The sequence below is a fragment of the Lacerta agilis genome, chromosome 4, assembly GCF_009819535.1.
Source record: "Lacerta agilis isolate rLacAgi1 chromosome 4, rLacAgi1.pri, whole genome shotgun sequence".
NCBI classification, from domain to species: Eukaryota; Metazoa; Chordata; class Lepidosauria; order Squamata; family Lacertidae; genus Lacerta; species Lacerta agilis.
This window is the reverse complement of record NC_046315.1, coordinates 90,299,855-90,444,033: the sequence shown is the minus strand read 5'-3', so window position 1 is coordinate 90,444,033 and position 144,179 is coordinate 90,299,855. Positions and strand designations below refer to the sequence as shown.

The 144,179-nt window shown below is 42.6% G+C and overlaps 2 protein-coding genes and 1 long non-coding RNA gene across 13 annotated transcripts; 1 reads left to right on the top strand and 2 right to left on the bottom strand.

Annotated features, from left to right (window-relative positions):
• Positions 1 to 15,245: 15,245 nt before the first annotated feature.
• Positions 15,246 to 32,846, bottom strand: RAP2A (RAP2A, member of RAS oncogene family). Its single transcript, XM_033147911.1, has 2 exons — positions 32,464 to 32,846; positions 15,246 to 19,435 (listed from the first exon to the last, which is right to left on the bottom strand). Exons 1-2 carry the CDS (start codon positions 32,775 to 32,777, stop codon positions 19,198 to 19,200), a joined length of 552 nt encoding a protein of 183 aa, XP_033003802.1. The 5' UTR covers positions 32,778 to 32,846; the 3' UTR covers positions 15,246 to 19,197.
• Positions 32,847 to 33,743: 897 nt separating this feature from the next.
• LOC117045108 lies at positions 33,744 to 34,933 on the top strand. Its single transcript, XR_004426397.1, has 2 exons — positions 33,744 to 33,832; positions 34,747 to 34,933. It is a non-coding gene; the product is annotated as an uncharacterized LOC117045108 (long non-coding RNA).
• Positions 34,934 to 55,692: 20,759 nt separating this feature from the next.
• Positions 55,693 to 128,676, bottom strand: MBNL2 (muscleblind like splicing regulator 2). 11 transcript variants are annotated; one of them, XM_033147900.1, is made up of 10 exons: positions 128,549 to 128,676; positions 106,760 to 107,506; positions 89,987 to 90,151; positions 87,735 to 87,935; positions 86,061 to 86,324; positions 81,940 to 81,993; positions 81,159 to 81,312; positions 74,727 to 74,762; positions 70,459 to 70,553; positions 55,693 to 55,973 (listed from the first exon to the last, which is right to left on the bottom strand). In XM_033147900.1, the coding sequence occupies exons 2-10, from the start codon at positions 106,931 to 106,933 to the stop codon at positions 55,959 to 55,961; spliced, it is 1,158 nt and encodes a 385-aa protein (XP_033003791.1). In that variant the 5' UTR covers positions 106,934 to 107,506; positions 128,549 to 128,676; the 3' UTR covers positions 55,693 to 55,958. The 11 variants fall into 11 exon arrangements, with proteins under 11 accessions (XP_033003791.1, XP_033003790.1, XP_033003792.1 ...); XM_033147899.1 differs by lacking the exon at positions 128,549 to 128,676 and adding an exon at positions 118,163 to 118,398; XM_033147901.1 differs by lacking the exon at positions 128,549 to 128,676 and adding an exon at positions 108,202 to 108,294.
• Positions 128,677 to 144,179: the final 15,503 nt, after the last annotated feature.

Here is a 144,179-nt window from a genome sequence, read left to right as displayed (position 1 = left end):
CTGCACAACTTTTAGAAGACATCTGAAGAAAGCCTTATCAGGAAGCTTTTGATGTTCGATGCTTCACTAGGTGTTGTGTCCCATTAGTTGATGCTTCCCTAGTTGCTGTGTCCCACCAGTTGTTGAATATAAGATAGCAGACATGGGACATTTGAAATATTATTTGGCTCCAAAGATTGAAGATCAAGAAGAATCTTAAGAATTTGGTGGAAAGAATCAGGGTTTTGTGAAAGAAGAACCTCTGCTGGAAGCCTGTTCACCATTCCGTCTTGGTGCATGGAATTATCATATATGCACTTAGTTCCAATTGTAGATATCTCTGTGTAAATACCTTTTTTTTCACTTGTTTTGCAGATTCCTCCCTCTCCTTCCCCATATCTTTTATACCTTGTTTTTATAGCTAACCCTTTACTCCAGAAAAGGGAGTAAAGTATTTAAAAGACAAGGAGGTCCTGTGGCAATCTCTTCACAGTGAGGCTGCTGTTCGATTTCTAAAAGTAATGATTGGAGAAATTGATTTCAATTAGCCCTGTTTAGGGAAGTTTTTAATCTGTGACATTTTAATGTATTTAATATTTGTTGGAAGCCCCCCAGAGTGGCTGGGGGGACCCAGCCAGATGGGCGGGGTACAAATAAAATACTACTACTACTAATAATAATAATAATGTTTTGATATATGCTGTAAGCCAAACAGATTGGCTGTGGAAACCCAGCCAGATGGGCAGGGTATAAATAATAAAATTAGTAGTAGTGGTGGTAGTAGTAGTAGTAGTAGTAGCAGCAGTAGTAAACTACAGCTACTAGGCTCCTTTGTGGGCAGCAATAACTGGTATAAGAGGGCTTTAAACAAATGGTGTGGCTGTGACCCTCTTCTACTTGTGGGGAGGATCGCATATTGGCCACCACGTGCGATGTCAACAGTGTGTGAACCATCCCTCAGATAATACATTTTCATTTGCCATCTATTTGCTCTTTATGAATTTCTCTCTCTTCTCAAAATGGGACTCTAGTGCTCCTGTAACTAAAAGCAGATGGGGCGTACATACTTTCTGTATTGTCTGCCTCACAAGGAGATATCCTGCAAAATATGGCACAGCTGCCGAGCTTAGGGCTTTCCTTGTGGAGAATGTATTTTTTTTTACAGACTCAAGAATTGGAAAGACAGAAAAAAGGCAACATTGGGGTCGCTTTCTGCCAGAAGCATGGCTCCTTTGACAAATGATTATGTTCCAAAGAGATTCATAAATGGTGACTCCCCCTCCCCTCGGATGAAATGCCAAAGCCAAAATCTACTTTCATTGCCTAGGGATATGCAGGCAGAGTGGCAGAGCACACATCCTTCCCCAAATAGAAGCGAACTCTGAAGAACTTGTCTCTAGTGGAGAATCCCCCCAAGGAAAGGATTGTAAAGGTTTCAGCATTAATGGTTTCTAGCCCTTAACAAAATATCACCGTTATCAGTCTCTGTGTTTAATGGGGCTTACTCCCATGTAAGTGGGTACGGGATTGCAGCCTTGGCAGTGGAGGGTTATTGTGTCTTTTAACAGCCGTCTGGCAGGACAAAACTTAACAGAGTTTTCTAGTATGCAGATAGAATTATGGGAAAACCTTTACCTTTTTCACATTCTGTTTGTAAGGTGTTTTATTACGTGTGTAACCACTGATCTATTTTTGGGTCCCCTACACCGCCTGCAATAGAGGGCAGAAATCTGCACATGTCACAAACAGATGCAAATCTCTTTCTTCTCTTGTGAGCAGGTTGGAAGTCACAGTGTACTGGGCCCAGAAAGTCCTCCTGTTGGCACCCCTGGGAGCAGCAGATGGTGGGAAAGTTGGCAAGTCTATCTCTTGTACAACCAGTTGAACAAGCTGTGGTGCCCTCAAAGAGACGGGAAAGGGCCACGCCTCAAGTTTTATCAATGATCTGCAGTAGTGAAGACGGGGGGGTTTGATTTAGGAACATCACAGAGGTAGCATTTGAGGGCTGTCAGTTTCAAATGCCCTTTCTAGAGCTGGAGTTTTAATTCTGGCAGACGCTACACCAAGTGCAGCCTCAGCCAATAGCTAATGTAATTGCTGTGTATTTAAAGATGCCATTTAATTCACTGTTCTCCAGTACAAACACACTTTGGCTCATTTCTGTCGTCTTCATCAGAACTGTCTGTGTATCGCTCAAGCAAGGCAAATACTAATAATAATAATGCTATTTAGAAGCGGGGGGAAGCAGAGCAGAAACATCTGCCTTGGTTATGAAAAGAGTTGCCAAGCCCATGTATGTATTCAGCTTTTAATAGCTGGGTGTTTCAGGCCCTTGAGAACAATATCAAGTGTATCATTAGAGCTACAAAGGCTGGTTTTGTTATGAGGGCTTCATCTGAGTTGCCTAAACGGTTAATGAAAGAACAAGAAAATTCCACGCACGTTAAGAAATCTTGGCAGATTAGCAGAGAAGGAAACTGGGCCAAAGTAGCTGGCTTGCAGTGGACCCGTAATGCAGAGTTGCATCTAACGTGGTGCTACGTGAATGTTCTGTTAGCACAATTGTTTCTGCTTGCACATTGAGATGTTCTTCCCCCTTGCCTTTCCAGGCACGTCCCCTAAATCTGTGCCAGGGGTTCCCCCAAGCCTCTGGTGCAGATTTTTTTTTGGGGGGGGGAGTGCGGTGCACACAGGGAGAAGACGGGGTGAAAGTGCCATTGTGCAAGCAGAAATCCTCATGTGGATCATAGAATCATAGAGTCGTCGAGTTGGGAGGGACCCAAGGGTCATCTAGTCCAACCTCTTGCACTGCAGGAATCTCTTCGCCCAACGCGGGGCTCGAACCCTTGACCCTAAGATTAAGAGTCTCATGCTCTACCGACTGAGCAATCAGTCAAGATGGGATGTGTATGCTGAGCACTGCCCATTTCCATGAATCATGAGGTTCTAGGTACAGGCAAAAGCAGCTGTGTTCATTATATGTTTAAACCATCACAAGGCTCCTTGGAGTTGAAACCCATTTATGGATAAGGTTTGGAGCCCTCGCAGCTGTATCTAAAATCAGAGGCTCCTTGTACCTCTTTGCTGCATTCTTCTGGGCTGGCTGTTTAACCCCACTTGCACTCAGCGTTCATTTCTCCTGGAGCTCAGCACTGGGAAATGCTGACCTTGGAAAGGGGTGATGCTGAGATGGCACTCGGTGTTTGCCAGATACTGATGAGCTGGTATATTTTAAATTGCACAGTCTTAACTATTTAAACTGTCACCTCCAGTAGTAAAGAGCAGCCAGTCGAGCAGGCAGCAATATTAAGGTACATACATAACACACACACACACACCTCTCTGACTGGAACAAGACAAGAGACTTGCTTCTTATCATATCAGGAGCAATATCACCCCTTTTCATTCCTTATTCTTTGGCAATGACTTGGACTCTAGCTTTGCAGAACGGAGCGACTCTTGGGGGCAGAGGGAAGAGACGTGGGTTTTTGCTACAGCTTGTGATATTTTTTCACTTGTGGTATTGGCATCAGGGGTGGGAACTTTTTTCCAGCCTGTGGGTCATAATTCCCTCTGGGGAGGGCAAGCAAAAACAAGCCAGGGCAATATAGGTTTGCAATGTTTATTCCTCTGTGAAATAAGCTACTAGGTTCTGAGGTTTCCTACCTCTGATCTGCATGAACAGCACTATTTAGAACTTAACATTTTCATAAATATATTCAATGACATCAGAAAACTTCAACGTTTCAAGGGTAATTCATCTGAATGGTGTTTATTACTGCCGAATGCAATGTTGTAACTTTATGTTCATAACTGAGCTAATAAAGATTGGTAGCCTTTTATTACAACTAACCTAATTTTCAGCAATATGTGCATAGACGTGACATTTGTTCTAAAGGTTGTTTGCTGCAACTTGAGGGGCCTCTGATTGTATTACCCAATAAACTGATTATATTTTTGAAATCCTCCATCTTTTGTGACCCTCATCCAAATACATTCAATTGCCAATAGCTTTTCCACCTCTCCTTTTCTAGCTAAACAAGAAATGTTGGTCCTAGCTGGCAGCTGTGTCTTCTAATGCTGTGCATCTTTTGCCACACACAAAAGCTGATCAACTAATCCTATTGCCTCCCCCCCCCCCCGGTTTTAATTTGACAATCGCAAACATCCTTTGGCAGCTGCCTACTGTTCAGGACAGGCAGGGTGTCTTTTCTTACGCAGACAGTTTTGACACCACGTTGTATTTGACAGCGCTAAGTACGGTAGATCATCCGTTCGGAAGGTGTTTCGTTTTCTGCTGCCATCACAGAATCAGAAAAGAAAACAAGACAAGTACCTGATCCAATTTATTGGCTTGTCAGGAAGACCACTGATCTCTCACCCAAAACCTTAGGATGAAAAATATGAACCTGACTTGCTTGCATTCATGTCACACCAACATGTTCTGCCTAAAATTACTTGTTGGGCAGACTGTGGGGGAAACCACTACAAATATTTGGCAGTGGCTATTAAACAAATAATAATAATAATAATAATAATAATAATAATAATAATAATAATAATCCTGTTTGATCAGACCAAGAGCCACCAAACCTGGCATCCTCTTACCAGCAGTGACCCATAAGATGCCTTTGCAAAGTGAGCATGTGAGAAAGCATTACTGATGTGATGTAATAAGTGCCACATCTAAAAGAGCAGAAAAAGAGACAAAACCATATTCTGGCTTTGTCTCTTTCTCTGACATAGGCACCAACTCCTAGGGGCCAAGTTCCCTTTGACCTCCACATAAAATATTTGAGCCCCCCCCCATTGACGGGCATTGCAATTCAAATGGTGTACATGTGCTACACCATGTGATTGATTATGCGGGGTTGGGGGTTTACCTGCGCCCCCAATATTTTATTCAAGTTGGCACCCCTGTTCTCTGATACGGCAGCTGTTGTGCCACACCCTCACTGCAGCCATTTTGTGTTATGCCACATCCTCATGGCAGCTCACGGAATGACTACTTAAATTCTTCAGTGGCTCTTGAAAACAGCAACAACACAAGTTTTTCTTTGAATGAAATCTGCACCATGGCAGTTGCATTTTTTGCTTCTTCCACAGGTATGCAAGTTCCTTGTGTTGTGTAAGAGCAGCCTTTCCCAGACTGGTACCCTACACGCCTTACTGGATCCCAATTCCCATAAGTCCCAGGGTTTTGGGGGACTTACCCAGTTTCAGTTCAGCCAGCTTCAGCTGAGCCAAGATGGAGGACACTGGCATTATCTCGAGCTGAGCAGAGATGGTGGACTTGCAGCCGGCTGAGACCAAGGTCATCTGGAGATCCACCTGTTCCAAATTGGTCCACTCATTTCAGGAGATCTTTGGTTTGGATTGCTCCCTGTCTCCAGACTCACCACCACCACCAATATGCAGAAGAGAAGAGCCAACATTTGCCTAATTTCAGTAGCCTAGGTCTGATGTCTGAGAGTATTGGGCAGCAACTAATAGGAGACCCAAGCAATCCCCATCTCAGTTCTCGCCTATCTCAGTCCAATTATTTCCCCTGAAGACAGAATGAAATTTGGTATGTATGTTTGTGGCATGATTTTCCAGCTGAAATTTGAACACCTGCTCAAGCCCTATTCTGATTTCCAGGAGGATGCAAAATAACTTGCATTGTGGTATCCAGTAGGAGGGATTTCCGCCTCGGTGTGTTACTGTTTATTTATTGCATTTGAATTTGGCTCTCTGCTCAAGTGTTCAAGGACGCGTACAAAGGAGCCGCTCCTTTTCCGCCCCTCCCTTCCTGGTCCTATCATTAGGCAGAGAGACAGGTGACTACCTCTAGTAGCTGCTTTATTTATTGTTCCATTTTTTTTACTGCCAGGGAAGGGAGGTGTTAGATTTTCTGACCCAGGTGCCGAAATAACCGAGTGCGCCTTGGATACTACTGTGCACCTTGACTTGGGTAGGTGGAGGACATCATTTGAGGATGTGCCTTAGGCAGCAAAATCCTCCCAAGTTGGCTCCGCCCCCTCCCCACCCTGCAAGATGTTAGTGGCGAGGTCTGGGCAATGTCTGATTTTCAACATCATCATATATCGCCAGCTAAACATCACGATATATCATGATGTCTGTCTGAAATACGTAAGGATGGTTCCCCCCAAATTGTGATTTTTGCATAGCGCACACACACACACGCACACAATTCACAATTTATTGCCAGGTCAAAAATTATGAAATGGACTTGAAACCAGTTTTGGACAATAGATCAGCCTGCCCTAACACACATAATGATTTGCGATATATTGCCAGGCCAGTAACTATGAAACCAATAGCATGATATGGACTTAAAGCTCATTTTGGATGATATATTGATATATCACCCAGTTGTTGTTGTTCAGTCGTTCAGTCGTGTCCGACTCTTCATGACCCCATGGACCAGAGCATGCCAGGCACGCCTATCCTTCACTGCCTCTCGCAGTTTGGCCAAACTCATGTTAGTAGCTTCGAGAACACTGTCCAACCATCTCATCCTCTGTCGTCCCCTTCTCCTTGTGCCCTCCATCTTTCCCAACATCAGGGTCTTTTCCAGGGAGTCTTCTCTTCTCATGAGGTGGCCAAAGTACTGGAGCCTCAACTTCAGGATCTGTCCTTCTAGTGAGCACTCAGGGCTGATTTCTTTAAGAATGGATAGACCTGTTAGTAACTGAGTGGGGATATGAACCTAGGTCCTTCCAGTCCAACTCTCAGTACAATCGTATCTTGGTTCTCAAACTTGATCCGTTCCGGGAGTCTGTTCCACTCCCCAAACTGTTCGAAAACCAAGGTGCGGCTTCCGATTGGCTGCAGGAGCTTCCTGCACTCAAGCAGAAGCTGCGTCGGACGCCCAGCTTCCGAAAAACATTCGCAAACTGGAACACTTACTTCCAGGTTTGTGGAGTTCAGGAGCCAAGTCATTCGAGTACCAAGGTACCACTGTACTGTTAACTTTACTCTGCACTCAATACACGAGGAAGCTCATATTGTTGCTGCCATCAGACTGGGGACTGCGGAATAAGAGTATTCAAATTAAACTGTTAAAAGCCAGTGTTAGAAACTGAGATACGGAAGCTAGGAGATAAATAGCACCTTATGCCGAGGTTATGGGCACAACCACGGAATGACTTGGTGCACTTTTTTTTATAACAAAGCCGAAAATGAATGATCTGCACCTAAAATGTTATGTTCATTTTTCACATGGTCTAGTCCTTCCCCTGCCCACCCCCCTGATATTCTTAAGAGGGTCTCTTCTGTCTTCAGAGAGTAGCTGGAAGTGGGGAGGCAGAAAAATGTCCTCCTTTCCTTCCACCCTGCAGTTTTCATCTGAAATCTTAGGCGCAGTACTGAGCTCAGAAACTGCTTGTGCTAATGCGCCTAGAACAATGGAAGCTTCGAACGCTGGATAGAACAGAAGGTAGGAAGACCAGCAGAAGGTGGAGCCAGAACCCATCACAGGCAGTGCCTCGCTCCTAATTCTAGTTTCGTCCCCCTCCTCCTTCCTGCTGAGTTCCATGAGAGCAATACTGAGATAGAGGATGCTGCTGTTGATAAGCAGTGCCACCTCCCTAGACAAGTTGTTAAGAGGGTAGGCAGGCAGGTTGGGGGCAGACTTAATGGTGCAGTGCCCCATTAGTCTCCAATGAGTGCTCCCCATGAATACTGAAACTGGAACTACTTGGCATAAGCTGGTCTTCACAGGCCATAGCCTGAAAAGATAACCACTGCTATTTAATAGTAATAATAGGTTTCAGTGAATGAAATGATTATCGGGGTGTGACTATTGAAAATCATTTCCTCCTTCTGCTGATATATTTATCTTGCTCTGAATGACAAGGCACACAGAATGCGCAATGTAGAAATCCAATTATGATTATCTAACGTGATTGCTACGGTTCACACCAGGGAGCTGGAGAGGGGGTAGAACCGCTGGTGGAAATGATTTAACTACCTGAGGCTGCAGCAGTGCAAAGGCTAACATCACAAGCTTTGCTCACCCCAGAATGATCTGCAGCTAAAAGACATGTGAATGCAGACCAAGATGGAGAAAGAAGCATTCCAACGTTTGAATGAGTTTATGTCTGTATTTCTAGCTATCAGTTGCTTCATAATATAGATTCAATAAGTCATTGTAGTTCAAGGGCACAGTCCAGCCAGGCAAAACCACTCAAGGCAGGAACAAGGGAGGGCCTCCACCCCTGGGCTTGAGAGTCTCCATCTCTGCTACACAGAGTATCAGCTGGTACGGTATCTCCTGCCATTGGCCCTTTCCAATTTTGTTGGCGTCCGTCTATCTCAAGAGACATTGGAGTGCGACTCCAGGGGTTGAAGTCAAACTCCTGCGTTAGCAACACCAAAGTGACCTCCCTGGGATGCAAGCCTGGGCAGTGTGTATGGAGGTCCTGGGCTGCCCCGATGACAAGACCCCCTTTCGGCGTCACTGATGTGGTCCAAAGGAAAATATAGCAATATGTTTGGTACCAACTTGGCTGCAGGAGTTGCTGGAAGGAGGCATACAACATGCCATCCAACCATCTTAGGGACTCCACTATGGATTTGTGCAGGGTCTACGCCTTAGCCTTTTGTCTCCCAAAAATATCCTGCATGGTATCAGAGGTTTAAGATCAGTTTTCCTTCTCCTAGGTGGGCTACCTTCCCAAGGCTGATGAGCCCCTTCTGTCTTTCACTTCCTGCTACAACGTGTGCGGGAAATTGCCTTTTTGAACACTGGAACAACTATCGGTCTTAGCCGCTCAATCTGCTGGAGCCTGTCATGCAGAGAAAAAGGACTTTTGGTTTTCTGCAATATTTTCCCAGTCTTCAGAACCAAATAGATTACCTGTAATTCGTTTTCCTTCATTTTGGTATGCTTTCTGAGTTGGAAACAGTGTTGCAAAATTTGAACAAGTGGGGAAGACAAATGAAAACTGCGTTCCAACCCAGGAACTGCAAATCAGGTTCATTTCACGTAAAAAAAAATTGGACCATCCAAAATCCACAAGCATCCTTCCATGGTTGTATAGTTTGTTCCAATTACACACTGTGAAGTTTTATTGGGGGGGGGGGTGGCATTCAGGAGAAGAGTGGTTAACTGGATTATTCATTAACTGAACGATTAAATATTGGTAAAAAATTAGCCATTACTTAATTAATCGTTAGTGAACATGCTCAGAACATCCAGGATCCTAGTAGCAAAGATTGCTAATTATTATTAATTATCAGAATTTAGGCAAAGCTAAACAAAAAAGAAAGTTTGGGGACATTTTAGAAAGGGTCAAGGGGTATAGTGCTATGTAATTAATTAATCCATCTGAAAACATTCCTGCAATTAGATAATATACAAGACGAAGCTCAAAAAGATGCATCAAATTTTACTTCCTCAGGGAAAAGAATTTGTCTTTTAGTTGCTGTAAGAGTTAGCTTTTTGCAGAAGTGCTCTCATTCAAAGGACTTGCCATACAAGTTCAATAATTTCAAGATGTACAAAGAATAGTCTTCAGTTTGTGCATTAATTTTTTAAACTGAAAAATGTTGACAACAAACTAATTGCCCTGTTTGCAAGGTCCTAAAATATTTTTAAAATAACTCCTTTGAGTAGCCTCATCAACACTGTGTGTGTTTTTCTGCAGAAGCTACTAAGCGCAGGATCCAAAACGATCTCCCACCAGCTGAGTCGCAGCTTCATAACAGGACAAAGAGGAGGCCATGAGGTCAGCACAGTGCAAATGTGCTGGTGGAGTCAATCTAGCTTTCATGCTGACATGTTTGCACTGCACCAACCTTGTGTCCTCTTCGCGCCCTTCTTCCTCTGTCCCGGTGCAGTAGTGGCTTAGCTGGTGGGATAATAAGAAGTGGATGAGGAACCTGGTCTCTCTAGCTCTTGCTAGACTACAGCCCCCCACCATCTCTGACCATGTGAGCTGGAGCTGATAGGAACTGGGGTTCAACAGCATCTAAAGGACCACATGTTCCCCAATCATTAATCAGACCATTAATCAGAGGACCTCAGTTAATCAGTGTTGTTGTAAGGCTCTTTAAGATGAGTTGAAAGAAGAATGTCTGGCTAATTTGCCTGGATTAAAATGAAGCTGTTGTTGTTACAACACACCCTGTTTTGGGTGCAGCGGTTAAAAACTCATCAAGCAATAGGACTGGGTTGCCAGACAGTTTTCTCTGCCTCTTCATGATTTGTGTACGATTTGTTATGGTCAATCCGAACAGAGAACGAGAGTTTCTTTGACCCAGATTACATGCTGCCATGGTATCAGATACTGTATTTAAGAAATCTGTGATATAAACTACAGAGCCTAGGGCTTGCCGATCAGAAGGTTGGTGGTTTGAATCTCTACGACGGGGTGAGCTCCCGTTGCTCGGTCCCTGTTCCTGCCAACCTAGCAGTTCGAAAGCATGTCAAAAGTGCAAGTAGATAAATAGATACCGATCCGGCGGGAAGGTAAACGGCATTTCCATGCACTGCTCTGGTTCGCCAGAAGCGGCTTAGTCATGCTGGCCACATGACCCAGAAGCTGTCTGCGGACAAACACCAGCTCCCTTGGCCAGTAAAGCGAGATGAGCGCCGCAATCCCAGAGTCGTTCACGACTGGACTTAACAGTCAGGGGTCCCTTTACCTTTACCTAATCATATGAATTAATCAGTGGATAAATTTGCATAAAATTAAAAGGCACATGGTATTTTAATTTTTTTAAATGTTTTAAAAAACATTAAATGTTTTAATTAAAAAAAATGTTTTCATGCGATATTTGTTTCCCAGATCCTTTCTTAGAAGAAGCATCTCTCCTGTGTGAGGGGGAGGGAATCTTCTAAATCATGTTGCCTGATTATTTGGGGTCACAATTTTAGTTTTACCAAACTAATTTAAGCACAAATACCCTTTCCATGTAAAGACATATGCTAGAAATTGACTGTTTTGGCTTTAAAACAGAGTTTGCAAATTAAGACTTTGATTTCCCAGCTAACACCTTACAAGTGCTCCACCTTGACAAAACAGGTTTCAGGAACTTCATTGCTACACAATGTCTTTCTACTTGCGTAACTGGCTAAACAGCACCAGCATAGGCCCGTGTGCCTGTAAAATAACATTAAATATTACTTTTGAGGACACACATGTTAAAGCTTCTATGAACAAATCTAGACTTGTGGCTGCTGGTAGCTTCTACGGTTGACCTCAATAACCAAAAGCGTGAAAATCAAAGCAGAGCCCAACCCAATGCACCTCAATTACATTTCCAAGAGCCTTATTTATTTATTTATTCATCTTCCACTCTCCCCCATCCGATTACTATTGGGCAAGGGGAAAGAGTGGGGATGAATCTGCCTGCACATCCCCGTTGCTGTTGCTTCTGCACCCTGTCCCCCATCTGCTGGGTGCTGAATGCTTGCAGCAGAGAACCTGCTGGACACCAGTAGACAGTCTGCACCATTTAGAATCCAGAGTTGTAGATCATGCATGGAAAATGTATGCAAGGAGAAAAGGCTTCGTGCTGCAGAAGTTCAACTGCCAACAGGCGGAAGTCTTACAAAATGGTGGGGGATAAGGGACCAACTCTCCCACTCGCCCAATCAACATTTTGAGGACAGGAGAATGAGTTAATAGCACTTGGGTGGTTCCAGGTACTGTGATCCACAAGGTTGTGGCATGTCAACTAAGCCCTCACCCTCTCCCTGCAGCCTCAGTCATCAAAATGCATAATGTCAGCCCTACCATTAGGCATCTAGTTCAGGCAGCTGATTTCGGTCATCATGAAAGAGCAGCAAAATCGTTCAATTGATTATTATTCTTATTTCCAGAGGGGAGGAGTGCTTGAGGGGATTTTCTGGCCCAGGTGCCGAAATAACTTGAGCGTCTTTGGGTACTTGGGTTTAGAAAAGGCCAACTAAAATTATCTACTTGCATAAGAGGGTACTATCCTGTCACTAGCTTTCGTGTGACTTCTATATGCAATATGGAGAGAGGGCACCATTTCGCCCTTGGGGCAGCCCTGTGCTTGGAAGACCAACACAGCTCAGAAATTCCAACATCGATACATCAAACCTATGCAGCAAGATTCCTTGAAGATTTTCTTTCCATGCACAACAATGAAACAGTCAAAACCAGTCTCCCACTGAGCAGCTGGGAAACTAAAATGCTACCCATGCATCCTTTTGCAAGACATTATAGACATTTTAATGTTACAATTTTTTTGTTAGACGATGCTGTCTCCGCATTAAAGTTGATTTATGCTCTCTTTGAATATTCTAATTCTATGAAGTATTGATAATATATCCATTTATCATGTTCTGTTTTATTCCTTGTATTAGATTTCCTTGAGGCTCTCAAGGAAAGTATGACACAGATACGCAGGGATCCTGTTCTAGTAAGCTTAGAGATTGACCGTTCATCAGTTATATCAGCCTGGGTCCAATATTTTCTTTTAACTTGCAATCTAATTATTTACTTTTGTTTTAGGACCACTTAGGTAGATGGCTTAAAGGAATGGAAAATCTAATAAAAATCCTAGCATAGAAGCAGAATCCTGCACACAATTGTTTGGATCCATATCAACACATTCTTACTGGGTGACCTCCACAAGGCAGATGATGTAGGCTAGCAAGCACAGTATTCAAGGAATCTGTTCAGAACCAAGACAGGGATGAAACGCCATACTGAATACACAAACTAAATGTTAAGGATGTTATTGTTGTGAAAGCATCAATGCAAAAAAACCAAACCAACCACCAGCCCCTCCAAGACACATCCTCCCTAAAACGCAGAACTGTCACATCTCATTTTAGTTTACCTTCTCCTAACTGGAAACAGTCGCCATCCAGGGTTTTGCATTTCCATCTCCAAGATAAAGTCCTTCTCTGACAGTCTCAATGGTAATTTACCTTCAGAGTGGGGCTGCCACCCAATTAAAGAGAAAATGAATTAGTTGGTCATGACTTTTAATCGAATTAAATGTGAACACATTTGCATATGAATAAAACAAGACCTTGAATTGAAGAAAGCATATTTTAGATAACACACATTTGGCAGCAGGCTTAGAAGAAGTATCCACTCCTGAGTGCAAAAAGGTAGAAGCACTCAGTGACGACTGTGCCTGACATTTGACGTTTTTATTAGAACTGTCCCCAAAATTTCTTTTCTGACTATTGGTTAAGGGTGGGTGGATGAACTCCCCCTGCAAAATCACGAGGGGAGGGAAATAAATGTGTTTAATTTTTTTTCAGGAGGGGGTTTGGCATTCCCGTCTCACTGCTTTTTTCACAGGGTTACCATACCACATTGCAGCTTGCCGCTCCCAAGCCATTCCACGTTTGGCAGTAGGAAGTGGCATGCGGCTTTCTCCATTGTTTCCTCACTTCATGGTGACAACCAGTAAGGTCAGTGGCAACACACTAAAAAAAAAAATACAGAAATTTATCCTGTTCCCCAAACAGCAGAAACTTGGCTACTTTCATAGGAGAATATATTCAGCAACTGGGAAGAGGAGATTTCAACCCAGCCTTCAGTTTCATAAGCATTTAGAAGTTTTGATAATTAGCAGAATATAAATTTACTGGTATCTGTAAACACACCCCAGCCAACTAAATGCTTAAGCCCATTGTTTAATTATTTATTGTAAAGTTTGTTATAGTTTAATAATTCTAAAGTTTGCAACACGACAAAAACAGATACAAAATAATTAGCAAACAGGTCAAAATTCAGCCCCGATAAGAGAAATAGGTTTTCAGTAACAATGATCACTAAGGAATCTTAAAATCATGGACTTATAAGGGACCTTAGAAGTCATCCAGCCAACTCCCCGCTCAGTGGAGAAAGCAACATATTTATTTGAATAGGACCGTTGTGATGCCCCAAAGCAGCAATCCAACAATTACCATGTGAGTATCATGATGTAAAATACCAAACCAATAATTCAGCTTAACACATTGCAACTTACTGATTGTAATTGGCACAACTCTTATCAGATCAGAAAGGAAGTCCTATAAGCAAGCAATCCATTGAGTTCTCTGTAGATGCCTGTGTAATATTTATAGGTGCATCAATTAGAAGGCAACAAATAGGCCATTTGCTGGATTGGTTGATGCACTATGAAGCTTGAAAGTGGGGGTTTTAAATCTTATTTTCTGGAATACATGGGAAAATATTAAAATCAAATGTCAATAATCCCCCGATTTACAAATCAGTAGAAAATCAAAGAGTTATAGAGATTTGATTTTGATACAATTCATTGAAGAAAACAGTTTAACAGTGTGGTTTCATTATGCACTGATTATTATTTTAAATTGCTGTAAACTAACATGTATCATTTTAAAATTTTGTTGAACAAGCATTCTGAAAGATCAACTTTCTTGGAGACTTTATAAAAAAAATGTTAAACCTCATAGGCAGGGAGAGGATGAGAGGAGACAAGAACCCGTAGTCCGCAGGACCCTATATAGTTACTCTCATTTGCAAAACACACACATATATTTCTAAATGGGTGGAATGCTACCAGAGGCCTCCAAAAGGACTTGGGCCAAAACTGCAGTGGAAATGGGCCTATAGAATGAATGGGCCAGTTATCAGTAGCAAGACCAGCTGACGGCTGTGTACAATTAGCAGCATTTGTCAATCTCCACAGCCCTAGCAATGGAATACATCGTTCTCACAATGTGTGCCAGCCTCTAGTGTTTGGCACCTGAGTCCCGCATGGCTTCGAAACAAAAACCACCCAATACTCGTTGCTATCTTACACAATGAGGTATTTCATCCATACTGGCATGACCACAATGCAACTGCTAATCAATGTCAGTTGGCTGGAACAATCGTGTTAACATTAGCACTACCATTGTCGAAACTGTACTATCAGGTCCAAGCTAACTGTACCAATGCGCAGTGCAACAGAAACTCTTCAAAAGGTAACCATCTAGAAATAGTAGATTTGATGCGCATCATTTCTTTTTAAATCAAGGCTCGGCTGATATCAGTATGTGGACCATGTGCACTGCTGATATTTTAGTTCAACCTTTTGTGCTTCTTGGAAATATGATGCCTTACAAAAGCATTACCAAAATGATCTACTTTGAATTCCACTCACCAAAAATATAGGGCAAATGTGCTCCTTTCTAGGACAGACGAGAGCTAGCTGCATTCTGAACAAGCAGAGTATACTAAAGAATGTCACTCTTTGATTTGTATTTTTTTATTTTCGCTAGAAAAGAAGAAAGTGAATGGTGCAAAGAACCCCAACAGACGTTTCATTAAATAAATTTATTTGTTAAAATAATTTAACTCCAAATACAACTGCTGAGTTTGCATTGAGTTCTATGTACAATTTGATTTATTTTGAAACATCATGATTTAAACAACTGACACCTTATAAAACCTGCTGCATTTTCTTCAGTTATCAGTTGTAACAGAGCTCAACAATCAACAGTTAAATATCTTTATTCAACTCTAGGAAATCCCAAATTGTCAATGGTTAAGCCTAGTTTTCAAAAACACACTGCAATCATTTCTGGAAACCTCGATCAAGAACTGACAGAGGAATAATGCACATTAGAATTCCTGCAGCTGCCAAATTTGCTTTGTCATGGAGTTTTGTAATTACAGTCCAAGTGGTGCTTCAACTGCACACTGGTGAAAAATCATGCATCCCTCCACCCTAAGATGACAGCAGGCAGCATGTGTTACATAGAAAAGTAAATACCAGTACATTTTCCCCACAGACATTAATGGCAATTTTAGAATTAGGAGTGTAGGTAAAAGGACTATTCTATTGTTGGTCCTATCAGAAGAAAAAGTCCTGAAAAGCTGCTATGAATATTTGCTGGGGGTGGCGGGGAGGGGGGGTACCTTACCTAAAGAAACAAACAAACCACAAAACCTTTAGAACTTATGCTGGTTTAATTAACGTTTGCAAAGGGCAAAAGAGGAATTATTTTCCCCTTCTATTTTCAAAAGAAGTTACAACCATTTATGACAATATAAACATAAAAATGCCAGCTGCAGAAAAATACAAAGCTCTATAAGAAAAGCTAAAGAATAGTAGGTCTTTGGATTAAATTATAATATTTTAAGGCATGTTACACCCCCCCCAAAAAAAATTACTACCATTGGAATCTGATCAGGATACAAAAATAAGCAGTCATCCTTAACAAGCTACTCCCAATAAGTATAATGGCACTGATGCGTGCCAGTGTGCCCCTAGTGCGCATTTATACATGAGGGAGTGCCACCACTGCGATATGTTTCAGGAAGTTACAGGGTCTATACTTGAAGAGTATGACTAACCCAATGGCATGGGTCTAGGAATGCCAAGTGGCCTGGGTCAGAGGGGGGTGACAATCACCTGACTTAATTCTAAGCACAACATCAGTGTCAGCCAGCGGGGGGGGGGGGGAATAAAATCTTGATGTAACAGAGACACGTCCAGGAGAAGCCCCTCACTGGAGTAGGCTAGAAAAAGGGGAGGGAGAAATCAACACAGGAGAAATGGCACCTCTTGAATTGGCACTAGATAACTGGTGACACAAGACACCCATTTGACCTGTGACTCACTCTGCTGGCCTAAACACATGACATGGGGGGCGAAATCCCATGTCAATGTAAGTAACTGCAGCTCTCCTGCCAATTTAAAATATTTTAGTCAAATCCATCCTTTAATGTCCCACTATAGCAGATTTCCCCAGCATGGTGTCCTCCATAAGTTTTGAACAACAACTCCTATTCTCTCTTACTGTTGGCCATACTGGCTAGGAATCATGGGATCTGTAGTCCAAAACATCTGGCGGGCACCAGGTTGGGCATTATAACCATGTAAGCAGAACCCAAGCAGCACACAGTGTGCCTCTTTAGAATTACACATCACATAAAACTTACAATTTGTGGGAATACACAATGCTTTGTCTCTAAAAAACAGCAATAAGCATTATCAAGGAAGTACTTTTCTGTTCAAATCCACCACATTATGCAATGACTTCCACATTAAAAGCATGCCCATTATTTTATTTTTTACCAAAAATGCTATTTATGTCTTTCAGTTATCTTACTTATGTCACTGTTATGGCTGCATAAACTACTTGGCATGCAAGACAGGAACCAGGTTTGGAATAAGCAAAAAATGTAATCAATGTTTAGGTTATATCTGTCCATCTCATTTATTTCAATGGTAAAGCTGGTTATTTTCCTAAGAGACAAAGCAATTCCTTCTGAAACCTTTGAGGGACCACGAACTCATGACAGTTCCCCTCTCCGCATGCAAGCTATCAATGCGATATGCATTAAGTGCCACAACTCCATAGGCTGTGCAAGCTGCTTGGGAAGGAGCTACATTTTTCGAGTGGGACCTCATGTTTAGCATTACACTCTTTGCGTTCTTGATTTAAAGAAAAAACCATGCAAGGACTAAGGCAATAGTGGCCTATAATCATCCATCATTTTTCTTGTACTGTTAGAAAGTGAACAAAACTAAACGTGTTCCGCAGTGTCAGAAATAAAGTGGCCCAGTGTTGCCAATGTTTCTTTTTTAAAAAAATGCTTCTGAATTCAGTTTCTTTAGACACACTTTAGATTGCAGGTTGTTTTTCTGCTGATGGAGGCAAACATCTCAGAACTCAAGTTCATTACAGCATTTGTAAAAAGTCACACACTCACCCACCGACACGCACACAAGACACATACAGGCCTCTCCACTCGTCTACACAAGAAACTACACAGCTACTCCACAAGACTGCAAAACCAAAACTGTGGGGTGGTATTTGGACCACAGGCTCAGTGATATTGCATTTTAAAGGCCAAAATCATCCATGAAGGTCCAGCTCAACATGATCACTCCAGCATTTCAAACTTAGGACATTCCGATTGGAAACTTCCTTGATTGTAAAACATCAGAATAGATATAACTGGTGCTGTTAAGTCATGCAAATTATAAGTATTCCACTGCTATGAAAATTAAGACCAGAGGCTGAGCACCATTCCAAAACAATGTTTCACTCACTATTTGTCACGGCAATAACCAGGGCAACAGGATCACTGTATGGCAGCACCTGACTAGCATGTTAGGCAACTGAGGGCAAGAACCTTTTCCTTGCTCATCTATGGAATTACAACATTGTGTATTCAACTTCTGAGTCTAAGTAACTTGCACAGTTAATTCAATTAACCAGTTGCCAATATTAAAGCTATAAAATAGCAAATTTGAATTCCATAGGTATCACATCAAAGACGTAGCCCTTAAAGGCAAGAAATAAACTGGTACAGTATCCTTAAACTTAAAAATGCAGGATGCTCAGACAGTCCCCATGAGGTTTCTGCAAAAGGAACATCTGGATACAACATGGCTTCATTTTCCTTACAAGGTGGTACTTGTTAATGTGCTAAAATTTCCTTGTTAGTAAGGCTAAGCAAATTTTTACCCCCATCACAGTTGCTTCTTCCTGTTTCAGTAAAGAGATGAACACATGTCCCGCTTTGTAAACAGAGGGTTGTTTGGTTTCTTGACTGAACAGCATCCGAAGCAATCCACCATTTCTGAATACCAATGCAGAATATTTAACACATTCCAATGTCCCATTATTCTCTTCACAAGCCGTTGATTTTTCAGAGCTCCTCTCTTTACTTTCAAGTACAGGTGGAATATTTTCCTTTTCACATGATGGGATAATAGAAAAGAATCAAATTTAAAGGGGTGGGGGGTGGGGGACCAACTACATCAACCTGCCAATAATCCTACTAACGCTTGTGTCAAAGATGAAATTAGCATATTTGACTGAGTAAACTTGGCCACAAGTGACAAGTCCTGAAATTCAATATGCAGACTTTGTTAACCTGTATTTATCAGTGGAGAATATGTAGAGTGCAAAGTGTCTTTGCTGGTGCTCTCCTATTCACCATCAACAACTACTTAAAGCGGCAGCTGTTGTCTGACAAAGCCAACATACACTGTTTGTGCTCACCCTGTAAATCTGTTGGCTGTGTCACAGATCTGCAGGTGCAGGAGATGTGTTGCAGGCAAGTGAACTGTAGAAGCTTATCCCAAATTCTTTCACTAAACTGATGAACCTCAATGTTCCGCTTGCAGTTAATGCTGCTACTCCACTTTGGGTTTATCCCCAGAGACCCAATTTTAAACCACGAAGCGAAGTAGTCAGTTGTATCATCTTACCAAAAATACAGCAAATCAGGTCCAATTCCATCATTTGGAATGCTATTGTATATTACATGCAGAACAGCATGGATCATCTTTATCTGGCTGAGAGGCATAGTTCATCTGCCTGACAATCTCTGCAAAGAGTTCATCCACCATTGTTTTACTTTTGGCAGAAGTCTCCATAAAAGGGCAGCCCCATTCTTCAGCCAGGGCTCTGCCTTCATTTGACGAAACTTCCCTCTCACTCTCCAGGTCCACTTTATTTCCAACCAGGATTACAGGCACCTTCTCATACCTGCAATTAGATACAAAAACAAGGTTGAAGCCCTTTGCAATCTTACGGAGAACAATCATGCCTAATATACTAATGCAGAATCTTGGATTTGAAAAATGGTACAATGAAGATTTGGCAATGTGACTCGTTTTGGGGATCTTTAGCCCAGTTTTCTAGCAACTTTCAGTGTTGCTTCACATGATGTTTCAAAACGAAGAACAGAATGTCCACCAGTGTATAACCATTTCTGAAATGTTAGTACTTTCCCACAACATGTTTGTTTCTAAAAAAGCTTCAATAGTGGGGTGGGGAGGGGGGAGGGGATAGCTTGGTTTGCATGAGGAAAGTGGTTTGGCCATTTATGCCCACACATTTCTCTATTCCTCCTTGCACCTACTCTCTTCCCTGTTTTGACACACTTGCAACACATCCTGTGGAATTCTATCTGTCATATTTTAGCTGCCCAATCAGAATGAATTTCAGGAACCCCAAAGTTGTATTGAAAAAAAATATGACTTTCAAGCCGTCTGGCCTCCAAATGGCAACTAGGCATTCTGCTTTGGTAACTGTAACCATGGTTTAAGGAGCCATTTGGCGCCTAGCATACGTATCGGGAGTTTCTAACACTGGTAATGTTGCCACTGCACCAAAAAAGCACCTGTCAGAAACCAGTGAGATCCAGGATTGGTTCCCACCCCCAATATGTGCACATATTTTAAACTGGAAATCTTTGAAGTGGGTAGAGAAAAGAGGCCATTCATGTGTCTTCCAGAATAATGATACCAAAGTATGCTGAAATGTACCAAAGTGCATGGTGTTCTTGCAGCATTTCAGAAAGCAGAAGTGTGGGGAGACATTTTACATCTGTAGTCATCTATGATTCATGCTTCACTAAATATCCTTATTTTAAAGTAATGCTGCAATGCAGAAATCAATAGAGCCATGAGAAAAGAAGCTGTAACATGAACTTCTTTCTAGCAACACAGTTTTATACAAAGGTTACATGTGTCCACCACAAATGTTGGCATTTTTTTCCTTAATGCACACAAAACAAAAGCAATTCGGGGAAATAATAAAACCAGACTTTTTTATGGGCGCCTAAGCCTTGCATGCTCACACTTGTTTGGGATTTGAAGATGTTCAACATGCAGTGGCAAGCGAGTTGCTCATGGAGGGGAGAGGTTGTGCTGTATTTTAAAGAAGGGCTGGTTAACCTTGGAAGTACAACCACTTAAGTGGAACAATGGGTCAGTGTGCCTTGCTGTTAACCAGAAGGTTGGTGGTTCAAGCCCACCCAGGGACGGCTGCGGGTGGGATTCCTGCATTGCAGGGAGTTGGACTAGATAACCCCGGGGGTCCCTTTTTGTGCAGATAAAATATCACAGATAGAATTCTAAAGGAAGTGTTCTTAGTGCGCGAAAACAGGCAAGATCCAAGGATTCCCAGGCATGCACCTCCAGGTGGTGGAGACATCAGGCGCCATCCTGACACCTGGCAATCTTCACTTGGTTGCAAGTGGCCAATATCTAGGTGCAAAATGGCAAATTTTGAACACTGATTTGTAACATCACCTAAAAGCCATCATCTACTGCAATGTGCATAAGGAGGAACAAGCTGCCGCGAACCTTGAGCTTGAGTGCTTCCCATGCAGTCCAATTCGGAAGCTTCCACTTCTTAATCGCAACTTGCTGTGTCATCTAGACTCAGAAATGCAATTCACATTAACAATGGTTACTTTAAATAAGCCAGTTTCAGTAACCATGGTTTAAAAGTTGGCTTGTTTGAAACTAATCATAATTAACATTAACCACAATGGCTTGGTCTGCACACAACACTAAACCATGATGTGTTAAACTATGGCTTATAAAACTACGGTTTAGTGTTATGTGTGAACCCAGCACAGCAGTTTAATGATAGTTTATCTATGGTTAAAGGTTGCTCATTAATCAAGGTTTATAGTTGGTATATACCTTAGTTAACATTAACCATAGCTTAACATTATGTGTGAATCTGGGCCGCCTTCTTAACTATGGTTAAAGAGCAGTCACTACCCAAAAGCAAGAGCCATGAGTAAAGAGTATCAAGAATGTCAAACAGCTCTCAAAGCTTGGCTGCTCCTACTAGTGCTTTTAACAATTCTGTAATGCAATAAGCAAAGGTTTAAGTGATAACTTGCCAGACACCTCAGTGTTAACCATGATTTGCTACTAAATCTGGTTTAGCACTGTGTGAACCAAGTCAATGCCACTCTGGATGGTAAGATATAAAATACGTTTGACTGTACACTACACAACTCTTTTTAGAACATCCCCCAAATACAAAGCATTTCTTTAGCGTCACCAGCTTTCTTTCAATCTCTACGTTACGTTGGATAGTTACAAATAGTAAAGAATGTTACTACCCTTTTATGCACAGAAGCTTTCACCACAGAGATAGTGAATTAAAGTCTACTGATTCTAACGCAATCTCTCATCTGCAGTGAAAAGCAGGGTATTATGATTGCCGTCCCTCGCCCCAATATTTAAATATTGTGCTGTAGCATGAGGACTGAGCAGAGCATGTTTAAACAACAATATTTGCTGCCTATGCATGCAAACCCAACTTAGTAATGACAATTACAACATTTAAAGACTGCCAATCAGCTATGTACTCTAAAAGAATTACGGGTACTAGTCTTATTTTTATCAAGAGCTAAACATAAAATTCTGACAACAGCACAGATGTTGATTGATAAGACTTTTCTTTAAAAACAACAACACATTTCATTGAAGAATGATTTGCTGTTAAGTCTTATGTCAAAATCTCTCAGGGATAGAGAGACATACCATTTCCTTTAAACCTTGAATTTCCCATGAATATCTGAGCTTCAGTAATCCACTATAAAATCCCTTGATGTGTGTACATGGAGGGTGGGACTACTGGATATTCAACTTCCCTCTTGAATATCTGATCTTAAATCATCTTTGAAGTTCTGGAGTGGGACACCTGCCAGAACTCTTAAGGCAGCTTGAGAATGTTCCTGAAAGAGACTCTGTGCATGTACATGACCCATGTGTTTGACTGCACAGGTACCAAGATGAAGAAGCACATTTACCAAGAAGTTTTTGAAAAGGTTTGATGGCCTGGAGAAGGAATGGAGGTCCTCAGCAATTGTAGACCATGTGCAGGATTTCACATGCAGCACTCTGGATTCTACCCTATAGTGGGGACTCAATAAAGAGTTTATCCAGATGGGCAACCCTCCAGCACTCCCAACTCAAGAAGTGTGAGAAGCACAGAGCTAGAACCTAAACATCCAGAGCAATGGTTCTTTCTAGAAAAGACATTATTTTCCAAAATAATTACTTCATCCTCTGAAAAAAACCATATAAAAATGACAGCAAATTATCACAAATCAACTGAACAGTGGCTCAAAATCCAGCACATTGCACTAACATCCACCTCTGAAAATGTCTCTCGTAGAAGACAGGCAGAGAGTTCATTTGATAAAAATCAAATGGCTGTAGGAGAAAAAACAATTCTGAATTGATGCAAGTTGGCTTTTTATTTTTAAATTTCTATTATAGCAAGACCTCAGTAGAAACATCACTGCTGCTGTCTTAAATATTTCTTGGGAAAACAACATCAAGGGGAAGGAAATCCTTTGGATTCCATCCCCGGAATACCACGGCCCACAAGATACATGGGCTGCATTAACAGAAACTCTGGATCACCCTCCTAGGTGGCATAAAAGCTCTGTTCAGTTGTAGGTCAGCTTGCTGTGATGATGCCAATTAGTGTGCACTTTTGTTTACAAAATATCCTGAATACAAATGGGAATTGTGGTTTAAATTTACCCCCTTCAGGCCTCTGCACACACCCATTCATAGAACAAACCATTTCCCCACCTCTGATCAGGACGAACAATTTACTCCTTTTCATAATCCTCCTTATCCTTCTCTGATGTATCTCACATCTTAGGCTATGAAACAGGAATGTTTTTCTAGTGTACATCACGCATCTTTCTCAATATATGCCTTGGTTCCCTGAGCAGTTTCTGGTACATAAATGACAGACAGGCAACAACTGGAAAATATTGCTTGGGCATAATAAAAGTTTCTACAGTCTTCTCTCATGATTACTCCAGATGGTGACAGCAGTCACGAAATTAGAAGACGCCTGCTTCTTGGGAGAAAAGCAATGACAAACCTAGACAGCATCTTAAAAAGCAAAGACATCACCTTGCCGACAAAGGTCCGTATAGTTAAAGCTATGGTTTTCCCAGTAGTAATGTATGGAAGTGAGAGCTGGACCATAAAGAAGACTGATTGCCGAAGAATTGATGCTTTTGAATTATGGTGCTGGAGGAGACTCTTGAGAGTCCCATGGACTGCAAGAAGATCAAACCTAAAACCAATGCCTGGATTTCTACTGCAGTAATTATTTTTTCCAGAAGTGCAGATGTGTTTGGGTTCCATTAATACAGAAGGAAAATTTCAGTTTTAAATGTTCCTCTTTTCAATTATTGTACTAATTCTGACTGTGAATAAAATCCATTGATTCATTCCCTGTTCAAAGTCTAGAGATGGAGATTTCAGAGTGTGTAGAAGCAAAAACATGGCAGTTGTTGCCCCATATGTTTCATTTCCAAGAAAACATTATGGCCATACAAAAAAACCTTTCAAATGTGATAATCCTGACTGAAGAATAGATCAGACCAAAATCTACATTTTAACTACAATGATTTATGTGTATCAGTTAATGCTCCCAACCCTAACTTTTGCAAGGTGCATGGCTGCCACTTCTGTACAAACAACTTTTAAAGTGATCTTGGGAATAGATAAAAGCAGAAGAGTCAGCTGGCTGATCTAAGTATACAAATATTTTCCCAGGATAAAACAACAGGTAGGATTCGCTGGAAATCTAGGATGCTCTACAACAGGCACAGGCAAACTCGGCCCTCCAGATGTTTTGAGACTACAATTCCCATCATCCCTGACAACTGGTCCTGTTAGCTAGGGATGCTGGGAGTTGTAGTCCCAAAACATCTGGAGGGCCAAGTTTTCCTATGCCTGCTCTACAACCACCATATTATGTGATTAAGCAATGCCACTGCAACCTTCTAATGCAGTGGTTCCTACTGTGGACGCACTGTTTTTCAAAAGCCAAGCCATGGACCCTCTGCCTTTGAAAATTTAGATATCTCTATGGTAGTTTTGGTTATGTGAATGGTGCCACGGACCCCCTGGGGTCCATGGACCACCAACTGAGAATCATTGTTTTAATGCATATGCTAGCCTTCCCAAACCTAGCTCTATCTAGATACTTTGGACCATTCCAGCCCACATAGCACTAAATCAGGCATAAGGAAAGCTGTCATTCAGTTGCAACTTCTTACTATCCACCCAACTATTCACCATTTTTGTTGCTTCGCGTTATACAAATCTAGATGGGGTAGGTATATAAAATTATTCCTGATGTGGAGAAAGTGGTTAGAGAGAGATGCTTTTCTACCTCTCAGAAATACTGGAACCTTGGTTTCTCCAACGAAGACGAATGGTGGGAAATTCAGGACAGGTAATTATGTGCTAGTTCACACAACACATAATTAAAATTTAAGAATTCATTGCCAAAATATGGGGTGGTGTCCATCAACTCATATCTCTCAAACGGGATTAGGCAGCCCTGTTCAAGGAAGTTTTTTTAAATAGTTGATGATTTATTGTTTTTTTAAAAATATTTTGTTGGGAGCAGCCCAGAGTGGCTGGGAACAACACAAATGGACAGCTCATAAATAAAATTATTGTTGTTGTTGTACTATTACTATTATTATTACTGCTATATGGTACCTCCAAAACCAGAAGAAGCGTGACTCTAAACACCAGTGCCCATGGAACATCTGCAGGAGCAACTTATTGCCCTCATATTATATTTGTGGACTTTCTAGTGACATTTGACTGATCCTTGTGAGAAATGGGTGCACTAGTTATGTCTTGGGTCTGATCCAGAATACATATACTTACACTGTAGGAAGTCCCCTTTGCCCCACCCTACCCCACATATAAAATGGAATTACAGAGCGCCTGAGAATTCTGATGACGTCTTTGAAGCAACAACAACATATTTACTTATTCCCTAGAAAAATATTTTAGGATATAATGTTTTCCCATACTCAATCTTTCCCAAACACCTCATTACAAAGAGGGTTTTAATCTGCTGTGCCAAAAAACCATATAGTGTTCGGAACACCTCTCAACGAACCACAAAAATCATTTCTGGGAAAGTGCAAGCCTTAAGGGGGGGGGATCTTATCCTGATAACTGTACAAACATTTTAAAACCCAGTTTCACTGCAAACACTGTTCTAGCATGCAAGTGATGTGTCAAACTCTACCTAGTAATTATAAATGATATTTACTCCTCCTCCTACAAAACATTTCTTAATCTGTGCTTCTGTAAGCAAACTACTTTTAACTTTTGAAAGCTTACACTGGGTAGATCCCTTTTAGCCTTTGTTGAAGTAGTCACCTGCTGTTTTATTCTGGTTTTTTAACCCCACAATTTAGAAAGGTTTAACAGTTGAGCCAGGTTCTATTAAGGGTGAATTCTTTAGAAACCTCTCTTCTTAATCTCCTTATGTGCAAGGACTGACAAAAAACTGTTGACTCACATTTTCATTATGATTTCCATTTATTTCTCAAGACCGTTTCTATGGCTTGAACCTGTTAGAATCAACAATATCCATGTTGTTATAACTGAGAATTATTGTTTCTGTAATGACAGACATTTAAAAATGATTTGAAAATAAAAAATAGAATTTTCAGGTACTTAGAATGTACATTTCTTTTTAAAATCTGTAGTTGATGGGGAAGAAGAAATTATCCATGATGAGAAAATACTTTGCAAAGAATTCAAGGAAAATTTTAATTAACCAAAATTTGGTTAAACCAAGTGTCCTATTGACTTTCATTGGAAAAGTTAGTAATGACTTAGGACTGGATCAAAGTTTAAGTGTGCACAATAGGACTGGCAGAAGCTGGTTTCTGTGTCCCTCTCCTTCCCAACAGCAGTTGACACTGCAAAATGCTCTGAGGGAACCTGCCAAATAGGGTGATCTGTTGTGCAGGAGATTGACAGGTTCCCTGAAAACTGGATGGCTACTGTAGGAAGAAGGGGACAAGAAGTCCATTTCAAAAAGTCCCCGGATGCACTTTGGATCCAGCCTGGTGTTCCTAGTGAAACCCATCAGAACAAAGTTCAACTTAGTCTGGTCCCAACCCAATATCATTATCTCTAACTTCTGAACCTTTTGGCATTTAAAATAAAGATAAGATGGAGGTTTCAGACAATAGCTGGGCTAAACATAGGCTGAACATTGAATGTATTCTGGAAGCTACTAGGGCTCTTTCTTTTTAAAAAAAATAAATGTTGAAGTGACAGTAGGACCACAAATGAATTAGCTTAGGTGCTTTTGCCCCAGCAAGTCTCCAGCTGCAAGGGAAAAACGAATAATGAAATCTGCAAAACATCACAATTAGCAGCACTTTCTCCAGTCTGTAGAGGGGGAGTACATTAGTGTCCTAAACACTTACTGGATGATGCTGCAACATGAAAATACATCACATGAATATTCTTACATCATAGATTCATAGAATCATAAAGTTGGAAGGGAATACAAGGGTCATTTAGTGAAATTCCAAGCAATGCAGGAATCTTTTTGCCCAACACGGGGCTCAAACACACAACCCTGAGATTAAGAGTCACATACTTTGAGCTATCCCTAGTCAGCTAAAAAATAATCTTAACAATTCCTGCATCCTTGGCATTCTTATGATCTGAACTATCCAGGCTAAATTTTCTTCCCAAAATTTGTTGTTGTGCTTTTTCCTTTAAAAGATTCCTGCCTGTGTTACTGTGGCTTGCTATCTTTGGCTTCAGAACTAATCATGCTCAATTATAGACTACAGGGGCGGTTATCTTGCCAAGAAAGGCAGAGATACTATAATACTACATCTGTAGTTTTAGCAGGACAAGATACAGGTTCAGCAGATGTCTACTTTTTACTACAATTGATATAGAAGGTGATATTTCAAAGACTGACAATCTTTTTGCAAGTTTCGTGAAAAACAAGGCACAAAGTTTTGGAGATTTACCGGTAGTTGCACAAGAACCAACATTTATGGCTCTCTTCAGGTTGTAGGATGTGGACTGAGTGTACATAGCTTGAACTTTCTCCTCTAGGTATACAGTTACGTAATATTTCACTGTGTGAAAATTACGTAGTGTTTCCAAAACTCTAATATCACGGTCAAAACAAAATAAAAAATAAAAAAAATCCTTCCAGTAGCACCTTAAGAGACCAACTAAGTTTGTTCTTGGTATGAGAATTCGTGTGCATGTACACTTCTTCAGATCACTGCAATGGAAACACATGGTAAAATAGTCTCGTGATCCTTTCATAACATGCCTGGAAACAAAAAACCCGAACACTTCTCAATCCACATCTTAACATAGAATAATGATTACTTGAATTAGCCTGAAATCAGCACTGAGATTTACAGTAAGGTCCATTCTGTGGTTCATTCTATTTGAGCATGATTACTGCTAAAAGATGTGTAGAATGACATGGATACTGCAGAAGACATTCCACATACGATCTCTGTATCTGCCAAATTGCACGGAAAGTCTCCAAGCCAGCAAGAGGATCACTTCCCCCAAGGAAGCATGCAAACTGGCAGATCCAGATAGGAACCCCATTATTAATGTTATGACATCTGTGAGGAAGTAATGGAGGGCAGCTAGAGTTGGTGGCAAACAAAGCACTGTGTAACTAGTAGAGCTCACTTTATTGACACACATTGTTCTGTTGTGATGCAACCCATGTTTCAAAATTTCAAGTAGTGTAATAAGACAACCCAAAAAATTGCAAGTTCTATCAATTTTTCCAAGGACCTGGAAACTGTCACATCCTGTTTGTAATTGCATTGCCTGGTGCACGCGCAGAGGGCTTTTTCAGTTCTACTAACAAGAACCTTTGACTAGTCTCACTGGAGTTCTTAAGTTGATATTGCTTGAAAATGTCCACCCTATTTGGAGAGTGGGGCATAGGAGCATACTTGGGAGCTACAATAGCAATCAGTCAACTGGATCCTGACACTGTCTCATATACTATGATTGGTTAGTTTTGAGGATGATAGATCCTATCAAGTTTTGAGACTTGATGCTAATTTATATTTTAAAAATAGCATATAATCTAAGTCAAAAGGTAGCCACAGAATTTCCTCAAAAGATTTAAGACAAATTCCACAGATTGATGGCTTTCTGTTCTCTACTGGAACTGTGGAAATGTCAAAAGAAACACAGATCATGTATTTTTACAATGTTAGAAGATGTATGTGGACAAAAATACAGAATGAAAAGGAACCAGGTATCAAAAATGCATAGCATTTTAACCAGAAGTATAAATGGCTTAAGCTTCCTTAGTCTAAAACTTAGTCTGCTCAACAGTAGCATTTTGTAGAAAACAGAAGAAAACACACAAAGAAAAATCAGTAACTATATTGGTATTTCACATGTAAATACAGAAAGCCTATGATTAAATTTATTTGTAAGAACAGTGGTACAGATTAGCTCTGTAATTCCCAAGTGGTGGCCCATTAGTAGGCCACACACAGTTGGGGGGGGGGGTCGGGTCCTGGTGATGTATTCCAGCAGAACCAGGAAGTGAGTTCAGAAAATGGCAAACTATGTTCTGCATGGTGTACAGCCTGGTAAAGTACAAGCTACATTGGTAGGTATTTGGTCACCATTTCTCTGGACACTTCCCTAACAACAGAGGGATAGAGGGATTGTCTTTTCCCTACTACAAACTGCTTGTTCTTCCTTGTACTTGCTTTTATCTAGGTATCAAAAATATGTTTCTAACCATGGGAAAAACAACAACTAACCTAGCTGTAGGTCTTCTACTAGTGAATGTTGAAGACAAAGCTTTAAAGAAAGATATACTGTACTCCATTTCTGGATCTGGGACAGAGTACAGCAGAGTCATTAATAAAATGTCACCAATTTGTCACATTAACAACATAATGCAATAGCATCTTAATAAACTAAGAGAGCCCATCTATTCTGATTGGAACAGTCTGGTGGTTTGAAAAAACCTCTATGTCCATCGGTAACAACTATTGCTTACAATTCTATTTCCCTCAAAGAATAGATTCCACAACATATCCTGGGAGAGATTAATGAATTCCAGAGATGGCATCACTAGCAGAGTCATAGGACCAAAAAAACACAATTACGTAAAAATAAAATAAATACATTTACAGATGTGACCTAATAATGGTGTGTTAAGATTAGGAAGGAATTTTATACAGTGATATTCGTGTTTTCCTCTTCTGCACTCCCAATCCTTGAGCTGCTATGGGAGACATTATGCTGGACGTGACAATCATATGCTTAAAGGCTATGGGTTAAAGTAGATTAGATGTTGTGCCTAAAACTACTGCTGTTAATATAATAAATGCTATTACTTCTAGGGAAAAGGACCATGGTTTCCCAGACCCCTGTACTTGTCTGTTCCTGCCACTTTCAAATGATGCAAATAACACTCTTTCTTGTGAGGAGGCTTGGATGGCAGGAAAACTCACCATGCTTAGGGTTTGGGAATATGCTCTTTTAAACCAGATGCAATTCTTTATATGGGGCAGAGATTACAGGTGCCACTGCCTCCCCACTGTATGGCGTACTCTTCACTTGAACAAGACAAGCTGTTTCGTTCAATTTATTTCTTGCCCCAGAGGCATTTTGTCTGCTCAGTTGTACTAGACTCTTCTGAGTATGTGGATCATCTGCCTCCTCGCTGTGTGCTCTTCTCCAGAGTTCAGAGTGAAATCAGAATTGAGGATGGCCAAAGCAAGACCTTCTCTACAGTTGCACTACAGAATTTGCTCCCCAAGGAGGTCCACCAGGTGCAACTCTTATATACTTTCATAAGCTTGTCAACACCATTTTTAATGGCTGGGCTTTTGGTAAACTGCAAGGCCTATACCTTTTTATTTTACTGCCAAGGTTTGGTTTGCATTTGGTTACTAAGTTTCAAACTTTGAAGTTATTGCAGTATTTTATGGCTTTTTAACAGTTATCTTTCTTGTTCATTTTGAACTGCACTGGGCATAGTACTGTGAAATAGCAGTAAAGAGGCTTAAGAGGGTAATCTTTCAATATTTAGACATGAGCAGATTCTATCATAATGCAAGAGGTTGGACCTTCAAAACCTTTTCAGCACTTAACGTTTTAGGGCTGATTTTAAAGCAGATTAAGGCATTCATCTAGACGTGTGGACACTGAAATAAGCTGATGCTGACAGGCACATCAATTATGATTTAAAAATTCCGCAGTCTTAATACTAATAATTATCAGGCATTTTCGAAGAGATGCAGCTTCTGGAAATATATTTTTCATGCTGATTAGGATGTCAAAGATCTTGCCTAAATCGCTTCAGTATGAAGACTCTAATGCCATCTTATTAAACCTTACAGGAAAAGTAAATTAACAACCAGAGAATCAAAGAAACACTCCTATTTGACCCAGCCGGATGGAACACCCCATCAGGACATTAGCTCCAATATTACAAGGAAAGATAGTTCCAGTTACAGGTAGGTAGCCGTGTTGGTCTGGCATAGTCAAAACAAAATAATAATAAAAAAAAAATTCTTCCAGTAGCACCTTAGAGAGCAACTAAGTTTGTTCTTGGTATGAGCTTTTGTGTGCATACACACTTCTATGGGTAAAATTATTTTTAGTGCTTTTAGGCAGTGTTAAGTTGCTCTCAGAAGTAGAAAGTAAGAAATCCCAAACCACTTGTCTGATGTATAGTTGGAGTGGGCATATGTTATGCACATAATGTGAATAGGCAACAATGCAGGCAGAGAGAATGCTTCTGTAAAGTAGAAATCCAGGCAACAAGAACAGGATATGTGAGATGTACTTTATATTCAAGTTGTAGACTATGGGTAGGCAAACTAAGGCCCGGAGGGCGGATCTGGCCCAAAAAATATTGTCTGGCCCCCAACAAGGTCTGAGGGACAGTGGACTGGCCCCCTGCTATCCCTGATGTAAACACATGTACAAAAACACAGTAAAGAGGAAGGTGTATTAAGGAACATGCAAGGTAATCAGCATGGTTTATGGATGCTGAAAGCCTAGATAAAGAAAGCTGGAGGGGAATATGCCAATATTGGGGTCAGGACTTGGAGAAGTTGTGCAGGCTGTTGGGAGATGCAACACAGAGCTCCAGAAGTGGGTGGAATGAAGAACTGAAAGCTCTGTGCATGGGAACAGAATTAAAGATAAGCAAGGCAAGGGCACCGAGGACAGATAGATCTGGAAGTAAGACACCATGTGGTATATATATATATATATATATATATATATATATATATATATATATATATAATGTGGGTGAACAGGAATGACAAGATTTCTCACCAGGTTCCCAAGGAAGGATGCAGTGTAGGATACTAACTGGGCATGTAATTACATTCTGGCAGCACACAAAGGGCAGGAAATTGGTTAACATACTGAGCAGGGGATGCAGGTTTGGGTGTTAAGAGGTAGGCAAGTCTCCCTGCAGTATTTAGAGAGCGCTACCTGCAGGCAGGGAGGGGGTGAAGCTGAACCAGTCGGGATGTGTGGGATTGGTCTGAGGGATGGTAGGTTTTGGGGTTTTTTTGGTTTTTGCCAGGGCAGGTGGGTTTTGACACCTTAAGCTAGGGCAGAAGGACCCATCTGGAGGAATAAGGCACAAGGAAACGGTGCTGGATGAGGGTCCGCAGTCCTGGAAGGCGATCCTCAAGGATGGTAGAGAGCTCTCTGCAGAACAGTCAAGAGGAAGAGGAGGAGAACTGCTGGGCAACAGGCAGAGGGCTAGGTGGGAGCAACGCAGAGGAAACAGGGAAACGCAGAGGAGGCAGGAAAACGGGGATTTGGGTGAGGTTTGGGGTGGGGTGGGGGAGAAGCGAGGGGTCTCTCCTAGCCAAGGCGGGGGTCTCCCACCACCGCCCCCATCCTCACCTCTTGACGCGGATGATCTGATCACGCATGGGGCGGATGTCCTGGAAGCTCTGCTGGTTGACGAGGCTGTAGACCAGGATGAATCCCTGCCCGTTCTTGATGTACAGGTCCCGCATGGAGGCGAACTGCTCGGTGCCGGCCGTGTCCAGGATCTCCAGCACGGACGGCGAGGCGTCCACCTCGATCTCCTTGCGGTAGAAGTCCTCGATGGTGGGGTCGTACTTCTCGATGAAGGTGCCGGTGACGAACTGCACGGTGAGCGCCGACTTCCCCACCCCGCCCGAGCCCAGAACCACCACCTTGTACTCGCGCATCCTCTTCCCGGGGCCAGGCTCCCGCCGAATCGCCTCGCCCACCGGCCGCCTCAGACACCGCCGCCGCCGCCGCCTCTTCCTCGGGCGCTCACCCGCCTGCGGCCGCCACCGCCGCCGCGACCTCCGGCGCCGCCATGCCTGTGAGGGAGGGCGAAGGGAGGAGGCGGGTGGGCCGCCCCTTGGCGGCGCTACCGGTCGCCGCGGCCGCCGCCTTCACGGGCCGCTACTAATGCGGCGGCGGCGCCCTCCCGTTGCTGCTGTCGGCTGCCAGCCGCGGCGGACGCCCCGCCTTCTCATTCCTCGTAACCAGGGGAACCACCAACCGGGCAGAGCCGTGGCGCCGCGTCACGTGCACGGCAGCCGCCCGTCTCCGCCAATCGCCGCTTTCAGGGGAAGTTGAATGACACACACGCAGAGATAGACACAGAAACTCTCTCACACACCCTCCTTTCTCCCCCCCCCACCTCGTCCTCCGCCCTCTCCCCACGTGACGAGCTCTCTTCGCCTTCCCTCTGTAGCCTAGGAAACAGGAGGCCCGCCTTGCCCTCGTCGGATTTGGGAGGGCACGTGGCTCCGGACCAACCGAAACGCGGGCCCCCTCCCTAAGTCGCGCGCGCGCGCCGGAGCAGCGGCCCAATCGGCAGCCAGGGTTCTGACGCGGTGGGAAAGAGGACTCTGACTGGCTGGCGGGCGGGCTCCTTCCCCTCCCCCGCCCAACGGTCACTTTTTCCTTAGGCGGCCTCTGGGCCTGGCAGGATATTGTCGACTGGCGGAAGGAGAAGGGTTTTCCCTCACGGGGGCTGTCAACCCTTCCCAATGGTGCTGTTTGCAAAAGCCCAGTCCTTTTGTTCGTTTATTTCTTACAAAGTTCCTTATAACTTTATTTGGTTAGACCTGGTAACAACGAGGTTCGGTCCCCGTGCATACTCCTGCTTTCACGGGGTTAGACTAGATGACCCCTGGGGATCCCTTCAAACATGATTCTGTGCCAACTTATTTTAGCATAGGTCTCCAGGAAGGCAGCTCACGATATGAGAATAATAAAGCGCAGTGAGGTAAAATAATCAGAATTAGTGAAGGCAGCAGTTGCCCCTTCAGCTGCGCCCTTACCTGGACAGGGATAACCCAGTTACTGTCTATGCTCTGGTAACTTCAAGGTTAGATTACTGCACATAGTGCTGCCTCTGAAGAAGGTTCAGAATTCAGTGGCCGGGTTGCTCACCGGAGCAAGACAGTTTGAGCATATTACACCGACCCTGGTCCAACTGCACTGGCTGCAAATTAGTTTTCGGGCCCAATTCAGAGTGCTGATTTTGACCTATAAAGCCTTAAACGGCACAGGACCGCAATACCTCAAGGACTGCCACTGAGATCATCTTCTGAGGCCCTTATTTCTGCTCCTCCCTGAGAGGTCCGGAGGATGGCAACACAAGAACTGGCCTTCTCTGCAGTGGCTCCCCATTTGTGGAATGCTCTCCCCAGGGAAGTTCGCCTGGCACCTTCATTGATTGACACCCAAAGGCCTTTTAAAATGTGTTGCAGAAGGAGGGGGATTATTGGTTTTTTATTTTTATTTTTATTGTGTATTTTGTGTTTTTATATTTTGGTTTAACTTGGAACTGCCCTGAGACCTGTGAGTATAGGGCAGTATACAAATTTAATAAATAGTAATTATTATACAGGGTGATGTACAGACTGACACGTGTGTGTGTTGTAAGATTTTTATAACGTGTGTTTGTATGCAAAAGGCTAAGCAACCTGTTTTACTATTGGAGCTAGAATATAGCGCATAAGAACAGCAGTCAAAACAAAATAAAAAAAATCCTTCCAGTAGCACCTTAGAGACCAACTAAATTTGTTTTTGGTATGAGCACACGAAAGCAGACTATGACTATGGCAGACCAACACGGCTACCTACCTGTAACAAGAACAGCAGTGTTTGCGGCATTATTTTTTTCCTTTTCTGCAGGTTTGGTACCTGCTAGAAGACTGAGAATGGAGCACAGAGACAGGATCTAGAGATATCTCCAAGTTTTGGAATTGACCTCTGTTCAACTCCTGATTAAGCACTGACATAATACAGTATTGCTCTCATTATTGAGAACCATTTCAGTGTGGCTTCAGGCCTGGTTTGGGCAGTGAAATGACACCCTGAATTATGTCTTTTATTGGGAAATGGAAAGTGGAAGTGTGACCTTGTTAATTTTCCTTGGATCTCTCAGCAACATTTGATTCAATTGACCAAGGTATCCTGAATTGGCTCTCTGGTGTGGGAGCCAAAGGTACAGTGTTTAGGTGGTTCTGGTTCTGCTTATAGGACTAGTTTCAGAGAGTATTAATGGAGGACTTCCTGGCCTCATGGTAAGTATGCTGTGGAGGCCCTCAGGGTTATTCTGCCCCTATACTCTTTATCATGCATATGAAGCTGTTGGAAGCAGTTTGCAGAGAGTTTAGATGAGTGAGCTGCCATCAGTATGTTGATGACATTCAGCTGCATTTCTCCATATAATTTGAGTCAGGTGAAGCTCTGCAGGTTCCTGTTCAGTGCCTGGGTAGGATGAAAGCCAAAAAGCTGAAGCTGAATCCCAACAAGAAAGAGGTTCTGTGGATTGGTGGATCCTAGGTCCAGAAAATAGGAATATGGCCTTTTCTGGAAATACTCCCCCTGAAGGTTAAGGTATGTAGTCTGGGAATACTTCTCAATTCCACTTTGTTGCTGGAGGCCCAAGTGACCCTGGCTTGCAGTGCCCATTTCTAATTATGGTTATCTTGCTAGTTCCGACTTTCTTGCAGGAGGACAGCCTGGCCAATGTGAGCCAGTAACCTAGTAACTATCCATTTAAACTATTGTAATGAATTCTGTGTGGGACTGCCCTTGAAAATAGTTCATAGATTGCAGCTAGTGTGAATGCAGCTGCTACCGATTCCTGATGGCTCTAATGTATTTGAAAGAACCATGTGATATACTTGTAAGTTCTGTACTGACTACTTGTTTTTCTGCTGGGCCCAATTCAAGACAATAGTTTTGACATATAAAGCCTTGAGCAATTTAGGACTCTCTCTGTTACCTGAAGGAGTTCCTCTTCCTATTCTCTTCTGCCCATTCTTTGAGATTGCCTGGATAGGCCCTTTTAGTAATACTATCAGGTGTGGAGGTCTATGGGTCAGGAACCCAATGGAGAGCTTTCTCAGCAGTAGCACCCTAGTTATAAAATCTGCCCCCTCCCAAGCTTTGGCTGGCTAGCTACCCTATCTGTCAAAACAAAATAAAATAAAAAATTCCTTCCAGTAGCACCTTAGAGACCAACTAAGTTTGTTCTTGGTATGAGCTTTCGTGTGCATGCACCCTTCTTCAGATACAAGTGTGCATGCACATGAAAGCTCATACCAAGAACAAACTTAGTTGGTCTCTAAGGTGCTACTGGAAGGAATTTTTTATTTTATTTTGTTTTGACTATGGCAGACCAACACGGCTACCTACCTGTAACTACCCTATCTGTGTTTCAGTACCAGATACTGTAAAAATATTCCTTTTCAGAACAGTAGGCTACTGTAGGTGTGGCATATGTAGTGCAGCTTTTCCTGAAGTGGATTCTGTTTTATCTTTGATTGCTTTGTGTTTATGTATGTATTATAGTGTTGTAACCTGCTCTGGACTCTTTGCTGAAAGGCGACATTCTTTATTATAAGTTTGTTTATTTATATAATTATTATACATGTTGTGACCAACTCAAATCGTAGGGCACCTTTAAAACTAATTTATCGTGGTATGAGCTTTTAAGTTAGGGACTGGCAGGGTTCCAAAGAGTGTGTGGTGGAGGCAAGGGACCAGAGATTTATGGGGTGTGATGCCACCCACAAGGCAGGAGCCAGGGGAGGAAGGGAAGTCAGGGTAGTCCAAGGCAGAGGAAAGGACAAAGGATGTGGTGAAAGAGGAAGGGGCGGTTCAGGCGAGGGACCCCACCTTCCCCCACCCTACTGTCTCTCAGAACCAGGAATGGCTTGGAAAGGGAAGCCCAGTGAAGTCTCAGATTGAAGGCACGCAACCTGTCAGAGGAGGGTCATGACATTTTATAGGCAAGAGCCTATTTGATGCATGAAGTGGACACAAGTGGTACATACATGCTACATAGATTTCACGCTGTAATATTATAGAATCATAGAGTTGGAAGAGACCACAAGGGCCATCCAGTCCAACCCCCTGCCAAGCAGGAAACACCATCAAAGCATTCCTGACAGATGGCTGTCAAGCCTCTGCTTAAAGACCTCCAAAGAAGGAGACTCCACCACACTCCTTGGTAGCAAATTCCACTGCCGAACAGCTCTCACTGTCAGGAAGTTCTTCCTAATGTTTAAGTGGAATCTTCTTTCTTGTAGTTTGAATCCATTGCTCTGTGTTCACTTCTCTGGAGCAGCAGAAAACAACCTTTCACCCTCCTCTATATGACATCCTTTTATATATTTGAACATGGCTATCATATCACCCCTTAACCTTCTCTTCTCCAGGCTAAACATACCCAGCTCCCTAAGCCGTTCCTCATAGGGCATCGTTTCCAGGCCTTTGACCATTTTGGTTGCCCTCTTCTGGACACGTTCCAGCTTGTCAGTATCCTTCTTGAACTGTGGTGCCCAGAACTGGACACAGTATTCCAGGTGAGGTCTGACCAGAGCAGAATATAGTGGTACTATTACTTCCCTTGATCTAGACGCTATACTCCTATTGATGCAGCCCTGAATTGCATTGGCTTTTTAAGCTGCTGCATCACACTGTTGACTCATGTCAAGTTTGTGGTCTACCAAGACTCCTAGATCCTTTTCACATGTACTGCTCTCAAGCCAGGTGTCACCCATCCTGTATTTGTGCCTTTCATTTTTTTTTTTTGCCCAAGTGTAGTACTTTACATTTCTCCTTGTTAAAATTTATCTTGTTTGCTTTGGCCCAGTTATGTTGCACATTATCTACTTATCAAAGATGGAGGCAAGCAAGTAGTCAAGCCAGTGGCTTGGTAGAAGTTAGGCAGTGTTACTAGTGTTACTAGTGGTTTCTGAGCAGCTCTGACTACACTAGCATGATCTTTCTCAAAATGAGGAGCCAAGCCAGAGTTTGCACTTATGTAATAAAAGGCCAGATGGGATTCTACTGGTTCCTCGTGTTACCAGTTCCAGGTTGGGCTATTTTGTGCCACAGAGCTAAAGCTGGCAAACTAGCCAAGCCCTCTGTAGGCTTCCTAGTGGCATGGAGCTCTGTGGCCAGTCCTAGTTTGACGTTCCCACACAACTTATCAAAGTATGAGAAAATTCCAGGGTACCAGTTATCAGCGACGGTTTCTGTCATGGCAAGAGCACAGTGGGGAGAATTCCTTCTGTAACAAAGTGTGTATATACAAATATACAAGTTGAGAAGATTGCAAGCATGTAGTACTAGCCCTATAGTATCTGTCCCTAAAGCCGTGCCACACCATTGCAGTTCCCTATGTATTGAAAAATGTGAATAAAATTGAGCTGTTCCTGGTTGCCTACAAAGTGCTGTTGCCCCTCGAACAGATATTCTCAGGCAGTTGCTTACCTAGACAGTATATATGCTGTCCTTTATTTATTTAACCTAATTTATATACTGTTTAATCACCAAAATATTAGAGGCTTACATCCATATTAATAGAATCATAGAGTTGCAAGGGTCCCAAGGGTCATCTAGTCCAACCCCCTGCAATACAGGAATATGACAACATGTCATTTTTGATATATTGTTTCTAGGCCTTTAAAGCAAGACAGATTTTACTTTGGTCAACCAGCCTCACTTTTTCTACAACTTCGACCAGTTAACCCTCCAGTTAACTGTATGTATCATTCTCCCTTGTCACATCTCTTTTATATAGTAACACAGGCCCTCTGAGCAATGATCATGTCATGCTTGTGTTTTGTGCAGTGCTAATTGCTGGTTGTAAATCAGCGTTAGATGGTAGTAAAGGGAGGAATCTAAACCCAATAACTGAAATAGGCAAATCTCTGGCTGCTGAAGTCTCAGCTCATCCAGAGATACAGTGCCATAAGTCCTCCATTCTGGCTCAGCTGCGGCTCAACCGAAGCCAGAGAGAGTCCTGAAAAAGGGATGAGGCGAGGGAGACTGGTGGAAGTTTAGAGGCTTGTTTTCCCTCTGCCAGGCCCGAGTTGGTCCAGCGAGCAGTAGCCCTGCTTCTGAATGGAGTTTGGAATAGGGGTAAATTACAGAGCATAATTTATCCTAGCTGCTTAAAATGGGCATCTTTGGGACTTCTACTGTAGTTTGAATGCATATGTAATACAAGTAAAGCAGCAGGAAGGTTTGCAGTGCCAGTGGGGAATTTTAGTTGTTTCAGACAACCTGTCAGAACAAGTTTTTTTAAAATAGGGTTGGAAGCCTCTGCTATCTTCAGATAATTTGCTAATAGCTTTCTCCTCCCTTAAGCAAAATGACACATGTATAGGGAAACTTTGAGTCAGTTTGACTCTACTCATAGTAGCCAGTGAGTCGTCTCATTTGTAATTAAGGAACTGGTTTGTGTCTATCTAAGCATACAGTATATTGCACAACTAATCTGAAATTACTTTGGTGGAGATTTTGTATTTATTCAAATTCCATCTGAAAATATATGTGGTTTTAATTAACTGAGGCTGAAGCCACACCCAAAGCATCTGTTTCTTGGCATCTCCTCCAACATCACCCTTAGCTGGTCCCTTTGGTATGTGAAGAATTAGATGGCTTGCCCAAATTATGTAACAAATTACAATACCGGAGCTAGAAAAATACTCAGAAGGAAAAAGGTTTCCTGTGCAAAATGTTAAAGACAATAAGAAGGTATATTGTATAGCAGATGGGATCAAATAAGATGGCATGTTACCATACTCAGTTGAAACAACTACAAAGATGCACATTTGATTTCTCTAACCTATTTCAAAATAGTTTATGGGAAAGTATGAATCCAATATATTCCCTTTATCAGATTATTCTCACCTAAGTATACTTACTTTAGCTGAGAGTGGAAAGAGAGTGGGCATAGCTGTCAACCTTTTCCTTTTTTTGCAGGAAATTCCCTTATTATAGCACTGGGAAACAGCAGGGAGGGTTGACAGCTATGTATAGCAGTGGGGAACAGCAGGGAGGGTTGGCAGCTATGATTATGGGGGAGGGGGAATTTGAACCCTGGTCTCCCAGCTCAAAGGCCAACATCCTAACTCGGTGGTCACCAACCATTTGGACCTATGGGCACCACAACCCGTTCTGTTGGCTCTGATAGAATGCCTGTTTCAAGCCTAATTTCAGCAGGGGACCCTGTGAGCACTAGAGAAGGCCTGTGAGAGCACATGAGCACCTGAAGCTGCCATATTGGTGACCCATGTTTTAACTACTGCACCACACTGCAGCGAAAGTGCCAAGCCTCCGCATCAAAAGCACGGGGAGGAAGGTGGTGGCAGCACCTTTTCTCTAGGCTTCAAGGATGCTTTATGCTTTTAATTTGTTCTCTGGTCCCTTCAATGGCAACTTAATCGATGAGTCAAGAGGCCTTCGCCATGATACAAGGGGGAAAAACAGAAGTAAAGAGAAATGATTTTTTTTTCAAACAGTATGCCATTGCTCACCCCAGAGGTCTTTTTGAACCAGAGACATGCCACCTCCTTACCCAAATAGCTAAATTCTCTCTGGCCTCACAGCCATTCCCAATCATTTCCTCATCTCATCAGAGCCAATCTTATCCATATCCAGGGCATTGGGCCACTAAAAAAAAAAAAGCTCATTCTTCCAGTCCAGGGCATCCTCTTTACCCTTTCAACAGCACTGCCAAAAATTGAAATGGGTTGCAGGGTCTTCATCACTGCACTAAACTTGGGACACCTGGGTCCTCCAGGTTTGACAAAAATCTGCCATGAGCAACTTGCGGAGAGTGCAGGAAGGAATTAGACCCACTGAGAACGTGGCTGTGAAAGGTGTTCATGCTTGACTCAGAAAGAACAGGAGGCAAATAAAAGATTTTGAGGAGTATCACTGAGTTGTATGGCTTATAGGAGAAGCAGTGTTAGAAAGTCAGATATATCAGCTAGGTGCCAAATGGCTCCTTAAACCAGGCTAACAGTCACCAAAACGGCATGCCTAGTCGCCAGTTTGGGGCCAGAAGGCTCAGAAGTCATATTTTTCAATACAACTCTTTGGTTCCTGGAATTCATTCTGATTGTGCAGATAAAATTTAACAGATAGTATTGTACAGGATGTGCTGCTAGTTTGTGAAAACAGTCAAGATCCAAGGATCCCCAGGCATGCACCACCAGAAGGTGGAGATGCCAGGCACCAACCTGGTGTCAGGGCATCCTCACTTGGTTGATTTGATTGACATCCTATGCCCTTTTGAAATGTTTTGGGTGAGTATTGGGTTGTTGTTTTTATTTTAGTTATGTACTTTGTGGTTTTATATTCTGTTTTTTTCCTGTGAACTGCCCTGAGGCCTGCGGGTTTAGGGTGGTATATAAATTCAATTAATAATGAGAATAAGAATAATTCACTTGGTTGCAAGTCATCCAACAGGGGATTGTGTCACAATAGGGCACATGCCACTGTTACTTAGCAACCTTGCAGAACAATGTGCATTGTTCCTCTTAATATTAGGGTTTTGTTTTTTTAAAAAAATAGCATTCAGTGAATTAAGCATTTCTTTATTCATATTCATTTGTTAGAATTTTAGACTACCCTTCACCCAGTGGATCGCATTGCAGTGTTCAGTCATTTTTAAAAAATGCAATGTAATAATATCCTTCAAACAAAAATAAGACTGAGAGGCAACAAAAATATAAAACTATTGAAGCAAAAGAGACAACACACAATCCCTGGGCAAAAAAGCATTTTGTAATCTTATACACAGATTGTATATCCACCAGAACTGCTAGGTATTCCATATTTGTTTTACTAAATACATGTGTTTCTGCTCCCTGAAGAATGCTAAGGACTGCTACATGTTTCCATTTCCCCTTCACAGAACTGTATTTCCTAGGATGTTCTGATATGAGGAAATCACTCTTAAATCAATTAAAATCTGCAGTGATTAGCCATGGGATCGAAATCTCTGCTCAGATATGTCCTAATAAAAAAGGTGAGAGTACCCCGAACAATTACTTCTTCCCATTCAACATAGACATTGTCATTTGGGGCTCCAACCTTCCTTGTTTATTTTATTTTTTCAAAAGTACCGGTAGGTTGGCTTTTTATTTTACCAAAAGTAATGTGTGGTGGCTAATATTAGTCATACTCTGAGTGGACTCATTGAAATCAGTGTGGGTCTACCACTAGGTATCATCTTATTTTCATTTGCTTAGGGCAAAGCTCCCATTTGGGTGCTTCTCCTTAGGTATTGCACACTCTTTGGTAAAAAGGAAGTCTATCACCTTGCCTCATTTACTGATTTATGCAAAATATAAAGCAAGCAAGCAACTATTTTTTCTGTATAAGCTAACTCCATTTCCACTGCCCTTTCCTAAAATTCTTTTTACCGTGAGAAATGACTGTCAGATTCGTGTGTTTTTAGTACACACAATTTTCTGTTACAGACATTAAAAACTAGCAATGCAACTGTGTGGATGACGCATATTTTGATCCTACCCTCACCTCTCTCCTGCTGCTGAATGGAATTCTATGTTTTGTCAGTGACAGAATCGATATAGATTCTATAGGCATTCAAATCAGCATGAGGCAGACTTTTAAGTGGATTTTTCAGGGTCAGAATCAAAGTTTCAACACTGCTATCACAGCAGCAGAATATGCTCAAATTCACCACATGATGTTCTTTCTTCTTAAGTACTGTAGATTTAAGCACTGCTGTTTACTGTATACTTTCAGTATGTTGAGTGTTTAGTAGTAGATCCTTAGGATGTCGTGAGTCATCTCCCTTGCTCTTCTTTGGAAATGCACAGAGATTTTGCTGCTTGACAACAGCATAATTTAAAACATTTGGACTGAGAGAAAATCTACTTTAAAAAAAAGCTCTTTAGAAGCATTGCATAACCATTTTTTGGAAACATTTTAGCTCATAAGAGCTTATTGCTCAGTTGCTGCTTTTTAAAATAGTTTAATGCGAAGACATCGCTTCGTAACAGACCCCCAACCATAACTACATCTGGTGGGGAATCCATTTTCAATCTTCCACACAAAGACAATGCTGTGCAATTTTTTTAAAACATGCACCGTCACTCATTTCCCATTATCCATCAGTAGATTGACTGTCATTCACCGTTCTAGACATACTGTAGCTCTGCTTTTTCAGTGTCTCTATCGAGTTTGGTTCATTTGGGAGTTGGGGAAGCAATTGATTATGGCCTCAGTTGTTTTTTTGTCTTGTATTGGAATGTCTGGCAGTGGTACACCAAAATGGATCAATTTATACAGTATATAAATCTTTGGAATCTTTTTACTGCTGCTGTTATGAATGTATTGTACTAAGGACTAAGGCCACCACTGTTTCCTTTGCTTACCAACTCTGCTTACCCTCCCCTTGCAAACCACCACAATCTCTTTACACCTCACCAGCCCCTTCCCTTTACACCCCATCATCACCCCCTTGCTTCTTGCATTCAAGGAGAAAGGTTGCAGTTTCAGACCCTCCAAGTGTCCCTATTTTGCAGAGACTTCCCTGATTTAGAGAAGCCGTCCCAGTTTCTGATTTGATCTGGAATGTCCCACTTTTCCTTAGGATGTCCCTATTTTCAATGGAGAAATGTTGGAGGGTATGGAGTTATCCAACCCCCAAGCCATCTGAAGGCAGTCATGTATAGGGAAGGTGTTGTTTTTTTAATGTTAAAATGTTTTATTATGTTTTTATATACATTGGAAGCTGCCCAGAGTGGCTGGAGCAACACAGTAAGATTTGTTGGGTATAAATAGTAAAATTATTATTATGGAATGGGATGTCCCTATTTTCATCAGAGAAAAGTTGGAGGGTATGCAGTTTGAGGGAGCTGTAAGGGGGGCATGAGCTGTAAGAGGGTTTGGCAGGGTTAACGGAAGTCTGGGTTTAGCAGCAGGCTCACCTAAGCCATCCATCCTCGCTACTCAGCTGTGCTGCGTGCTCACCAGTCCATCTTGACTGCTTGCCTGGACTGCCTGAATGCCTGCTTGTTTACCTGGGCCACCTGCTTGCCCCTTTCTACATCCCCCACTCCTCACCATCCAGTGTTGCTTTTCTGTTATGTTGTAGTTTGTAGCACCACCTGTTGGCAGCCCTGCAAACTGCAGCCTGACAACATCCCTACAGTTTCATTAAATATTGCTTTCTATTTTATATGGTTTTAAATGCTGCAAGACACTGTGGGAAGATAACTGTGCTGTGAATAGTGTTTCATACATTTATTAAATAAATAAAACCATCCATGGTAGCTTTCATTTGATCCATTAAAAGTGGGTGGGGTTTTATTAAAATTTACAGCCTGCCCTCTCACAAGCTCTCAGTAATAAGTTTGTTTTACATGGAAGGGTTGAGGGAGCAAAATATGTTAAATGAGAACTCTTGGAAACATAGACAATTGGTCCATCTAGATCAGTATTTTCAACACAGACTGCCAGCAGCTCTCCGGGGTTTCAGGAATGGGGTCCTTTTCACAGTTTGAACCAGGGACAGTTTGCATGTAAAACATGTACTGAACTCAAGCACAGAGCTGCTAAAAACATAGCAGGGAAGTGCTGTTGAGATATTAAGCTTGAATAGGAAATATCCAGCTGTGTAAGAGGCACGGTGCTTCCTGCACTGGTGCTGTCCCCAACACCCCCTTATGTTTCAGCCCTACGTTCTGTGTTCTTAGAATCATAGAATTGTAGAGTTGGAAGGGACCCCAAGAGTCATCTAGTCCAACCCCCTGCAATGCAGGAAATTCAGCTAAAGCTTCCATGACAGATGGCCATCCAACCCTTGCTGAAAAACCTCCAAGGAAGGAAAGTCCACAACCTCCCGAGAGAGACCGCTCCACTGTTGAACAGCTCTTACTGTCGGAAAGTTCTTCCTCGTCTTTAGTCGGAATAGCCTTTCTTGGAGCTTGAAGCCATTGGTTTGAGTTGTAACTTGCAGAGCAGGAGAAAACAAGCTTGCTCCATCTTTCATGTGACAGCCCTTGAGATATTTGAAGATGGCTATCCTGTCTCCTCTCAGTCTCTTCCAGGCTAAACATATCCAGCTCCTTCAACCGTTCCTCAAGACCTTCTTGACCTTCCCATTTTGAGTAGGACCCACTGTGCAATTGGAAACCCTGATAAAGTAGTATCTCTAGTTGTGCAGAGGTGTTCAAATGAAAATGGACAGAACCCTCCTTCAGACCTTCCTTGATCAGCAAGGCTAAAGACATGCAGGGGGGGGGAGGTGTGGACATGGGCTTGGTGTATGCAGACATAGGCCTCCTACTTACTCGTAGATCTTTGTCCACACACTATGCTTGAAGAAGACTAGAGCTACCCTGACATTCTAATACTGGTCTTGCCCCATATTGACTGCAAACAATGCCTTCTTCAATATCTAAGTGAAATTCCAATGGCTTGGCTAAAGGATGAGGGAGTACAGATTGGCTTCTCTTCTTAGAAGCTTTGCAATGTATATCTCCCATCTGTTTTGATAAAAAAGCTAGTAAAATAAGTTCCGTCTTGATGCATTCAGATCTCTCAATTGTGCATAAAGTAATTGATTTTAGAACTTTGGCTCCCTTATGTTTGGTACAAAAAATGAGGCCAATTTTCTAAGACGTCTAGGAGGTGTATGGTATTTTAGAAGTAAAAGATGAATAGCTCTGCCAGGCTCCTTTATTTAAACAGCTATAATTATATACGAGCAGAAATTTTGATTTGAAAGCAGCTCAAAATGATGATTAACCCCAAAAAGCATAACACAGTTGCTACCTTGGCCAAACCCTGGAGGCTGGTCAAAATGTTATTACTGTTTTCTTCTGTTATTTGGTCTTCTTCCCAGAACTACGTAGGACAGTTTTTATGTTGGCACGTTCTGTTTCCGTGTTGTTCCATCATACTTTTCCTTCTATATTTTCTGTGAATTAGTAACTAAATACTATTGATGTTGGGTTGTTTGGAGGGTTTTCCCCCCTCCTGGTGAGTTTGCAAATTATTTTGTGCTCCTTAATCAGTATTAATCTCCAGTTCATCAGTAATGGAGAGTATTGATCATGCTAGTGTACCCCATGAAATCTAACCCATTTTGAAACATAGTTAACCACGTCAGCTTTGCCATTGGCATCACCCCATGTCTATCTGCAGCTTTTTCTGCTGCAGGAAAGAGCTGGGAACCTGGGCTGTATCGCCAGCTGCCAGGAATCAGAAGAGACTGGCACAATTACCAACATACCCCTCATTTTATATTGTACATTTGTGTGTAGATTAATTGTAATCTGCATATTGGGAGCCAACCTCAGCTGAAGTGTGGGGGTGGCATAAATATAAGCCACATCATTTTGAGGGGAACAGAATACAGGGAGGCAGGAAAAACAGGCGAGCTGAAGGCAGCCTTATCCAGGTTGATCAACCCTTCTGATGGCAAAAGGGGCACAATCAGGGTGGCTCTCTGTGGAACTCCTCTGCTCACGCTGGGTGCCTTCTGGATCAAGCTGAGGAGCTGTGGTGTCTGCTGCCAATCTGCTCCATGGAGTCAGGTTTGGCAACGCCACTGCAAGCTCCTCTTCTCAAGCTGCATGCTTCCCAGCTAAGTGAAGGGGTAGCGGAGGCAATGATTGTTTCCTTGTAGCCAACTCTAAAGAATCTATAAGGCAGTGTTTTTCAACCTTTTTTGGGCAAAGGCACACTTGTTTCATGAAAAAAATCACGAGGCACACCACCATTAGAAAATGTTAAAAAAATTAACTCTTGCCTATATTGACTATATATAAAGTAATTCTCTTGAATTTTTCAATTTTCCCCACGGCACACCAGGCAACATCTCGCGGCACACTAGTGTGCCGCGGAACAGTGGTTGAAAAACACTGCTATAAGGGCCCCTTCAGACTCTGTCCTGCAACATGACATTGACCCAATAATAGTGCCTTAGTGATTGATTTACATTGCTTTATTCCATTTTTAAAAATTACTTACTGCATTTGTATCACACTCTTTTCTCCAAGGTGCTCAAGCTGGCATACCGGTACATGATTTCCCTCTTCCTCATTTAATTCCCACAAAAACCCTGAACTAGATCATACCCCCTCACCTTGGGAGGAAGAGCTACCAAACCCTTTGCTCTCCCACTTTCCACTATTCTTTTTCACCATGTGATCCCTACCAGTAAGGATATTGAAGCTGGATGCTCCAAGCTTAGACTGTGTTACCATTTTGAAACTAAGTTGTACTGCCTGTCTTTTTCTTCCTGCTGTATGGAAAAGTACCTGAATCTACTCTTTGCAGGTTTGTAAGTAAAACACTTTTAACTTGTCAAACATGTGGTCTCTTTCTATGCTAAGGGAAGTGGGGAGCTTTGGAAGCAACATAGAAGGGAATATTTTAAAGGTCTAACAGACTATGTTTCCATGCTTTATTTTGCTATTTTAAATATCTGCTGGGGCTCTCTCACCAAAGAAAGCTTGTCTCAAATTTGGATCTAGGCACCCAGGACATTCTCCTTTTAGTGTATCAAATATTTTCCTTTAACCAAAATATTAAAAACCAACAATTGCCGTCTGGAGGGGGGCACTCTTGTGCTATAGTGCAACAAACGTGAGACAAAAACAAACTCTTAACACTTGCAAAATACAGGATTTCAGCAGGAAATTACAGGACACAAACTCATTGGAAACGAAGCAGTATATCTACCATGAAACTTTTGCAGGAGCAAAGAGTGTTGAAAGTGGGATCACGTATAACTGCCCCAATACAATCATGAGCACAAATCATCATGAATGCACAATAAACAGAATGTTTGGAGGGGCCCCAAGTGTTGATAGGAGCAAAGGGAAAGGGTAAAAAAGGGGGGTCCTCTTTAGTTTGACTTCTTTCTGTGCCACCACAATCCTCCCCCCATGGGACCTCAGTACTATTCAAAATGTGAGCACGTTTCTTCAGAAAAGAAAAGCGACTGTGATCAGGATACTGCAAACTTCTGCACTGTTCTGAGACCTTGTGAAAACATTTTAGAAGTGTTTCTCTCCTGCCAGCAGCAAAACATGTTTACTGCCTTACATAACCCTTTGACAAAATAGGGTTTTTTTACTTGTGTGAACCGGACCATAGAATTTGTGATGATGAAGTTCAGAAAGCTAATGGCTTAATTGCGATGTGATTAATATGTAGGGGCTTGTCATCATCTTATGGCTAGGGGGGGGGGGGGCGGAATCTCTTAATTCCTCCTATCATGGTTTGCATATAGGCTGACTATTTTAGAGGGGAATACAGAAATTCCAGAGACCTGCAGCAAAAGAGTTGGCTGATTACTTTAAATTAATATATGAAAGCCACCCACCTTCACTGCTGCTTCTCACTTCTTGACCTCTTAAGCGTTGCCAGGTAACAGAACTGCAGTGACTGGAAGCCACAGTTAGCAAGCAAGTACAGCAGCCATGCAAGGGTTTGGACAAATTCTGTATCGAGCCATCCTAGTTTCATGGTTCATACTGTGCCCCTCCCGATTCTTTGTTTATAGCACTATAGTTCTGTATGTTCCAGGGTGGTCACACTTTTTCTGTCCACACCAGTCACAGGATGCATTCAGATTGCATTGTCTCCTTACACCAACCTGTAAATGATCATGAGCATGCACACAGGTCACCGATCACCCTTTTGTTTGTGTGTGTTTGGTATATACCGGTAACTCCTGGTATTCCAAAATTCTGTTCCTGTGGGAGATTAGGTGGCAGGAACTACTCACGTTCACTGTGTCGGTGTGAGCTGCCCACACATTTGAGAGACTGCAGTGACAGACTTCTGTCAAGAGACACACAGAAATGCCATGAAACAGAAGTCACTTAACCTTCCCCACCCCACCCCCGTGGGAAAGTGTGCAGAACTTTGCACACCATGAAAATATTGTGGAACTGTATTTCAGAAAGTGATTTGAAGGCAATATTGCAGAATAGCAATGGAATGATAATAGCTTGTATTGCTAGAAGATGCAGATGATGGACAGTGGATTCTCCTACAATAGTACTGATACAGTATATTTCACCTGAGGCATCTAGATATTACAGGTAATACAGGGCCAGATAGGTCACTTGCCTCATTATAGAACGATAGTGCAATGTTCTTAAAAACTAAATAGAAGACAAATTTAGCAACTCTACCCATTTCAGTTTTTCTGACACTGCAATAATTTTTAAATAAGTAGCCCTCACCATAATTAAAATGCCTCTTGCTACAGCTTTCATGGATGGTACAAGTTTAGATTTAGCCAAATGGATTAGAGCTGTGACATTTGATTCATTTTAATGAATTTTTCTACATGAGCTGTTAGTTCTGGAGGGCGAAATATTTATTCATTGAGCACCATCCACAGGCAGGGAGATCCACACACACACAAGGAAGACAGGGAAGTGTGCAGTACTTTCCATTGCTTATACTTAACCTTACACCATCCTATAATCAAAAGTTATCCCCACGGAGTTAAATGGGGCTTACTGTTCAATAAGTGGCAGCCTTAGACTAGGGCATTGGGGCTCGGATTGTGCAAACAGAATATGGGAAATTATATTTTCAGGAGATATGTGAGATAAGAGGGGTGACTTTACTTAGAGGTATTCTGCAAGACAGCTCCAGCAGTATATGACATTAGGAGAGAAAGGATGGAATTGTTTGAGGGTGCAGAAGTCTCTCTGGATGGCGGAGTGGTGGAACTGGAAGGTCACAGGCAAGCATTTGCTGGGATAGAAGATCAGGGGCCTACCTGGTCCAGTATAACTTGCTGTCAGTGCCCAATCAGATTCCTACCGGAAGCACACAAGCAGGACATTAGCACTATAGCGCTGCTTCTGTTAATGTACGAAATATTACTGGAGCACTTCCCCCCATCTGTTATGGAACTCCCATAGAACATTTGATTGTTTTCCACTTTGGCCACATTTAAGCACAAAAGGTAGAAACCTTCCTATCTGCCAAGGCCTTTGGGATGCAAGCAACATTTTTTTAAAAAATTAGTTTATAATTTTTGCGCTCTACTACTGTTGCCTTGTTCTGTTTTCATATTCAGGTATGTTTTAGTGTGCGGTGCTGCTTACCTGTGATATTGTATTGTTAGCGGCTCCACACTCCCATTCTGAGGAAGAATGGGGTAAAACTGCAAGGAAAGAAATATTTCCTGGAAGACCACACAGGTTTACCACCTTTAGGCTGAAGTTGTTAAGAATGGCTGCAGATCTGCAGCCTAGTAACACAGCACCTTGTATGTGTTTGTTTTTAAGGTGTGAGAGAGGGTCTCAAGGTGGTCTAATATCAAATTTAAAATTAAATGCAGGATCCCAGCTGTGCTGAAAATATCTAATTCCATGAATCATAGAATTGTAGAGTATTACAGAACTGTAGAAGCAGGAGATCGCTGTTTAAGGATCAGCGTCTCTGCTTTCTGTTTCAAGCCTAGTTCTCAGCTAGGCTGTTCTCAAGGAACAGCAAGCTAGATGCTGTAGGTACATTTGCCGGGTTATAGAGCTCACCTTTACCAATTGACTACAACAGCAGTCATTTTTTGTCTGATCATCATTCGAGAGGCCTCAGCATTTCCATGAAGTCAATCTAAGGGGAACTTTGGCTTCCCGTATTTCAGGCTCACTGGTACAGAGAAAATAATCACCCATAGGGCGTTTTGAGATAGCTCTTTGTCTGTGCCAAACAGAAAAGGGAAGGAAGTTCTGGATTTGTGAAAGAATGATTGTGCCAGCAGTGCAGATCTACCAGTCTGTTTTGACTAAAAAGCATCAGCATAGGGATTGGTATTGTATGTGGATTGAGAATGCCAGGAGTGCCTGGCATAAACTCCTGTCTGATAAAAGCACCCTAAATCCCAGCATTTCTTCAGATATTTATTGCCTATAGCTTTTCTAAACGCAAGGCTCATTGATCCACTTTCCTTTGTTGCAATCGTTTTCTCAGTATGTCGCAACAATGAAATAACACTGAGGTACCAGAATCATTTTAAAATGCTTCTTTTTATTTCCATGGTTGCACATTGGGTAATTAAATAATATTTCAACAAACTCATAAATGAGTATTTAAATCAGGCTCCTAAATAATTACAGTACATGGAATAAGAGAAGGGGTTTATTTAACTGTTAGCAAAGGATGCAGTGTAAATGTCACCATTGATCATTTTGTATGGGCAAATTAAGGTATTTTGGTGAAGTGCTCTTATAGAAAACACAGAGACACTTGAAATTATGTCTCGGCTTCAGTACTTGCTGACTATATTGGCCCATTTCATGGTTGCTTCAAAGGAGTATTAAAAACAACAACAACAAAAACAACAAACCAATGTAAGGTCGATTTACCATCGTTAGACATTCTTTTCCAAAATATAAATGAAGTTTTGGCAAATAATATTTATACAGAAAAATAGGTTTAGATCTTTCCAGATTCAATGTATTCTACAAAACTACTCTAAAATAAATAAAAAATTATGTTCTTGTATACTTTTTGTTTTTAAACACTAGTTTTCTTTACTATGAGTACAGATTAAAAGCAGGAGGCACTGAGACTAAACAAAGTGCAGTTGAGAATGGGCAGAAGGAAACCAGGTTTGGGTATCGTGTCACATTAAATCTTAGCTTAAAACAAGCTGTGGTTTAATGTGAGATAGTGGGCACTCCTCTTCCACTCCTACCACAATGTGGATCAAACAATGAGTCGGCCTTGTTGTGTTGTCTGAACCATTGCTCTCCAAACCAGCCAAGATCTGTTTTTAGCTTACCACTAGTGGTTTGTTGGGGGAGAAATGAACCACAAACCTGGGTTTGAATGACGAGACAAGGCAGATTCTGGCCTATTTTGTCCACAGGGTGGCAGCAGTGGAAAAGCAGCACTGAAAACCTCCTTAGCAGCATGTGCTTGCAAATACACCATAATTTGCTTTAAACGATGGTTTAATGCATGGGTAGGCAAACTAAGGCCCGGGGGCCAGATCTGGCCCAATCGCCTTCTAAATCCAGCTTGCAGACGGTCCGGGAATCAGCGTATTTTTACATGGGTAGAATGTGTCCTTTTATTTAAAATGCATCTCTGTGTTATTTGTGGGGCATAGGAATTTGTTCATTCCCCTCCCCCCAAAAAAATATAGTCTGGCCCCCCACAAGGTCTGAGGGACAGTGGACCGGCCCCCTGCTGAAAAGGTTTGCTGACTCCTGGTTTAATGTGATGTGCAGACTGGGCCAGTGATTTTGCTGTCCTAGAGACTGGTATCTGAATGCATTTGCATGACTTCTGCTCTCCTAGGTAGCCCTTGCTGAAAAGGACAGGGTTAGACATCCTTTGCAGGTGAAAATGAGAAGTTCTTGTTGCTAGTTTTGCTGATGGGACACATTCTGGTAGAAATGGAAAACGGGATTAGGCTTCTGTTGCAGGCTTAAGATGGAAGCCATAACAGTAAAATGAGGCAAGCAACAAACAGTGGGACAAAGCCGTGTGTTTAGATGCCAAACGGCTGAAAGCAAGTATTAAAATGCATATCACTTTGGGGTTAGAACATCAGGATGAGGCTGGAATGAACACTATATAAAGACCAGGTGGGTGGCTGGAGCAGAGATAAAGGAGGAATCGGTTCTGGAGCGCAGGGCTGACATCAGGGCCGGCAAAAGACATATTGGCAGCTGAGGCCAACCACAAAACGGGGCCCTGCCTGCCCATCAGGGATGTGTAAAGTTCTACATTGGGAGCAAGGAGAGGAATAGCTTGGGAGAGCATGCGACTCTTAATCACAGTCGTGGGTTCGAGCCCCACATTGGGCGAAAGATTCCTGAATTGCTGGGGGTCGGACTAGATGACCCTTGTGGTCCCTTCCAACTCTACAATTATATAGCGGGAGTAAGGGTGGAGGGAGTGAATATTTATATTGGGAATGGGGGGCAGTGTCAACTCAACCTTACCTGACGGTTATGATTGGGGGGGGGGGGGAGAGAGAGAGAGAGAGAGAAAGGGCATGCTTGGAATCACACAGGGTTGGTTCGGAGCCCAAAACACCCCAGAAGGCAGCCCCTGCCATTTCATCCCTAGGGGTGGGAGACTAGCAGAGCCTTCTACTCGATGAGATTACTTCTACAGTGGCATTGGAGGGGGGAGCTGCTCAGGAGGGGTAGATCCTGCCTCCAAAGCATATGTAGCAGCAGCAGAGACTGGCAACAAATTCTGTGGAGGCTGGATCTTGCCTTGCCTTGCCTTGCCTCATGGTTGGGCCAGCCCTGGCTGGCACAGTATGTAAGGAGCAGGATTTTTAAAAGTTGCAAGTCAGAACGTGCCAGGGGCGAGTGGATTAATATATGCTGTTACTATAATAATAATAATAATAAAAATTATAAATCACTTCAGAGCAGTGTAGAACAAAGAAAAATGGGGTGATGAAACATACTCGGAAAACAATGCTAGGTGAAAGCTTAGTCAGGGCTCCTGGAGGGCAGTGGCATTTGGGGAGTGGCTTGTGTGGACCTCATTCTAGCTGCCGATGGTTTCTCTGCCTGTGCAACCTCTGTGACTCATGCTCTTAAAACTGTGATTCTCAAACCACTTAGTCCAGCATAGCCCCATTGAGACAACACAGCTATTTTGGAGCCAATGGATTGTGGTTTGACATAAATATTTTTAGAAATGTAGAAACAGAACAAACTTATATATGTCAATACAGTGGAACTCTCTTTTTTAAAAATAGGATCTCTCTTTTTCTCTTTGTCCAGGAGGAAATAAAGATAATGGCGTTTGATCATTAATGGATAGAAAATAACATTGCAGTGATTCTAAGAAAATAATTGTTTAAACATAATGTTCGATAAAACATTCTTTCTACAGTTTAAATATTTAAACAACATACATAAATTGCCATTTAGTATTGTCCAATAAACTATCAAATGTTTAAATGCATATTTTTTTTTAAAAAAGAACCCAAACTACAGATGTAGGTAAACGGCCATATTCTCAACCTAGGTTAAACATCTGAGAAAATTTACAAGTAAAGATAAAAGAAATACATATTCCTCACAAATTAAAACTAATGCAAGATTACAAACACTATGTTTACCATCAGATTTTGGGTTCTTTGTCCCTCCCCCCTTTTAGGTGATCAAAGCTATCATTTGAATATAAACAGATATTAGACATTTGAAAAACAAGATTAACACTGGAAAATAATTTCATTAACAAAAAAATCAATTAGTGCTTCTGGTCTTTCTGAGTAGGCAGTGCCGCCAGAGCTAAGTAGCTTAGAATCAATCTGAAAAGTCTAAGTTAAAATACTGCAATCATTTATAATGTTCACATGGAAAAAAACAGATGTTTCAAACAATTATACATATTTCCATAGAACAGCTGCTTGTTTGTTTTATAAACAATAATTTAAAAACTATGTATTTGTCTGATATATGTGCAACATATAAAATGTGAAATGTGACATATTTGGTACAACAGTGTAGGAAACAAATCTTAAAAACAAACCTCCTACATTAATCAAATGTATATAATTACCTTGTAAATCAACACAGTTTTTAAAAAAGTAAACATTAAAATCTGTTTTGTCCATATATATGTATGTGTATATATAATATGTATATAGCTGTATTAAAGATATCTTCATAGTTCTGTGACATAAAATAAGCTTTTAAAGAAAAAAAGGTTAAAAGAACTAGTTTCTTTCTCTGTGCTGTAATCCGGTTACAACTTCTTAAACCTGATTTTAAAAATACGGCAACAGTAACAATGGATTAAACTGAAGCTCTCTCTACATTTTGTTCAGTATTTTCCTAGTCATCTAGATTAAAGTCACTTATTAGTTTTTTCAATGACTCAGTTTCAATTATCCCATTTTGAGTTAAATTAGAATATCTTGCTATCTTTTCACCTATAGACCCATTTCTTTAATTGGGAAGAAGTTATTTCATAACAAGTTCTTATTTTTGGTAACCTGATTGTAAATCTGAAAGCTTAATCACTTGGTGTAAATTCAATTATAGACATCAGTGTCACATAGTTTCAAGTCTGATGTGGCAAAATTTAGGCACTTTTGCAAAGGCTTTATTTTAAAAAATATCCTCTCTCTTTGTAAAATAACATAGTCAAGACTTTGTTTGGGGTATGGAAACCATACTGTGCAAAGGTTTAATTTAGTTCTAGAATGCCACGATTCCAGTACAGCTTCTCCGCACCTGCCCAAAATCAGCTCGTGTGCATCTCCGCAATTTGTGCTTTGCCTTGGAGCTTTTAACGGGTGATGTTCAGGAATACAGGGTTCTGCTTTCACATCACCTCCTTTGCCTTGGCATCAACTGCCTAGTAGAGAAGTGAGCTTTTTAAGAGAGTACAAAGTGGTCAAAGGGTTAAAAGTCAAGTCTGCAGTTGGTGAAGATTGGCCAAGATCCAAAGGGTGACTGGGGTGGGCACCCAAGGGCTTGCACGTGCTCAGCGGGGCCTCTGATTCCCCCCCCCCACTTTCTTTGAGCAGGAGAACCCGCTTTGCCAACTCATCTACAGCTTTGGGAACCCTCCACAATTTCCGAAGCAGTTTGCCCTGCGAAGTGGCAGGGGCCCTCGCCCACGTGGAGCTAGTTAGCTGGTTCTCTGGACCTTGGGCTTAGTGGCCAATGCAAATCATTTATTGCTAACATTGATTAAGATTCATAAAGTTGTGAACCCTACAATAATATATGAATAGGACTACTTACATTAGCTATAATCATGGCGGTAAGACGATATTTCTAAGAAGTAAACGGTGCTGTATAAAACCTTTAAAAGTAAAATGTTACCCTTTTTTAAGTCTTGAACCATCACAGCTGGCATCAGATAGTTAACTAGATTAGTTTGGAATATACTAAGCATACCATATTTAATATTCATTTTATGATATAGCAGCACTAGCTCTTTAGTGTTTTTGTGATTTGTCCAGACGAACAAACTCTTTACTCAGCATGCAGTTTGTGGCAATTCTATTGAAGAGACAGGGTAGTATGTACAGTAACAATGCTTTGCTGTCCTCATCGAGGCCTCTTGACATTCCATCCCATTCCTGTTGACTATTTCAGGATTATCTGTTAGAAGAAAAGAAAAAGCAACAACAACATTGTTGGGTGTGCTATTCAATTCTGATGAAGTGACTATTCCCCTCCCCCCTTTTATGTTGCCTCAGAATGAAAGCACACAGATGATGCACTTAATGTTCTTATGGACTAAACTTGCATAGTATATGAGCCCTTTAAGAGTAACGGTGCTCATTTGTTACAATGGTGTGTGCTCCCAATAATTTCCTGGACATGCAATACAGTCGTACCTTGGATCCCGAATGCCTTGCGAGTCGGAACGTTTTGGCTCCTGAACGCCACAAACCCGGAAATGAGCGTTCCGGTTGCAAACATTCTTTGGAACCCGAACGTCTGACGCAACTTTTGATTGGCTGCAGGAGCTTCCTGAAGCCAATCAGAAACTGCGCCTTGGTTTCCAAACGTTTTGGAAGTTGAACGGACTTCTGGAATGGATTCAGTTTGACTTTTGAGGTAGCACTGTATTAGGAAACTCATCATTGTGCCCTCAGCTGTGCCTTTGCCCTCCGTCTTGACAGATGTTGCTGAAAGCTGGGAACACTCAGGCTGCCATCTCTCTGAATGGCGCCAGCCTAGCACCACGCTGACCTGGGGTGCTCCTGTGCCAAACCATTATTTATTCCTCAGGCACTTTCCCCTATGCTGTTGCCTTTAGAACCAGAGACTAACCTGGGAAGGGAGATGTACCCATGAATATTTGCCCAATATGTCACCTAGGATGCAGCTATACAGTTTCAAATAAAACATTGTAAGAGTGTTTTAAGTGCAATATACAATGTGACACTAGATGGTGATGGTGAGCCTTATGGAAAATTCAATGGACAGTGGAACCTCGGTTGTCGAGCGTAATCCATTCCGGAAGACTATTCGACTTCTGAGACGCTCAAAAACCGAGGTTCCACTGTATTATTTTTTTTAAAGCTTAAAAAGAAACCATTTTCAGAACGTGTTTTTAAAATGTGTGTGTAGTAAGAAACAAGAAATCCACAAATACTGAAAAGTAGTCTCCAATTAGGGAATGTACTTCAAGCTTGCCATCAGACGCTGTCAGGCTGAATAAAAGGGAAAACACCTCCAGGTAATTGGGCAAGGAAGAATTGGTGGCTTTTTTCTTTCAGGGTCACAAATTATTAATTTAAGCACCGTAAGGCTAATGAAATGGGCTAGTAATTTTTGTGGACTTATTTACAAGGCTGATTTATTATTAAAACTAAACTGCTTGAAGCAGGAGCTGCTTGCCTGGTGGGGTGGAGCTGCAGCAATAGCCTTCAGGCAACAGTGTTGCTGCTATTCAGCAACCGCTAAATGGGCACCTCAGCAGGAACGCTGCATTGGCTCTGCCAGTGCACCCATGCAGCTGCCCTTCTTGGAGAGTAGCAAAGATGCTGCTGCCCGACCCACCAAGTGAGCTGCTTGAAAGTAATTTTCTCTTGGTAGATGCTTGAGGCCTCAACTCCCAAATTCTAGCACAGGCTCCCACTTACGCAGAAGTTACGTTCTGGGCCTTCACATGTGTCAGTGAAATGCACATTAAGTGGGGAACACCCTGAAGAGTCCTAGCGGCTTGCAAGGAGACACTGCCCGGAGCCTGAAGAGGATGTCCTCTTTGGGCTCCAGGGAGGGTCTCCTTGCAACCCAGAGGGGGAGCGGGGCTTTGTTGAGGCTGCTCAGTCTCCCTGCCTAACAGCTGACGTGGGGTAGCGCAGCAGCCGCTTCCCCGCACATCAGATGAGCATCTCAACAAAGCCCCACTGTTCCTCCAGCTCACAAGGAGACCCTCCCAGGAGACCAAAGAGGACATCATCTCTCGGGGGAGGGTTTTCATGCAAACCAAGAGGATTCTCCAGGGTGCTCCCCACGTCCCGGCACCAGATGTGTGCATGGTCGCGTGCAAGTGGGGAGTTGCCTGTACACTGTTTTCCAGTTAAAGTAGAAGACGTAATATGCATGTGCACACCATAATTTAGCATGCCATGAACAAGTTGCAGCCAGCTTCAGCTTCTCCCTCAATGACCAGATATTCAAAAGCTTCTGCTTCCGCTTTTGATTAACCACAACTTGCCATGTACCGGTAGTTTGGACCCACAATTATAGTAAGCATTAACTATGGTTTGTTTCAACAAGCCAGCGTCGGTTAACTATGGTTTGAAGGTAAATATTATCATAGTTAATATTAAATCAGTTTGTCAGCCAGAATGACACAATTATGATTAAGAAAAAGTGACAACTTCCAAATTACCTCTCCCTGATTCAACAGCATCTGCGGACCCAATGTTGAAGAAAACTGCTATGAGAAATGCAATCACTGTGAAGATCTAATTGGGGACACTTTAGGATGTTCTTGGTTGATTTTTAAAGTTCAATGTACAGTCGTACCTTGGAAGTCGAACGGAATCCATTCCGGATGTCCATTCGACTTCTAAAACATTCGAAAACCAAAGCGTGGCTTCTGATTGGCTGCAGGAAGCTCAAAAACCAAGGTACGACTGTATAAGATTTGAATCCTATATCATCACCTGAGGACCACGAGACACTACACCAGCATGGAGCCTACAGTTCCAAAATATGCAGCTGCTACATTTTTCTACATAACTTTCAGAACATATTTCTGATAAAAGGTGGCAGTCTTCATCAGGATGATGGGTGTATTTCATGTTCTCAGGACAAATGGATATATTCCGTATGATATACATGAACTATTAACTACAGTGAAATATTACCTCTGCCCTACAGTCTAAAACTAAAATGCTAAAATACATTACTAAAAACTAATACAAAAAGCCAAAATAAATTAGCCATTAGGAGGCTTATTTCAGCCACATAAAGAATCAACTCCTTTATCAATAAATAGTTGCTGGAGCCAGATACGAGAATATAAAAGACTAGTTACAGACCAAGCTTAAACCACAGGATGGACGATGCATAGAATAAACAAATAATATCTTCAAGTTATTTTATCCAGCTTCCTGCAGATAGTTCTACAGAGTTTCATTTATTTATGGGATGCTTTTCAGAAACATATTTTTCAATCACAACACTATTCTAATAATATTAGAGTGAGAGTACAAGAATCTGAGGCCTTACAGTAATCCACAGGTGTTCTCTGCCGTAGCTTCCTCCTTGCTGTAGCTGCTTCTATCATTTATTTATTCAAACATATTTTGTTTAAAAATTCTGTTTTTAAGACCGAGAAAAGGGCTCCCAGCGCAGCTCACAAATCACTAAAAACTGACAGTCCCTGTCAGCAGCCTTACAAGCTAAACAGACATGACGCAAAAGGGAAATGGATTGAGGGGAGGAATAAATGAACTTTGGTTCAAGTTCATGGTTAGAAGTTGCTCAAATGACTAGCTGGGAATGGAGCAGTGCAGGAGAGGGGGAAACCCCCCACAACTCTTCCTTTCCTCTGCTGCAACTAGGGGAGCAATCTTAATCACAGGAAGCTGGTATGAAGCCAGATCCAAACCCCATTCAGCAGTGGGGCTGCTGCTGGAAGAGGGAAAACGGGCCTTAAAAATAATGTTCTCTGCCGAGTTGCCCGGTCCTGTGACCAAGCGGAACAGGCATAGGATCTGGCCTAATTCATGCCACCATGTCCCTGGAACACCCATTTTGGGGGATTTGTAGCAGCCTCGGTTCAGCCCTGACTGAGCCAGGATGACCACATTACACTGGCTGAGCTGGGGTTGGGGACTTAGCTCTGACTGCATGGGGCATCAACCAGCTAAGCCAGAGATCCACTGCATCCCAGAAGATCTTGCCATGGGATTGCACCCTGCCACTGCTGTAATGTTATGCCCCATACCATTATTTAGAACAAATACCTTTGGTGTTTGGGACGCGGGTGGTGCTGTGGGTTAAACCACAGAGCCTAGGGCTTGCCAATTAGAAGATTGGCGGTTTGAATCCCTGCGACAGGGTGAGCTCCCGTTGCTTGGTCCCTGCTCCTGCCAACCTAGCAGTTTGAAAGCACGTCAAAGTGCAAGCAGATAAATAGGTACCGCTCTGGCAGGAAGGTAAACGGCGTTTCCGTGCGCTGCTCTGGTTCACCAGAAGCGGCTTAGTCATGCTGGCCACATGACCCGGAAGCTGTACGCCGGCTCCCTCGGCCAATAAAGCAAGGTGAGCGCCGCAAGCCCAGAGTCGTCCGCAACTGGACCTAATGGTCAGGGGTCCCTTTACCTTTACCTTTGGTGTTTGGCCACGGTAGAGCAAGAGTGAGGTGACACTGTACTCTTCTGTATACTGCAGCACAAACTAATGCTCACAACTGAATGCAACAAACATGATTACCTGCTTCTCTCATTTAAATCAAAGGGCCGAAATAAAAAAATAATGGTGCATTCGGGGTCATTCCAGGACAGAGATGCTCTTCCCAAAGCTGTATCTGGCCCAGTGAGATCTATTTTGGGACTGCACGCCATATTTTCTAATTCTTCGTCTACTTGAATGAATGGGACTCTCCAAATACATATATTTACACATATTTTTAAAGTATTATCAATGAAAAACTGGCATTTCCTTTGGGAATGACAATCTAGGCACCTCTTTCACAATCAACAGTTCACCTCTACCTGAGGTTACCTGCCCAAGGATCAAAGTGCATTACCTTAAGGGATCATTTGCAAGAGATTATGAAACGTCAAACAATCAGTGTCACAAACTACTTTTCAGTGCCAGAGAATTTTTGCCTCTGGGAGAAGTACCTGAATGCTACACCACAGTACAGGCATGCAAAACCCTTTTGGCTGCACAGGCCAGATCCTTAACAGGCCAAATTTGAAAGGGTTTAAATCCTGCTCGGGAAGGGGTTTGCATTGGAACTGCAGTTAAAACCCAAAGTTATAGCAAGGGGTTTCGTCCAGCTTAGCACTGGGTTTGGCTGCAGCAGCTGCAGAAGCAGACAAGCCCAATGTCTCCTCCATGGCTTCACAGCCTGCAAGCGCAGGCAGGCATCAAAACAAGTCAGTCAGATCACTCAGGCTCTGCTTCTATTTGACTAGAACCCCAAGTCCCACCAGTCAGAATTAGGTGCAACACAGCGACTTGTCCATGTGCATGTGAAATACATAGGGTGGCAGTCAATGCTAGTTCCACTCACAGCTGACTCACTGGATTTAATGGGCATGGCTAGCATAGGTTTATTTATTGCAGTGGGTTTACTCTGCTTGACTTCATTGAATACAACCCATACACATTCCATTGAGGCAAAGGGTGCCCCTGAGCATGTGTTTAGCCAAGAAATTTGTTTTCAGGGCTGGAACTGAGCTCATAGTCATTTCACACCCTAGTTAACTCCTGGTTCCCCCTACATTTTATTCATTTCAGCAGCGTACTTAAGGAAATAAATAAAATGCACTTCTGTTGCTATCGTTAAACAATCAGTTACTGATCTACTGCAAATCTTGCAGAGATCCACCACTAAGGATCCTGATCTATAAAGAATGTGTCTGTTCCTCTTGCTGCTATAGTGTGTAGGTTTCCATGATTAAAAAAACACACAACTGAAATATGGTGGCTGGCCGCGACTGGCGCAGTGGCCGCCTCAATCAGCTGAATACAGTGAACAAGGCAGCTGCTCTACTAATTTAAATCAACCAGAGGAACAAGATCAGGGGTAGGCAACCTAAGGCCCGTGGGCCGGATGCTGCCCAATCACCTCAATCTGGCCCGCGGACGGTCCGGGAGTCAGCGTGTTTTTACACGAGTTTTATTTAAAATGCATCTCTGGGTTATTTGTGGGGCCTGCCTGGTGTTTTTACATGAGTAGAATGTGTGCTTTTATTTAAAATGCATCTCTGGGTTATTTGTGGGGCATAGGAATTCGTTCATTTTTTTTTTTCAAAATATAGTCCGGCCCCCGACAAGGTCTGAAGGATGGTGGACCGGCCCATGGCTGAAAAAGGTTGCTGACCCCTGAACAAGATAGTATAACTTAAATCAACTTAAGAAAAGGTATAGTTTGAAATGGTAGCAAATTCTGGTTTGGAAGCATATGCTGACTTATTCATCTGGCTATTATTTTTGATTGAATTAATAGAAAATAGAAGTGACATCTCCCCATTATCAACCCGCATAGCCAACTTCAATTTGTGTTTGCAAATGTCGATCTCACGATAAGGAAGCTGGCACTGTTTTTTGTTTTTTTATTTTGTTAGGTTGCAAAGCAGAGGAAGAGCAGGAGGTCCATTGCTCTGGCTCTCCCAATGCACTTTAGATTCCACCTCTCGGCCAACTGTTTCCATCCCAAAAAGTTCTTAGAACTCTGAGACTTTTAAGAGTAGGTTCCTGAGTCTGCTTGGGTCCCCTTTCCCCCTCAATTTCTTCTTCCATTGATGTCATGCCTTTTAGATTAAGGAACAGACTGTGCTCCTTTTATTATTGATCTGTAAGCTGCTCTGGGAACATTTTTGGCAGAATAGCAGGGCAAATAGCAGCACTGCATTAAAAAGTAATAAATATGTATGTATGCATTTACTGTAGTTCTCAAGCCCGGCAACCGATTTTCCTTCTCACTTTCATAATTAGCACAAAAGGAGTGGGAATAGAGAACGTTTTCAGGAGGAGCCATAACTCACTACCAGAGCCCAGCTAGTCCAGCATCCTGTTCTCACAGTGGCCAACCAGATGCCTATGGGAAGCCTGTTAACAGGACATGAGCACAACATTACCGTACTTTCATTCCTTATCCCAAGCAACTGATGTTCAGAGCCAAAACTGGAGGTAGTTCGTAGTCATAATGACTAGTAGCCATTGATTCAGCTTCACCGACTGACCCCAGTTCAAGTCCTATGAAAGAGAAACCCCACCTGCTTTCTCCACCCCATGAATAATTTCATATGCTTCTATGACGTTTCCACTCACATGCCTTTTCCCTAAACTGAAAAGCCCCAAATGCTATAAGCTTTCCTCATAGGGGAGCTGCTGCTGCAGCCCACTGACCCCATTGCTCGCCCGTTTCTGAACTTTCCCCAGCTGAACAGAGTCTTCCATGTACAAAATATATCTGTAGATAGGTAGTTTTACATGCCGAAGGTCCCAGGTTCCATCCTTAGCACAGTCTTTGCCCATGGAGGATGCTTTGCTGGCAAAGGAGAGCTGCTGCTGGTCACAACAGAAAGACCTGAGCTAAATGAGCCAGTGGCCTGAATAAGGCAGGTTCATCTGCTGATATTTCTCCTGCCACCAATGTAAGAGTTTTTAAGAAGTCTTGTATGACAATCCTGGTACAGCTCAGAAATCCCTCCATAAATTAAGTTTCATTTCCACCATTAGTATCATTTTCAACATTAACCAGGAGAAAACGTCCAGATTTTTAAAGCAACAAATTGCTCCTCAAACATTTTCTTGAATGTAAAATACTGTTTTTTATTAAAGGCACTAAAACAGCTTTCTATTGAATTGAGAAGATACTGTATTCCAAAAAGTTAATGGTTTGAGGAAAGAATTATTTTGACTTCCTCATATACCCATCCGTCCCCATGTCCAACCAGAGTAATTCCTTCCCACCCTACATTTTGGAGCCATCAACTTTCGGCTTCCTTCTGGCGTAGTGCAATAAATGAACAAATATCACCTGCGCAGAAGTGGTGTGAGTGGAAGAAGAAAAGTAGCACAAGGTACAGTGGTTGGCAAGAAGCTGTTCAGCTGATTGTTGCTACAGGTGGAATTGCCAAGTGGGACTGAACAGCTGACATGCTCAGATTTCAGGACACTGACTAGGATACAAATAGCACAACTGTGTGTGTGGTTAGGTCTTCTACCTTCTGCTTCAGATAATTCATGGCACTATTAGGCTCACGGGAAGGTGCCATCAAGGCTATTGGTCCATTGGGTCAGTATGGTCACTGGCAGCAGCTCTCCACTCGAGGGTTTTAGGCGGGAGTCTTCCAGCAGAAGCTGAATATGCCAGGGACTGAACTTGGGACCTTCTACTAAACATGTGCCACATTGTGGAGTTATTGCTGTTTCCCTAATATTTAACATTTGCATAGCAACCAAAGAGTTCAGAGCCTACACCTGCATTACCACAACCCTGTAAGGTAGGTCAGCAGTATTATCCCCCCCAACTGCTGATAGGGGATTGATGGTTCTGATGAAAATGCATGGTATTTATTCAGAGGTACCAATCTTGCATCAACAAATAACAGAAATAAGAACGAATTTTGGCCACTTGTGAAAGGTTTTTGATTAGTCCTGAGATTTACAACTCGTTATTCTACTAATTTTCTAGACATTTATCATAATGGTTGTGTGTGTGTTACTGTTATGGACTGTTGAGGGGACAGTCTTTGGGTAACAAGTTGTTTTAAGGAGGATTTATAGTCTCTAGTTTTAATGTACAGCAATTCACATACGTGCCCAGAGTGGCATACACTGAGCCTATGCAGACAACAAGTTTGCCACACATACTACCACATTGGCTGCTGATGTGTGGCAGTGTTGATACAGATTGCAGGATACCATGGGCTGCTCTACATAGACTCAGTGATGTTTAGATGCACGCATCCTGTTTTGCAGAGGGTGGGAATAGATTACCCTCAGGGTCCCTTCCAACTCTACGATTCTATATGTAATTGTGATCTATTAAGTCTATCTTGAGTTTTGGGATTTTTTAAAAGTTTTTTTTTTTAACTTTTTTCTTAAGAGACTATGAAGATGCCTTTTCAGAGTTCATATATTAAATGCTGAATAGGTCACAGTCTGCATGTTGCAGAAAACTGAAATGGAAATTATGTTTAGTGGCTGAAAGTGCTGTGAATAGGATGCTAAACACAGAGCTTCCTTTTAATGAAATGGCTTTTTAAAGCAATCCTTTGCATGTGAGTGGCATAGCAGGTAAATATGATGATAAAGTACATTCTAGAATGTAGATATCTTACAGAAACTCACAAGATTGCACTTACTGGAAACAATGTTATTTTTTCCTACAAGTTACATAAAAAATTGAACTGAACAATTCTTATGTTTGTGTGGTGCATTCTGGACAGTTTGCTCATCAAAGCCATCACTGTGTTATTCAGAAGGCATTTACATGCTCCAAGTTATAATGTTTAACCCTCAACTCTCCACTACTACTTGGTGAATTTATTTTTACATTTGCAAACTAAAAAAAGGATCCAGAGTAAGTTCAGGGAGTGAGACACTCCATCCCAAATTACTGAAATTAAAAATCAGCCATGCTAGCACTCCCTTATTAGGATAGTTACACAAATTTTTCCTATAACTTAAAACATGACCTGTTACTGATAAAATTTTAATCAAAATACTGCTTCAAACCTGAAACTGAAGAATACAAATGAAGTCTCTGGCATTTCATGAAAGTTCACTTTCAGATAGGCAATGGTGTTTCACACTTCTTAAAGTAGCGCTATCGCATATTGGAAGGCAAGTATTAACTTTGAATTTGTGGCTGCAGCTGATGGAAAAGCACCTTTACCGAAAAACAACCTGCTTTGCACAATTCTGTCTTGAGACAAGTTTTAAGTGCTGGAAAGCAATGTGGCATGTGGAAAATTAAGAATAAAAAGGGCATGCGAAATACGCATTAATGAGTTTAATGACCGTGTGCTGCAAAACTATTGGGCAGCCATGTAAAATGGCATCTTTAACAAGAAGGAAATAAAGAAGTCCTAAATCGTTCTAGGCAGCCTAGTAGGTGGGTGCTTTTTCTACGGCTGACAAAATCCACATCCTACAGAGAACATAGCTTTTTACCTTTGGCAGTAGGCTATATATCGTGGTATGGGTGCTTCAAACACGGGTTTATGTTGCATCTGATCGGGGGGGGGGAGGTGGGGGGCACAGAGCTAGGACATGTCTGGTTTAGTCTGGCCTGCCTGTTGTGCTGCCTGCTTTCTGGCTCACCCCCCCCCCCACCCGCCTCCAAAAACACTTCACTGCAGAGCACATTAGATGGCACAGTCTTCTGTAGCTTGGACTTGACTTGTGACGCACTGACGACAGTGCTTGGCTACTGTTGCTCTGTACAAGATTGTTTAGATTTTAATAATGGTCTGCCAGCTTTTGCAACATGCTCCTGTCAGCCGCCGTAGTGCTAAGTGCTTTCCCATTAAGACATTCGTGGTTATGTATGTACTATTTATTTTAAAGGTAATGGGACCCCTGACCATTAGGTCCAGTTGTGTCCGACTTTGGTGTTGCGGTGCTCATCTCGCGTTGCTGGCCGATGGAGCTGGCGTAAAGCTTCCGGGTCATGTGGCCAGCATGACTGTTTATTTTAAACTGTGTTTAATGCTGCATTTTAAATGGCTGAATCCTGGCCTGAGACCTTATGGCGGGTTGTTGTTATATTGGTAGCACCTTTCCAAGTATTGCGTTTGTGCTCATAATGTACCATTCTATAACCTCCATGCCATTACGTTCCCAAGTATAGCCTAGATCAGGCATAGGCAAACTCAGCCCTCCAGATGTTTTTGGCCTACAACTCCCATGAACGCTAGCTAGCAGGACCAGCAGTCAGGGATGATGGGAATTGTAGTCTCAAAACATCTGGAGGGCTGAGATTGAGGAAGCCTGGCCTAGATCATATAGAGGAGGGCGAAAGGTTGTTTTCTGCTGCTCCAGAGAAGCGGACACGGGGCAATGGATTCAAACTACAAGAAAGAAGATTCCACCTAAACATTAGGAAGAACTTGCTGACAGTAAGAGCTGTCCGACAGTGGAATTTGCTGCCAAGGAGTGTGGTGGAGTCTCCTTCTTTGGAGGTCTTTAAGCGGAGGCTTGACAGCCATCTGTCAGGAATGCTTTGATGGTGTTTCCTGCTTGGCAGGGTGTTGGACTGGATGGCCCTTGTGGTCTCTTCCAACTCTATGATTCTATGATCATCGAGGCTTGTGGCAGATATATGAACCAACCCCAGGTATGTAGAAGCAAGCATAAGCTATGTTCAAGATAGGAAAGTGTGTCAGAGGCAGCTTAGATATCAGGGCCAGGGCTTAAAGAGATAAATAGCTGTGCCTTTGAGATTGGTGCTAGTGGACTGGAGTAGTCTCTGAGTAAAAGGGCTAGTAAAAAATACTGTGTGTATGTGTATTATCTACCAGCATTTTAGATTGCTTTTTCTCTTGTTTTTATATTTGGTTTACTGTTCGTTTTGTAAGTCACTTCGAGTCTCTTTTGTAAAAACAAAGCAACTAATGCAATCCAAATCAGGGTGTTCACTGCAGAAAGATGCCTTAAAAAAAACAAAGGGCTCCAGGTGATATGAACAAATAAATTAAACTCCAAGGAAAAGATAACAGCGATCCCATTGAGAGTACCACTATCTGACCTGGGGTGGTGAGGGAGGGTGTATTTCTTCATTCTCTCAAATATGGTGATCAATCAAATTCTGAGTGTAAGCAAAAAAGGCTGATTCATAATCCATATCCATGCATGTGTGAAATGGCTATCACATATCAAACACTGCAATATAACTTTCCTGTCAATGCACACGGATTTCAGAAAAAAATATGCTTTTAAAAGAGAAGCACTGTTCATAGTCAGGTAGTCAAGTCAGCTGTGCATGTCTTTGCTTTGCTAAACAAACCAACCAACCATGCCTGTTCATTTTGCTATAGGGGGTGGTGAATTCTACTTTTTTCACTAAATGAAGCATACAGGCCCATTTTTACCCCTCCACACTCCAAACAAAAAAGAGAGAGAAGCACTAAATACAAAAGAGCAAAAGAGAGAGGAAAGCTCAGGATAGTACAGAAAAATAGCGGGACGTTTAATAAAAGAGTAAGTTGTTCAAGATAGATTGGGAGACTCTTGTGTGCCTAAGGATTTTTTGTTCCTGTTTTGAAAACATTTAGGGAAGGCAGGGAGGTGAATATACCATATAGATGTAGGTGAGCTCCATACCTCTGTGCTGTGTGGAGTCAGCCTTAAACTGTTGCTTTCATCTACCCTCTTACTGCTTCTGCTTTCTCCCACTGCTCTATACACTAGGCAGATTTGAAGGACCGTGTATGAAGAAAGCAATAATATGGGGCGCATAGTGTAGAGCTTCCCAAACTCTGTCGCGACACATTAGTGTGTCGGCTGCAGTGTGTAGGTGTGTCGCTCCTTCTGGGGGCTGGAAAGGGGTTAGTTTAACCTCCGTTTTCCAATTAAACTGAATTACTGTATCGCAAAAGGATGCATGTCTAAAAAGTGTGTCAATAACATGAGGTTTGGAAAGCTCTGGTATAGTGCCTGAAGGCTTGAGCGGACTTGCTCATTTAATATTTTGGTTGAAATCTGGCCATTTTACCAAAAGCAAAAAAATAACAATATAATGTGTCTGCCTAACATCTGCCACATCTGTTTTGGCTTAGACAAATTGTGCTTAGACAGCTCTGAAGTTCATTATTAGCACAACTGATGCGCACATTTTGCCTGTGAATGTGAATATACAAGCATGCATACAGATAAATTATAGAAGCACAATTAGAACAGTACAGTGGTATCTTGGTTTAAGAACAGCCCTGTTTACAAATGATTCGGTTTACGAACTCCGCAAAACCGGAAGAAGTTGTCCCGGTTTGCGAACTTTACCTCGGTCTAAGAATGGAATCCGAACGGTGGATGGGCACTGGCAGCAGGAGGCCTTATTAGGGAAAGCACGCCTCGGTTTAAGAACGGTTTCAGTTTAAGAACGGACTTCCGGAACAGATTAAGTTCATAAACTGAGGTACCACTGTAGGTGTAAAATTCCTGGGGGGAAAGCGAGGCAGCACTCCCTGAGTAAGGCGGCAAGCCAGCTGCAGGTGTGCATGCAGGAAGCAGATTATATCATCCTATTCTGGTCAGCCATCAAGCCTGGTCTTAGCACTGAAACAACCTTAGTTGCCCTGACCGATGAGAGTGATTGAAATGTGACCCTGTTGGCTCACTTTGCTCTCTTAGTGGCTTTCGACACCACTTCTGGAATGACTCAAGAGTGGAAGTGAAGAGCACTGCATTGGAACCTGCTCTAGAAGGAGCTGCTCTACCCTTTAAGGAGCAGGTTTGTAGCCTGGGGGTACTCTTGGATTACTGTCAATGGAGCCCCTGGTTGCTACGAGAGCTGATGCCCAGCTTAGGCTTGTTTGGCAGCTGTGGCTGTTCTTGGACTTGGGATAGCCTGGCCTCAGTAGCCATCTCCAGCTCGGGCCACTCCAATGTACTTTATGGCAGGTTGCCCTTGAAGAAAGCATGGGAGCTTCAGCTAGTGAGAAAGTGGCTTTCAGGTTGGTGAAAGTACTGCACCGACTCTCTGTGAATTACCAGGGCCAATTCAAGGTGATGTACTGATGCACAGAGCTCTAAATGTCTTGGGATCCAAGAGCCTACACCAGGGGTTGGCAAGGTTTACCGGCCATGGGCCGAATCACTCCTACGGAGATCGTCCGTGGGCCGGACTGGCGCAGTGGGATGCTAGAAATTGCGTCTGTGCGTGTCCGTGGCGTTGGAAATTGCTTCTGCGCATGTCCAGATGTCAAAAATCGCACCTGCGCAGAAGTGATTTCCAGTATCTGCACATGTGCAGACGCAATTTCCCGCGCTGCGCTGGTTTAGCGCAGAGAGCGGGGGACTTGCCAAGTGGGCGGCTCGGTTCAGGGGCGGCTTGTGGGCCGGTAAAACGGTCTTTGTGGGCCGCATCTGGCCCATGGGCCGCACGTTGCTGACCCCTGGCCTACATGATATCCTCCCCCAACACACACAAATCAACCATCTTGGGCTTTATGGTGGACAAGGGAGGTACTGGTGCTGCTACTGTTGTCTGGCTGCTGCTGATTTGACACAGGGCCTTCTTGGTAGTTGTTCTCCGATGATGGAATACCCTTTCAGATATATGTCTCCTCCCTTATTAACATTTAGGCAGAACTTAAAAAACATTTCTCTACACCCAGCATTTGATGGATACTTGGTTCTCCTTTTTATGTATTCCTTTTTCTGTTTTGTTGTTTGGTACCCTGGGTGACTTTAGGAGGAAGGGCAGGAAAATATAGATAGATAGATAGATAGATAGATAGATAGATAGATAGATCCTCTAGCTGTTATTGCAGCTGACTTTGTCCTTTTGAAGTTTGTTTCAGCCTTAAGAAAAAGACTAGTTATTTATACTTACTGTGTGGAGAAAAGGTAGTTAGCATTTAAAAACTGATTTAACACATTACCCCCCGCCCCACAATTCCAAAAGTTAATTGGATCATTCCAATAGATCACCACTAAAATGAATGTATATGAGTTGGGTTAATTACACAGTGTTAGAAACAAAAAACAAACAGTGCAACATTAGACATAGCTATACCATTATTTGCAATAAATGTTAACTCTAAATAAGTGCAACCTGTCCACAAATACTTGCTAAAGGACTACTTCAAAATAAAGTTTGATGGGTAAAAACATGAAGAAAAAAATTCTCCAGGAGAATTTTTTTTTTAATAAGTACCAGCACTCATTTAGAGTTTGGGATTTGTGAAAGAAAGCTTTAAAAGGAGCAAACCTGATTGGCTGTGGCTGTTGCGGCGAAGGGGACACTTGTTGCAGGAGTTGTTGCTGCAGAGACAGTGGCGGACGTAGCGCTGTGCATCATGGGTACTTTCAGGAGGGGAGCCATGGAAGCAATGAACAGGAGTGTGTAGCATTATGGCAATGGCAGTGGAATTTTGGCATGGTGAATATCAGAGCAGCAGCAAGCCATCATGGGTTAAACCAGCAGATGGCATGCAATCACAATGCAAAGCAAGAAAGCGTGGCAGAGAAATAAAACAAAAGGGAAAATAGCTTATTACAGGTACAATTTAAAGGAAGTATGTCACAGTTATCAACGATTCCCAGAAAAGAAAAGAATTATTAATTTGTTGTTTTGGTATTTTTTTATTTAATAATGCTTTCATGAAAATGGCCAGTTCATTTATGGAAAAGCTGGTGTGCTTCCCCCCTAAAATAACAAAGGTATCCTAGTAGGGGTTTTCTATCAAAGTTTAAAAGCCAAGGATGATATCCAGTGATGTCAGCCCCCAGACTTCCCCTTCCTACCCTCTTCTCTTCAGCGCCTGTCCCCCCCCCCAGTGCTCCCCAAATCTGCTCTGGAAGGTTATGGACCCTCAAGAGCAGATAGCGGGCACAGGGGGGTGGCAGGGAGTGGGGTCCAGGAGAAGATGGGAAAGTCCCGTCACATTCATTAGGTACCACCCCAAATATGACAGAACTACTGGTATTTGGAATTCATATTTTTTAACAAACAAACAAACCTAGTTTTCTAAAAATCACAATTGACTGGCTCTGAAGGTGCTCCTGAGCAGACAGCAGACAACTTTATCTGCAGAAGGAAGGTTATTCCTCTTCCTGCCTAAGAGGAGTTTCCCCTTCCTGCCTAAGGCTGTTCCAGAAGAGTCCCTAACCCTCCAGAGGGACTTTTCTAGAGGAGTACAGGAGGAATGCATTAAGAATGAGAAGAAGAAGAGTTTGGATTTGATATCCCGCTTTATCACTACCCGAAGGAGTCTCAAAGCGGCTAACATTCTCCTTTCCCTTCCTCCCCCACAACAAACACTCTGTGAGGTGAGTGGGGCTGAGAGACTTCAGAGAAGTGTGACTAGCCCAAGGTCACCCAGCAGCTGCATGTGGAGGAGCGGAGATACAAACCCGGTTCACCACATTACGAGTCTACCGCTCTTAACCACTACACCACACTGGTGTGGAAAAGCTCCGTTTCCTTACATTTCTCAAACCCTCTGCCTACCAAACTTTGCTGTTGCTGTCCTGGAAATTACGATCCTAGAAACTTTGGGGCCGATCTGCTCTCACCTTCTGTCTGCCTGCACACATGTGACAATGTTCTGACAGCTGCTTCTTGTCATCTTCACCAAAACCTGCTCTTATATTTGAACAGCTGGTACTAAAATCCTTAGGCAAGCCTGTGATCATATTACTCTTAAACTACTGCATTCACCTCTGTGTCCATTTTTGTCACCTCTTTCCACTTTGGAAAGAGAGAAATCTTCCAAAATACAGGTGAAACTCGAAAAAATTAGAATATCATGGAAAGATTCGTTTCTTTCAGTAATTCAACTTAAAAGGTGAAACTAATATATGAGATAGACTCATGACATGCAAAGCGAGATATATCAAGCCTTTATTTGTTATAATTGTGATGATTATAGCGTACAGCTGATGAGAACCCCAAATTAACAATGTCAACTTTGGGGTTTTCATCAGCTGTGCGCCATAATCATCACAATTATAACAAACAAAGGCTTGACATATCTCGCTTTGCGTGTCATGAGTCTATCTCATATATTAAACTCCAGTAGCTAATGAAAACAATTGCTTACATAAATGGACTTTTCCATGATATTCTAATTTTTTTGAGTTTCACCTCTAAGTGCTCCTCCCAGGTGTTATGACCACATCCTTACTCTGTGTTAGGCTAAAAAAACCCACACACACTTGAGAGGAAGCCCCACAGAATATAGTGGAACACATTACCCCTAACTGCATTTAGGATTGTGATCCCTGAAGTAACCCTCTGTCATTTTCTATTGCCACCTCTGTCCCCCAATATCTGGCTCAGGAGCAATACTGGTCATGTGGTTCTTGCTCAACTTCTGTTCCCATCAATTTTGTCCTGCAGCCTTTTTTGCTTGCAGCTCTCAGCTGCAATGTTTCTTCAGGGTATTGCAAAAATGCACGCACAGTGTGCAAAGCCTTGCTTTCTGGGGCTTCCTAACACACTCCCTTGCCTATTTCTACTTCCAGTCCTGGCAGGGTCCTCTAGCTGCCTTGTTCTCTCACTCCTCAAACCTTCTTCACCTCCCCTCTTTTATGTCCCTCAAACACCTTACTTGCACTTAACTACTGCCTTCCATCCATCTATCTATTTAAAGTCAGGGTTTGGATGATTTAATCTTATTATGGAGACACACATTTTAGCTACATGAAAGATGCAGCACTGCAATCCACTAGCACCATATGCATGGACAGCTGCTTATGCAGAAAACTGGCAATCACTGGCCATAGATTGAGACTAATATAAAACTTGAGGTTTAGCAAACGGAATGAGTTTATACTATCACACCGAAATAGGAAAGGTACGATTATGAAAATGGAACAAACTTAATTCTGGTTTCTTATATCAAGCTTACATGTTTTGTCTTTTGAAAAGACAAGTGATACTCATTCACTCCTTTTGATGGAAAGGTAAAGGGACCCCTGACCATTAGGTCCAGTCGTGTCCGACTCGGGGGTTGTGGCACTCATCTTGCGTTACTGGCAGAGGGAGTCGGCATACAACTTCCGGGTCATGTGGCCAGCATGACTAAGCCGCTTCTGGTGAACCAGAACAGCGCACAGAAACACCATTTACCTTCCCGCTGGAGCGGTACCTATTTATCTACTTGCACTTTGACGTGCTTTTCAACTGCTAGGTTGGCAGGAGCTGGGACCGAGCAACGGGAGCTCACCCCGTCGTGGGGATTCGAACCGCCGACCTTCTGATCAGCAAGCCCTAGGCTCTGTGGTTTAACCCACAGCGCCACCCGCGTCCCTTCCTTTAGATGTATCCTTTTGCTATTTATGACTCTCGGGCGAAATGTGATTTATTTCACTGTCTGTAACCATTTTCTTAGGGAGCTATCCTACACGAGAAACTGGCATAAAGAAAGCTGGTGCGAGTTAAGCTGTTCAGCAGCTGAGCCAACCTTACCTGGGCAGAGGGGAAACAGGCCTTTAAAATGGGGTTTGAGATACGTCACCTTTTTCGTTAGCTTAATTTATGCTGGGTTGTCCAGTCCCATGACTGAACTGAACAGGGCTTAGGAGTCAGTCTAATTGCCCCCTCCTTGGTCCTGCTCCCAGAACCCCTCTTGTTCAAAGCTTTTGCCAGCTTCAGATCCAGCTGAGACCTGGCTAAGTCAAGGATGAGGGAATTAGGCTGGCACAGTTCAGCTGGAGATCCACTGGATCCCAACCCGCTCATCCTGGCAGATCTTGCTATAGGATTTAGCTAGTATATTATTTGATCCTGAAGAGGAAAGCAGTTATGATGGTAATTTATTTTGGTTCAGTTTTATAGATAAATTGATCTCTTATCATAGCACACAGCAGAAGTTTGATTTCAAATGAGTAGTTCATAGGCAACGGACATAATGAATATGCAATATTAATTTGGGGAAAGTCTGCTGGGCAAACTCTAATTTTATTTTTTTTAAACCAGAAAAGTGAAAACTTTTCAAATGTTTCAACTCTTAAGTCAAATTTATTTTCAATCAAAGGAAAATATTCTTTAGGTCTAAATACTTTTCTCTACTTTTTTATTGCAAGTATTAAAATTAGGATTTCTGGGAAACACTGATAAAACTTTCTCACAACACAGCAAAAAGAAGAAACAGGCACACCACTATGAAACTTTAGAACACTAATGAAATTAGGCTGCTTTTTCAATATCTTATGGTTTAATAATGCTAGCAATATAAAATATAGAAAAAGTTTTTTTTTTCTTTTGAAAACAGAAAAGCAGATTGGAATTCATGGTGTTTGTGCTTTTTGCAGTGGGATTGTTATAGCAAGTGATGTTGCATCTAAGCAGCAGGGTTTTTTGTTTCTTTTTTTTAAAAAAACAATTAAGTTGAAAAATTTAACCGTTCAACCAGAAGTCCAAATGGATCATCAGATTGAGTCAATTGTCTTAAGTTATGTTTCAGTTCCTCAAAACAAAGGAAACTACAGAATACGATAAAAGAGAGATCAATAAAGAAGTTTGAAACCTACCAATACTGGTAGCGGGTGTCATGCACAAAACTGACCCTGGGTGTCATGCAATGATAGGTGGAAAAAGTGAATAAAGGGAAGAAACAGGTTAGCTGTTTAGAGTTAACATTCAAAGTGAAGATCCAAGCATCCCCAAGATAAGCCAAAGTTAGTTAAATACCATTTCAAAGAGATCATTCATAGCTTTTTTGCTGTTTTAAAACAGTTCTTATTATAAGTCACTCGACACATTGTGCACATTAATCAAAATCTGTATGGCAAAGCCTTTCTTCAGCATTTCCTTTCAGCAACGGGAAATAACTCTTTAAAAAGCAATCACTTTGAATAGTCTAGGTTATCCAACAATGGTCTGTATCACGATCTACAACTCGCAGCTCTGTTTTAAGCCCCCAAAATGTACTAATAAGATAAACATTATTACTTCAGAGCCAATATAGTTAATATTGCAGCCAAGACAGACAGGAAATCTGTGCAGACAACACTTGGGAGCAAGTTCCATTGGACTCAAATATGTATAGCACTGAGCTGCCCTCCATCATTTGCTTTACGCACAAGTAAGATAAATCAGGGTTTTTTTCTGCCTTTTACGTTCAAAGATAGTTTTTAGCTTGCAATGCCATGCCAACCATGCCTACTCAGAAGGAAGCCCTATTGAATTTAATGGGACTTACTCCCAGTTAAGTTGGGTTAGGACTGCAGCTTAACAGTGCAATTGTATAAATGTCTTCTCAAAACATTCTCTTAAAAAAAAATCTGAATAAGTGTGCATGCACATGAAAGCTCATACCAAGAACAAACATAGTTGGTCTCTAAGGTGCTACTGGAAGGATTTTTTTTATTTTATATTTTGTTTTGACTATGGCAGACCAACACGGCTACCTACCTGTAACCATTCTCAAAACAAGATTGCACTGAGTTCAGCGGGACTTACTCCCAGCTATAGGATTGCAACCTAAAAAGTATTAATACTCTACATTAACAAGGCTATTAAGTCTGCTTCACATTATGCTCCTAAATACACTTACTAGAGAGTAAGTCCCACTGAACACAACGGAATACAGTTCCAAGTAAACATGCATAGGACTGTGCTGTTAGTATGGGTGGGTTTCATTTCTGACCTGATACAGTGCCTGGCATACCATTATGTTTTTTTGTATATTCTTTTGCATCTTTGCAATAACTCAGGGGCCCTCATAGTTAGGAGAAAATAGGCAGATAGGAGGAAAAAAAGGATCTGTGTATGTAAAATGTTTTGAAATCCCAGCATGTCCTGCAGTTCCATATACATTACCTACAGCTAGCTAGCTAGCTAGCTATGAATGACCTTGCCTTGAAGGAACAACCTCCAGTGAAATAATTCAATATTTCTATTATCATGCTCAATTAAAAAACCCCAAAGAAACTAGTATTTGAAGAAAAATACAGCAGTTCCTTTGGAGATCATAAAGCAAACCAGGCACCGAATTACTAAATGACTATGCTAAAGGCACAATAACTTTGCCTATAGCCCACAATCCATTTACCTTACTGCTTCTTACTGTGGAAGAATCAATTAGATGACTCTAGCATTTGTGGGTAGTGAATGCCGGCAGTAGTGGATCGTGCAATATATATGAAATATTGAAAAATGGAGAAGTGAGCTACTCCATATTTTTCACATGGCTTGCTTTAAAAAACAACAACCACAACCTCATATGTAATTTCCCACATTCCCCCAAATAGAGGTTTTAGGAGTAAAAATTCCCATTTTCACATGGGACTGATATACAAATGTTAACTGGTGTTGTGTTCCTCTAGGTGCCCCTGGAGGCAAGCTCCTTCACATTATTATTTAGATCAGGGCAGTCCATTGTGCAGCCTAAAGGCTGCATGCGGCCCTCAAGGCCTTTTTTGGTGGCCCTCAGCAATATTTCATGCCCCCCCTGCTGTCTTCCCAAAGGCAGGTAAATGGGGTGTTAAGGCATACTCAGCTCAATAAATAAGAGGTATGGAAAGGTAAACCATAGCATTTAAGGAAGCCCTTGTCAGATTCAACAGAAAAGTGGCTGCCTATGGGGAGGGGGGGATATTGTTGAGGTGTGTGCACCCTAATCACATCTTGATGGGCGTGTAGTAGGCCAAGCTGAAGCTGCTCATTGCCTCTTCAGAAGAAAACCTCATCTCCCCTCTTGGCATCAGTGCTCACCTGCTGCCTACAACTCACTCCTTGCAGGAGCAGCAGTGTTCTACTGATCGCAGTCCTACTGCTTTCCCCAGGAATGAACAACACATGCACAGATAATGCCAGGATTGCATAAAGCTAAAATCCACTTAGCGGGAAGATGTGAATGAGCACCAAAGAAAGCTGACAATGGTTTCTGTGTCTTCTTAAATTTTGTTTGCAAATGCAGAAAGCCACTTCTCTGTACTCCCCCCACTGAAAGGCTGCTCAGATGAGTCTGTGCAAGGGAATGCATATATTTTAATACACTCCCGTTTTCCTTGTGTTAGTAGCAGTAGACTTGCAGCCTTTTTACGTGTGAGTATCAACTCTCTCATGGCACCCAACCCCTAATGGAGGCTTTTGGAGAGGAAAAGTGTCTGTACTGTTTCTTTTCCCTCTATGGCACATCACAAGATTGGCTCCAGGTTGTACCAGACACAAGCACTTCTCTCAATTGACACTTACACTGACAGGCAATGACTGGTGATTCCCCTTAGCTGGGAACAAAGTACGGGCCACATCTATATCTGAATTTCCAAGTCACTACATATTGGAGTTAAGTTGTGCCAAAAGGGGTAAAGTTCTGCAGAGACATATTAAAAGATATTCCAGTCCAATTGTCTTTACGGACATATTCACTAGTGTTTCAGGTTGTTGTTTTTTGTTAGGTGTCACTACAGTTTCATACCTCTTTTCATAATGGAAACAAAATGGCAAAATCATTTGTTATTGATCTTTTGTGGAAAGCTGCAGAAAATTGGGTGCTTTCAAAGTTCATATAGTTTACTGGGCAAACAAACTCAAATACAAAAATTTGCTGTAATGCAGGTGGATGCTTTTCACACAACTACTCTTTAGATCTGTGCCATTTTGTAAATGCTGCTGCTGGAAACACCAGGCAAAGGAGAACATCTTTAGCTCCTTCACAGATTTAATTCTTATTCCTGACTGCCCTCTAAGTAAAATAACATAAGGCAACAAAATAATTTCAAAATGTAGAAAGAAACCTTTTCCAACAAAGAAGAATGAATAATCCTGAAAATGTTTTAGCAATAAATTGGTGCTGTAGCTGCCTGGGCACTATGAAATTTTCATTTTCAGATGTAACACTGAACCATAGTTTAGTGCTCGATTCAGCAGCAGCAGCAACAGCAGCAAGCCTCGGGCTCTACACTCTCCCCTTCTCTAGTGAAGCTTTGAGGAGGAGATTGGAAGCTTTGCCTTTTCCGCCTTACAGTCAAAACTGGGAGGGAACGCTGGTTGGTTTAACCTGTAGTTTGTTCCAACAAGCCAGGATCAAACTGTCCTATCTTGCTTGAACAAACCATAGTTTGATCTAACCAAAGTTTCCCAAGTCCAGATGTAATCAAAAGTTCTGGCTTAAAACAGAAAGCAAAAGCTTCCAATCTACTCTCCTCTTTGGGTTGTTCAAGAGGAACAAAGGGAAGGGAGGACTCCTCTAGCCTAAGCTGTTCACCACAAAGTCATGCTGTTTGGGGCTCTGACAGGCCCCAGGTTCCTCATGCCTAGTTTAGCATTATGTCTGAACTAGGCCAAAGTTGGAGATCCCATAAGCATTGTTTTCTTTATAAGAGCTTCTTCTAATGTTAAAAAGTATGCTTTGGAGGCATGCACATGCAAATCATAGCGGTAACAAAATTCATGATATTCAAAAGACTGATAAGCATACCCACCTGTAATTCAGGCACAGGTATGTTAAGCTGCAGCTGGGATGCTCAGCCTAATTTATTTGCACTGAATTGCAAAAATACATGGAAGTTTTTGTTATGAGAGTGAAATGCAACAATAATGGGAGACCCAGCCAGATGAGCGGGGTATAAATAATAAATTATTATTATTATAATGTAGCTTTAAGCACCATAAAAATTAAGAGCTTGTATGTGCACGACAGCTTTGCATCCAAGCTGACATAGATTTTTCACTCTTTGTTTTTAATTATAGTTTGTAAAATATTGGCCCATTTCAGACTTAACATTAAACCATAGTTTAGCACGATGTGGTTGAGCAGAGGTGAGCCTCACACTCGCATGCTCCTCCTCCCTTCCTTTGTGAGGAAATGATTGGATATTTGTGAGTCCCATTTTAAACTAACTGGAGTTTATCATTACATCTGAACTGGGGTTGTCCAAATTCTATATCGTTAATAAGGCAGGGCCATAAAACTTACTTTTCTATAGTCAAAGCTTGCATTTCTTTTGAACTCTTTAATGTATGTGCATTTATTTAACTGCACAGCAAAAGCCTTCCAAAATTATACTAGGGGGTGGGTACATGTGGATGGCCATTTTAAATTACTTCAAAACAATCACTCATCCATGTCTATCAATTAAATAGTGATACCGATGTTTTCCCAGGCACTGTAATCACTACAAACTTCAGAATCAAGCATTGACTCTGTCCCCGAGAAACTATCATATCTAGTTGTGCAGTGATCCTTCTTTCCGAGAAAGAAAATATATCCCTGCACCATTATCTGAAATTATAGTGCTTGCCAGTGCTAATATGCCATGCTGAAAGATCTTCCATTTCGTTTTCTGTGAGTTAAGCTACCATCTAAAGCTAAGCACACTGAAGATCTCAGCAGCTACTTCAGTGACTAGGGGTTTTTCTAGTTGCGGAGGTAGCCGCTGCAATCTTTTACACATCTCTGCATCCGGTGTCATACTGCTCATGCGAGTAGACCACTCATGTGAGCAGTTAATTACAGTAATCTACCAGCTGCAGTAACATGTGCACTGGCTTCAGTGTTCAAAGTGGCAATGAAACTCTTATCTTATTAGGATTCCATTACCGATTAACATAGCTCTGTTGAAGATTTCACACCACACCACTAACTATTGTTTAAGGGGGTAGAGCAGAGCAGCACTCATGGGTCCTGCCTTCCCACGAGCCCCCAATGTCCACGTGCTGAGAAGGGAACACCTTGGGAGGGTAGCCTGCTGTACATACATAGGTTCCCCCTGCAATCTGGAACCCTAATGGCGCACTATTTCAGATTGCAGAGGGAGCCTAGGAACACACAGCAGGTTGCCCTCTCCAGCAGATATCCACCAAAGTATGGACAGCAGGGAAAGTAGAAAATTCTCAGGAAGCCCTGTTCTCTGCCACTGCCTGATCCCACCTGTTGCCTTTGGGTAACTGTACAGAACACATGCTCTCCTGCCCATGCAAATTAGCTGCAGAAAGGTATCATCACTTTGGTTCTTTATAGCAGGGGTGTCCAACCTGTAGGTCGTGATCTACCGTTAGATCACCGGGGTGCTCCAGGTAGATTGCGGGGCGATAGGAAGTGATCACTGAGAAACAGCTTTGACTTCCCCCTCAAAAAAGGCTGAACAACTCAGGATTCTCTCTCAAAAAAGCTCAACAATTCTGTGTTGTCCTTCGAAAAAAAGCTCAACAACTCTGGCCTCCCCCCCCCCCAGCTAAACAACCCTTGGCAAATCTCCCCCCATTTAGTTGCCACCTTTGGTAGATCACTGCCAGTTGTTTTTTTTATACTGGGGTAGATCACAGTCTCTTGGGAGTTGGACATGCCTGCTTTATAGCAATAGCAGAAGGAGTCTGAATATTAGCAAGAAGGTTGATGTTGAGTAGAAATTTCATTCTGCTTGAGAAATGTACAGGTAAGCCATGCAAGATATACTTGAAGGACAGAGGGAGTTAATTGCAAGTACTTAACATACTCCTAGTGAAACTGAATGCCTACTTTGTCCCTCAAGGCTCTTCTCATCAGTTCCCAAAACACCTGTGCAAAGAGGTGTATTGCAGAACATGCTTCAAGCTGACAGAAAACAATGGAGACAAGAACAGACTGTGTTCCGTCCCAATGGGTTGTTGTGACACATATGAAGAAAGACCAAAAATAAGCAGTCCTGTAGATTGTTCACATTCAATGTCCAGGCCTAGTCACCCTTAGATCAGACCCACTAAAATCTCCATGGGACTCGCAGATTTCAATGGGTCTGTTCTAAGAATGGGTGGGTCTGGATCCAACCCAAAGCCTTTCCAGCACACTGACATGTTTCTGAAATCCTAATGTTCTTCAAAAGCAAAATATAATCCCATGTAATATTTTTTTGGGTCACAAAAGAGGTTAGAAAATGATGGATTTGTCAAAGTGAAAGCACAATAAATGTGATCACACAGAGAGTGATCTCTGCTGCGGAGATTTAAAGAAACAAAACAAAACTCTCAAAATGACATACCTGTTGGAATAAATGCTGCATGTTGCTGCAACTGTGCACTAGCAAGAGCCTGTTGGTAGTGCAAGAAACTGGGATTAAAAACAGCACTGGCCCCATTGCTTTTCTCAAGTGCTTGCCTCTTTGGTAAAGTGTGAAGAACACCAGGAGGAAAGGCCTGTAAATGAAATAATAAGAGTAGCAGTAGTAAGGTTGACAGAAGCTGTAACAGTTTGTTCTACTCTTAAAATATTACATTTGGTTGAAGATGCCTTGCCATGCACATTAGTTCAAAACAGGAACAATGTCAAATGGATGGCATTTTTTTGTTATTGATAGTAAATGCATGGCACAATTAAACTAAAATTATAGCACCACAACAATTAAACTGAAAAAAAGGGAAAAAAAGCTTTTCAGGACTGAAGGGGTTTTTAAAGAAATCCAAAGATCTTTCTTTAAATATGGCTAAAAATAGTAGAAGAAAAACAGCACTTGTCTTTCATAACATTTTTAAAAAGTTAAATATCTTTGTATCGTTAACTATATTAATTAGCACAGAAGAAGCATCTTCAATTACAAAAGCAGGATTTTTAAAAAGCTTTTAAGGGAAAATATATTTAAAGATGAAACTGTGTTAGGAAAGGCGGAAAGTTGCTTTGCAATCACTACATGTGAAAATGAAATGGCTAAAATACTGAAATTATTTTTGTAAAATTAATAATACAAGAAAATTCAGTTAACGTTAAAAATCATTTTGCATCTCGGAAAAGCTACATGCAAAGCAAAAGGTGAAAGGTCAAAGTACCAGGTCTACAGTTGCTTCGAGAGGTCGCTTCATTGCTTTGGCAGTCGACTGAGTCTTTTAATAACAGGCAGCGAGCACATGATGGCAGTGGGCCAATGGGATTCAAGCGAATTAACATACAGGTAAACAGCAAGCAGAGGTGCATCATGGGAACGGCATTGCATTGTGGATAGGTGAGAAGGAAAAAAATATTCTGAATGCAATATACAACATACAAAAACACTAGGCATGCACAACAACAAAAATGTTTTGTTTTCTAAAGAAATGAATATTACATCTTGAATTAGTACCGAAGCAAAAAATGCATCTACTGTACCTTAGTTAAAAGCATATAAGAGAGTAAAATATAGATGTTTGAAATTTAGGAAAGTTGATTAAAACAGCAGCTTGCAGACACCCTTAAGCATTTATAAGCACCAGTAAGCTTGAATGCTATATAGGAAAGCATTATTTTAGGGGGGGGGAGGTGTTCCTAAAAGAATTTTTGATAAGTTAGTTATGCCATGTTAAAAAGCACAAGTTAATCTCCAAATGCTAACATTCAAATCTAAACAACTGAAAACGTTTTTTTAAAAAACGATTTAATGGAATGAGCACATAAGAGGTTTACCATGTTATTAGGAACAAATCTATTAGCGAAGTGTAAAATTTTAAATCTGTTTTAATTTTAAAATCTATTTCCTTTTTTTGGTGTATTTAGTAAATGTTATTTAGGATAATTAACTTATCAGCAAATTCAGCACGGGCCTTTTTCTTTTTCTATGCTGGGAACCACAGCTTCAAGTTTTTTTTCCAGTGAACTTACCGCACAAAGCAGAGAAAAACTGCACATTATTTTGAATTAGTACTTTCTATGTTGTTGGGTTTTTTTTTCATCTTTAGTCAAATAATCTATATACCAAGTTTTAATAAAACATAGTAATGGAAAACACTGCTCATTGCGAGTCAGAATTTTTATTTTAGGATCAAAGCAGAAATGGCAACACTGCATTGTATAATATTTTAAAGACGTTACGTCCTGCGTAAGAACAAAAAGCATATGAAACTGCCTTCCACAAAGCCATATCATTTATCCATCTGCTCTGCTATTTTTTACCCTGTGTAGCAGTGGCTTTCCAGAGTCTCCTTTCCCAGCCTACTAATGCTGAACTGGAGGTTTCACCTTGGGACCTCTTGCATGCAAATTTGGACTGTCAATATTTCTAAGTAAAAAACAAAGAGGGGTGAGCTTGACTACACTTCCAACAAAAATGTCTGTGAAGTTTTTCTTCTAAGCTAAAATTTTAATGCATTTGAACTCTCATTTACACTCTCAGCACAATAGGTTTCTCCTCTGGAGACAACGGTATTCGGGGGTCATATTTTCTTGTTGGTGAGCCATACTTGGAACAAGAAGAAAGCCTGATCTTTGCAGCATTGCCAGCACATAACCCTCTAAAGAGAATGGAGTCACTCGAAGATCATACTTATATAAAAACAAAAAGAGGAAGAGGCTCTGTAGGTACTGGGTTTGAGTCTGTGGATGCTTGGAAAGGGTTGTTGTTCCATTTGTACCACTGAATGTGTTTATTCTTAGTACTTAAGAATGTTTTGAATGACATTTTAGGTGGCAATCAAACAAAGTTGTGTGTGCATGTTTTGGAAACCTTCCAACCTTGCTACTTAAGACAGCTGTCCCAGCAAGGGAGATCTATGAGCAGAAACAGACTAAGATGTAATTAGTCAATGCACATGTTGATGCACATCTGAATTTGTATTCTCATGCTCATATTGAGTCCCACTGAAATGGATGTTACAGGTAGGTAGCCGTGTTGGTCTGCCATAGTCAAAACAAAATAAAAAATTCCTTCCAGTAGCACCTTAGAGACCAACTAAGTTTGTTCTTGGTATGAGCTTTGGTATGAGTTTCTTAGTTGGTCTCTAAGGTGCTACTGTAAGGAATTTTTTTTATTTTGTTTTGAAATGGATGTGTCTCTTCACAGAGGTGAGAATGCATAGCCATACCAGTAGCTATTGCGTACAATTGGTTGCACATGACAGGATGTGGATCAAGGGCAATGGTGGCCACAGAAGCTAAGAAACAAGTATGGTAGCTTCTGGGCCAGTGAGTGGGTCTTAATCAAAGATAAAGTTATGTAGGAACGCAGGTGGCACTGTGGGTTAAACCACAGAACCTAGGGCTTGCAGATCAGAAGGTCGGCGGTTCAAATCCTGTGCTGGGGTGAGCTCCAGTTATTCGGTCCCAGCTCCTGCCAACCTAGCAGTTCGAAAGCATGCAGTGCAAGTAGATAAATAGGTACCGCTCCAGCGGGAAGGTAAACGGCATTTCCGTGCGCTACTCTGGTTCGCCAGAAGCAGCTTAATCATGCTGGCCACATGGCCCGGAAGCTGTACGCCGGGCTCCCTCGGCCAGTAAAGTGAGATGAGCGCTGCAGCCCCAGAGTCGTCCGCGACTGGACCTAATGGTCAGGGACCTTTTATAGTCATCAATGGACCACACCATCCTTTTCAAATGTTCAGTCTGAACATTGGCTTATGTAAATTTAAAAGGAGATGTAGTTCCTATGTGCTTCAGACACATTTTCGCTCTGAGATGCATTCACACCCAAACCCTAAACTGCTTTTTAAATTAAACAAACATTAGAATAGCTCTGATGCTTTAAGATGATTCTGGTGTGCTGGGAACATACAATGAAGTGGGAGACATCCACCTTTCTCCCTCTAAAACAAGCGTAATCTTTGACCTTGAAATATCTCTGTTCTCTTGGTAAGCATATCAAGTCTTTGCAGAAGGTTGGCTTTCATTAAGTAAATTCTGTAGTATGCTGAATTTCTTATACTGCATACAGCAGAAGTCTTAAATATTTGCCCAGTGCCAGAATGAGGACAATGCCTCTTTGACCTGTATGTGGAGTCAGCTTATCTTCCAGATAAGAAAATCTGCTTCTACTGATAATTTGCTACCAATATATAAGTTTTTAGGATGACAGGTACCCACATTCCAGAAGTAGTGAGAAAAATCTGAGGGCAAAACCAGCTCTTTCAGCACTTCTTTTGAACTAAAAGAAGCCACTTCTGGAAAGATACTTTCTCTGGCCATTAGTATGACATTCCTGGCAGTCTTAAAAACAGCAGCAGAGAGAGTCATGTGGTTAACTCTGTATGCACCTGAGCACTTTCAGTGTACAGCGGTTACTTTCAGCATTCCTTTTTTTTAAAAAACTCAGTACAGTGCAATAAGCTTTATCAGAAGCCTGGGTGTACCTGCACAAACCCTTCTGTGCACTTAAGAGTTGTTCTTGGAACTGTGCAAAAATGTTGTGGCAAGTCAGTGTATTAAGCTATTCATCAACCTCGTGAGATAACAGCGTGTTCTTTTAAATTTTTTACTTTTAAGAAAAATGAGGAGTCAGTTCAAACAATCATAGTGGTAAGTGATGGCATGCCAAGGGCATTGAAGTCTGCCATGTCCAAGTTCAATCCCCATAGCAATTCACAAGATGCCACCCTAGTTTGTGCATGTTCACCACATCAAACTAGTCAGATGAAGAGACCCTAAATGCACATAAATTTAGGATTCTATTCTCTCCAGTCCTCAACACCCGCATATATAAAGCATTTTTCCTCTTCTCCCTTGCTAGCCTTCATTTATTTAACAAGTTTTATATACTGCTTAATCAAAAAGCAATGCTTCCAGTCACCAAGAAAACAGCAATCAACTTATCAGAGACTCCTATACAGCCACATCAAGACTATGGGTCCCAGAAACCACTATGCAAATGTTAACTGTATGTTGCTGTTGGACCAGCCTATCCAAATTTCTGAACATCCAAACAGACTCCTCACCCAGCCATTCCTAAAACTGGAAGAAAAAACCCTGTCCTAAACAATGGCAAATAGGGCATTACCGGTAAGTACACTGTGCTCCAAAAAGATGCCTATTGTGCTAAAGGTACAAAGTGAAAAAGGACCTTGGATCACTGAATTATTTTGTCTGATCAGCATTCGTAAATTAATAGAAGACCATATTCTGGTAAAGGATTTAAGCTAAATTGCACTCTTAAAAGCAATGCTGGCTTCACAAAAGCAGTTAATTACGGATCCTGCATTCTTGCACTTACCATCACTGTAGCAGCTGCAGCAGCTGCCTGAGCAGCCACTGCAGCCTGGTTGGCTTGGTGCTGAGCGGCTTTGATTTTGGCCTGCAAGTGAGCAGGAGGGTGAAAATATTTGCATTTCTCCCTCATGCAGCGCCCCTTTATGTAATCCATACAAACAGTTACGGTGTTGTCATTTGTATCAATCATTGTGCTGTCTGCAGGATGTGCAAAGCGGCAGTCAGTTTCGCCCCGTGCACAGTTTCCTCGCTGGAACTCCCTGCAAACCTGGTGCGCAAAACAATACTCATTATGCATACTAGATCAAGAGGGGTGGGGGTGAGGTAGTTGCATATACTGAACAAGAGAAGACATTCAAAAATGTAACTTCTGGAGGCTCTAGACCAAATGACCTCCAGTGCTTTTCAAACCAAATTTCCAATTTGAACCTACAACTGTTCTGCAACTTATATATCTTCAGGCACACAGGTCTGGATCGTAAGATAACGTAAGGCAAGGAAGTTCACTGAAGGAATGCTTCCTGCCCCCTTCAGCCACCTGTTTCCCCTGAAAAGCCTTCCTTCTCTAGAAGCCTGTTTGAATAATGTGGCCTGGAGGCTCCTGGAGAAGAGGGGAATTGGTTATCAGAAGGAAGTTCATAGAAGGGAATTGTCTCATTCCTTGTTTTCACCCCCAGCCCCCTGCAACAGTAGGCCCCCCTGCCCCATCTCACATTGTTCAGGAGGAGCACCTGACTTCAGAGTAGAAGCCGGGGGGGGGGGCTGCAAGAGGGACAGGCAACTTTCCTTCCCTGAACTTTTAAGTTAACTTATCTCAGGATCCAAGCCATACCCTCTCCCATCTCTGCTGCGTTGCCCTTTCCTCCTCCGCTGCAGGATAGATTTCCTGCCACTGGCTCACCCCAACTTAGCGAAACTCACAACCCGCAAGATGAAGACCAGCAGCCTAGTTTTTCCTTGTACCTGCCTGCAATCACCTTTGAGGCATTAGGAGAATTAAGATATTTTAACCCTTAATGCTTCCTCACAAATCTATAAAGTCGCCTAAGTGAGGTTCGAGATGTACATGCACCTTCAAAAACACAAACAAATCTTGCTCCTCTGCCCCTTGTTTATAGTGTCAGCAGAGCTGGTCAGCAGTAGTGGTCACACAGCAACCATATTGTCTGCCATCAGGAAGAGAGCAAAACGATGGAACCCTCCCTCCCTACTTAGCATAGAGCACTCCTGCTATTCCTCTGGACCATTTTTGTGCTAGTTTTCATGTGTTGCAAGGTTGGGATAGTAGTTCAGCTTTCCCAAAATACGTTGTTTTCTTTCCATTCTAACTGGTAGTTAACTTAGGACAAGCAAACAATTGTGCACGTTCAGTTGGTAACAGACCTATAAATAGCTGGTGCTGGGTTTATGTTCTGGATTTATTAGGTCCTTTCCGTGTAAAACGGCTAACAGCCTCAAACCCACGCCATATAAAAACACAGCAGCAGTAATATAATGATGTAATTACTTCTGCACTCCTGTTACTCTGAGCTGATCTCTGCCGTAGTATCTGCAATGCCTCTGCTCAGCTGTAACTAAGGTAAGAGAACTGTTTTGCTGCACTAAACCACCACCCCCTCCCGTTTTTCCAGAATCCTAACATACCAAGTACGCATCAGCATAATGGTGCTCACCATACCTCTAGCTTATCGGTCCTGAGGAGTTTCTGTGTCGTGGTTGAACCAGGGACTGAGACAGGGGGGCTTCCAGAAACAATGACAGGCTGCGTGGGGACAATTTCAGTAGGAACTAATCCAACCCCAGGAGTGACGGGTGTTAAATACGGTGCAAAGCTAAGTGCTGTGTTGGATCCTATTGTTGGCCCTACAGGAAATGAGTGCTGAGAAAAGGGGGGAGGGGGGGAGAGAGAGAAGAAAAACAAACATGTAAATCCTATGGTTCTGTATTAAAAACAATAAAGGTCAAAAATTGGCTTCAATTTCCACCCAGATGCATCACTTTTTAGGAGAACCACAACTACGCTGGCCAGCCTCCAGAACGCTGCTCCAGACTCTGCAGGGAACTTTGAAAAAAAAAAAAAAGAATTTCTCTTGTTAAGATATAAACCGAGTCGACGTTCATGTGTCCAGAGCCTACAGTGATGGATAACTCACACTGCAGACAAACACTGCCGCAATAAACAGGTTCATATCAGGGAAGCAGCTTGCCTGCAGAGAATTATGACAAAAGTCAATATGGTTCTACCCTGCATGGACTGTTTACAGGCTCCTCAGCACCTGAATCTGGAGTTAGGCAATTTGCAAGGGGTATGTGAGTGCAGGTGGGTGGGTTTTAATTATTTCATTAAAAAGAAATACTGTAGTAAAATACAACCAAGCAGGTCCTAAAAATCAAGTGTTCGCTACAGAGTCAAACGATTGCCAGGGTGGAAAGACTATGCTGTTGAATTTGGTCAAAAACACCATGGGAGAACAGGGAAGCTTCCAGGCATCTGAGCAGTTTCTTGAAGCGGGGGAATGATTTAACCACGTGAGACTGAAATATGTAGTTGTAGTTTGAAATTATGGACCTTAGGCTGCTCAAAGAAAACACAGGATTGTATGCGTAATGTATGAGGGCTCACAATGCAGATAGATGGGTGTTTCCAAACACATATCATTTCATTGTTTTTAAGTGACTCGCCAGTCTGAAAAGCATTTGTGATCGTGTCTAGAATATATTATGTGCTGCTGAGGTAGCTTCCGCTACAGGCTTCGGCCTCAAAGGAAAAACATGGCTTAGCCTCCATAAATTAGACCAAAAGGGATAACCAAAACAGACATTAAGAAGCAGAAAAATTGAAGTTCACATTTTATAACTGGCTCAATATGAGGAGTTCTTAAGTCATTTTTGTGTGGGAGGATATATGAGTATTGCACATAAACACATAAGATTAAAGGTGGAAAAAGGCAGCACAATCAACTGGTAAATGGCTGGGTGGTTTTACATCAGTAAAATTAACTAAACTATAAACCTGCAAATCCAGTTGAAGGCATATATTTGCCATGATCCTTCTGGAAAACAGCGAGGGGTACGCAATACTGTTTCAGGAAAAGGAAACCTGTGGTTGTCCAGATAATGTTAAACTCAAAATCCAAAAAGTCTCAGCCAGCATGACTTGCTCCCAAGTGTGACTGCAGAGTACAACCCTTCTGAAGTCCAAAAAAACCCAAATCTGAACCACAGTTTATTATACATTATGGTATGGCCTACTTCTAGTCGGACTAAAGAAGGGTAAGTAGAAACTGTCAGTTACAGATTAGGAAATTCATAGGTATTATCTGAACCTATAAATGAATAACATGCACCTGAAATCGTGGTGACAAAAATGCTAAAGGACAATCAAAAACAATGCTAAACAAAAAGCTGCAAGTTCATAATATGATTTCCGTATTATAGGTTAAACTTTCAGAACAAAGCCATTCTAGAATAAGAATAACACCCTACAATAGCCCTGCCTTTAATGAAGAATGCATACAAATTATATTATATAATTTTTTTAATAAACTATCCAAATATAGCTCTACAGCTCAGACTTTCACTTATTGGCCTAATAATAAGCTGCCTAGTCCTGAAACTGAAACATTTCAAAACAGCTGCACAAATCTATTTATATATATATATATCTATATAGATATAGATTGTATATCTAGGTTTTGTAAATTAAATTCATATATTCTCATATGTGTGTGTGTGTGTGTGTGTGTGTGTGTATGAATTTAATTTACAAAATTGATCTAGGCATTTTATTTCAGAACTTCACAACAGCAATATTGTAATAACTACATAAGTTAAGGTGGAAATGTTAAAGCGCTTGAAATGCATTTCTCAGTTTATCTGGAAATGGCTTGTAAAGGTAATACAGACAAGTCTTTTGTTAAAGGTACTTACCATTGGCTGAAGAGGCGTTCCTGGAAACATAAATTGCATCTGCTGTGCAAGCATTGCTGCTGCAGTTTTCTGTTGGATCAGGTTGTTCCTGCCATTAATTTCTAGCTGAGTTTTCAAATGTGTTGGTGGATGAAGATATTTGCAGTTCTCCCTTGTGCAACGGCTCTGAAAAATGTGAAAATATTACTCAGTTCTGGAAATTTAACTATAGTCTGGTGTTATCACAAAAGCATCTGCAATGGTTGGCCTTTCTCCAAGGAATTACATGCCTATCCTAATCATATTGAGCATTCCATTGAAATCAATGGGAAGTATTTGTATGTAGCATATTTAGTATTGTGGTCTGATCATTAACGGCCTTGCAAAATAATACTTTGGAAGAAGAAGAAGAAGAAGAAGAAGAAGAAGAAGAGAAGAGTTTGGATTTGATATCCCGCTTTATCACTACCCGAAGGAGATTCAAAGCGGCTAACATTCTCCTTTCCCTTCCTCCCCCACAACAAACACTCTGGGAGGTGAGTGGGGCTGAGAGACTTCAGAGAAGTGTGACTAGCCCAAGGTCACCCAGCAGCTGCATGTGGAGGAGCGGAGATGTGAACCCGGTTCACCAGATTACGAGTCTACCGCTCTTAACCACTACACCACACTGGCTGGAAGTTAGGTGGAGCCTTGCTGCTGCCCTCTATGGAGGGAATGAAGGGAGAAGTTGAAGGTTTAGGAGCAGCATATCCAATGCAAAAAGGCACATAGGCATGCCCTGCTCTACTTCCAAACACACCCCATGACATATGCCATGAGACTGGACGGAGTGCTCACAGAACTGCATTTCTCAGCCACACTTCCAAGAACTTCAATGGGGGAGACTCTAGAGTCTAGCTCCAGGCTCAATCCCACACCAGGAAGAATAAGAATAAGAAGACGAGTTTGCATTTGATATCCCGCTTTATCACTACCCTAAGGAGTCTCAAAGCGGCTAACAATCTCATTCCTCTTCCTCCCCCACAACAAACACTCTGTGAGGGAAGTGAGGCTGAGACTTCAGAGTAGTGTGACTAGCCCAAGGTCACCCAGTGGCTGTATGTGGAGGAGCGGAGATGCGAACCCAGTTCCCCAGATTACGAGACTATCGCACTTAACCATTACACCACACTGGCTCTCCAGTGCCCTGCAATTGAGAAGGGTCAAGAGGCATACTCCCAGGACCAACCTTTGCTTGACACCATTCTCCTCCTTCCAGCAGATGTGATGAGAACTACCATTATTACAGTCTTCCATTCACCCACCCATTTGGATATTGAATAAAGCTGCCGCCTACTTCATGAGATGATAAACCATAAATGTCCATACTATCTTAATTGACAGATATTCACAGTTCAAAAAGAATGCACACATGACATAATAGGTTGGGTCCAAAGCAGAACTCTCCACTCTTCCAGAAGCCAGTGTGATGTTGTGGTTAGAGAAACGGAGGTTCAAATTCCCACTTAACCCAGAAGCTCATTAGGTGATGTCAGGCAAGTCACTCTGTCTATATTATTTTATAGGGTTGTTGTGAGGACTTAATGGAGGGGGGGGGGGGGGGGGGGAGAACCAGATATACTGCCCTGAGCTCACTGGAAGAAAGGTAGGATAGCAATGTAGTAAATAAGTAGTAAAAATCTGCAGAGACCGCTGCTAAATTACAGCCCCCTCTGATAACTTTAGAGCTGCTTCAGTTTACAGAAAGGCCACCTGGGATGTAACTCATTATGCCACATTTGAAATGTTTGATCTCAAAAGGAGAATATTTTTGACAGCCGTTTGTTTTGATTTGTTCAACAATAAGAAACAGGCTTCATTTTAATGGCTGTGTTCAGAGAATCCTATCTCAGCTTAATAAGCTTAATATAAATGAGCTTTTTGTCTGTGCATGCAGACCCTTCACAGCTTGTGGGAATCAAACCAGGAAGTCTTTAATGAACCATGTTTTCTGTTTTGTGCAAATAGGGAAGCTATGGTTACCAGCTTTGGGCTAAGACAGGATATTAAACCAAATTCAAACAGTGAATTAACATCCTGGCTGGTTCTGAAGTCAGGTTTCCCAGTTTGGGCAAAATGAGAAACAATGGTTAATTAGAGACTTAGTGGTTTGAATGCCTGCAATTGAAAGAGGAGTGAAGGGACTGTGTGCACAACTAAAAAGGCCAAGATACAGTTGTTCGAACTGAGCCATTCTATTTGATAAGAGAGTAAGGGATTCAATTTTTTGTATGAAGACTTCCATTTGTTTTGTTACATTAGTCTCAGATTTCAATTTAACTGAGTTATTTTACATTTGATCAAGTTAAATACAGTAATAAAAAATAGCACCCCTTCTTACATCCAGAAAGAAAACCTGTTTGTTTTTTGTTTGTTTTGTAAATAGGGAGATTTTATACTACTGAGTAATGGGGTGACATTTCCCCTAGAGATCACATACAGAGTGTTTCGAGTATCCTTTCCCTGATTCCCCACCCCTTGTCTCTAAAACTACCCAGTGCAGTTCTAACCTTACAAAATATTTGCTATTTTTACTTAAATCCATATGTAATTGTTTATTGCCTCCTACAAGCCTTAGCATAACACATTATTGACACTAAATAAATGTTTAGAAGCTGGAGCCCAATTTACTTTACAAACTGTGAAGAAATCCTGTTTGTTTCAACTGTCTTTTGATAGGTACAAGTCAAACCTCGGTTGTTGAAAGTAATCCATTCCGGAAGCCCGTTCAGCTTCCGAAACGTTCGACAACTGAGGCGCGGCTTACGATTAGCGTGTTTATCTGTATTGTAATGTCTGCTGCGTGATTTTTTAAATATATATATATATATATATATATATATATATATATATATATATATATATATATATAAGATTTTCTTGGTTTACAAAAGCGTGTGCATTGTTTCTTTCCAGATTGTGTTTTCTACAGATCAGTTACATTTGTTGTGAGACTTTAGTGTTGAATAAAGTTGGGAAGAAAGGAGGGGGGAAGAGACACATATACTAAGTAGAAGAATATAAGCTTTACCACCCCACACCCACCCCTGTACAATGTTTGTGATGGAGGAAGTCTTCTATCTGGTCAGGTGAAAGTCTCTGGGGAACCCTAACTGACAACTGGGGAGGGGCTGGAGACGGAACTCTCAGTATGCAAAAGAAGGAGAGAAGGTATGCAAATTCTGGTTGGTGGGTGGCAGATTTAGAATTCTTAGTTTCACAGTGTGATTGGCTTGAGCTGGACGTGGGGTGGAGGCAGAAGAAATGCGTATATGGCTAAACCAATGTAGGTTGGTGCTTGATCCTTGTGGTGGACAGCCAAAGATGATGAAAAAAAGATCCTATGCTTGAATACGTGACTCAGGGTTCAAACAGGGGCTTTTTACCAAAGTCCTCAGTTACGCTGTTAGTAAGGCTTAACTTTGGCCACCTCATGAGAAGACAAGACTCCCTGGAAAAGACCCTGATGTTGGGAAAGATGGAGGGCACAAGGAGAAGGGGACGACAGAGGAGGAGATGGTTGGACAGTGTTCTTGAAGTGACTGGCATGAGTTTGGCCAAACTGCGGGAGGCAGTGAAGGATAGGCGTGCCTGGCGTGCTCTGGTCCATGGGGTCACGAAGAGTCGGACACGACTGAACGACTGAACAACAACAAAGGCTTAACTGGAGTGGAGTCAAATACCAAGGCAACTGGGCAGAAGAGTTTTAATACGGTAACAGATTACATCCTCCAAGTTGTCTTGGTTGGTATTTCAAGTTCCAGTAACAAGTTAGAAAAGGGTATAAGCATTTAAGGAGATAGAACTATATTAAAGTAACCACATAAGCCTGCGTACTACATCATCTTGTAATAAATAAACATTAATATCATAGTTAAGTATAGTAACTATACCAGATTGGCTTTGAAGTACAACTATATCCCACTGGGCTATTAAGGGCACAAGTGGAATTAAATGGTGGCAGAAGTATGGGTTTAAGAAAACCACTGGAATGGAAGTTGGGTTTTGTTAATAAAGTAAGGGAAAATCCCCCCTTTCCTCCGCAAAACACTACAATAAAGCCAACTGCATACTATAGTGAGCATAAATTATAATTAATAAATTATCTGTTTCTGTTACATATGTTAATCCCATCCTTTTGCACTAATTAGGTAAATGGAAACTCAATTACTAAAGGGGCAGGTACAGCAGAGGAAAGTAAAAGGACCTAAATTCTATTATTCTAACCATCCATAAAACCTGCCTGCTTGAGACCATTGCCTCTCCTTTGCTGGAGAACAGGTCAAATTCTTCAGATCTGGGAACTAACTAGATGATACTGCTAACTGAATTGGAGAAATAGAAAGTTATTAAGCAACTGGTCTGCGGAACAAGATGTGTTAAGAAAGTATCAAGGTCACCCAGGGCAGGATCCAGTCAAAGTTAAGTATTATTTTAAGCACTGTTGATTTCAATAGGAATTAAATATGCTAAACTCTGGCTGGAAAGTCAATACCAATGGCTTACACATTACAGTCTCTCTGAGGCAAGGTCTACATTTTTACTACATATGTCCCAAGTGCCTGGCACAATGCGAGTCTGATATCACCAACCGTCTCTAAGCTTTACTGTATTATGAACAATATACAGAGGCTTTATTTTATTAGTAGGCTTCATCCTTCATTGTCCAACCAGAAAAGTGGTTTTCCTAGAAAAGGGCAAAAAGCAACAATCTTGCAAAGCATTCAAGTAGATGGATGAAAATTCCACAACTATACAAAGGCACATTCTCTTATCTCCGTGTGAGGCTGGCTGGCTGAGTTTCATTGCTTAATGATACTGCCAGAGCTGCAACTGTGCCATTAACAATGCATGTGTTTAGGGGGGCAATATTTCCCAATGAGAGGGCAGTATGATAAAACATTTCCAGTTCCTTGAGAAGGTGACAAAAAATTATGGGGAGCAAATTAAAAATAAACATAAGAACTTCATTTGCCAAGTCATTCATTAATCTTGATAAAGCAGAGCTTGAGGGGATTAAAGAAAATAAAAGACAGCCCATGTTCCATTCACATTTATAGCTGAAATGACAACCTCACACACCAAGGCAGAGTTTGCATGCATCCTGTATTATTCCTGCAAAAAACACATTAAAGCAGGGTCCGTCGGTGTAAACATTGTTTATTGGGAATGACCTTAGAGGCTGTGGGGAGGAGAAATTTGTCTTCTTCTGCCGGGGTGCTTCCTTTCCTCCTTTGAGACTGCAAGTACTCACCCCGCCATGGGGTAAGCAAGCACAATACTTTCATTATCCACCTCTCTCACCTTTACAAGATCTAACCTGCAGTCTAGCATAACAATGGAGGTTGGTCTGTTAGGTGGATCAGTGCTGCTACTCCTCCCAGCCTCAGCCAGCCCTTCCATGCCTGCCTTCCAACCTCTCCAGGTGATGGGGCTGCCTGTCAGCTTCCTCCTTCTCAGTCTCATTGTTGCTGTTATACAAATCATTGCTGAGAAGGGTGGGGTGGGGGGAAGTGGAAGGAGCTGGCTATGACTCTCATCAAGTAATCTTCTTGGTTACTTGAGTTCTACAACTTTTGTGGATCCTCCAGTTAGGAGAGCCTGCACAACTGTAGCCTCATCATCAGATGAGTCCCCCAGAGTGGATGGAGAAACACAGCCAGATGAGCGGGGTATAAATAAATAAATAAATAGGTGCTATGCAGATAAAATACACCAAGAGTGGTAAGGGAATCGGGGAAGCTAGTCAAAATATGATTAACAAAATCTGTCTCTGGCAATATCTGCAAAGCTGCCTAGCAGAAAAGTCAGAGTACGATTAAGGACATAGGTGGCAATTATTCTGAACAAACCCAAAGCAAAAATACTAGCTTAGTTCAGAAATCTGATTTCACTTGATCGAATTCTGGCATTCAAGATGACCACAGCATTGTAATACACAGCAAATGCATATTTTTAATTATCTCCATGCCACAGTCCCAACCACTTATAACAAAGATGACTGAGTTACTTGTTTCAAGCTTCTGTTTCTGACATGTACCTCACAACATGATTAAAATCACCATGGCACTTCAGATCTGAGTTGATCTGAAAGATATTTAGGTTAAAAATATAACAGTGCTTAAACTGTGCTCTATCATTAGTCCTTTTCAAGTTTAAGATTTTTCCGTAATGCTTTTCAAATGACATGTATTCTAAAAATAACCGATTTACTTGAGTGGAGTCTTTTTCTTTCTCTGTCTTATTTCAGTGTGTGACAGTAAAATTATGATGGATAAGTAGCATTTTTGTCTGAAGAAAATTCACACAGCCTGATCACTAGGCAACATCTGAGCTGGAGGGCAGAAACAACCCTACTTTGGTAAGGATTTCAAGTTTTATTTATTAAAATAAATTAATAATTGTACGCGGATGTTCCTTGAGGAAAGGGGATGAACAGCTCTCATCAACATGTCACTGCAAATGATTGCTACAGATTATTCCTATCAACAGAGATGTCTGAAATTAATTTTATGCATACAAAGATCTACAAATTAGAACTGGACTTGCAAATCTGGTAGCCAGCTGTGAAGTCAAATCCTGTCAGAATTTTAGTGATCCCCACTTCTAAGCCAGGATGTTAAGGATCATATCTTAAATAGCAGCTAGTTTATTTAGCACTTTATTAAGTAATTGCCGCTTTCAAAATTTAGGTTGCAATCCTACCTCCCCATGTTGACAAGAAAGTACAGTAGTAACAATGCAACCACCAGCAGAGGTGAGAACTGATATGAAGTTCTCTCCTGCCAACAGTAGTCAGTGGAAGCCAAAAATTGGGGTGTTTGGGTGCAAGGTCATGGAGACTTTGGATGAGCGACAACAACAAAAGCCTCTCATCACTTACCGGGGCTTCAGATGTGGTGGTATATCCACCATTCTGCACCGCCTCAGCCCTTTCCAGTATTGATTTGCCCTGGTGCAATCCTATACATCAGGGGCTGCCATCCCAGAACCCATGAAAGCTTTCAGGGTGCTCCTAAAAAGATGCCCCAGTTTCATATTTTAAAAAAGTATTTTTCAAAGTGTGTGTATGTGTATTGCGCCTCAGAAGCTAATTCCAGACCCAGCTCTAGCCCTCTTGCCCCTAGAAAGTGACTCTCACCATGTGAGACTAGTAACAACATCCCACTGGAAATCTCAAGAGATGTGGTACAACAACATATGAATTATATAGTTCTCATCTAACTTACCACCATTAAGTTTTTCAAGGGGGGACTGAACTTGATTTGTTTGATAAATAATGGTATCCCATTTTAAGTGTCTTAACAAAGGGGGCAGGTTTAGACAGACTCCAGCAATTCTTGACAGCAGAATTTGAAAATTCAGCAATGTTGCTTGGGTCCTTAGGTGTATTTGTACAGCAGACTTAACATCTTATGTAATTGTGTTGTACTCCATTGCACCAAAGTTGTTCTTGGTTTTTGTGTTTTGTTACTGTTAAAGAGATTCATAATAATAATCTAAAATAATAATAATAAAGTTTTTAGCCCACTCGGAAAGTAAGCTATAGGGCAAAATGTGCATATACCTTCTGATTTCTGCAAAATGAGAGTGGTGTAGCTACCTCGAATATTTTTCCTGGTACTGATGAATGCTCCCTGTTGTTAATAGACAGCACCAGCATTAATGTTTGTATGTGTGATCTCCATTATCAGGACCAGCAGGACACAGCGGACTTCCCACGGGAAGCATAAAGAAAGGGACAGGTAAAGGTAAAGGGACCCCTGACCGTTAGGTCCAGTCACGGATGACTCTGGGGTTGCGGCGCTCATCTCGCGTTACTGGCCGAGGGAGCCGGCATACAGCTTCCGGGTCATGTGGCCAGCATGATCAAGCCGCTTCTGGCAAACCAGAGCAGCACACGGAAATGCCGTTTACCTTCCTGCTGGAGTGGTACCTATTTATCTACTTGTACTTCATGCTTTCGAACTGCTAGGTTGGCAGGAGCAGGGACCAAGCAACGGGAGCTCACCCCGTCGCAGAGATTCAAACCACCGACCTTCTGATCTGCAAGCCCTAGGCTCTGTGGTTTAACCCACAGCGCCACCCACATCCCTGAAAGGGACAGTTGCCCCTCTCTAATTCTGTATTATGCCCACCACCACCACAACACAGCAGCCACTTTGTGACTGGCACCCCATCACTTGCTCAAAATTTGAAATTTCCACACTAGTTCTCGAAAGTTGGCAACTCCTACTATAGGCCTACAGGTTTACTCAAAATACACACTTTCAATGGGGTTTGCTGCAAAGGAGTATGCATGGGATGGTTTTTAAATATTTAACCTGCAATGATATGCACTGTCAGTCAAAAATCTTAAAATTTTACTCCAGGGGGGTCTTCCCCAATCATGACTAGATCAGTAGTTCTAAATTAGAAATTCCTGGCTCTTAATATTTCTCATATCTAATTGTTTATATACGAGGACATCACACATTTTTCCTGGCATTTTTATTCCCCATTTCTACTGTCTCTGTTTCCTACTAGTTCAAGGTGGGGGGGCACTAAATCTTGATTCTTTAAAGCTATAATCCTTAACACACTTACTAGAGGGGGAAATCCCCAATAAACACGGTGGTGCTTACTTCCAAGTAAGCATGAACAGGATTGTGCTGTAAATCAATTACTGTCTAATAATTAGGAAACTGCACTGAATGGATTATATTTCTCTTAATGAACATTCAGCTTTTTAAAATGTACAATCCCAAACTTAAAAAGGAGAAGCAAACAAACATATTGTATTTTGTGGTTCTCTTTAAACAACCAAATATATTACAAGTCGTACACTTAATTGCTCATTTCAATGTAAGATGACAGACTCTTCTGTTAGTGGAAGGCTACAATTTGAAACAAATCTATAATTACTAAGACAAGCTATTACAAGCCTGTGAATGTGTCTTTATATCTTGATGTTTCTACTTCAAGAGATGCTACAGCTGCAAAAACAAACAAAAAAACCCCCTGAAAACCTGAAAAACAAAACCCAGTCCTACTAAATATGTTGGTAAATATCATTGGTTGACCTATTCTTCCAATTTTAAGGCTGAGTGGGGGGTGGGTGGGGGGCCTGATTTTAAAGGAGGTCTGAATACAATACAAACACGCTAAATTCAAACATCTTAAAGCAAAATCATTTACAACTGACTCCATGACCCTCATTCAAACATAATGAGGAGATCTCTCTATCTATATATAGAAGTACTGTAGTGCATTATTATGGTACCAGAGAAAGAACAGGGACTAGAAAATCATCAAAAGTATTGTGATCCAGCCCCTAGGCCCAAGAAGCCAATCTCCATTCATTCAGAATAATCCATGAACAGAATCCACTCTTATACCCTCCAGCTACCTCAGCAGTCAGCTCAGCTCTAAAAAATAAAATAAAATATATTATTCTCTGCAAAGAATGTGAACTCTTCTTCTGGGATTGACATGTGTCTAATGAACAACAAGCAGAAGGCCGCGCTTTGACATTAAAAATCAAATCAAATCACAGGGCAATCCTATAGAGGCATACTCAAAAGTAGTGCCATTAAGTTCAGTGAGGCTTACTCTCAGAGCAGGTAAGTATAGAGAACTGTGTGAGTTTGTGGAGGCAGTTAGAGGATGGATTAACAGATTGAGACTGAATCTCGACAAGACAGAAGTACTGGGGACAGCAAGTGGGCAGGTGTGGAGGACTCCCTGGAACTATGCCCCTAGGACCAGGTGCGCAGCCTGGGGCCATTTTGGACTCACAGCTGTCCCTGGAGGCACAGGCCAATTCTGTGTCCAGGGCGGTTGTTTAGCAGCTTCATCCGGTACGCCATCTGAGACCCTACTTGTCTGCGTCCTGTCTCACCAGAGTGGTATATGCTTCAGTTATCTGCTGCTTGGACTACTGCAATGCGCTCTATGTGGGGCTACCTTTGAAGGTGACCCGGAAATTACAATTAATCCAGAATGCAGCAACTAGACTGGTGACTGGGAGTGGCCGCCAAGACCATATAACACCGGTCCTGAAAGACCTACATTGGCTCCCAGTATGTTTCCGAGCACAATTCAAAGTGTCGGTACTGGCCTTTAAAGCCCTAGACGGCCTCGGCCCAGTATACCTGAAGGAGCATCTTTATCGCCTCCCATCATTCAGCCCGGCTGGAAACAGAGGTCCAGTTTCCTCATTGTAAGAAGTGAAATTACAGGGAACCAGGCAGAAGGCCTTCTTGGTAGTGGCACCTGCTCTGTGGAATGCCCTCTCCTCAGATGTCAAAGAGAGACACAATTATGCAACTTTCTGTAGTCATCAGGATGTTTTAATGCCTGATGTTTCATTATGTACTATTAGATTTTGTTGGGAACTGCCCAGAGTGGCTTGGGAAACTCAGTCAGATGGGTGTGGTACAAGTAATAAATTATTATTATTATTATTATTATTATTATTATTATTATTATTATGTTGTGATGTACAACCAACTTTAGAAAATATCTGACTAGTAAAAATAAGTTTGATTTAAATAATTTTAAAGCAGGATTTTTCTTACTTATATAGTATGAAAGCCTTAAAAAGAGGGGGTTATTAGATTATAAGAATCTAAGGGAAGCTGCACTTGCTTACCGTAAATCCTTTTTATTAAATCCAAAAAATTCTAACTTCATATATACATTAATGGGGTCTGAACTGGTGATGACTGGCCAGGAAAGAGATAATGGGGTTGTGTTAGCTCCATATTAGGGAGTATTAGGAAAGGAGTTGGGGGGGGGGGGAAATGCTAATATGGTAATGCCATTCTACAAATGTATGGTGCAATTGCACTTGGAGTGCTGGTTCAAATCTCACTCCTGCCATGAATCTACTATGTGTCCTTAGGCATGACATTCTCTTTCAGCAACAGTCCATTCATCTGAAATATGGGGATACTCCCATCATCCCTAGCTAACAGTTCATTCATCTGAAATATGGCGATAACAATGCTTGCACACCTTGCAGAGTCAGAAGGATTGCAACCAAAGAAAGCACGTGAAGCACTTTGAAGAAGTGAAAACGCTTTACAACAATTAAGTATTGTTATACTACGGCCTGATTTAAATGGTACTTTTTAAAATTACAACCAAGGTTTTTGCCATCTCCCTTAGTAAAAATGAATATTGGGGAGGGGGGTTGTTTGATGCTACTGTTCATCATTTACTTAAAGTTATCTGGATAGCCTGCATTAAATTAGCAATCTGTTTCAGCAGCAAAGAGATGCTATCAGGTCCAGTATCAACTTTAAACCATAGGCCATGCACATCAGATATGCTCTATTATAGGGCTGGCAATGTGGTGGTGTTCCCTATTGGAACTGAGAAATGTATCTGCTAAGTTTAGTATTAGTACCTTGCTCTCAGGCAGAGAACACTCTGGCACAGGGCTAGCTTCTAGGTAACAATTTTAAAGGAACATGATGCATTGAAATCCCAAACTATTAAGTCTCAAACATTCTGGGCCCATTTTATGCGTATGGAATTGAAAAATTAGCATGCATGTTTTCTTCAAATATTTATCTCATTATAATCCATGTGATTACTCCAGCATCGATCTGGACTAAATGAACTCCTGTCACCCCTAGGCAAGATATAAACATTATGTATGTATTCATATTCTGGTACAGAAAACAGATGTCTTGAAAACAGACAAGGTGCTTATTTCAGGGATCAGATGCATTCAGATCCTCACAGTTCCCATGTCCCAGGAGCATCAGTCTATAAAATAGGTTGGTGACATCCGGCTCTAGTTCTCCTTTTTGCATCTCAGACAAGTGAGGTGGTCAGACTGTTGAATCACTGTCTGGGATGGGCAATGGGATGGATGAAGGCTGCTAAACAGAAACTCAATCCTGACAAGATGGAAGTTCTATTATTTTATTTAAGGCATTTGTGCCCCACTTTTCACCATATGTCTCAAAGTGGCTATGAGTAAGGGGAACAACTGCTCAGGCAGATGGTGTTCAGCCTGTTCTGAATTGATTTGCACCCCCCCTAAAATGATCAGGTTCCTAGGCATGGCCCAAGTGACCTCTGTTCATGAAGCACCTTTCCATCAGCTTCAGCTTATGAAAAGAGATAACCCAGCCACTGTTACCCAATGAAGCTGTCTTTCAAAACTGCACAGAAACTGTGGATCCAAATACAGCCTCGAGGTTTATAAAGACCAGTTATTGGGCAGACATATTTCAAAATATTGCATTTTAAAAATTATTATGCAGCACTCCCTACAAACACGATTTATTATGATGTTAAAGGAAAACAAAAACACCTGGTATCTTGCCAGTCAATACAGCTAACAAATATTAGTGTGAAATATGGGTAGTAATGCTAAGTTGTCTTTTGCTTTGCCCCTAGTTATCCAATAATTTGGATCACCTCATGGTGATTTTCCCCTTCCCATTCTCCCTTCGTGGAGCTTTCTTGTTGATGGGTCTTCATGCGTTCAGACTTTTAATGAACTGAACCCAAACAATCACTAGCCCTTAGACAGCAGCTAAATAAAAAATAAATAAATATTGATGCATATTTGCAATAATGCTTCCCCACTGGAAAATTACAGAGAAGATGATATACTATGTCTTTGGCTTCACTGCAAGCCTTCCTTCTAAGAAGACCTTTGGATTAGTGTTTAATTCTGCTGAAAACTGTCTAAGGCTAATGCCCATATGTATGTGTGGTAATTCTCTTCTGAAAGTTTGCAAATATAATATTGTATCAGAAATGTTAACTTGGTATACTTGGAATATAACTTCTAGGCAGGAGTAAGACGTAAAGGAGGAGTAAGGTGGCAGAAAAGTTGGCATGATGAAAACGCACCACTGGCTTCGCTGGTGCATCTGCACTGTGCTAACTTCCTGTAAGCAATAGTGACCCACCTAACAGGACGTCAGCGTGGCATCTCCGCTACACCCAGCGGGTCACTTCTGTTTGAAACCACTGAGAATCTGAAGCAAATCTGGCCAAGTGATTAGTATCACAGTTAAGGATTTCATGAAGTTGGAATAAAAGTTGTAAAAATATATGGCCGTCAAAATGCTTCCAGTTAGGAATTTCCTTTTCTCTAGAACCCCGATACTTTCATACACCTGCTCTGCTGCAGCCCCTCTGGGGTTATGTCTCTTGTAAATATGAACTAGAAGTAGAGCAGATCCTGAGCAGCAGGCAAGAAGTTTTCATTCCCTAATCGTTTTATAGTTCTCCACCTTGTTCGTTCATTCAGTTTGAAGGGAGGTGCCTAATCTTTTATTGAGATTGAGAACAGAGACTGAGATATTGCGACTTGTCCCAAATCACCAAGTGAGTTAATGACAAGAGTGGTTTGGGGCAGCTGTGCTTGCTGTTCCCATATCCGTCCAATCAGACAAAAAGCAACGGATAGGTAGGTCAATTTTTTGACAAAAAAAGAAGCGTGCTGGCGGGGACTGAACTTTCCACACCATCATTAAGATGTGAGAAGTGACAGTTGTCTCTTTCTTTCTTTCTTTCTTTCTTTCTTTCTTTCCAGACTTTCACTGCTCACACTACCTGTGAATCAGGGCAGATCCACGAAGAAACAAATGTCTTTGCATCCATCATGCTGAGTTTGTCCCTGTGCTGTGACTTGCGAACAAGCCTCCCAGCCCCCAGGGTCATCATGCAAACTTGCTTACATAAAAATTTAAGCAAAGATAACTCTGCTTGTATGAAAAGCATGGCAATGGTGACCCTCACACACGTTCAATCACTTGGACTGCTGTTCCTGCTCCTAAATATTTAAGTGCACATAGCGCCAAGTCTTCCTTGGTATTATACAAATTCACAAAAGTGGCAAACACATGACAACGGACACACAAGACAGCGATGGAGGAGCGGTCAGGGATTGACAGTGAATAATGTGGATGAGCAAGTCTGATGTTAGAAGTTAACGCAGGAGTGGGTTTCGGTAGCAAGGCAAGTTGAGTTGGACATAAAAATGGTTTATATGCAGCTCATATAGACTAAGAGAGCAAAGGATGTGCATGTAACAATAAAACATGCATGCTTCCAGTGTCCTAAATGAGCTAGAACATCTCTTAAGAAGCTATTAAAACACAATATGATAATCCATGGATTAAGGTCATTAATAGTGCAGAGACAATTGTTTGTGTGAAGGACTTGCATGATATAAAGCCAACAGATTTTCCTGAAGGGGCCTTTATTTTTTCTACAGTTACTTCTCTGTTCCCCCCCCCTTAACATACGTCTCTCTCCAGACCAGACACACACCAGAAATATCCTAAAGGAAGGTTATCGTGTGAACCTGTTTACTGCCAAGATGTACATTCGCAGACTAACTTGCATCTTGGTGGTGATGCAAATATTTCCGCTTCTTAAAGAGTATGCATACATCCAAATGTCTTAGATTTAAGATGTGCAAAGTTGAAAAACATTTTATGGAGGGGGGCTGTAAGCCAAAGAGAGAATGGGTATGACAGACAAGTACTTACCATTCCGAGAAATAGAGCATAAAAGTCTACACACCGGCCAAGTACCACCACTAGGCCAAAAATAGCCTTAATCATTTAACCACATCAACATTTTAAAACTAAACAGGTCCTTTGATTCTCAGAACTAAGCATTTGACTCTAATAAGCCTGTATAAACAACCAAATCAATTACAATTAAAAAATGCACGATAAAACTTTTGTTACTCTTATGCTTTGTGGAAACAAAAAGTTTCAAGAAGCAGGACAGACTTTCTCAGGCTGATACCACAACTTGACTGTGAGGAGGAGGGCTGAAAAGCCAATGGGCTCCCAGAAACCCTGCTAAACATAGCTTAGGAAGGTAGTGGCTAAAGAAAGAAGATGTGCACCTTGTAGCATCAACTGACTATCAAACAGCTTTGGTGAAGCTCTACAGCTTCTGGGGTGCTGAGTATGCTAAATGGAAATGTTGGGGTTTATAAGTGAGTGAGTTTAGGGATGCAGGCAGGAGATACTGGACTCTGACGCTCATACACCTGGCAGTGACCAGTTGACTTGGGTAGGATAGAAAAAGCAAGGGAAGCAGCAGTACATCATCTAAAGGCGTCATTTACAGGAATCTGTGGCTAAAGGGGCTTGTTGTTCAGTCATGTCCGACTCTTCGTGACCCCATGGACCAGAGCACGCCAGGCACCCCTATCCTCCACTGCCTCCCGCATTTTGGCCAAACTCATGCCAGTCGCTTTGAGAACACTGCCTAACCATCTCATCCTCTGTCGTCCCCTTCTCCTTGTGCCCTCCATCATCCCCAACATCAGGGTCTTTTTCCAGGTCTTTCCCACTCCTTCATGGATCACTGCCTTGTCGTGGCGAAGGGCCTTGAATAACTCAGGGAAGCTATGAGCTATGCCATGCAGGGCCACCCAAGATGGACAGGTCATAGCGGAGAGTTTAGACCAAATGTGATCCACCTGGAGAAGGAACTGGCAAGCCACTCCAGTATCGCTGCCAAGAAAACTCCATGGACAAAGACAACAGGCTAAAGGGGCTTAGGATGCTTAAAGACATGTGACAATATTAAACACTTTTGAATCTCTTGATTTTTTTAAATCGCATCATCAGTTTGAGTAACGTTGAGTGCGCATCCCAGCCAATCTAATTTGTACATTCACATTAGAAGTTTTCAAAACATTGCCATTTGAGACTCATATGAGAAAGTGGCCTTATAGACAAGTTATTCACAATGTATTAGCCTGTGTGTAAGAATTACCTCCACAATGTGGAGGCTGACGGCAGGGAGGTAAGGCCAGAGCAATTAAAGCTGCAGGAACAGTGGGTAGCCTCCTCTTTTGGTAGTACTTTGGGAACACAGGAGCTTATAATTATGTAAATCAATTTATCACTCATGGCACACTAGGTGACACCATAGACTTTGAAGTTCACAACCACAAGGAAAATATGCAGTCTCCCCCCGCTTTTTTCCAAATAAGATAGAACACAGGCTTAATTCAGACAACACCTCAACAAAAAAAATGAATGATTATCTAGTTTGGGTGTAATGGAAAACCCATGTTTGGCTTTCGTTAATAGTTTCAGGCTCATGCGTTACCCTTCATCCGCCTCCATTCTCCTATTCCCTCCTTGACTTCCTAGTCCAGGCATAGGCAAACTCGGCCCTCCAGATGTTTCAGGACTACAACTCCCATCATCCCTAGCTAACAAGACCAGTGGTCAGGGATGATGGGAATTGTAATCCCAAAACATCTGGAGGGCTGAGTTTGCCTATGCCTGTCCTAGTCTGTGGAACACCATAATCTGCTGTTCTTTTGAAACACAAACAGGGTGCATTTACTGTATATTCTGGCGTATAAGACTACTTTTTAATCCAGGAAAATCTTCTCAAAAGTCGGGGGTCGTCTTATACGCCGGGTGGAGAATCTGCGGTCGAGTATATCTCAAACTCTATATTTTAACTGGAAAAGTTGGGGGTCGTCTTATATGCCCAGTCGTCTTATACGCCGCAAAATACGGTAATTAAGCTGAGTATAGAGAGAGGTTGGAAAACAAAAAGAGGCAAGTTCCAATCCATGGTTTGCCTGCTGTGCGTTTGGAAGCTCACATCGTAGTCTGGATTCTAATCTGCTCTTAATACAAACCATAATTTGTATTTAATTTACACTGCAACTATTCACAGCAGCAGTATCTTTAAAATTACTTAATAACCCATTATTTCTTGCCATAAACAAGACACATAATGTTTAGTTCTTACCTTTAGAGAATCGAAGCAGGCAATAACTCTTCCATTTTCAACCTGGCAGCTTTTGGGTGGATGTGCAAATTTACATTCCTCATCCGAGCGTGAACAAGTTCCTCTCTGAAACTGCCTGCACACTTCTAATGTCAGCCATTTTGTATCTCTTACAGGAGCAACATTCAAAGCCATGATGTACAATTGATTTAGATTTTGAGAGTTGCTGTTAATGAAATCACCTCGAGTTATGAATTCCAACAACTCAGGGAAACCCCTTTCAATGTAAATAGCTCCTAGCAGCAATGATGTAATAATAAATGCTTCAGAGAGTCCAATGCGCACGAAGCTGAATGTGACAACTATTTATCAGCAAGCATGTCAATCATCAATCAATATGTGCCACTTGTAGACTTTTGGCTGCAAAATATTCATGCTCGGTAGCATTTCTGGCTGTAGAAAATGTGAGTCCCTCGATGGTTTTGTTGACACCGTTTTGTTAAGCAAGTTTTATTTTCATGCAATGGCATTCCTCAACAACATTTTAGCCCTCTGTGTCCTCTTTGTTGGCATTGATTACACGGAAAGAGCTACACATTCAGCAGTTTTCATGCCCAAACTAATATTTTCCTCAGGCTCTGTAAATGCAGGAGTCAGTTTTGCATCAAGCAGCTGAGGTAAGAGCTGGCAGAGAAATCGTTTTGAAAAAAAGCAGACGAATTGTTTCTTGTACGAGTGACTTCAGAAAGGCACTTACAATGCATGGACCTGTGAAAATAAAGCAGAAATCTTATTCAAACAACTTTCAAATTACCGGTACCTGTGTTTCCCCCCTCTATCTAAGTAGCTTTATGGCATTAGCTGCTTCTTACAATGCATCACAGATTTTTAAAGCCAAGGATATGTAAAGGAAATAAAGCACAATGAGCTAATCTCTTCATCCTTAAATGACAAACACAAGTTTTGCAGGAAACACTCGTTCTTTTTTTATTAACTAGTCACTTTCACTATCAGTATCAGTTGTAAGGTTTTTTCACTTCAGATCTGCTAACACAAATGAGCATTTCCGTTACTTTATGCTGTTTTTAAGCTGTTTTTAAAGTCGTTTTTAATCAATGTTTTTATATTTGTTGTTAGCCACCCTGAGCCTGGTTTTTAAATCGGGAAGGGCGAGGTATAAATTATTATTATTATTATTATTATTATTATTATTATTATTATTATTATTATTACTTTATATTTATCTGTCTGGGCTGACTTTGAGGGAAGGATTAAGCTGGGAGAAGACTAAGTTCTTAATGTTTTAACACATTTGACACCCAGTCTTGGGGCTAGCTACATGTTTTAAAATTAAAAATATAAAACAAATTACTGATCATTCTAGTCCTAGCATAATGCAGATGAACATGCTTACTATGCAGAAGGCTCTATAACAGTTTCCAGTTCATCATTTTGCCACTCACAAGGCAATCCTATGCATGCTCAGTGTTTAGGGCTGCAGTCCTAGTTTGCATTATTTAGCAGCTATCTCCAAGCAGTCTGCCCTCATTTCCTCAGGAGGTAAAGGCCTTCTCTGAAGGTGCCTTCTTCCAGGAAAAAAATAGCGTTCCTCGTCTCTTAGCAGAGTCAAAGTCTGTACTGTAACCCTAAATAGATTTCATTGCAAAACATCGTGATTGGCCCCACAGAATTAAACGTAAAAAGTAGCAAAAAGTGTACTACCGTGTTTCTCCTAAAATAAGACACCGTCTTATATTTTTTTTCGCTCAACAAAACACAGTATGGCTTATTTTCAGGGGATGTCTTATTTTAACCGTGTCGCATCGGCACGCTGCATAGCCACGCCTCTCCAGGCTGTTTTAATGAGAGGTACCACGTCACTATGGCTTATTTTCGGGGTATGGCTTATTTTTGGGGAACGGCTTATATTTCGCAAATGCATAGAAATCCTGCTATGGCTTATTTTATGGCTATGTCTTATTTTAGGAGAAACAGGGTAGGAAATTATTCTGCAAGGCTGATCAAGCTTTATTTATTTGTTTTCTTATTTATAATGTTCACCTACAAGTAACAGTTTCATTAAAATGAACCACATCTTCCTTACCAGGATTACTTAATCTGATCCACTGATCCACTAGCCACTATAAGGTAGGTTGTTGTTGTTGTTTTTTAATGTGCCTCATGCTATTTACAGGAGAGCAATGAGCTTATTAAGAAAATCTACTGGGTTTACTTCAAAGCTGGCTTTATATTATAATAGCACTGGTGGTGTTTAGGCCATGGGGGAAAGCGGGAGGAAAAATCTACCACCAGCCGCAAAGGAAGCAGGGCCCATGTTGCTACAACGGCAAAAACTCTCCAGAAAAGAATTCCTTTATGCAAGGCTGGATAATTGTGTATTGGGTCAGCTTAGTTAATGTATTTTGAAATCTGCTGTGACAAGAGCAGGCACCCCTTGTGCCCCAATAATGGCAGCGAGGATTCATCACAGGTTGTTGTTCTGCCAACATCATCTCCCTTCCCATCATGGTTAAATCCTTGAACGACACTTAAGCAACAGGACAGGGTGGCTGTAACTCTCCCTACAACGCTGGGACCTTCCTGGGTGTGGTGGGTTATTGTGCTCCTCTGTATGGTGCTGCAGACCATGGGCTGCAGCAGACCCTTCAAAGGGTCTGAAGGATTCAAGACTCCACCGACTCTCACATCAGCTGCAATGTTCTACCAGGTGAGCTGGGAAGAAGCAAGTCTGCGGGTCTTCGGACTTTGGGGAGTGGCCATGGCTTAGCAACAGAGCACATCCAAAGGGTCCCAGAGGCAGGGGTGGAAAAGAGCACTATCTGAAAACCGAGGAAGTTACTTCCAGGCAGCAAAAACAATACTGAACTAAATGGACCATTAGTCTGACACACTATCAGCCAGCTTCCTAAAGTCACTTCCATGGCTACTCCACCCTCTCAGGGGCAGGCAGTACAGCACCATAGTGGTTCTTCTCCCTACTTGGGACAATCATTTGCAAAAAGGTTTTGCTGGGGGATGGTTGCTCTCCTCTGCGGCAATTATGCCACGGGGATCCTAAAGGCTCCATTTTATCCCCCGTGCTTTTCAATACCCGCACAAAGCTGCTTGGAGGTCCCTGTGGGAGTCCAGCAGCACCTTTTTCTTCTTACACAATTCTAAGCATCATTACTCTATTCCTTTTTGTTATGATTTTCTCTGCTTCATTCAAAAACAATCTAAAACTGGTCAACCCCGTCAAATGCACATAAAATAAACTTCTGTACGCAGCACTTGCTGGGGCTACACTAGCACTACACCAGTGTCTTGACTAACACACATTAAGTGTGAACAGCAGATGCACACCAACAGCTGTCTGCACATGCTAACAACTCTAGCTGGCTGGAGGTCCCCTTCAGGTGTGCATTCAGCATTACAAGTCCACAAATTATACCTGCTGAGCAGCAAACAAAGGTATTGCATGAAGTGTGAGGCTGCTCTAAACAACTCATCAGAAACAAATCACAAAGAATCTGCGGTGTATCTAATGTTAAGAACAGAAGACACAATCACAGAATCAAAGAGTTGGGAGGGACTGTGAGGATCATGTAGTCCAACGCTCTGCAATGAAGGAAACGTTCGCCCAATGTAGGGCTCAAACCCATGACCCTGAGATGAACAGTCTCATGCTCTACCAACTGAGGTATCCCTAGCTGAGATTCCTGTATTGCAGGGGGTTGGACGACATGACCTTTGGCGTCCCCTCCAATTCTATGATTCTAAGATAACTCGCCTAAGAATAGGCCGAAATACGAATATACACATATTAAGGTAAAAGTTAAAGAACTTTGAAGTCACTACAATGTGTATAGGGGCTTGCCTCTACACTGAATTCACTGCGGAGAGACACCCATTCTTTGTCGGGATGCACTCTGAAAAGCCAACAGGTTATGGCCAATTACGTTTAGCTTACCATATTGGTTCACATGTCATGCTCACCTAATCAATGAATGATTGGGAATGTTCCACAAGTTGGTGCAGTCCTTGTTCTGCCCCATCTCCCTCATGCGCAGCAGCTTCATCCCTCCCTTCTGTGATTTGCAATAACCAAAGCTTGCCAATACGATGCAACTTAAGGCTAGCCCTAACCAGGACCGCTTCCAAACCTACGTCAAACTAGGATTTCAATTTCAAACAAGGATTTGGAAGCAGTTTGTGAAATCTTTAATAAAATCTGCTGCCTTAGGTCTACTCTGCCTGTGGGTTTGTCCGTCAAGCCCAGGCAGGATGTAATGGATAACAACTCTTGCAAGTGGAAAGTGATCGGGCCAGTCAGGTTAGTTTCAAAGCCATTAGTAACTCGCTGCAAAAAGGCACATTGCTTAAATGAGGGTGTCTTTCCTGATGCCACAAAAGCAAGTTAAAAGAGTAAATTCTTTCCAGTAGCACCTTAGAGACCAACTGAGTTTGTTCTTGGTATGAGCTTTCGTGTGCATGCACACTTCTTCAGATATCTGAATAAGTGTGCATGCACACGAAAGCTCATACCAAGAACAAACTCAGTTGGTCTCTAAGGTGCTACTGGAAAGAATTTTCTATTTTGTTTCGACTATGGCAGACCAACACGGCTACCTACCTGTAACTTAAAAGAGTAAGTACGTTTATGCTATGTTAGCAAATGCAAACTTGCAACAGCTCTGAAAGTGGAAAGATTCTCTAGGACAGGCACATCCAACAGGCAGATCGTGATCTACCGGTGGATCACTGGCCGCCTGTGGTAGATCACTGGCTCTCCGCAAAGGAGCTCAACAACTTTGGCGCCCCTAAGAAAAGCTCAACATTTTTGCCCCGCACCCCCCCAAAAGGGGCCTTCCTCCCTACAAAAAGCTCAACATCTTTGAGCTGAACCCCAGAAAAGGGGGTAGATCACTGTCAGTTTCTAACTGTGAGTAGATCACTGTCTCTTGGGAGTTGGCCACCCCTGCTATAGGACACCTTTATGCTGAGGTCTGATTTAAAGGTTACCTTTGCTGGGTGGGAGCTGTCTCTCTGGCTGTGTACACACCACATGTTTAATGCACGTTGAAAGCACATGACTTCCCCCAAAGAAGTGTAGGAAATAAATGCTGGAAGTTGTACCTCTGCAATGGTTAAATTACCTCAAAGGATTCTTTGAGGTAAGTCATGTGCTTTAAATATACAGTGTGTGTGTGCCGTCTCCAGATCTCAACTCCCTTGAGCCCTGTTTCTTCATCCCAATCACGTGGGAGAGTTCAAACTGCTTAGCTACTATCTAGTAAGTCCCCACAGAAGCTGGTTTCTGCTGTTAATGTCAGCAGTACTTCAGACTTCTCATAGGAGTTGGACATACGGAGCATTTTGGTGGTGTGAAATCCCATTGTGATGAATTGGCTCAACCATCAAGAAGGTAATGTTTCAACTGAGCCAGAGGTAAATAAAAACCTAAGGCTTCAGTATAAAGACACTTCCTAAGAAGTAAGACCTGCCAAAATTATTGGAATTTATTTTCCGTGTAATCACAGTTAGGATTAGGATCAGAGTGTAAAGTATCCACAAATTCTCCAAGCCAATAGACCCAATTGAAATCAATGGGATTTGATATATTGAGGTTTTAATATGTGTGGTTATTAAATTACAAAATGTATATAATGGTCTGCTTCCCTTGTCAACTATGTAAACATGTTTTGAACTGGTACATATGTAATGTTAATTCGTGCTTCACACCAAGTAGCAGGAAGGAGTGAAGGGAACTCAGGACAGAATTTACCATCAGAAGCTAAAATTAAATTAGCAAAAGAATAGCAATTAAGATCAATACACTCAAGGGAGCAACAGCAGAGCACAGTATATCAAAGAGATGGATATGTGGATATTAATTAATTCATGCAGGAACTCAAATTGTAGATATGCTGTTATTTACCATATAACCAGATGGAAGTTTGTGGAATTCTAGGACATAAGGCAAATTTCAAATCATATTTTTGCATGAGGCTGTCCTCTCTGCCTAATAGTAGTTTTATTATATCAATGTCATTCTTAGGTATCCATACATTGTATTCTAAATTCAAATACCACAGTAAATATCACCTAACTACTACTACTACAACAACAACTACAACTAGTATATTTATATTAAATGTATTTTTGTGTTTTTATACTTTAAACCGCCCAGTGATCCTTGGGCTGAAGGGTCGTTAATTAATTAATTAATTAATTGGATGGATTGATTAAATGTAGGCGCACATAAGCCCCATTAAATTCAATAGGGCATATACACAAGTTATGTTTGTTAAGCATTACCTCTTACTTGTTTTCCAAAAAGGCTAATGCACCATGAGATATAAATCAAAAGGCCAAAGTCCTGCCAGACCAAAGATGTTAAGCATCTATTGATTTCAGTGCAAGTTATTTAAACACATGGTTAATATTCCCATTAAAATCAATGGAACCGGATCGTGCCCCAAGAGTCAACACGATAACATTCAATAGCAGCCATACCAATTTCCACCATCACTCCCTCTAATAATCAGCGCATAAGTGAAACCTTCATGGTTGCCAACGAATTCTTTTCATACCTGCAGGTAAATACGGCACCTGGCATTTGGAGTACCCTTCCCTATTCCAAACATAATGTATTCTGCTAGCGGCCTCAGGCAACATCCATCACAAGTAAAAGCAAAGAGTGTTAAATTCTTCTGGGACAGTCTTTTCAGGCTAGCATGCCTTACCTCAGTGTTCACATGTGATATTTTAGAGATGTATATACTTCACATTTTCCTCACAAGGTACGTGTTACTACTTGAAGTTAAAAATATACTGCCAAGTTCTCTTGAGCTGTGCTGTCTACAAGGAGAGCATTCAGTGCCCAACCAACAAAGGGCACACACCTTGGTAATCACAGACTTTTTGCCACAAGTGTTCTAGCACAATTTCCTTCCTAACAGCAGGACTATCCATTCACAAGTCTTGGCAGTCCAGAGCACAATGTGCCACAAGCAGAGAGAGCTGACGCACTGCACAAAACAACTCAGAAAGCAAATAGTTGTTGATGTCTCAAGCAAAAGGACGGAGGCGCATGCTACTCCTGCTCAGTGGTGTCCAGCCTCGATGTACAGACAATTCCTTTCCAAACTAGTCAGATCCCCAGAGGATCATGCAGAAAGGAAATTATGCATACTGCAACTCCATCGCATCCCAAGTACTGTGGCATAGGACCAGTTCACAGAGTACCATCATCCTAATAAAGGTTGTCTCGACCCAAAGCTGACACTAGAAGAATGAAAAAAGCTTGGGTTTTAGGTAGCTAGTACAGTGGTACCTCTGGTTGCGAACATGATCCGTTCTGGGGTGCCGTTCGCATCCCCGAAAAGTCCACAACCAGAGCGGCGCTTTTGCGCATGTGCGAAGCGCGATAGAGCGCTTCTGCGCATGCACGAACCGGGCAGAACGTTTCTGCGCGCGGCGAAACCCAGAAGTAAACACTTCCGATTTGCCGCGTTCTTAACCTGAAAAAACGCAACAAGAAGCATTCATGCTCAATTTCCTTCCCATTTGCTATCACAGTGACTGCTTTCCTCTAAGTCTGCTTTCCATTATTACTGTTGTCAATGGAGTGCACCTCCGGGGGTGAACATTAGCAGCACTGGTGACTAACCTGGGGTGCAAACCTGAGCATTGTGTATGGAGGTCCTGGGCTGCCCAGACAACAAGATCTCTCTGATGTGGGCCAAAGGAAAGCAGAGTAACACGTTTGACAACAGCTTGGCTGCAGGATTTTCCGGAAAGAGGCGTGTTAAGTCCCCATCCAACTGTCTTAGGGACACCACTCTGAATTTGTGTAGGGTGTACTCCTTAGCCTTTTCTTCTCCCGAAGATATCCTGCAAGGCGGTGGAGGTTTAGGACCGGAATTTTCCTTCTCTTATATGGGCGGCCAATCTGCCCCTCACTTCCTTCTACGGCATGTGCCAAAACTGCCTTCTTGACCATTGGATCTGCTATTGCTTTTTCCCACTCCATCTGCTGGAGCCTATCTTTGCATGTAGGGGAAATCCCTAACTCACTGAGGGTTTGAGACCCATCAGCTACCCAGACTTGGTTTAGCCAGCCAGTTGAAGCCTTTCCTGGTGTGTGGCCACTGTCACATACTCACAGCTTCTAGGAGCCACAGGTGAGAGCTGAGTGCAGGGTGGGGATCAGAGGTGCTACTCCTCCCCTAACACCCCCATACATCATCATCATCATCATCATCATCATCATCCTATCGCTCCCCCAAGGTCCCAGAGCAGGTTACAACATTAAAAAACAGCATTAAAAACATTTTAAAACAACTTACAATCACCAAAAACAAGGTGGGTCCTAAAAATATACACCCCGAGTGTCAAAAGCCAGTTAATGAAGTACGTCTTCAGAATTGGCTGTAAGCTATACAATGAGCATTCCAGACCTACCTCTGTATGTAGGGAGTTCCACAACTCAGCGACTGTCAGAAAATGCCCTCTCTTCCACTTACTACTACACCAAACCTCTGCAGGCAGAGGAACTAGCCTCTGTTGATCTTAGTCCCCAAGAGGGTCTGTAGAGAAGGAAGTGTTCTTTCATATATTTGGGGCCTAAGTTGTTTATGGTTTAAAACACTAACATGAGAACCATGAATTGGGCCCGAAAACAATGTGGCAATCTAGCCCCAAACCCCAAAGTATGCACTTGCTCTTACATCTGCTGAAAGCGGTATTTGCCACGATGCCGTGTAAGATGCTGAAACACTCCAAACTAGCCTTCCACAACCTTTAGATGTTTTCGACTGCAGTTTCCATCATCCGTGATTACTGAGCACAATGGGAGAGGTTGGTGGAGACTGTAGAATCCAAAACATCTCAAGGTCACCAGGTTGTGGCTAAGGAAAGTTATTTAAATTATGTATTAGATATATGTGACAGACATCTTACTTATAGATAATACTAAGAAAATTCAAATAAAAACGTATTAGGGTGGCCCTTATCTTCATCTTGGACTCGTAGATTTTGTGTTTCAATTTATCTATCAGAGCTTACATATAACATCAGCCAGTAAGTTGCACAGTAGTGTCCTCCCTTTACATTCTTTACAAGCAACCTGAAGTTGGGAAAATTAAAAAAACAATGCCATACAAGGAGCTACAATTACAGGGGAAATAATAAAATGATCCACTGGAATGAGTGGGTTAGGATCCAGCAGATCTCTGGCTAGGCAGGGAGATTCTTGGCACAGCTGGGCTACACTGTCTTAACTCCATCAACCTCTGCTCAGCCAGAGATATGCCAGTGTATCTCCTCCATCCCAGCTTACCTGAGATCCAGTGAATGTTAAACTGGAGAAAGCCATGAAAATGGGGTGTTCTGGGGTGTGGTGGGACTTTCGTCTGGATTCTAAGCCCTTTCAGCTCAGTCATGTGAACTGGCAACCCGGAATAAATCAAACCAGGAGAAAGGGAAATGTAACCAAAACACTATTTTAAAGGCTTGTTTTTGCTCTACCAAGCTTAGGCCTGATAGCAACAACCCCATTGCTTAACAGAGTTTGGATCTGGTGTAACTTTAAAACTGGCTTACTTTATGGCAAGCTTGCTTTATGCTGGTGTGGAATTACTCCTTAAGCATTGGTAAAGGTATTTTTTTCTTTTTTTCTTTTTTTAGTAATTTCAAAAAGGTACCATTCTAAAATAGAAAAGCAGCCTATATCAATATCAACCTTCCAGCAGCCTCTCTGAACAAATGAAGGCAATCACAGAGCAATCCTACACATATCTACCCAGAAGTCTCATTGGGTTCAATAAACTTTACTCCCAGAAAACTGGATATATAATTGCAGGTATATTGCACCTAGGAGCCCATTGCAATCAACACTCTGCCATACCAGGAAGTAAATGATAGGACAAATGAGAAGAGACTCCTCACTTAACAGATACAAGAAAAATCCCTTGCGCATTTGGATTAACTAAAAATTTTGTGCAACTTTGTACAGATAGGCGCAACATTTTTCAGAGAAACAATATTGGAACATTTCTTAAAATTACAGAAATGTTGCACTGCATAGAACCAAACTGATAACTCTTTAAGTACATGCCCTAAAAACCAGAGTCAGTTACTATTCTGCTTTTGCAATACCAGTTTGTTTGGTAGCAGCTAAATGCGGTATTATAGTTCAACTCTGAAAGCATGCTCAGTCTGAACTCCTTTAATTGAGAAATGCTTTGAGAAGTGAACTGTATGTTTAAATATCCATGACAGATCATGAATTAGTATTTTTCATGCTTCAGTTTTAAAAACCTTCATCATAAAATTGTGTGTGTGTGTGTGTGTGTGTGTAAAAAACAATAGTCAAGAATGAAAAAGTGAGAGAAATGAACACAACTAACAACCAATTTCCGCAAATTAATTTCTTCTTGAACACAGTGGGTATAGAAGACAGTGAAATTAACCATAAACTCTGCCATTCCAAACCCAACTTTCTATTCAGAAGAATCAGTCTTCCATCCCAACTGCAGCTTTCCCCAATCTCCTAAGTGAGAGTATTCAACATAAATCTTCTCTGTTGCAGCTTGTAGCTAGTTCTTATCAAGTAAACTGACATGTCTCGGCTTTAAAAGCCAGAACTCATTAAATTATTCTGCTGGCTGTGTGTTCTCATTAAAAATGTATATAGATAAGATATCTGCAGTAACTATTACTAGTCTGGCCATTTCTGTTTTATATAAGGGTTCTGCAGTACTGACAAGTTTGAAAATAACACTCCAAATCAATCACTGCTATCAAATCATGGAGACGTACATTGCAATGGGCTGCGATTTCCACCGTTCTTTTGTAAAGAAACAGATGCCTTTTAGAAATTATGGCCATGTTGCCAAATTTTGGCAGGTAGCTTAATTAAAACAATCAGAGGCTTACCTGGGAGTAAGCCCCATTGAACATAGCGGGGCTTTTTTCTGACGTAACTGACACAGGGTTGTGCTGTTAGTTTAAGCTGACATCCGCCCGCCCGCCCCCCCGAAAAAGACAGAATGTTTTATTCCATGAACTCCTTTCAAATCTGTCTGTTGCAAAGTTCTTTAATCCCCTTCCCAGATACACGGTTCTTGGGATTCATTTAGACATGCAATACTTTTTAGAAACATTGACTGCTTGTTTCCCCACAAAAAAAATGTGTTATTTTTCAATAGATCTGTCGCATCACCCTATAGAGAGACAGGATCACCTGAATTGCTTTACACTGAATTCTCTTAATAAAACACAAACATCCTACAGAGACTCTTTGTCCATGGGGGGGGGGGGGTCCTCCTTTTCTGTCCCTCTAAGCAACACATATGGTATGCAGCATACTGCAGCAAACTCTTTAAACATTCAGTAAAAGAAAACCAGCCTCCTACGTACCTTGTGTCGCTCTGTCTATCTGACACTTAAAATCATGCAAACAAAACACTCTAATGCAATAGCGGTCCTATCTTTTCGATTGCATCATGACGATGAATAAGTCTCCGGCGAAATAATTACAGCTGCTTATTTTCTCCCGCCTCTCTGGAAGCCGTACGCTTTATCTGGGGATTTTCCTTTCGATGATGAAGCAAAGGCAGCCTGAACTCTGTTGGTGAACAACTGCAGCCCTTCCTTCCAGCAAAATCCCTCCCAGTCTACTGTAGCCAATCACACAGAAGTTCAGCAGCTCTATCGGTCTTAAACTGGTTGGAATGCATTGACTGACAAGGCAGCGCAGCTTGCCTAATGTGCAAAAACAATGCGTCCACGCCAATGAAAAAGGAATCTCCCTGGAAAATGGTGTTTCTTGAGAAGGTAAAATGACACCTCTACAAGAAAACAGAAATGCAAGAAGGGGGTAGGGGAGAAACACCACCAGATGCTAAGGTGCCGATTCAATTGCAGGCTGATTTGAGAATGCTTTGGAAGAAAACACACGAGAACATGCACACAAATACTGAAGGAAATAATTTACATTTTAAAATCAGACTAAAGAGTCAACACCAGCAGCTTTTCTTTCTCAGAAGCAGTAGTGCTGGCATGTACAGGGTTATGGGTAACAGGCTGCCATCTGTTGGCACTGAGATTTGTTCGTGCATATTAATCCAAGTAATGTAACCTTCACTTAAAAGAAAAAAGAAAAAAGGTTGCCAAAATAAAAGCCGACGAATTTAGACAAGCGGTTTATAATCTCCACAAACAACGTACGATAGCATTACCTCATTTATTTAGCTTCTAAATTTGAAAAAGAGTCCGACGTTATATTTTTGAAGTTACATTTGTCGCACATGAGGTAGGAAAAGACCTGAGAGACTGTCTCCACCCCTACAGAATTATTATTTTTTTGGGGGGGGGGGGTGTTAAGATCAGCAGAGGGTTCTCTCTTGGTGGTTCTGCCACCTTCAGAAGTTCAGGAAGTGGCAGCCCAGCCACAGAGAACTAGCTCCCCACAGAAGTACAGCTGGCATCTTTGCTGCGTAGTTTCCATTGCATGCTGAGGACACATCGCTTTACCCTGGTGTTTGAGATCCAGAGCTGTATCCAACTCAATTTTACTCAGAGTAGGCCCACTGAAATTAATGGACCTAAGTTAGTCATGCTCATTAATTTCTATTGATGCACTCTGAATTAAAACTAACACTGGATACAACCCATATAATTTAGGACTCGCTCCGTTTTTCTGTTGTAAATTGTTTTAACTTATTTTATACTGTTGCAGCTTGCCCTGAGACCTACTGTCAAAGTAATAAATCCTATAAATAAATGGGTTACCGGTATATAAAAAACACATATCTTCCAATAATTTTGATGCTACGATACAGATTGAGATGTAATTCCTGTGGCACAACAGAGATGTGTTTTTTAATTAGCATCCACAACTTATTGGCATGGCTTGGTTGGTTGTGAGTCGCTTCAGGTTGCCTTGGACAAGATAAAGAGACTAACAAATTTAATAAATAAGTATTATTACTTCCTGAGCGTTTCGCTTCATGGAAAAACTAACACTTGAAGAATAAACAGTTCCTTTAGGTTTCTTCCTACACTACAATGATCTATAATGGCTAATACATACATTCAACAAGATAATGGTTTAAAGCAGGGGTGGCCAACTCACAAAAGATTGCAATCTACTCAGAGTTAAAAACTGGCAGTGATCTACCCCATTTAGGGGGGGTTCAGGTCAAAGTTGTTGAGCTTCTTTGAGGGGAGCCAGTGATCTACCGCTAGATCACGATCTACCTGTTCGACATGCCTGGTCTAGAGTAGTGGTTCCCAAACATTCCCCCCCACACACACACACAGAGAGAGACCTCTTTAAAATGCTGAGTGTCTTAGCAGACAACTTGTCTCCCTGTTGCAGCAATTGTAACACACTGTGCTAGAAGCTGTACAATATTACTTCTCATATGCTATATTTTACTGCATGCCGTAGATTTCAAATTGCAATACAATAAATTATAAGAAATAAAAGAAACAATAAAAATGCAATTAAAAATCACTAGGAATACTTGTTGCAATGAATGTGCCACCAGTCATCTTCAACCACAAATCCACAGACATCATCATCATTATTATTTATTAAATTTGTATACCGCCTTACAACCGCAGGTCTCAGGGTGGTTCACAGGATACACTGCTGACCACCTGAATGATGCCTGTGGACACTTTTGTTTCATGGACCAGCTTGTTAACACATGGTCTAGCATCCCTACATTCAGTCACCGAAGTGTAAGCATTGGGCATTTAATAGCACTCTGAAGAACAAATGTGATTTATTCTAATGGGAACGAAAGCAAAGCCTAACTGAACACATGCAAAAGAGCCATAACTGATGAGGCAAGCTTATCTCCTCACTGGGTTCTGTCATGTGGGACTCTGCAGGAGTTGATACTATTAAACACTGCTCAACACACACACACACACACACACACACACACACACACACTCACACACACAGCCATGGATCAAGATAGTCTGGAGCTATGCAGTTGGGTATCATCATCATGTTGATGAAACCCAGTTCTATACTTCATTAACTAAACAGCTAGGTGCTAAAGCAAGTGTTTGGAATTGATGATGAAATGGATGAGGTTCATTAGGTGAGACTGAATGCAGACATCGTCTGACTGATGCTGATGCTCAAGGGGCATTTTGCTCTATGACATCAAAGTAGACTTACAGGCCAATGATGCTCCTGGACCCAATAATGCACCTCACAGGAGTGCCTTCTGTCACTTACACCCGCAACACAGGCTACACACCATCTTGCAAAAAGGTTTGCTGTCCTCATACAAGATTCTGCCAACCTACTGAGAACTTAGAGGGAAGCTCTGATCCACATCCTGTTCAGCTGGTGAATACATGGAAGACGGCCTTCATGGATGAAGTTTCCAGACTCTGAAACTCTCTCCTTCAAGAGGCATATCTAGTGCCTTCTCTCTTAATGTTTAGGAAGATTGTTAAAAGCATCCCATTTCTATGTGTTTTTAGTACTACCAGATGATGCATTCCCCCAAAGCTAAGTATGATTTGTTCTGATTATGACTTGTGTGTTTTGTTTTTAAATTTCAAGTGCAATGCTTTGAGAGGTGTTTTGACCAAAAAAAAGCAGATATATTATAAAAATAAATAAAAAGAGGCACAGCACCCAAACCATCCTTATAATTTATGGTGGGTAGGAGAGTATGAAAGCAGCTCAGTCCATAAAAGGCTTTTAAAGGTTAAAACCAGCACTTTGAATTTAGTCCGGAAGCGAACCAACAGCAAATGAAACGGTTGCAGAATGGACTGGATATCCTCCCAGCCCCAGTGCTTTGCTCTAGGTTGGGGGTTCCCAAACTGTGGCTTGAAAACTTCATTCATTTGGTCCATGACATATCTGTGGATGCATGGTGGAAGATGGAAGGCAACAATCCATCAGTTTAAATATTAATATTGCATTTTTATTGCTTTTCTTTCTTATATTTGATTGCATTACAATCTGAAACCTATAGAATGCAATATATAAGTAACAAAAAAATAAGTAAAAAGACAACAAAATCAAAAAATCATACAACATCTAGCACAGCGCTTAAAACTCCTGTGCTCCTTCCAGTGTGTTTGCACTGCGCCAACCTCACAGCTGCCTTACCCTTACCACTATCTTTCCCATCACGCAGCAGCAACTCAGCCAGAGGCAGCCCTGCCATGCTGCCTGCTACAGTCAATATGATTTCCCAAAACACTTATGACTTCTAGGTCAAGACCAGGACATAGAATTAGAATTTGGGAGTCCATTCAGATTATGAAGCACAAACATGCAGGGTCAACATCAGGTTTAAATCAGTCTTTTCATGCTACTAATGGGCCCCATCCGGTTCTGCCACCCGAGTTCCCATATGGCACATTATCCTTTGTGCACTCACTATGGCTTCCTTATCTCCACAGACATGCCACCTGGCAGCAGGCAGTTATTGCTCAGCGTGTGATCTGAGCCAACAGGAGACAACCACCAGGTTACATTCCCCAAGAACGTCAGGCATTGCCTCTACCATGATGGCCACCTGCTGCATAACAGAGCCAAGTATCAGCTAAGCTCCCGTAAAAAGTATTGCTTCTGGATAAGCATCACGAAAAGGAAGAGGGCACAAAGGCAAGGGAGGTGACTGAGGAATGTAACAGCAGTGGTGGCAGCAGTGTCATGCCACAGCTCTGCTGGTGGAAGGGATCCCAATGGCAGTGGAACTGGCAATGAGCCCATCTGAGCTCCTGGTACTTAGGCAGGTGCCCAACAATGTTGACACTTGACCCACGTCATGTGCTTTGCCAGTGATGACCTAATCCAGCAAGCAGATTGTCTCCTGCTGTACTCTGCACCAGCTGAAGCCTCGAAACCAACTTCAAGAGCAATCTTCAATTGTGTGCTTTAGTGATACAGCCTTAAGAATCTGACACAAAAGCATTCCAGCCTATCCTGAAGTGCCAAGTAGAAGAGTACCGGTAGTTTAAGTAAGTCCCCTAGTTTTTAGCCATGAGTGACCAGGGGAGACTGATCCCTATCTGTTATGGGTGTCCCTATCATTCCCACTGAGGTCACAATATCTGTCAATCTTCATTAATTCAATTTAATCTGGGCACAGCTTTGGTAAGTAGACATGTATGGAGTCCTTCACTGTGGTAGCTGAAGACTGTTTTACCCTTTACTGGTTTCAAGGTAAGCCGAAAATGTTTTATGTGTACAGCCAATAACATGGGGGGGGGGCACAGCTTCTCCATCCCTGGCTGTAATTTGTTTTTATAATTTTTCCTGGTAGGTGGTAGAGAAGGTGGATGCAGCTCTTATGCAACTCCCAGGGCATAATGAGCAGCCATACAGCATCACTGTTTGGCAGGTACTGACAAATGCCCTGGCCAGAACACCAGGAAGGAAAACTGTCCTCCCCCTACAAAAAAAGAGAGCTCCCAAACAGATACATTTTTTTAAAATAACTCTTAAAAGAATGGGAGGATAAGGAGACAGCTGCCTCCTCTCACGAGATGCACATTCTCACCATTTAATAGGCAAAATGCACAGAAACGGCAAACTCTATGAAAAGAATGTGGTAAACAGGTATATTTGTATGAGAATTAACTACCTATATACTTGAGTATAAGCCTAGTTTTTCAGCACACTTTTTGTGCTTTAAAAGCTGCCCTCGGCTTATACTCAAGTCAACCATTCCTTAAGAAGTGTACAAGAACGGTGGTTCTTTACTCTCCCCAGGCAGCTTGTTCCATTCCTGAACTGCTCACATAAATGCAAACTTTAGACCCCAGAAGGCAGAAAGCCTATCAGTTAAGGAAGTATTAAAACCCCACAGGTGCTCACTTTCCTTGGCTCCTGCTTAAACAGGACAGGATCCCAGCCTTCTCTGTATAACACAAGGGAACATTGCGCTGTGAGTTAAACCACAGAGCCCTAGGGCTTGCTGATCAGAAGAATGGCGGTTCGAAACCCTGCGACGGGGTGAGCTCCACAGCAGCAAAGGAGGAAGAGGAAGGAGCAGCCCAAAGGGCTGCTTTGGGCTGCTCGTTCCTCCTCTACCACAGTGGCAAAGGCAAACCGGCTTATATTGAGTCAATAAGCTTTCCCACATTTTTGTAGGGAAATTAGGTGCCTCGGCTTATATTTGGGTCGACCTATACTCGAGTATATACGGTACTCTGGAGAGGATTTTTCCTGAGGCTAGGCTGATAAGAGAACACCAAGAGGATTCCTTTCAGGCATGCTTAACTAGAAATTGCCTTTATTTTATAGTTATTTTACTTTTGCTTTTTCTTCATTGCCCCATCATCTGCTTTGCGCAATAGTTGCCTGATGAAGAGGAAGTCTGCCACTATTTTGTGACATTTTGGTTGGTCTTAATTAGAGGAGCGTGGGTGGCGCTGTGGTCTAAACCACAGAGCCTAGGGCTTGCCGATCAGAAGGTCGGCGGTTCGAATCCCCGCGATGGGGTGAGCTCCCGTTGCTCAGGCCCTGCTCCTGCCAACCTATAGCAGTTTGAAAGCACGTCAAAGTGCAAGTAGATAAATAGGTACTGCTCTGGTGGGAAGGTAAAGGGCATTTCTGTGCGCTGCTCTGGTTCGCCAGACGCAGCTTGTCATGCTGGCCACATGACCCGGAAGCTGTACGCTGGCTCCCTAGGCCAGTAAAGCAAGATGAGCACCGCAACCCCACAGTCGTCTGCGACTGGACCTAGCGGTCAGGGGTCCCTTTACCTTTAATTAGAGGGGTTTTGTCATTGTAAGCCACAGAAATTCCAAGGCTTATAATGATTGCACCTTGACATGGGGCTTGGGGGCACAAAGGTGTCTAAATTTGGGCTGTTCCTAAATAAGATGATCCACTTATTTTTAAGTACCCTAACTTATTTTTTACTCAATCCAATGTGAGCTGGGGTGGGGCGGGGGCGGGGCGGCCATCAATATGTAAGTTTATCTTGCCACTGAAAAAATTTCAAAAATGGACAAGCATTTTCCATCAGAGACTGTGCTCAACCCACACCCCAAAATTTAAAAAGTGCTCTCTCTCCTTAATGCAGGACAATTTTTGTAGAGGAGCTAGCCTCAGTTCATTTACACTCATGCATGTAGTGCTAGACCGTGGTTCAGCATTATGTACAAGTGCAGCCATTGTAAACAGGCAGAAGCCCATTTTCTTTGAACATCTGGCATTCCATGCGATTCACTGATAGCCTGTTGAGATACCAGCTTTAAGGATCAGGTTTAGACATGTGGAAAGAAGCAAAAGATGCTGCCTGGCAATGGTTGCATCTTCCTTTGGGTAGGGTGTGTTTGCAGAGTTAAACATTAAATGAGAAAACTATGAGTGTGTGTGCAACAAGTTGCAGCTTGGATGAGGATAGGAGAACAAAAGAAAGGAGTTGATGACACATCAGTTCTTCCACAACTTGAAGAATCGCTCTCTTATTTTTCCACATGCCCTTATTAAGATATTTAATTAAACATTGTATTCATTATAGCTGAGTTGGGTCCTTTCCCCCATAATACACAGCAGCTACAACCCCACTACTTTTATGACATATTAAATTAGGAGGCAACCAGGCAGTATAATTATCAGATGCTACAGTGATACTCAATTCAACTTACAGTGGTGCCTCGCTAGACGAAAATAATTCGTTCTGCGAGTGCTGTCGTATAGCGAATTTTTCGTCTTGCGAAGCACCAACGAGAGAATAGCGGTTTGACGAAAAAAAGAAAAAAAAATCGGAAATTTTTTCGTCTTGCGAGGCAAGCCCATTGAAAAATTCGTCTTGCGAGACATCCTTCCGCTAGCGAATGCCTTTCGTCTAGCGAGTTTTTCGTCTAGCGAGGCATTCGTCTAGCGGGGTACCACTGTATTTCAACTGGAGCACATATTGTTTTCTCCCAATGAATTCAATGGGAGTTAACCCAAGAATATCCAAGGCAAGTCATTTTGGTATGACTGTTCGGTATACTCACAACTTAGCAAAAAAACAACAACCCCACATTTCTGTAAGAAATGAACAAATGTGCAACAGAATCCTTTCCCATGTTTCCTTTGAAGTAAGTTCTATTGTGTCCACTTCCTAGTTACCAACTCCCTGTGCAGGGACAATATAGCCTTAGGTTTATAGATTTAAGCAACCACTCCAATTCAAAGTTCATTTACTGGATATATGGTCTACCCAAGTCGATGGAACACTGTTAGGAGCCCACCAACATCTCACCAACATATGTTGGTTTCATATATCCTAAAAGTGGCTCCAAGGCACCCATATAGTGCTAATTTTATCCTTTAATATAACATTGCATTTAAGTGTTTATAAAATTATAATTAGTTCAGAACTACAAAGGCAAGCTGCAAGTCTAAATGCCACAGCTCAGCAGCTTGAAACACATGATAATATTTTTGACGGGAATCACAATTCAGTTCAGGTTTTTTTAATATAAAGTTCAAAAGTTTTCATATATTTAAAATGTTCTCAAGCTGCCTGTTAAGACAAACGAAATGCATTGAGGCAACTGAATCAAATAAATAATGCTAAGGCAACAACTTAAAAGCAACAAGACAGCGCTAGCCAGATACAAAACAAGGAAATGTCAGTTATGCTGCCAACTTTTCCCACATGTTGACAATTGTGCAAAACCTTTAATGCCATTTTTAAAGCATGTTATGATCATTTTAATTTGCAAACTCTCCCTAGGCAACAATCTCCCCTCACTAAATGGGAAGTTTTAAATATGAGTTCAGTAGGGGTCGGGCCAACCCAGCAAGAGAGATACACCCTGTAAGAAGAGTCCACCATCACCAGTGGTGGATTGGGAGACTGGATATGGGTGCGCATCTTAATAAATGTATCTCCTATGACCCCCTTCTACCATGCATGGTTTGAATGGAGTGTGCCACCTTCCCATTTCTCTAATACATGAGAATGTACAATGGCATCCACTGTTTCACATCACTGGTATGTAGCCTTTGGTGCATGATTGTGTCAGGAGTGGGAGCTGTTCCACTAAAACCAAGGTGGCTCTCTTCACCGAGTCCAGTGGAGGAGGAGGAGGAGACTGCACTCACAGCACAAATCTAAGCATGTATACTCAGAAGTAAATCTCAAGTGATTTCAGTGGGGTGTAGTCTGAAATTCCATGCAGCCTCAACTGGGAGGAAGACTGAAATCCTAAACATAGTTGTTTAGGGAGCAAGCACCACTAAACACAGTGAACTAACTTCTGAGTAAAAACACACAGGATTGCACTTTAAGTATCAGTGAGCACATAGGACTTACTTCTGAGTAGGCATAGGATTGCAGCATTTTCACAAACGTAATATTTTCTTGCATTCAAACTGTAGTATACTGCATAAAATGGGATTTTATGAATTGCAAGCCTGCAGAAAAAAAGATACCATCCCAATGCAGCCTCAGTGTCTGAAGCCTTGTTTTTATGTAAAATTCCTCTGCCTCTAGTGTTGCATTTTCTTTCATCTTTCCCCCTTACAAAGTAGTCCTGTTCTCTTAACAGCCAAGAGAACAACATATTTTACTGTCTCTGCACTCTGTTTCTTGTGCCAGATCACTTCTGTAAATGCGATGTCCCTACGAATGTTACTTCCTGCACCAATCTCAGCAACAGCTGCAACTACAAAACCAGGAAACAAAACATTTAGAAAACACCACCACACAAAGCACCTTGCAGTCAGGCTCTCTTCCTTGCTTGAAACAACTCAGCCCAACGCAAACATGAGCTGCTCGCTGCAGCTGCTACCACCAAAAGCACCAGGGGTTGCCAAATGCTGAGTTAACAAAACTGTGAATCTGCACTGAACCAAAAGTAATAGGGAGTGCGTGGCTTTCTTTCCACACGTTCTCAGTAGCCTGACACTGTTGTACCCTGGACAGACAGGCACGTAACTTTCTTCTTCTTTCCGCAAGGGCAGACGCAGATGCGTCAGATATTTTTAAAAAAACTGTTGAAAACCAACGCATTTGTGCCTCATTCAAGCGGATCCCAAGTTACATATGCTACTCATTACTCGGGGAGGGGAGGGGAGAGATTTGAAAAAGGTCTGAGTAAGCTGCAGGAGACCTTGGCGTTGGTGTCGTCATTATTATTATTACTATTACTATTGGGGGGAGGGGATTGAAGGAGTAGACCAAGTGGGCATACGCCTGCCCTAAGGCAAAGGGATCTGGCTCCCATCATGGCTTTCAATCTTATCTAAGTCAGAACTACTCCTCCCTCCTCCCTGAGCAAAGAGAGGGAGAGGCGTTCTGCTCCTTCACACGCGCGTCCCCTTGCAAATAACATCTCTCCCGACGTTCCATCAGCCACGGTGCCTCCACGGCGCGGGGGGAGCCGGCTACCCAGGGGTTAAACCCGGCAGCACCTCGGGCGCCAACTGCTTGTGTGAGTGCGCGAGCGCCGGATCCCCGGGAAAAGAGTATGCCAAACGCGTAAACCCCGGTCTAGAGGGTAAACAGGGCGCCTGGCAACGCCGCGGCTCTTCTTACGCAGCAAACCTGCGCTCATCTCCATAGCACCCGCTGCGCGCGGGCGGGGCGGGCGGGTGGAGAGGCGACGCCGCCGCCTCCTCACCGCGACCCACCGCCCAGCCCGCGTTCCCTACGTGCGTCCCCGCCGCCCCCGAGAGAAAGGCCGGCGTCCTCCCCTCAGCCCGCCGCCCACACCTGGCCACCCACCGCGCGCTCTCGGGAGGAGCCGGCGCGCCTCGCCAAGGTCCCCCTCGCCCTCGCCGCCCGCCGCCTCCGCTTCTCCTCTCACCTGCAGCGGAGAGACCGAGCCGCGTCCGCGCGTCTAGGGCTGGGCGCGAAAGGCAGGAACTTGCCAGCTCTGCCGGCGCGGCGGGGGCGGCCGCTGGGGACGGGCTGGCCCGGGCCCACCCCGAAGGGTTGGGCCAAAGCCGCCGCGGCACCGCCTCTTCTCCTCACAGAGCCGCAGCCCCCGCCAGGAGGCAGCGCGCGAGGAGACGCGGGGCGGCGGCGGGAGACGCTGGCGGCTTTCCTGAGTCCGCTGCTCCCCTGGCGCCTCTCCAGCCCATGCCCGGGGGTCGCCGCGCGTCCCTCGGAGGCGCACCCGCCTCGGAGCTTTATGGACCGGCGTCGGGTGGCCTCTGCTTTCAGCTCTCCTCCGGCCCTCCCCTCGCGGCCATGCGCTCCGTGTCGGGGAGGCAGACGCGGGCGAAGCGTGACGTGGGGCGGAAATCGACAGTCCCTCTCGCGGCGCTTCGGGCCTCGCCGCCGCCTCAAGTCCTGCGGCGCCGCCAAGGTGAACGCGGAGGGACTGGGCTGGCTCCCGGGGAAGCCGGGGTCCCTCTTCGCCTTGCCTTAGGGGGGCCCTCGATCCTCACGAATTGTGAAAAACGGACAAATCGTAACCAGAATATTTCTTAGTTGTTATTTTTTACTTCCCCACCCTATTGATAAAGCAAGACAAACGGGCATTATTTGCCCTTGAAATGGGGTTGCTTTCAGAACATGCACACCATGATAGAAACCAGGCGTCACAGAACATGAGAATCAACGGCCTTATAAGCCTAGCTTTTTCCAACTTTCACCGTTTGAGTGAAGAAAGGCACAAAACAAATCTCTGAATTGAGCTCTTAGCTCTGCTGTCACTAGTCTTGCTTCTCTCCCCAGTCCATTAGGTGGGATATCATTTGAGGGGTGGGAATTTCAAAGTCCTCTGGCAGGGCTAGGTACCATTAGACAGAATGGCAGCTGATTATGGGTGTCATGAAAGGACAGTGAATTGTTGGTCATTTGATTTATTATTATTGTATTTTTACTACCAGAGGGGAGGAAAGGCACCTGTGGGATTTTCCACCTCAGGTGCCAAATAACTTTAAAGTCCTTGGCTAGGATGCGTTTTTAATTGTGTGGTAGAGGCACCATTTGCTGTTCCACCTGAGGCAGTAGAGTATCTTGGGCTGGCATTTGCAGACTGCATATTTCTCCATTTCATATATCACTTTATACTGTACACAGTTTTCAAAGGAGAAAACTGTTCCTGAATTGAGGTGGTGAGCTGAGGAGCATCTCAGCAATATGAACACCAGTCCCTCAGCATCACCCAGAGCTAGTTTCTGCTCCAAACAGGGCCCCATCTACACTTTTGGTTTAAACTTTTAAAGCAATGTAATACTGTACTACTTTAAGCACCCATGTCTCCCCCCAAAGAATCCTGGGAACTGTAGTTTGTTAAGTGTGCTAAGAGCTGCTAGGGGCAAGCCAGGCAGAGGCCCGGGCCAGGTAGATCGTATCTGCATATAAAGACAAAATGGAAAATATATACAATAGTGCTTTTTAAAAATACATAGGGAAAAGAATTATTTTAAGTATTTAAATAATGGCGAGCGATTGTGAATATGCTGACCGAGGCCCCCTTTGGAATCGGAGGTCCAGGCCAAGTGGCCCATATGACCCCCCCCCCTCTTTTTGGGCCTGGCTAGATTTCACTTTCTTGGGTTCCATGATCACTGCAGATGGTGACAGCAGTCACGAAATCAGAAGACGCCTGCTTCTTGGGAGAAAAGCAATGACAAACCTAGACAGCATCTTAAAAAGCAAAGACATCACCTTGCTGACAAAGGTCCGTATAGTTAAAGCTATGGTTTTCCCAGTAGTAATGTACGGAAGTGAGAGGTGGACCATAAAGAAGGCTGATCGCCGTAGAATTGATGCTTTTGAATTATGGTGCTGGAGGAGACTCTTGAGAGTCCCATGGACTGCAAGAAGATCAAACCTATCCATTCTCAAAGAAATCAGCCCTGAGTGCTCACTAGAAGGACAGATCCTGAAGTTGAGGCTCCAGTACTTTGGCCACCTCATGAGAAGAGAGGACTCCCTGGAAAAGACCCTGATGTTGGGAAAGATGGAGGGCACAAGGAGAAGGGGACGACAGAGGATGAGATGGTTGGACAGTGTTCACGAAGCTACTAACATGAGTTTGGCCAAACTGTGGGAGGCAGTGAAGGATAGGCGTGCCTGGCGTGCTCTGGTCCATGGGGTCACGAAGAGTCGGACACGACTGAACGACTGAACAACAACAACAAAGGGTACCCCTGCTCCTTTCACAGAGTGACATTTTCTCAAGTGCATTAACAATGGCTCTTCCTAGGGAACTCTGGGAATTGTAGCTCTGGTAGGAGAAATCTAACAACTCGCAGCACCCTTAACAAACTACATTTCCCAAGATTATTGGTGTGGTGTGGGGAGAGCTGTGGTTGTTCAAAGTGGTATGATACTGCTTTCAGTATATTGCACAGATGGGACATGCATGATAGCCTTAAGTTACCACATCTGGTTTGGTGTCTCGTGCACCGTTGCCACGAGAAGCTCCATGTCCCCCTACTCTGCAGAGGGGCAGGATCGTGACACACCTGTTAAGAATTGGAAATAGTAACAAGCAAAATGGGAGAAGAGGCAAACAATTCTTCTTACTAACCTCTCAAATCTGGGTTCCACTTTCTCACTAACCAAAAGTGAAAAACTGACTAGCATAATTAGACCCAAGACAATATTCCCTATTATTTTGTAATCATTACTTGCACAGCAGAAATCTTTATTGATAATCACTGCTTTGATCAATGCTGTGTATCTCTCTGAAGATATACTTTGCTTTAGATATATGCCGTTACAACACAGTATATTGTTCCAGCTTGTCAATGATGAATTAATGGGTATATTTCATTAATGAAATACTATCATTGTACAAAGTGTGTGTGTTCTGCCTTTTGTTATGAAGTACTATCACAGAGTAAGGATCATAGCTCAGTCACAGAGTGCATGTTTTGCATAACAAATTCCTCCCTATCTCCAGGATGGACTAGGCAGGGAAATTCCCTGCCTGAAACCCTGGAGATTTGATGCCAGTTCATGATGGATCAAAGGTCTGACCTGGTATAAAGTAGATTCCTGTGTATCTGAGATGATTGCTCCCTGGCTGCTCGTAAGGCCTGGGACCCGGCGGCCATCCACTGTGGCTCCTTTCTATTACTTCTTGGGAATTTTTGCTGCCTTTCAGGCTAGGTTCTCCATGCAGAATTTAAGGAGATATTGCTAAGTTGCTCCTCCTGATCACCAGCTGATATTCAAACAAAGGGCCAGAAAGATTTTCCTTCCACAATCCTCTGCTTGCCTGCTCTTAGTCCCAATAAATATTTGTTGGAAATGGCCATTTGTCAAGTGGGCGGGAACTGAAGGACCACCCCCTGCAGCATGGGAAAATGTGTGCCTTCGGTATCCCTGGGAGGTGGAAGATGAGTTCCGCAGAGTGGTGGAAATAAAATGCCACATCAGTCTTCACATTAGATGATCACGCACCTAGTGGGTGGGTATTGAAAGAGCAATCTCGGGAACGTTACAAACTGCACCTCATTTATTGCCCTTTGCGCTGTTACATCAGCTCACTTCCTTCTTTAAAAGAGATGCATATTTTAAGTTCTCCATTTGTTTCGGGTGGCCAAAGAGGCCATTACTGTTAAAAATGGATTAACTCCCATGAAGCAGCAGTCTTCCTTTCATAGCTGCATTACACTTGGGGTTGCCTTTGAAAACCATTCAGAAACTGCAGCTGGTAGAGAATTTGACAGCCAGGTTGGGGCAAGTCGCTGGGGCAAGACGGTCTGAGCACATAATGCCAATCCTGGACCGACTGCACTGGCTACTAGTCATTTGCTGGGCCCAATTCAAAGTGATATTTTTGACCTATACGGTATTATGTGGCTCAGGACCCCACTACATCAAGGACTGTTTCTCCCCATATGAACTAACCCAGACGTTGCAGTCGTCATCTGAGACCCTTCATCATATTCCCCTTCCATGGGTGGTCTGCTTGTGGCATGCTCTCCCCATGGAAAATCACCTGGTGCCATCATTACATGTATTTCAGTGCCAGGCAAAAACATTTCTTTTTCATCAAGCCTTTGGCTTTTAATTAATTGTCGCCTTTACTGTGGGTAGGATGTTTTAATTCAGTTTTCTAAAAAAAATAGAATTTTCTTTTAGATTTTTTTAAACACTGGTTTTAATACGTGTTTAATGTTTTTTTTTTTTGCACACACACACACACAGTTTGTGCTTGTAAAGGAGCATATACATTCCTTTGATCTCTCAGATTTGCACAAAACCAGAAAATGCTAAGTATGTGCTCAGAATTTACAATTGTGATTGTGTGACTGTGTGCTTTTGCACACTTCCTGGATGGGGAAATTTTAAAAAACAACAACAAGGTGCACACACAGCTATCTGCACATGTGCCCTGTTGGTAGTTAATCTGTCTAGTTGGTCATTAATTTGTATAACAGAATTTTAAAAAATTGAAGGTGGGGGTAAATACAAAAGGGACAAATATAAAACTGGAAAAACCAAAGGTGCTCCTCATACAAATTCAATATGTGTGGGTGTGGACTACTTTGGTTTAATCCGAATGTGGCGGGGAGTGGTTTAACAGCTAAATAATGTTCAAATGTGGACAAACCCAGAACTTCCTTCTGTGATTCTGAAGGCTCAGGAAAGTCCTGAACTGTGGCATTATTATGATTCTTGTAGGTTTTTTAAAGATACAATGTTTATAGCCTTACTTTCTGCCCCCTCTCTCACTCTAGCAGGGCAAAAAATTCAGAAATATTCTCTTGCGGAGGGGAGAGTCATTTATGCAGTGTTTGGAATAAATGCACAGAACAATGCAAATAAAAACGACAGTACCAATGAAAATGGAAGTCACTGAAGACTTATTAAGCAACTCTACAGCTACTCTAAACAAATAATAGCACACATTAAGCAAATTGGGGTAAGAAGCGGGACCAAGGATGATATATAGGTTTGTTTATGTAACAGAAATATTATTTATATTAAAATGTACCAGACTAGAGTTTCCCAAGTGACGTGTGAGTGCGTACGATCACAAGGAGGATGAAATTACCTGGAAAATTGCATGCCTTCCTCTTAAGGCCTGTTGAGGGAATCCCTGCATTCCATTGTCAGTTCTCAGATGTTCTTAAACCATTGATTTTTCAACTGTAGTTGTGAAGTTTTCTCATTTGACCCTGACTTCCTCTAGCTCAAATGTACCTGTATGGAGCCTCTGAGGCTACTATCGTAGGCCCATGGCTCTCTGCATAGCTGCTCTGTGAAATGAGCCACCGGGGCTACAGGTTAGAGAACCTCCTTCCCTGCACAGTAAAGGAGTCGCAAATATTAGAATGACTCCACTCATCCAGACATGCCTCAACAGGACAGGCTGTTCAAAACCAGAATTGGCCTGGGTAATGCCAGTCATCCAAGCCTGTTGGTTTATTCCGACCTTTCAGCTTGCTCCCTGGCTCTGACCTGATGGCCTAACAGCTATTGCTCTGCCCTGACAGCTGCCTGAAGCTCAACTTTGACAATACATCTTAACCCTGGTGTTTGCTGCTCAAAAAAATTAGGGGAGTTAGAAATGAATAACTTTGTGGGGGACGGACAAGCGTTGCAAAGCTACAGTTGCACTGATTTTCTCTTGTACGTTGCTTGCGTTCTCTTTGCTCCCAGATATGTCACCGCCCCCATGACTTCAGGTAGCAAGGTACCTGTAGTTCTGAAGTGGAAACTGAGCCTCACAGGCTGAATGTGTCCCTCCAGGCTTCTCCGTCTGACCCACATATTTCTCACTGGGCACACAACTCACTCGCCCTGCTTCTCACCTGAGTTCCCTTGCATCCCTGGATGGAAGATAAAAGAGACTGTGCATGTCTATCAGTTGCTCCACCCACTCTCGTTTCGGCTCTATCCCTCCCCTGACATGTGGTCCTTGGATGGTTGCCCAGAAGGAAATGCACCTCTTGGCACTGAGAAAGTTTCTCCACCTTTGACGTAGATGAACAGGTATGGATTCGGTCCGAGGGGAAGATGGATGAATGATGGCTGGTCTCCGCTACTCTGTAAGATGTTGCAATAAGCCAGCTAGAGAGTAACTTTACAACATCTTGTTTCCCCCTTATTCCTTGTAAACACTCAGCAGCATTTTTTATTGTGATCGCACACCCCAGTCATTTCAGGCGCAGACTCGGTTTCTCCTGGTGGAACCTCACCCCCCCCCCACCCCGGTGCATTAAATAATTAATAAACCTCTTATCTGCTTGCTTGTTCCCCCCTATTCATGTGTTTTAAGTGCATTTAAGTGCTCAAACAATGGCCATGTGGATAGGTTGTCAAGAATAGAATGTTCCTGTTCTCAATTCCATCTCTTCCATTCAGCAAAGGAAAGAGGCAGAAGGCAGCAAAGAAAAGGCCCGGGGGGGGGGGGGACCAGCATCAACATGTCTGCCACATCCAGCAATCTTGGTTTAAAACAAAACACAAAAAAGCCAGCGCTCTGGCGGTTTTCAAATGTTTCATTTGTGCTTCTGTTTCAGCAATAACATAATTTGCATCTGCGTGCCTCATGCTACATTCTAAATAACCCACTGGAGGCAGAAAAACCACCCTGCCCTCGTTTCATCGTGAAAGCGGCCTTCAACAGTCTCTTAGCAAGGGAGGGAAAATACGTTGCCTATGACTAAAATGAATTCTGTTGGATCTTGCTGCCCTAGGATATTTAGAAAACAAGCTAATGAATCGGTAATTTATTTGCTTGTGCATAACTAATATGCGCATAACTTTGGCCGGGTCGTGCTCTGTGCTTCCACCTTGCTAGTCTATTACTATTACAGAGGTTTTGGGGGGTTAACAAGCATGGCCAAACTTGGCCCTCCAGCTGTTTTGGGTCTACAACTCCCATCACCCCTAGCTAAGGATCAGTGGTCAGGGATGATGGGAGTTGTAGTCCCAAAACAGCTGGAGGGCCAAGTTTGGCCATGCCTGGGTTACTATATTGGTATAATATACAGGTACAGCAGTGTAGCAAGCCCACCGGCGCCTGGGGCAGAGCTTTTTTGCCCCTCCTACCCCTGCCTTCCTACGCTACTGATAATTAACCTATATTGTGAAATAAACAACATACAGGATCAAAAGAAAATTCATATTAATTCGTTCAAGGTTTGTTCTCTCTCTCTCTCTTCTATTACTGTATTTCCAAAGGGTAGCCACGTTAGTCTGTTGCAGAAAAAAGAACTGTAAAATCTTCTGTCTCCTTAAAGACTCACAAAGTGGATTCTAGTCTATGCGAGCTGTACCCGTGGCAAACATTTGTTAATCTTTAAGGTACCACAAGCCTCTTTGCTGTTCTATTTTACTCTATTTGCCTTTCTGTTCAGCAGAACAGTGCTTGGGGGTGGAGGTTTGATTATGAGTAACAAATTTCATGAAACATTCCTGATCACCGTGAGACAAAACAGAAATTCTGTACCTTCTAACCTCTACGTACTGTACTGTATAGTTACCATATGTAAATGACTGCTTAATACTCCTGCATGATGGATGTAACATCCCTGTATGATGGTTTGGAGAAAAGCTTGATACTATAATGCTGAATCCAGTTTACCTGCCAACATGACCCAGCTTCTCCATTTCAGAGTAGCTGCTTGGTCAAGTTTCAAGCATCTTCCACATGGATAGGCAAATTAAGGCCCGGGGGCTGGATCCGGCCCAATCGCATTCTAAATCCAGCCCACAGACGGTCCGGGAATCAATGTGTTTTTACATGAGTAGAATGTGTGCTTTTATTTAAAATGCATCTCTGGGTTATTTGTGGGGCATAGGAATTCATTCATTTTATTTTATTTTCAAAATATAGTCTGGCCCCCGACAAGGTCTGAGGGACAGTGGACTGGCCCCCTGCTGAAAAAGTTTGCTGGCCCCTGATCTTCCAGGTAGAAAGGCTGGAATTTCATTCCTGTTCTGTCCCCTCTCATTCTACCCACCCACCACTTTCTCATAATATTGTTCATCAGGTGTATGTAGGAGATTCCTCCCCCTCCACACCCTTTCCCTGGGTTGGAGAAGCATTCATGGCCCATCTTCCTTGCTTATATATTGCATGCATCAAACCAACCTTCCTGCCCCAAGCAATCAGACTCCATGATAAACAGTCAGGCTGTAGGTGATGTTTCCTCTCTAGCATGGGTTACAAACTGCAAGGGACCTGCTCCTTTTTCCTCTGTCACACAACAAACCAAAGACACAGGAGACTTGCCAGAATGACTGATCTGCAAATCCAGAGACCTGTTTCTGCCCTTCAGGAAGCACCCCAATAAAACATTGTTATCTTGCCATATGAGATAGAGTGTTAGACCTGCACCAGAGTCCCAGTGGGAAGGGTTGTTGATTTTTCAAATCAGCAGAACTATGGCTAATGCCAACTGCGGTTCTTCAACTCATTTTTACCAGACTTCCTCCCCCCCCCCAGACTATTCTATTTTCTAATAGTTCTTAGTAACAGTTTCTGAATTTTGATAATGGCCTTTAATAATGGGGCTGTGGGAATAAGAGGTGTGTCAAGAAAGATAAAACTCATTTTATCGGTGCATTCTGCTGTAGCTCTTTATGTTGTTTCAGCTGCACATATCTATAGGATCAAGGTGATAAGCTCCTTTGAGGGGGGGAAGGGAGAACATTCAGGTTTATATTTAGAAACTGGAACAGGATGTCTACATTACATCTTCACTCCCCCCCCCCCCTTTGGCCATGAACTTTGATTGCACAATGTGAGGAGCACAATCCCGTTTTCTTAAATCTGCCCCACTGAACTTGAGGTGTAAAATATTTAATTTTATCCAGACGGAGCCCATGGCTTGGTGACTCCCTCTTCTGCCTGCCTGTATCCTAGTGTTGCCTCTTGGAATTTGGAAGGACGGGGAAATGAAAATAAGAAATCTGTGTCTGAGAAGAGTAAATGTATGCGGGGGGGGGGGGGGAGTCTTATTTTGCATTATCACAGCTCTTGACTCACTAAAAATCTTTCTAAATGCATGAGCTATTTCCTAATGGGTGGAACAGATGTTGCTGATAACATTTTAATTGCTATTTACCGGTATTATGTCAAGTCACTCAAACTACACTTCTATTCCCCTTAGCAGAGCAACTAAAGGTAAAGGTAAAGGGAGCCCTGACAGTTAAGTCCAGTCACGGACGACTCTGGGGTTGCGGCACTCATCTCGCTCTATAGGCCGAGGGAGCAACTAAGGAGGCCTTTTACCAAAAGACAAAACGGCAGCATTGCCAGGCCAGCCTATAATTCTGAAACTTTCATAGGTTCAGTCCCTGGCATCTCCAGGTAGGGATGAGAATGTCCTCCATCAAAAACCTTGATGAGCTGCTGCCAGTCAGTGTAGACAATACTGAGCTAGGTGGACCAATGATCTGACTCGCTATCAGGCACCATCCTATGTTCAAAGGAGATAACCCTAAAGGGAGTTTCAGCACATTATACAAATCCGCATTCTACTGAGGCCAATGGAAAACCTTCCCCATTTATTTTAATGAATCTGGATTACATACCCTCCAACATTTCTCCAATGAAAATTAGGATGTCCTATTCAATTGTCATCATCATCATTGTTATCATCTCATTATTTATACCCCACCCATCTGACTGGATTGCCCCAGTCACTCTGGCTGGCTTCCTATATAAAAACATAGCAAAACATTTAACATTAAAAAAAAAACTTCCCTATTCAGGGTTGCCTTCAGATGTCTTCTAAAGGTTGTATTGTTACTTATCTCCTTGGCTTTGGGGTGTGTGTGTTGCAGAACTCTATATGTTCCAACATTTCTCCAATGAAAATAGGGACATCCTAAGGAAAAGCGGGACATTCCAGGATCCAATCAGAAACCAGGACTGTCCCTGGAAAATAGGGACACTTGGAGGGCCTGGGATTACATTGGGATGGGGCCTGAAATTCCACCTCAGAGGACAAAAGACAGCCATCCTTGGTGCCCAGTCCCAACTATGGGAGCAAGGGCTCCAGATTTAGTAAGCTACCCTGCAATTTTATGTTTCCACAACCCAGGTGTTTGTTTTTGGTCCCTAGGCCTCACATACCCTGCAACATTTCTCCAGTGAAAATGTCCCATTCCATAATGATTATTTTACTATTTATACCCCACACATCTTACTGGGTTGCCCCAGCCACTCTGGGCAGCTTCCAACATACATAAAATCATGATAAAACATTAAACATTAAAAAAAACAAAAAAACTTATCTATACAGGATTGCCTTCAGACAGCTGGGGGGTCGGATAACTCCATACCCTCTGACTTTTCTCTGATGAAAATAGGGACATTCTAAGGAAAAGTGGGACATTCCGGGATCAAATCAGAAACCGGGATGGCTTCTCTAAATCGGGGAAGTCCCTGGAAACTAGGGACACTTGGAGGGCCTGGACCTCAGTGAAGCACGGTGCATAAATCAGTGTTTCCCATTCTCTGGATAACTTTTTTTTTCTGGCTAAAAATCTTAGGCCCACTTGGTTTATTGCTGCAAGTGTGAGAGGAAGAACTGCTCCTGGCAGAGGTGTTTCTGTGCACAAGTTGTTGGGAGGAGGGCAGAGCCCCGGGCAAGGGCTCACACAGAGATGCAACAGGAAGCTTCCTTCCGAGGGCAAGTAATCTTGCTGCGTCTCTGCCTACCAGAAGTGATTGAATCTTCCAGTCACATCTGATGCACAGATCACAGCAGTGTCGTCGTCGTCGTCCCCGCAACAGAGGCTGCAAAGAAAGGAACAAGGCCAGAGCACTAGGCCTCCTTTGTGAACAGCCTTCTTTGTGGGTGGGCACTGGGGCTCACAAAACCCTGTAGCTATTAATGAGTTTCTCGCAGCACATTAGCAGTTCTCTTGTGGCACAGCGGCCTGCCTGAGCACAAGGCTTGGGAATTGCCTGCATGATGCGGAAACCCTCAGCATTGCAAGAGCTACTGCCAACTCCCTGCAAATCCTGGTCCTACTGTTGTTGCTCCTCCTGCTTGCAGTCGCTGCCTGTTCAGCAGTCCTCTCTGAGCCTGCAGGCAGAGACCCTCCAACTGTCCAACTGGTTTAAAGTTTCATTATGTGAAGCCGTTCAGAGTAGCTGGGGCAACCCAGTCTGATGGGCAAGGTATAAATAGTAAAACCATCCTCGTCATCATGGAATAGGGCGTCTCTATTTTCATCAGACAAATGTTGGAGGGTATGCAAGCAGAGACCACTGTGGGGAGCCAGAGCAGCATCCTGCACTTGGAAAGAGGGAAATTGAATGTGCAGCAGTGCGAGAAACAAGGAAGGGGGGGGACACACACACAAGGCATCTTGGCCAAGGACACCTTCCAATATATATCACCAAACCTGGAATCAGCACTGCTTGGTCCAGTCGCTCCCTGTTTTCCAGGTCTCTGTGTTGCTTGCATCCTATCTAGTTACTTCTCACTTGCCTTTCATCATCATGTCCTAGGGTGGGTGACATAACCATATAATCGTACAATTAAAATCAAGTAAAACAAGTATACATTATAAAAACAAGTAAAGCCTTTCCCAGACAGAAGGAGCGGAGGTTAAATGAGGCAGGAAAGGTGCGTCTCACGGTGGTATCTGTCAAAGGCCAGGGTAAAGAGGTGCATCTTTGGCAGAAGGAAGAACCTATATCATGTTTTTTAATATTCTGATGGGAGCCGCCCAGAGTGGCTGGGGAAACCCAGCCAGATGAGCAGGGTATAAATAATAAATTATATCATCATCATCATCATCATCATAGTTCAGTTGGTTAGAGCATGGTGCTGATAACGCCAAGGTTGCAGGTTTGATCCCCATATGAGATAGCTGCATATTCCCTGGCGCTCCTCAGGGTCCCTTCCAACTCTATGATTCTATAAAGACACCAGGAATAGGAGATGTCTCACAATTTATGGGTTGCCTCGGAGGAAGTCCCCACTGTGGGATGTAAAAAGAACAGGGGCAGTCAAACCCAACTTTTTCTAGAAGGTTGTCTCAGTCCTCAAGCCGGAACTTCCTGTCTTCCTGGACTGAGACAAAACTTCCTTATATGGAACTCTACAGTTGGGAGCGGCCAACTGTAGCTTAGGTCGGGCTCCATTTTGTCGCTGGTCAGTTGTCGTGTTGATCTCTCTCTCTGACAGTTTAAAAGCAGCATTACTAAAAATGTACCGTTGGCACTAGGCCAAGTAGAAAAGGGGGACTTTCTCTCATAAGGAGAAAGTCACCACATGTATATTGTTTAGCAACTTTTAAGCCTGCCTCTAGGATCCTGTGTGTGACTAGATGATTACTTGTGAGTAAACGTTTTTCACTTGACCGAAGACTGTGAAGTGTCTTATTGAAAGAGGGATCAAAAGGGGAAGACACCAGGATAACATTTTTTATGACTCTAGCGAGTCTATGCAAATTATCCGCTGTGCATGTGAGGTAAAAAGGGAATGTTAGCTCTGCTGATATTATCGAGCTTGTAAACGCAAGTTGGGATAGGATATCTAAAACAATATATCCTCTCCCACATCCCTCAACATTCCCACACCCACCACCACATTTCCCTGCACTTCTGAGATGCTGGAACTAAAAGCATAAGAACAGGCCGCCAATCTAGTCCAGCATCGTGGTCTCACAGTAGCCATCTGGATGCCCAGGGAAGCCCACAGAAAGGACCTGAACGCAACAGCATTTTTGCCGCCTGCGATTCTCAGCAGCTGGTATTCAGAAGCATACGGCCTCTGAGCATAGCTGTCAACTTTTCCCTTTTCTTGCGAGGAATCCTATTCGGAATAAGGGAATCTCCCTTAAAAAAAGGGAAAAGTTGACAGCTATGCCTCTGAGAGCAGAGGCAGAACACAGCCATCATAGCTGGTGGTCCTGGATAGCCTCATCATCCACAAATTTCACTCATCCTCTTTTAAAACTGTCTAAGTTTGTAGCCATTACCGCTTACTAGCAAGAGGGCCTCTCTCTGCCAATTTTAACACCTGAAAGGGTTGGAAGCGGTCTTTTAGATATTTGCTACCTACGTCGCTTAGGGCTTTAAACACCAGCGTGAGCCAGTTTTGTCACCCTTTATCTTGGCAAGAACAACAACAACAAAGCAAGCAGAAATAAAGATATAAAGATGATTGCCTATAATTTTCCATGGCACAAATTCATGTCGGTGACGACGAAGCGTTTGGAAATGAGTCATTCTGAGCTCCTAGAAAGTTTGCCCTCTTCTTCAGCTTAATCGTGTCTCTCTGACATAAAGATTTAAATGAGCCCAGCAAGAAGTGTTCTGGGGGGAAAATAATGTTCTCCCCGATGTTATAAAGAGCAAACTGTATTGTGGCACACGGTGCTCTTAACAAAAACATTTGTCAAGCTGCTGCCTTTGTAGGAAGGAGGAAATAGCAATCGCACCTTTCCAACTCATGTGGTAAACACGTGTGTGTCTCTCTCTCTGTGTATGGCGCACAGCTAGAGAATGAATCAAATGCAGGAGCTGAGCTCTGAATAAACACACTCCACCCTGGATTATAGTGAGCTGCTAGAACTTGGATCTGTGGTACTTCACAATCAAACATTTGTGTGTTCCAAACACAACTACAGCTCAGTCCTTAAATTGCTCTGTCCACATCTACTTCTTATTAAATGTCTCCGGAGAAAGTCTGGCGGGCTTGCCAACTTCCTCTCCTTTAAGCTCCCACTCTTGACTCTCAACTCTGCCCCCTTTCTTTTCTAATCAGCTTACTGGCTATCTCCTGTCAACTTCCCCTACATTCAGTTTCTTCCTTAAGCTCCTCACCCCAGTCTTCCTCTTTGTCCTTTCTCGAGGAGATTATCCAGAAAGAAAAAGAAAAGTAACATCATCTCCTAAACAGCCATCTTTTCCTTCATCTGTACAAGAAAACTGTCTTGTGGGCCTCCTTTCTCATACACCAGCTCAGTCCCATTTGAATTGTTCATTTGGAAGAAAGTCCTACTGAGTCCAGTGGAGTTTACCCCAAAGGAAGTGCCTACAGGGCTGCTGATTTAGGATGTGTACGCACTGCACGCTCCAGCTGGGGCTCCGGAGGGCGGCCAGCTTGTAGCCCGCCGGCACGCGAGCTCCCGCCCGCCCATGGGGGCAGGGGCGGGTTGGGGAGGGGGCGCCCGGTATGCTGGCGGGCTCGTGGGGGCGCCCCTGGGGGGCCCGGCACCCTGGCGCGCCACACCACCCAGCCCCTATGACGTCACAACGCATGCGCATGGAGCGACGCCCCGCATGGACATGCACTGGCCCGGGCAGAGCCGCGGAGGCAAGGGGCGGGCCAGCGGGGAGGGGTGTCACGTCATCCTGTCACCCTCCTCACTGACCCGCCCCTTGCTTCCGCACCGCAGCTCTGCCCACCCAGGGCCAGCCTTTTTTAAGGGCTTTCTTCAGCGCTCGGCAGGGGCTGGCCCTGGGTGGGCGGAGCCACGGCGCAGAGGCAAGGGACGGGCCAGCGAGGAGGGGTGTCACACCAGCCTGTCACCCCTCCTCACTGACCCGCCCCTCGCCTCCGCCTGGGCCAAGCAAGCCAGCTGCCGCCATGCCACGCGCTGTACAATCGGCTTTGGAGGCGCCAATCACAGGGGCGGGGTTCCGCCCGAGTGTCACCCTCCCAGGGCGCTGCCCGGGGCGGCCACCCCCTGCCCCCCTTGCTACGCCCCTGACTACTGAGCCTCTTGGGCTTGCCAATCAGAAAGTCAGCGGTTCAAATCCACGCGATGGGGTGAGCTCCCGTTGCTCTGTCCCAGCTCCTGCCAACCTAGCAGTTTGATAGCATGCCAGTGCAGATAAATAGGTATCGCTGCAGCGGGAAGGTAAACACCATTTCTTTGTGCTCTGGTGCTCGTCATGGTGTTCCGTTGCACCAGAAGCAGTTCAGTCGTGCTGGCCTGGAAAGCTCTCTGCGGACAAACGCCGGCTCACCTTGACCAGAAGCCAGATAACCATCCAGGGGTCCTTAACCTTTTAGCATCCCCATGCCCTCCCTGCCCTACACTATTTGTGAATCTAAAGTGCATTCTGCTGGAACAATTATAATCTACTTTGTGCCAGGAATGCGTTTCTCAAGCACAGTCCTGTGATTTCCGGATGACGCAGGGGTATAATTTAATTAAGAATACTACTTAGTTAAAGCTATGGTTTTCCCAGTAGTGATGTATGGAAGTGAGAGCTGGACCATAAAGAAGGATGATCACCAAAGAATTGATGCTTTTGAATTATGGTGCTGGAGGAGACTCTTGAGAGTCCCATGGACTGCAAGAAGATCAAACCTATCCATTCTCAAAGAAATCAGCCCTGAGTGCTCACTAGAAGGACAGATCCTGAAGTTGAGGCTTCAGTACTTTGGCCACCTCATGAGAAGAGAAGACTCCCTGGAAAAGACCCTGATGTTGGGAAAGATGGAGGGCACAAGGAGATGGGAATGACAGGGGATGAGATGGTTGGACAGTGTTCTCGAAGCTACCAACATGAGCCTGACCAAACTGCGGGAGGCATC

What these genes read in the sequence shown, in the direction of transcription:
- MBNL2 (XM_033147900.1), bottom strand. Translation starts at nt 106,933, where the DNA reads ATGGCTTTGAATGTTGCTCCTGTAAGAGATACAAAATGGCTGACATTA. An exon ending in TGCAGCATTTATTCCAACAG is followed by an intron (nt 74,763 to 81,158) that starts GTATGTCATTTT and finishes CATGACACCCAG; the next exon opens with GGTCAGTTTTGTGCATGACA. An exon ending in GACACCCGCTACCAGTATTG is followed by an intron (nt 70,554 to 74,726) that starts GTAGGTTTCAAA and finishes CCCTCCTGAAAG; the next exon opens with TACCCATGATGCACAGCGCT.
- RAP2A (XM_033147911.1), bottom strand. Translation starts at nt 32,777, where the DNA reads ATGCGCGAGTACAAGGTGGTGGTTCTGGGCTCGGGCGGGGTGGGGAAG. An exon ending in CAGATCATCCGCGTCAAGAG is followed by an intron (nt 19,436 to 32,463) that starts GTGAGGATGGGG and finishes ATCTAATTGCAG; the next exon opens with GTATGAGAAGGTGCCTGTAA.